General features: G+C 33.1%; 4 protein-coding genes, 2 long non-coding RNA genes, 3 other non-coding genes and 1 pseudogene across 10 annotated transcripts; 4 read left to right on the forward strand and 6 right to left on the reverse strand.

Moving 5' to 3' along the window:
* Positions 1–22,653: 22,653 nt before the first annotated feature.
* Positions 22,654–64,686, forward strand: LOC149496680 (uncharacterized). Its single transcript, XM_089720407.1, has 6 exons — positions 22,654–22,686; positions 26,160–26,501; positions 26,595–27,875; positions 30,781–31,075; positions 41,519–41,882; positions 64,371–64,686. The coding sequence occupies exons 1-6, from the start codon at positions 22,654–22,656 to the stop codon at positions 64,684–64,686; spliced, it is 2,631 nt and encodes an 876-aa protein (XP_089576533.1).
* LOC119369932 (small nucleolar RNA R71) lies at positions 24,519–24,624 on the reverse strand. Its single transcript, XR_005177485.2, has one exon. It is a non-coding gene; the product is annotated as a small nucleolar RNA R71 (small nucleolar RNA).
* LOC149496681 (small nucleolar RNA R71) lies at positions 35,253–35,358 on the reverse strand. Its single transcript, XR_016320715.1, has one exon. It is a non-coding gene; the product is annotated as a small nucleolar RNA R71 (small nucleolar RNA).
* A 13,276-nt stretch (positions 64,687–77,962) lies between the features above and the next one.
* Positions 77,963–79,219, forward strand: LOC149496682 (uncharacterized). The gene is made up of 3 exons (XR_016320346.1): positions 77,963–78,116; positions 78,599–78,653; positions 79,094–79,219. It is a non-coding gene; the product is annotated as an uncharacterized LOC149496682 (long non-coding RNA).
* Positions 79,220–93,075: 13,856 nt separating this feature from the next.
* Positions 93,076–93,462, reverse strand: LOC149496683 (uncharacterized). Its single transcript, XM_089720408.1, has one exon. The coding sequence runs from the start codon at positions 93,460–93,462 to the stop codon at positions 93,076–93,078; it is 387 nt and encodes a 128-aa protein (XP_089576534.1).
* An 11,785-nt stretch (positions 93,463–105,247) lies between these two features.
* LOC149496684 (uncharacterized) lies at positions 105,248–106,636 on the reverse strand. Its single transcript, XM_089720132.1, has one exon. It carries the CDS (start codon positions 106,594–106,596, stop codon positions 105,490–105,492), a length of 1,107 nt encoding a protein of 368 aa, XP_089576258.1. The 5' UTR covers positions 106,597–106,636; the 3' UTR covers positions 105,248–105,489.
* Positions 106,637–107,301: 665 nt separating this feature from the next.
* On the reverse strand, positions 107,302–109,409 carry LOC149496685 (uncharacterized). Its single transcript, XR_016320617.1, has 4 exons — positions 109,330–109,409; positions 109,142–109,212; positions 107,809–107,866; positions 107,302–107,676 (listed from the first exon to the last, which is right to left on the reverse strand). It is a non-coding gene; the product is annotated as an uncharacterized LOC149496685 (long non-coding RNA).
* A 61-nt stretch (positions 109,410–109,470) lies between these two features.
* LOC149496686 (transmembrane and coiled-coil domain-containing protein STS1-like) lies at positions 109,471–110,109 on the reverse strand. Its single transcript, XM_089720410.1, has 3 exons — positions 109,971–110,109; positions 109,695–109,754; positions 109,471–109,567 (listed from the first exon to the last, which is right to left on the reverse strand). Exons 1-3 carry the CDS (start codon positions 110,072–110,074, stop codon positions 109,471–109,473), a joined length of 261 nt encoding a protein of 86 aa, XP_089576536.1. The 5' UTR covers positions 110,075–110,109.
* Positions 110,110–131,420: 21,311 nt separating this feature from the next.
* Positions 131,421–136,638, forward strand: LOC149496687 (uncharacterized; annotated as a pseudogene). The gene is made up of 10 exons (XR_016320315.1): positions 131,421–131,502; positions 131,979–132,033; positions 132,472–132,595; positions 132,738–132,876; positions 132,961–133,165; positions 133,263–133,315; positions 133,686–133,723; positions 134,302–134,732; positions 135,368–135,663; positions 136,377–136,638. The product of XR_016320315.1 is annotated as an uncharacterized LOC149496687 (transcript).
* Positions 136,639–140,685: 4,047 nt separating this feature from the next.
* LOC149496688 (small nucleolar RNA R71) lies at positions 140,686–140,792 on the forward strand. Its single transcript, XR_016320692.1, has one exon. It is a non-coding gene; the product is annotated as a small nucleolar RNA R71 (small nucleolar RNA).
* The last annotated feature ends 3,387 nt before the right edge of the window (positions 140,793–144,179 follow it).

A 144,179-nucleotide genomic window follows, 5' to 3' on the forward strand; every position in this document is an offset into this window, starting at 1 on the left:
AATTCTAAATAATATATTTTTGGGCTTGGGCCCAATTCGTAAAACTTTGGGCTCAATTAAAATTACTCGATCTTAACCGCCCATATTATCATAAATCTGGATTTTTGATTTAATGAAATTCAAAAGTTTTGAAAATAAAAATTCGAGGTATTTCATGTACACCTTTTTATCGTGAAATTATGTTATTTTTTCCATAGAAAGAACTAAAAAGAAATTAAATATCCAATATTTATATGTAATATAATTTCAAAATTTTATATTTAAAAATTTATTCTATTTGAAAATTTATTTTTAAAAAATATATCCAACATTACAAACATAAAGAAAAAAATATTTATAAAAAAACATTTTTTCTATTTTTATCTCCCTCCTAAATAAAAAATTTAAATTATAATCAAAATAAAATTAAATAAATAATAAATTTAAAAAATAAAATATAAAAATTTTCAAATGTATCATTATCATATATATTTATTAAAAATTAATTTAAAAAAGATAAAACTTAAAAGATTTTGAATGCTTAATTATCTATATGTATTTAAAAAATAATTTTTATAAATTATATCCAATCAACTAATAAATTTTCACTTTTATATATAGTATAGACTATATAAATATATAAATAAGCGGCATGGAAAATCACTTGCCGTAATAGTGATTTATCCATTAAAAACTTTTACTTTTTGTTAATTACATTTTTATCGTACAATGTTTTCTTTTTATTGCTTCTATTATGTTTTAATAAAATTCTTACCACAATAGCTTTTTTTTCACTTAATTCCTTTTATTATTATTTAGTTATATTTTACCTAACATTATTTTCCTGCTTAACTTTTTTATTATTTTTAATTATATTCTTGCCAGAATTTAAATTTTAGTTATTCATTTAAAACTTGTTAAATTAAATTTTTAAATTTATATAAATAAAGCTTAAATGAGTTTTCCAATGATTTTTTGAATGCATAATTATAAATAATTTAAATAGTTAATTTTGTAATATATATAATTGATTTACTATTAATTTATATATAAAAAATTATCAATGGCTAAGTTTCTTCGTTAATTTGATTTATTTCAATACTTTTTATTTTTTTTAGACCCAATTAATCAATAAATATCATGTATGTTCTCTTATAATATGAAAATCATTATAGTTTGATAATTTTGGTAGTTTACGTACGTACAGATTACTATTAACCATTGTTCTTAAAATGGAACCGGACCAGCCTCCGACTGGTTTAGCCATAAATTGGACTATGGTCCGGTCTGGATTAGATAATCAAAATGAGGGAGAAAATCGCTGAGAACCCATGGAAATTGGATAAGAACCGGCGAACTGGTTTGAGTAATTACAACAATTCAAATCAAACCAACAAATAAAAAGAAAAAAGTAAAAACGAAAGTTGGAGCATGTGGACTGTTCCGGAAGCCAATGGTGGCCAAACCAGTTTCGCCTGAAGCGGATTGCCGAGTAGTTAAGCCTAACGTTGGTGATGAGGCTTACATCGCTATGGTCGGACTTCAACAATAGATTTAAAGTTTATTTCTCCATAGTATTTTGTTTCTATGAAATAAAAAGCTAAGACCTTCCTTTTGCCTTCCATCTCATGTTTCAATGCTTGAGAAACACTTTTTTAATAGGCACGTGGTTTCTACAGTTCCATTTATACTATCTTATTGTTTTAATATACTGTTTAGTTTACGTTTTAGTTGGCAATAATAATAGTGGTAAAGTAATAAATAAATAATATACTAATAATGGTAAAATAATAATAGTAATAATCGTAAAACAATAATAATAATATTATATTATTTTATTTTATTATTATATTTTTCAAAATACATAAAAAAATTTTTTATAATTAATTAAAAGTTTTTATTAAATTAGGTTATATATATATTAGGCTTATGTAAGATAAAGGATATAACATATATAATTCTTATCCGATTTATAAAATTATTTTAGATTTATAAATCCTATATTTTTAATTGTATTTAAAAATATTTAAATATTAAATATAAAAATTTAGTTGAAATGTATTGAACTCGGTCTCCCTTACTTTCACGGTTCAATGACCTGTCCGATTTTTAAAATATTATTATTAACAATTATCCATCAAAATATTAAATATTAAATGTTGATAATGATTTTTTTCAAGCAAATTAAAGATTAATAGTTTAAGCTTATATAAAACTCTACTAATACTATTTTCAGAATAATAATTTTTTATTGTTTTACTAGTTCAACCAATAAAATAATAATATTTTATATTTAAATCCAATAATAATATCTATATAAATTTATATTTTTGTGACTTATTTTTCTAAATTTACTCAAATTAAAATTTCAAAGATAAAATATTAATAAAAATTAATGTTAATTTTATTTATGTAAATTGCCCATTTTCATTTGAGAAATGTTATATATATATATATATGATAGATTCACATTTAAAAGACTTTCCTTTTCATGCATTCATATTAAAAAACCTTACATGAGATATTAAATTGATAAATATTAATTTTTACTCAAAATAATGAGTTATAAAATTATAATGAGTAAATTACTTAAAAATAATAGATACAATACTAATTTTGACTTTTACCAAATGGTTTAGCGGTTCGTATTTGAAATGACCTGAATTATTAATTTTAAAACTAAACAAATTTAATTAAATTCTAAATTCCACGTAAAATCGAAGTTATATCATATAGTCATAATTGGTTTATGCGAACCGAGTTGAAACTCGACTTGGCCCAAATCAATAATCCAGTTCTACACAGTAAGATTGTCACGACCCGTCTCCATGGGCCGGACCGGCACTAGGGCCCAGGTAAGCTTAAGGCCCCCGAGGCCCGTAGTAAGCCTAAATCACTAATATCTATGATTTCAATATAATATTTAAAACATTCAGCCTATATTTATAGAAAAATAAACCTCAAGATTCTATTAAATTTCGGCCCAAATTTATCAGTTACAACATTTCCACAGATCGGACCCAATTAACAATACATCACCCTTTTTTTTTTTATATGGACTCACATAATTATATCGTCCATGTTAACACACGACTAATTGTACACAATTTCTACAAATGCGGAGTTCACTAACAGATGTATACAGATAAGTCGTCAGACATTTATCTACTTAATAGATCAACATTAAAATTAAAGAATTTCTTTTTAACAGTGAAGGAGCAGAGTTATAGCTGGGATTTAGAAAATGCTACTTCTTGGAAGATTTAAACAAGAGATGTGAGTTTATTAATGAATAATAATTATTGCACAACACACGCATTCACACAAATGTATAAATATATCAATCTAGTCATTCGACTAGTTATATGCTCACACAGCTAGTCACACAAATGGCATATCACCAGCACTCACAATTATTAACATCTTCATATAATCACATCACGTGGAAATTAGTCAGTGGCACCACCTGAAACCCCAACGAGCCGTCCTCACACATGGCTCGCCCTCTCATACATGTGCACCAGGGAGCCGATCCCCCATACGGCCAACTGGTCTAATCCTCACTGACCAGTCCTCTCATTGTTTTTCCATTCTCTCTCTTCTTTTCCATACCAACAGGAGGCAACCCGGTGGTCTCCATCCAATCTAGATCATCAAGTGCTCACAACAGGAGGCCACCCTGCGGGCTACAATCAAATCTAGATTATCAGGTGCGCAACAACAAGAGGCCATCCTGTGGTTCTATATAACCCATATCATCAGGTGCACACAGGGGCGCCGATCTCCCATTTTCCCGGCCGACGGTCAAATATCATATCATAATCAGGATCCATATCACAGACCGTCCTCACAAACCCATGGTGGTCCACTTCATCCCAATTCCACACAAACAAGGCATAGTATATTCATAGCACAAGTAATCAAACATTTCAATTAGATGCAGACATATTGATCAATTGAACATCGTAATGCAATGCACCATTAGACATCCATTTCTCAAATGCAATTGAATAATTAAATAAATACTATTAGCAATAAACAACAATAATAAAATAAACAACAATATTAAAAATAATAATGAAAATAAATAAATAAATATGTAAATAATTAAATGAATAATAAAGTAATAAATAATCAAAGCACTATATTTATTATGTACCAAATTATAGAACTAATCTAAATAAACTTATTATTTATGTTGTTAATTAAAATTTAGTCTAAGTTCTATCGAAATTTCGGCAGCACCTCCCCTAAAAATTGGACTATCTACCTGCTCAAATATCACAATATTATATATATATATCAATCAATACACACAGCCCATCCGTCGGGCAATCAACAATTTAAGTCCCATCCTCCTTTCAGTACAAGTATGTCAACGTCCACTAAATAAATCTACAAATTTTAATAACCTCCAACATGTTCCAATGATATTATTAATTGTCCCCTAACTAATTATCAAATAAATGTACACCTTATAAATAGAACTTGCATCGAAAAGTCAAATTCTAAGCTATCCACTAAAATTCAATGCTAACCTAAATAAAAAAATATTCAAAGCATATATATCTATTAAGTAACTTGATTCACTCCTAAACATAGGCTTATTAAATTTCCTTTGTCTTGGCATAGAAATATAATTTCTAATTATGGCAAGGTCTACAATCAAACTATTCATTAACATATTAACTTATATACAATGGCACTAGCTTCATCTTAGGTGCTTCTTATAAGAACAACATGTCATAATTTACCCAAATTTACATAATATATTCTACGCAACTCATATCATCCAATTAACGATATCATATATAAAACAAATTACACTAATAATCCTTAATTAACATTCAATTACATATTACTTAATAATATTAACCCTTATTAGTATTAATTTCATAGAAACTAAAACATCCTAATTATTATAAAATTCATCCATATAACTCGTTTTGAATACTAACCAGATTTAATTACTTTGCTAACTAACTAATTAGACCTTTCTAAGATTGTATACGTTAATCAAACATATACGTCAATCCACAGATTTAATATCAATTGAGGTCAGATAGTAAAACTAATTATATATTCATACTCTACACGAAAAATGCAAGGTTCTGCCCCTTGGGAACTCCGGCCACCGGAGCCACCGCTGTCGCCGTCGTCTACAGTGGCCGGAGGTACCTTGGTTCCTGAATCTTGCAATTCTTACGCCAAGACGCAGCAAATTTCATATGGAACTCACTTCTATAGCCAACTACTACAAATTATGTCAATATCTAACAAAATCCCAATTTTTATTCTTAAATCCCTAAGTCCCATTTTGATCAATTCCTGCGATAAATCGCCTAATCTATACGAATGATTTCTAAAGGAGTGAAATGGGAGGACAATCAACTTACCTCATCGGAGATCATCGTCGGAGTTGCTCGGAGGGAAGGACGGAGACGCGACTGTCTCGATCGCGTTGAGGTCCCAGCTTCGCTGTGACTCTTGCACTCACCAGAAACGAAAACGGAGAGAAGGGAAGGAAGGCGGCTGCTGCGGCGAGGAGTCGACGGCGAGGAGGCGCGACGCGGGTCTCTGGTTGTCGAAAAAAACGAGAGGAGATGAAGGGCGAGGGTGAGATCGACGTTGGAGGAAGAAGAAGAAAGGAGAGGAAAAGAAAGAAAGAAAGTGGGTCGGTTTCTAGATCATTCCGGTTCGATTCGAACCGGTTTGGTCTGATTCGATTTTTGGCTCGATTTGCAGATTTTCTAATCCGATTTGATTTATTTTGACTCTTTTAGTTAGGTTCTAGAATAATTAATTTATATAGTAATCACACACATATACATATACATTTTTAATAATTTAATAATTAGCGCTCCATATTTACTCTTAAAAATTTCTAGAGATTCTCCACTCGGCAAATATTTAATAATATGTTTTGGGCTTGAGCCCAACTCCGTAAACTTGGGCTCATATTAGAATTAAACAGTATTTGCAGTCCGGACAGTCGAAAATTCAGATTTTTGATTTAATAATAATTCAAAAGTTTCGAAAATAAAAATTAAGGGTGTTTCAATCACCCCCCCTTAAGACAATTCGTCCTCGAATTGAAATCTAACAGGTGGTAATAAGAACAAAGGAATAGGTGATTCTAAAGTCATAAGAGATACTCCAAATACTAAAAAGTCGGCTCAAGAGCGAATAAGATCGACCGAGTAAAAAGGGAATAAGTAGGGCGTTCTGATTGTACTTCTACCGTCAATCATCCTACTTAGTGCCACCTAGCCGAAACTTATAAAAAACTCAAGTTTATTACCTAAATCTCCAATTACTATCTTCACACTGCTACTGAAATCTTTAGAAAATCTTTCTTTGAATAAAACTTTTACAATAAAACCGGATTTATCAAGAAGATGCATAATATATGTCATATATGTTTCTCAAAATTATTTAATTTCCTTTGAAAATTTAAATTTTCACTAAGTATTCCTTCATGAAAACCCAACATATAGTTCACAAACACAAAACGACTGAAATTTAATTTACTTCTAATATCAAGATTTAATTCGTTTAATTTACATATATTATTACTAAAACTTTTCTTTAATCAAAAATTCAAAAATCCAAGGTTGAAATTATTACTTTAATTCAAAACTTTAAGAAAAATCGTCTGCGACTTCCGTTGTCTATTATATCATAGGGCACTTCGAAATAACTATCTGTTAATCATCGTTAATCGTGATCTATCTAATCACCAACATTTCAATCTAAAACTTATTACTTACCCTTTCATCTAATACACATCAATACTAATGTCTTCTATAAAAATCTCTTAAGTCCTGACCTAATGCTATCTTAACACCCAAATATCACATCCAATCAATCTCATTAGCTTCTTATCGCCTAATGCATATATACTAATAACTTCTCACTTTTCTGTCCATATCATGGACTAGAATTTTCTAAACTATAGTCTTAACATTTAATTAAAAGTCTTAATTAGCCATACGTCTACCTATCACTAACTTGAGTCAACTTTATATTTAACTTACCTATCTCATTTGTCCTTAATCAATCAATATTCTCTTATTCAAGTCGAGTAAGATATTTATAAATTCCTCTGATTTGTCTACCACTTGCTCCTAACATATATTACACTTTGATATATATACCTTTTCTATACCCTTAAACCATTCAAGTCCATTTCTACTGTTATCCCTTCCATTTATTTTGCAACCTAGCTTCTAAACTAAAGTTGTCTCCCCAAACTTTTCCAACGTTTGTGTCCTTAATTCAACTACTAATTGTCTAGTTACTTCTTATTAACATCATCATTTCTCATTACTACCTTTTATCTTGTTCTTCTCTAAACTTTCTTTTTATGTTCTAACCACGCTCATGATCAACTCACCTTGTTATTTCACCTCACTGGCCCGTGATATAAATAGACAACTTACGAAAATAACTTTTTACATAATTAATCAATTTTAGATTATTTGTCATAACATAATTTAAATTCAAAATCAAAATGGAACTTTAAATTCAAATAACAAGTAAATAAAATGACATAAAATTTATATATTTTTTTTGGATAATTTCTAAAGAAATTCAGTAGCTGAGCTGAATATTTGTTCACATATTCCTAATCACCTTAAAATTACTATTTATGTCCATGAACCTGCCATACCAATGAAAATCCTTTTTTTTTTTTCTCTACACTATCCTATTCGCTATAGGAATAGAGCTCACATGAAGAGTAGTGTACTGGGTGATCAGGCCAATCCACTACCATCAGGTATTACTCTATTCCCTAGCCTAAGGGTTGATACCAACTCTAGCCCTTCTAGGTATTGCGATGGATTTATCTTATTGTCTACTGCTTTCACTTCAAACCTTGAATTACATCTTCTATAGTCTATTGATCTACACAATAGGTGTGGGTTTTCCCACCGCATAGGGTCTAGTGCGTCCACCATCCCTAGGGAGGGAAAATCACAAAGTTTCCTTCCTTATGTTGGTTACGGCCGATCCCAACATAAAGAAATTTCCTATACTCCGCAGTTGTGTCCTAGAACCCTAACCTAAGCTCTGATACCAACTTTGTCACGACCCGTCTCCATGGGCCGGACCGGCACTAGGGCCCAGGTAAGCTTAAGGCCCCCGAGGCCCGTAGTAAGCCTAAATCACTAATATCTATGATTTCAATATAATATTTAAAACATTCAGCCTATATTTATAGAAAAATAAACCTCAAGATTCTATTAAATTTCGGCCCAAATTTATCAGTTACAACATTTCCACAGATCGGACCCAATTAACAATACATCACCCTTTTTTTTTTTATATGGACTCACATAATTATATCGTCCATGTTAACACACGACTAATTGTACACAATTTCTACAAATGCGGAGTTCACTAACAGATGTATACAGATAAGTCGTCAGACATTTATCTACTTAATAGATCAACATTAAAATTAAAGAATTTCTTTTTAACAGTGAAGGAGCAGAGTTATAGCTGGGATTTAGAAAATGCTACTTCTTGGAAGATTTAAACAAGAGATGTGAGTTTATTAATGAATAATAATTATTGCACAACACACGCATTCACACAAATGTATAAATATATCAATCTAGTCATTCGACTAGTTATATGCTCACACAGCTAGTCACACAAATGGCATATCACCAGCACTCACAATTATTAACATCTTCATATAATCACATCACGTGGAAATTAGTCAGTGGCACCACCTGAAACCCCAACGAGCCGTCCTCACACATGGCTCGCCCTCTCATACATGTGCACCAGGGAGCCGATCCCCCATACGGCCAACTGGTCTAATCCTCACTGACCAGTCCTCTCATTGTTTTTCCATTCTCTCTCTTCTTTTCCATACCAACAGGAGGCAACCCGGTGGTCTCCATCCAATCTAGATCATCAAGTGCTCACAACAGGAGGCCACCCTGCGGGCTACAATCAAATCTAGATTATCAGGTGCGCAACAACAAGAGGCCATCCTGTGGTTCTATATAACCCATATCATCAGGTGCACACAGGGGCGCCGATCTCCCATTTTCCCGGCCGACGGTCAAATATCATATCATAATCAGGATCCATATCACAGACCGTCCTCACAAACCCATGGTGGTCCACTTCATCCCAATTCCACACAAACAAGGCATAGTATATTCATAGCACAAGTAATCAAACATTTCAATTAGATGCAGACATATTGATCAATTGAACATCGTAATGCAATGCACCATTAGACATCCATTTCTCAAATGCAATTGAATAATTAAATAAATACTATTAGCAATAAACAACAATAATAAAATAAACAACAATATTAAAAATAATAATGAAAATAAATAAATAAATATGTAAATAATTAAATGAATAATAAAGTAATAAATAATCAAAGCACTATATTTATTATGTACCAAATTATAGAACTAATCTAAATAAACTTATTATTTATGTTGTTAATTAAAATTTAGTCTAAGTTCTATCGAAATTTCGGCAGCACCTCCCCTAAAAATTGGACTATCTACCTGCTCAAATATCACAATATTATATATATATATCAATCAATACACACAGCCCATCCGTCGGGCAATCAACAATTTAAGTCCCATCCTCCTTTCAGTACAAGTATGTCAACGTCCACTAAATAAATCTACAAATTTTAATAACCTCCAACATGTTCCAATGATATTATTAATTGTCCCCTAACTAATTATCAAATAAATGTACACCTTATAAATAGAACTTGCATCGAAAAGTCAAATTCTAAGCTATCCACTAAAATTCAATGCTAACCTAAATAAAAAAATATTCAAAGCATATATATCTATTAAGTAACTTGATTCACTCCTAAACATAGGCTTATTAAATTTCCTTTGTCTTGGCATAGAAATATAATTTCTAATTATGGCAAGGTCTACAATCAAACTATTCATTAACATATTAACTTATATACAATGGCACTAGCTTCATCTTAGGTGCTTCTTATAAGAACAACATGTCATAATTTACCCAAATTTACATAATATATTCTACGCAACTCATATCATCCAATTAACGATATCATATATAAAACAAATTACACTAATAATCCTTAATTAACATTCAATTACATATTACTTAATAATATTAACCCTTATTAGTATTAATTTCATAGAAACTAAAACATCCTAATTATTATAAAATTCATCCATATAACTCGTTTTGAATACTAACCAGATTTAATTACTTTGCTAACTAACTAATTAGACCTTTCTAAGATTGTATACGTTAATCAAACATATACGTCAATCCACAGATTTAATATCAATTGAGGTCAGATAGTAAAACTAATTATATATTCATACTCTACACAAAAAATGCAAGGTTCTGCCCCTTGGGAACTCCGGCCACCGGAGCCACCGCTGTCGCCGTCGTCTACAGTGGCCGGAGGTACCTTGGTTCCTGAATCTTGCAATTCTTACGCCAAGACGCAGCAAATTTCATATGGAACTCACTTCTATAGCCAACTACTACAAATTATGTCAATATCTAACAAAATCCCAATTTTTATTCTTAAATCCCTAAGTCCCATTTTGATCAATTCCTGCGATAAATCGCCTAATCTATACGAATGATTTCTAAAGGAGTGAAATGGGAGGACAATCAACTTACCTCATCGGAGATCATCGTCGGAGTTGCTCGGAGGGAAGGACGGAGACGCGACTGTCTCGATCGCGTTGAGGTCCCAGCTTCGCTGTGACTCTTGCACTCACCAGAAACGAAAACGGAGAGAAGGGAAGGAAGGCGGCTGCTGCGGCGAGGAGTCGACGGCGAGGAGGCGCGACGCGGGTCTCTGGTTGTCGAAAAAACGAGAGGAGATGAAGGGCGAGGGTGAGATCGACGTTGGAGGAAGAAGAAGAAAGGAGAGGAAAAGAAAGAAAGAAAGTGGGTCGGTTTCTAGATCATTCCGGTTCGATTCGAACCGGTTTGGTCTGATTCGATTTTTGGCTCGATTTGCAGATTTTCTAATCCGATTTGATTTATTTTGACTCTTTTAGTTAGGTTCTAGAATAATTAATTTATATAGTAATCACACACATATACATATACATTTTTAATAATTTAATAATTAGCGCTCCATATTTACTCTTAAAAATTTCTAGAGATTCTCCACTCGGCAAATATTTAATAATATGTTTTGGGCTTGAGCCCAACTCCGTAAACTTGGGCTCATATTAGAATTAAACAGTATTTGCAGTCCGGACAGTCGAAAATTCAGATTTTTGATTTAATAATAATTCAAAAGTTTCGAAAATAAAAATTAAGGGTGTTTCAAAGATGAAACATGTTGCAATTGATTTTCACTTTGTCAGGGAATATGTGCAAAATAAAGAAATTGAAGTTCATCACCTACACTCAGCTGATCAGGTAGCTGACCTTCTTACTAAGCCACTTCCCAAGTCATCTATTCAATGTATTTTTAACAAGTTGGGTGTCGTTGATGCGGCCACACAACTTGTGACGGCGTAATATCGAACTGTTTCAAAATACTTATGACTAAGTCCAACATTTTAGCTTTGATTTAGTCTTCCTTATTTTTAGTTTTCATTAGCTGATTTTCTGTGATTATATTTTTAATATTCTAGTTGTTTATTGTTGAGAATATCTTGTAACTCTGATTGGGTATACTGCTTATATATACTCAATTCACTTTTGAATAAAATAAGCTTCTCCATTACTCAATTATCTTTAATTATTAGTATGATTTCATTTTACCAATTTCTTTTATCAAATCGCTTAAAGAAATTAGATAACTTATGGTTTATGGCAATCAAAATTAAAATTAATTTTATTCAAATTTATTCATGCTTGAAAGGTAATTTCATACATTTTTTGATAAATATATTATTGTTGTTAATTTTCAAATATGATTTATAATTAAAAAAATTATAATGATTCGGTGATATTTGTATTTTATTCTTATAATTATTTTTATGTCATTGATATAATAATAAATAATTTTATTTAAAATTGGATAGAATATTGAACCAACTTGACAACTAGGTCGCAGTTAATCTCGATCAAATTTTGATTTTATATTTTTATAATTACTTTTTATGGTAATAATTTATCATTATTTCATAAAAAATATTATACTTTCTCTTTTAAAATAACAATAATAATGATAATAATTATAATTATAATTCTAATTATTATATTTTTAATATATTATCCTCTCTCGTTTTAATTATAAACTAGATATATTAATTCTCTCTTAATCGTGTTTTAAAGCTAAGTTGTAGATGTATATTATTAATTTATTGGACTCATTGTTAGAAATTTTAAAGTGGATTAAGAATTACCTTTTCCTATTTAGGTGTCTTATTTTTCACTAAAATGGCCTTAATTATTGAAATAAAAAATGTAATATAACATTTGAAATTCAACTCGAATGGTGCAGAACTCTCGAACTCAGGCAGCCACGTGGAATGGGTGGACCAATTTTTTATGTTGAGCCATATAGTTTTGATAAACATTAATTCTTGTAACCTTTATTTTTCTATCTTTCTCCTCGCTAATATGGGAATTGTTGAAGTGGGATGATTTGAAGTTTATTTCCATGTAAAATTGTCAACATTACAAGCATTTTCTATTGATATTGATTGGGATGGTACACATTTTTCCAATCTAAAGCTCCCTATGTACTCTATTGGGGGGATTTATAGGTCTTAGACGATGAAGATTATAGCTTAGGTTGGATACCATAAAACTATCATTATTGTTGATAGTGACGCTTCTCATAGTTTTATCTTCGATTAACTAGTATGTAGGCTCAATCTCAAGGTAATTCTCATTCCTACTTTGTTTGTTTGGGTGATGGTTGCAGGGTAACTACGTTTGGAGTTTACAAACAACTTCAAATTCAAGCTAATAATTATGTGATCAAAGCATACTTTTATGTCTTTTCCTTAATGATGTTAACTTCATTATAGGGCTAGCATGGCTGGAAAACCTGGGGGGAAATACAAATCAACTAGGTTAAAATGTACATGAAGTTCCTTTACATTGACAAGCCTATTCTCTTAAATGGCGATCCGTCCTTAACCAAAGTTCAGACGCAATTATAGTCCCTTCATAAAACGATTGATGTTCAGTTCGGTGCTCTATTATAGGAATTGGTTTTTGATGCCTCCTTTCATTTAACTGATAGTGAACTTCATGATCATAATAATTAAGGAATTCAATAACTCCTATAGTCATACTTAGAAATCTTTGGAAATATCAAGTCTCTTCCTCCTCAAAGGGCTACTGATCATGAAATTACTCTAAAGCTTGAGCAAGAACCTCTGCATGTCATGCCCTACCACTATGGTCATTTACAAAAGGATGAAACCAAGAAATTTCTTGCTAAGATGTTGCCCACTGGGATCATACAACCTAGCTAAAGCCGTTTCTGTAGCCCGATATTACTAGTCCGCAAGAAAGATGGAAGTTGGCATTTTTGTATCGACTATAGCCAGTTAAACAAAGTAACAATTCCGAATAAATATCCCATTCGGATGATTCAAGAGCTGCTAGATGAATTACAGGGAGCTTATTTTTTTAAGGCATTCTATTAGGTATTGCACTCTATTAGGTATCGCCAATCATTCTAAGACATATTGCACTCTATTAGGTCGACAAGATGGATATGATTCAAAAGTTTATTGCGACTTGCCTCACTTGTTAACAACATAAATATGAGACCATATCTCTAGTTGGCTTACTACAACCCTTACCAATACTGGATATGATATAGGAAGAAATAAAGCAGGATTTCATTTCAGGCCTGCCTCTCTCAAATGGTGTTGATTGCATTTTGATAATGGTTGATAAACTATCAGAGAATGCTCACTTCCTCTCCTTGCTCATCCCTTCACCGCAGAGCCAGTAGCTGAGTTATTTATAGCTAAGAATTATCCGATTAGATGGATTTCCTAAGACTATGATCAACGACCGTGATCCACACTTTTTTAGCAATTTCTAGAAGGAACTCTTTAGGTTGCATGGTACATAACTCAAGTTTAGTTTTTACCACCCTCAGACCGATGATCAAACTGAGGTTTTAAATAGAATCTAGAGTCCTAGTTCCGTTGCTTATGCTCGAAGCAGCCTCGAACATGGTCTAAATGGCTAGGGTGGGCTGAATATTAGTACAATGCTAGTTTTCAAGGAGCTGCTGGAAAGACTATTTGAAATTGTTTATGGGAGACTCTCTCCATCCATGCAATAATTTCTTCCAAGTGAAGCTCGTGTGGAGGAAGTCTCTTCTTATCTCTAGGATTGTGATGAGATTCTTCATCAGCTGAAATTTAATCTTCTTCATGCTCAACAATTGATGATTAAATATGCAATCATCGTCATCATGATGTTCAATTCCAAGTAGGAAATCAAATAATCCTCAAGCTCAGACCTTATAGGCAGCAATCAGCAATCTCAAGGGTTAATGCTAGGCTAGCAACATGTTACTTCAGGCCATTTGAGGTTATAGGTAAGGTCAGAGTTATTGCTTATAAGCTTCTACTACCTCCTTCCTCTCGCATACACCCAGTCTTTCATGTGTCTCAATTGAAGAAAGTAGTGGGTAGTCATAAACCAATTTCAAAACTTCCTCCACAATTGCTAGTTAGTGAGGAACCTTTGGCTGAGATAGAAAAAGTGATTTAGACTCATTCCATTTCTATAGACAATCAGATTATCAAACAAGTTTTGGTTTAGTGGGTGGACAAATTAGCAGAAGAGTCTACTTGGATTGATGAGGCAGATATGCTAAGTCAGTTTCTAAGTTTCAGCCTTGAGGACAAAGTTGCTCTCCCAGCAAGTGGTATTAATAGGAATGGGCCCAATTCAAAGCCTTTCAAGATGTACCCAAGGAGGGCAAAAATTGGCATCAACATGAGGAACAACCTGAGGCTTTTATGCGGAGAATAAGCCCATGAAGAAGGGAAAGCTGGCCTAATTAGTTACACTGAAGAGAGAGAACAATGATATAAAGCATAAGCAGTACCCGAGAGGAATAATCTTTGGAGATTATTCCCATTGATAGATTTATTTCTGTGGAGAAACTTTTGTTCCTTGGCTTGGTTGCCTTTGGGGCTTAGTTTCCTTTTATGTTTCCTTCTTTCTATTGAATTATAATTTGCAGTTTCTAAATTTCAATATTGAATTCTTAGTTATTGAGATTTTAATCCAAAATTATTTTATCCATCTTATTCTTTATTATTAATTTCGAGTTAATTTCACTGATGGTGTATCAACTTAGAGCCTCCACACTTAAGTGTGCCTAAACTTCAATTTATAACTTAAAAATGCGTAAACCTCAATTATGTAACATGAAAAATACCTTCAGTTGTTTCAATTGATTTTTCAGCATCAGAAAGCCCCGCGGATAACACGTGGCATGTAAAAAAGTAACGTATTGTCCAAGTGGCATATTTTATTTTTTTTATTTTAAAAATATTTTTAAGTAATAATGATCACAAGAGAGAGAGAGAGAGAAAGAGCAAAAGGCTCTGGAAACATTCTAACATCAATCGCAACCTAGATCTCCTCTCCCCCGCTCTCCGATCACCAACCGACCGTCATGAGGCAGCAATCAACTCCTATCACAATGGTGATCTCATTTCTGTTAAGATTTGATTCAAAATTAAGTTAGTGGAGCCTTTAGTTGCTGATTTAGTTCCTTGATTTATGTTACTGTTAGTAGTGGGAAATAAAAGATTATCTGCTATAGATTAGTTGCAGATTTTTTAGGCTATTTTTAATGTTCAGTTGTTATGTAATGCCTATAAAAGGCTCTATTCTTTTCTTCATTAATATGAAATATACAGCTCCACTTTCTCTTCTGTGCTTTCGGTTTCTTAGTTATCTCAATTCACCAACATATTTCTGGTATCAGAGCCATTATTTGGGCAGGTAGAGGAGAGAATTAAAAAAAAAAAAAGTGAGGGAAAGAAGAGCGGTTCACGCAAACCTTTCAAATGGCAGTAAATGGCACTGCTACTTCAACTCAACCCTTAATTCCTCTCTTTAAGGGTGAGAGTTATGAATTTTGGGCCTTAAAAATGCGAACTATGTTTATTTCGCAAGAATTGTGGGAGCTAGTTGAGAATGGGTATGAAGACCCCGATGATGAGCAAAAGCTTAGAGAAAACAAAAAGAAGGATGCAAAGGCTCTGTTCTTCCTTCAACAAGCTGTATCAGATGAGATTTTCTCTCATATTTCAGCAGCAGCCACCTCTAAAGAAGCATGGCAGATTCTGAAAAATGAATTTCAAGGCTGCTCAAAGGTAATCACTGTAAAACTTCAATCTCTTTGTAGAAGAACATTTGAAACACTTCAAATGGGTGATTCTGAGTCTGTTCAAGCATATTTATCAAGGGCTTCTAAAATTATCTCTCAAATGAGAGCATATGGCGAAAAAATTACTGATGAGACTGTGGTTTTAAAATTATTGAGAAGTCTGTCTCCTAAATTTGATCATGTGGTCGCTGCAATAGAAGAGTCGAAAGATTTATCTGCTTATTCTTTTGATGATTTAATGGGTTCTTTGCAAGCTCATGAAAGTAGGATAAATAAATCATCAACAAAAATTGAAGAAAAAGCTTTTCAAGTGAAAGGAGAGTCCTCTTATAGTAAATCACATGACAAAGTTTCAAATAGAGGCAATTTTCGTGGTGGTTATCGTGGTCGAGGTCGCGGCGGGAGCCGTGGAAGAGGAGGACGTTCTGGAGAACAACGACAATACAAAGATAATTTAATCAAATGTTATTATTGTGACAAAATCGGCCACAAAGAAGCTGATTGCTGGACCAAGCAAAGGAATGAAGGAAAGCAAAAAAATGAAGGAAAGCATGCCAATGTTGCTGAAGAAGAAGAGAGTATGCTTTTCATGGCTCATTCGATTGATAAAAATGCTACAAATGCTGTTTGGTTTTTGGATAATGGGTGCTCTAATCACATGTCAGGAACAAAGCAATTATTTAAAGAGCTTGATGAGAAAGAAAAAACAACAGTCCGGCTGGGTGATGATAAGGTGATTCAAGTGGAAGGGAAAGGTACAATTGCCATCAATACTCGCCACGATAATACTAAACTTTTAAATGATGTGCAATTTGCTCCTAGCTTGGTTTATAATTTGTTAAGTATTGGGCAATTGATGACTAGTGGGTATAGAATTGTGTTTGATGATAACTCATGTTGTATTGAAGATAAGAAAACTGGTCATACCATTGTTAATGTTCCAATGACTCAAAACAAAATGTTTCCACTAGATGCTTCCGTGGAAAACACTGCTCTTGCTGTTAGTAAAATTGATGAATCTAATTTGTGGCATTTGCGTTATGGGCATTTACATGAAAGAGGGTTGAAGTTTTTCAGTCAGCAAAATATGGTTAATGGGTTACCCAAGATTGAATCTGTTGAGTTTTGTGAAGGATGCGTTTTGGGCAAACAGAGTAAGAAATCATTTCCTGTAGGAAAATCATGGAGGGCTGATAGTTGTCTTGAATTGATACATGCGGACTTGTGTGGACCCATGCAAACTGAATCATTTGGTGGTAATCGATATTTTTTATTGTTAATTGATGACTATAGCCATATGAATTGGGTTTATTTCTTGAAGTGTAAATCTGAAGCTCTTGTTACATTCAAGAAATTTAAGAACTTGGTAGAAAATCAGCTGGACAGCCGTGTCAAATGTCTCCGGACAGACAGAGGTGGTGAATTTAATTCTATAGAATTTAATATTTTTTATGAAGAATGTGGCATTCACAGGGAGCTCACCGCACCATACACACCAGAGCAGAATGGTATTGTCGAGAGAAAGAATCGAACTGTTGTGGAGATGGCCAGAAGCTTGCTCAAAGCCAAGGGTCTTCCAAATTCTTTTTGGGCTGAAGCCGTTGCAACTGCGGTGTATCTTTTGAATATTTCTCCAACCAGGGCTGTCATGAATAAAACACCATATGAAGCTTGGAAAGGCAGAAAACCACGTGTAAGTCACTTAAAAATTTTTGGTTGTATAGCCTATGCTTTAATTAATTCTCAATCTCGCCACAAACTTGATGAAAAAGTCTGAAAAATGCATTTTTGTTGGCTATTGTTCTCAATCCAAGGCATATAGGCTATATAATCCTTTAAGTGGCAAAATTATTGTTAGCAGAAACGTGGTTTTTAATGAAGATGCAGAATGGGATTGGAGAAATGCTAAGAATTTAGACCAAGCTCCAGTTTTAGAGAATGATGTTGCTGATTCTTCACCATCAAATGATGTTGCTGATTTTTTATCATCAAATTCAACTAGTAGCAACTCATCAAGTCCAAACAACTCAAATTCTTCCAGTCCAATCAGCTCAAGCTCTTCCTCATCGATTGAAACTCCTCCAAGGAAGACCCGATCCTTGAGAGAAATATATGAAACTTGTTCTTTTGCTTTGAATGTTTCAGATCCAATATTCTATGAGGAGGCAGCAACAATGGAAGAATGGAAAAATGCTATGAATGAAGAGATAGCTTCAATTCAGAAAAATCAAACCTGGGAATTGGTAAAATTGCCTAAAGGGAAGAATGCTATCGGGCTCAAATGGGTTTTTAGAACCAAGTACCATGCTGATGGGAGTGTGCAAAAGCATAAAGCACGGCTTGTAGCGAAGGGGTATGCCCAACAACGAGGTATCGACTTCGAGGAAACATTCTCACCAGTTGCTCGTCTTGAAACTGTAAGATTATTGCTTGCTGTAGCTGCTCAATTATCTCTTCCTGTTTTTCAATTTGATGCGAAGTCTGCATTTTTAAACGGAGATTTGGAGGAAGAAGTTTATGTTTCTCAACCTGAAGGCTTTGTTGAAAATGATCATGAGGATAAAGTTCTCAGATTGAGAAAAGCTCTTTATGGGCTTAAACAAGCACCGCGAGCCTGGTACAGTAAAATTGACAGCTACTTTTGTGAGAATGGTTTTGTTAGAAGTGAAAATGAGCCCACTTTATATTTGAAAAAAGAAGTCAAAGCTGGATTTCTTGTTGTTTGTGTTTACGTTGATGACATGATTTATTTTGGGTCCAATGAATGTCTTATTGCTGACTTTAAATCCTCTATGATGAGAAGATTTGAGATGACAGATTTGGGGTTACTGCAATACTTTCTTGGACTTGAGGTGAAACAATGTGCAGATGGAGTTTTTGTTGGACAACAAAAATATGCAAGTGATTTGCTAAAAAAATTCAGCATGGTGAATTGCAATGTGGCTTCAACTCCAATGAATTTAAATGAAAAATTACAAGCTGAAGATGGGACAGAGAAAGCTGATGCAACTTATTTTTGGAGAATAATTGGTGGACTGAATTATTTATCTCATACACGGCCTGACATCGCATTTTCTGTTAGTGTCTTATCCAGATTTATGCATAGTCCAACAAAGCACCATCTTGGAGCTGCAAAAAGGGTTTTGCGATATGTTGCTGGAACTGTTGAATTTGGAATATGGTACACCACAGTATCAAATTTCAGATTATTTGGCTATACTGATAGTGATTGGGCTGGCTCTTTGGATGATAGAAGAAGTACCTCAGGTCACAATTTCAGTCTTGGTTCAGGTGCCATCTCATGGAGCTCAAAGAAGCAGGATACTATTGCTCTGTCGTCTTCGGAAGCAGAGTATATTGCTGCAACTTCTGCAGCATGTCAAGCAGTGTGGCTTAGGCGAGTTTTGGTTGATTTGGGCCAAGAGCAAGTGGCAGCAACTAAAATCTATTGTGACAACAAAGGCACAATAGCAATGGCAAAGAATCCAGCTTTCCACAGCAGAACAAAGCACATTGAAACTCGGCACCATTTCATTCGAAGGTTGGTAGCAAATGGAGAAATAGAGTTGGAATTTTGTGGTACAAATGATCAAGTTGCAGACTTATTTACTAAATCTCTATCTCAGCTGAAACATGTTTATTTTGGACAACAATTGGGCTCTGTGATTTTGAATCAAGAGGGCATGTTAAGATTTGATTCAAAAATTAAGTTAGTGGAGCCTTTAGTTGCTGATTTAGTTCCTTGATTTATGTTACTGTTAGTAGTGGGAAATAAAAGATTATCTGCTATAGATTAGTTACAGATTTTTTAGGCTATTTTTAATGTTCAGTTGTTATGTAATGCCTATAAAAGGCTCTGTTCTTTTCTTCATTAATATGAAATATACAGCTCCACTATCTCTTCTGTGCTTTCGGTTTCTTAGTTATCTCAATTCACCAACAATTTCTGGCCTTCCTTTTATAAATCGAAGGTTATCCTGCGCGATTCGAAGCCTTCTCCTGTAATATTGATTTACAGGTGAACAACACCATTTCTCGACCACCTTGAGTCCTGCAGTAGGTATCACATGTTTCCTGTTATCTTAATCTTCCATTAGATTCCTTGTTGATTTTCAAGGCCAAATTTGAAAGACTATGTTTGGACAATTTGTTAGAAATCTGAAGCCATTGGAGATGATTGTTCTAATCTTGTCAAGTTGAAGGTGAAAAGATACAGCTAGATAAGTCAAGCATTCAAAAAAACTAAGGAAGAAAAGAAATGGGGTTGTGGTTTCGGTTCTTACAGTAGGATCTATGATTTTTCATTTTTCATGTATTTATTTTTGTTTGGTGGCTTGTGTTCAAGTAGCGCAGGATTGTCGGTTGCTGCGCTTGGTGGTGGTTATGGTGGTTTTGCTAGAGCTGCATTTGGTGGATTGACTGTGCATATAATAGTTCTTTGATTGCATATTCCTCTTTGTTTGGTTTAACATTTGCCAAAGTCCTTGTTGGTTTTTTAGCAATTTTTCTCAGATGGATTTGGGATTTCAAATGCCAACAAGGAGCTAGAGCATTCGGTGGCAATGCTCCACCAACTGGAAAATATTTTTGAAAGTTTTTTTTCTTATTTTTCAAATATTTTTTATTATGTAGAATTTTATTAAAAAATATAATACGGCATGTGGATAATATTTTTGTTTTTTATATGCCACATATTGTTCACGTTGCACTCCGGCACCGGAAAATAAATTGAAACGCTAAAGGCATTTTTTTATGTTACACAATTAAAGTTTGAGCATTTTTAAATTATAAATTGAAGTGTAAACACAGCGCTCAATTAAAGTTTGAGCATTTTTAAATTACAAATTGAAGCACAGACACAATTAAATGTAGTAGCCCTAAATTGAGGATCATCAATGAAATTAACCATATTAATTCCTGGTGCCCTAATTTAGTTATTATTTTATTCTTTCCTCTACCAGTTTTGATAAGAATGAGTTTTGCTTTAGTTTATTTTTGAAGAATCAATTGTGTTGTTGATGCATTGATTGTAAATATTAATGTTTATTTTGAAACTTTTTAAAATTTTATTTTTGGCCTAATGTATAATTTTGCGAGAATTATATCATAACCTTAAACTTTCATTTTCTTCGTTAACTATGCACCTCGCTAATAGGAGACTGAAGATTTAATTTTTTGGCCAGGTATGTGTCCAACGTGGCATGAAAACCTCTAATTGTGAATATTAATAAAAAACCATTTTCTTTACCCATTTCTTTCACCCAAATCATTCAAATAAAAAAATGATTTTGAAATCGCTCTATCTCTGAAATTATTCTGTTTCTCCTTTGTGAATCGCATTGATACATTGAAAAGGGCAAAAAAAACCCAAAAGAAATCATCTAACTGGGCTGTGTTTTTTGAGGAATTGAAGGTAAATAGAGTTTTTTTGAAATCAAATTTGAAGCTCCCTCTTGATGTCATGGATTATTTGCAGTAACCTCTTTGTTAAGTTGCTCTCCATAGTAGTTTCTGCATAAATTCTCTTCCATAGCTACAAATAAAAACTGTAAAACTAAATTATTGTCAAATTAAAAGTACTCAAATCATAAAAACTAGCAAAGAGAATAACCCAATTAAATTTAAAACCCACCAACAAAACCCAACACCACCACGGATCAAAAATGTATCGAGAAAGGAGATCTATTTAAACCTGGATAAGGATTGTAAAGATAAAAAAAAAAAGAGAGTAGGAATAGGAAGAGAATAATGCCTTAATTGCATTATGAATTGTAAAGATAAAGAGAGATCAGAAAATACCTTTTAATTCAATTCTTTATCAATTGCAATTTTTTTTTTTTGGGAATTTTGATAAGTATAAATTTTATAGTGTTTTTAATATAGTTTTTATTAGAATTTTAGTAAGTTTTTACTTCTTTAATTTAATTTTAAATCACTTTTAGTATAATTGTGTTTAAAAGCTTCCTTGTTCTTTAATCTGCTTGATCTAAGAAAAAAATTGCAGAAATTTGGCGCAGAAAAGAACTTTAGAATGCAAGGCACTCAGCTTCTAGCACGCCCAGCCCGTGCTGGAAGGCACGCCCGTGCTAGAAGCCAAGTGAACCATGAGGAGAGAAGCCAGCACGCCTAAAGCGCGCCCCGAAGCACGCGCGAATCGCGCAAACGAGAGGCAGAGAGTTAGGCCGCGCAACTCGCGAGCGCGAGCCTCACATGCGCGAGCGCGACCAACACTCGTGAGCGCGAATCTACACTACGCGAGCGCGAGTCTCACATGAGATGCCGCAGTGCTTCAATAGCAAGACTTCCAGACTACAGCACGCCCAGCCCGTGCCATGAAGCACGCCCGTGCTGTCCAGGTGGAACCAGTATGAATTTAAAACGCACATCAAGCCTTTCTCACATGGGCCGACTTCAAGGAGTTTCCTAAACACACTAAACAAGACCTGGACCTATTCTTGAAGAAAAAGGAGTCCTAATCAAGAAGAAATCAAGAGCCTAAACAGTTATGATCTCCTATAAAGGATTTTATACTAAATAAGGATTCTATTTTCCTAAAAGGAGTCAGACTTGCCTTCAGGACCTCTATATAAAGAAAGGAACTTCTCATAGCAAGGGGGATCGTTTTCTTTGTACACTTCTTTACATAGTTCTCTCTTCTCAAAGATTTCAAGCTTCAAATAATTGTGCTAAGATTCAAGGAAGCCATCAACATAGTTGTGATACAGTTTTTATTCTAAACTTTTCATCTTGTTTCTTTCTTTATTATTGTCTTTAAATATGATGAATGATTCAAGTGTGATTGAGTTTAATTTAATTACTATGTCTAGCTAAACTTTTATACTAGGGATTTGATGTAATTTAATTCGATTCCAGCTTATAATATTAGATTTATTCTTCTTTGTTCTTGTTATAACTTATTATTGTGTTTAAGGCTTCCAGGCAGAAAAATTCCCCTGGATTGAATTATTTCAATAACATCATTCGGGAGAAGGGTTATTGATATGAATAAGGTAATAATTTACTTGAGAATAATAACTTGATGTGGAAACTATATGGTTTGACTCAAGGGGGGCTTTCATAAGTTAATAAAGTATTAAGTTGTGAATTCATAAAACAACCATAAAACCTAATGATCTGATTCATGTTTAATTTCACTATTAATATAGGTGATTAAATTGGATTAGAATAGCTAACAATAAATCGGGAGAGCTTGTTAGTAACCTTAGGGTTGTTTTCTCCTACTTGAACAATTAAACTTGATTAATGAACTAATAGAACAAGCTGGATAGAATTAAATGAAATCGAATTCCCTAGTAGCTTAATCCCCTGATTTCTTTTCACCTAAATTTTGTGTTTGATCTCTTTTACTTTGAATTTTATTCACTTTACAGCGAACTCCTTTTATCATTGTCTAAATAATAATAGGTTAACATAATTTTGGTAATTGATAAACAATCCCTGTGGATACGATACTTTCTTACTCTATCCTACTTGTTGCGATTTCGTACACTTGCGAAAAACGCTGTCAAGTTTTTGGCGCCGTTGCCGGAGATTGGCGTATCAATATCAATACGAATTACCCTGTTATTAATTTAGACACTCTTTCGTTTTTATTTAATTTTCTTTTAAGTGCTGTTCCAGGTGTTTTATGCAAAGAAGATCAAGGACAACTGAACCTTTAGTCTTTGACCCAGAAATTGAAAGAACCTTTCGTAGGCACAACGCTGCAAGAAAAGCAAGAGAAATAAAACTCGATCAACAAGCAAACATGGCCAACGAAAACGAAAACAGAAACGAAAACGTAGTTGGACCACCACTTCAACATCCGATCCGTACCTTAAGGGATTATACAACACCTAATCTGAATGGGACAACCTCAAGTATTACAAGACCTAGGGTAGAAGCTAATAACTTTGAGATTAAACCTGCAATTATCCAAATGCTCTCTACCTCGATCCAATATGGAGGTTTGCCTAGTGAAGATCCTAATGCTCACATCACCAATTTTTTGGAAATTTGTGACACATTCAAACAAAATGGTGTTTCTGAAGATGCAATCAAATTAAGACTTTTTCCATTCACTCTTAGGGATAAAGCTAGAGCATGGTTACAATCATGTCCCGCTGGAAGTTTTACCACATGGGATGAATTAGCTCAAAAATTTCTAGCTAAATTCTTTCCATCCTCAAAAACCACCAAGTTGCGCAATGAGATAATGACATTTGCTCATCATGATCAAGAGAGCTTGTATGAAGCTTGGGAAAGATTCAAGGACTTGCTAAGAAAGTGTCCGCATCACAGTTTGCCCAAGTGGTTACAGGTACAAACTTTCTATAATGCTCTATCTCCTAATATTAAAATCACTTTAGATGCAGCTGCAGGTGGATCTTTTGAAAAGAAAGGTATTGATGAAGCATATGAGTTGATAGAGGAGATGGCAAGCAACAGCCACTACCAAAATAATACCGAAAGAAGAAGAACTGCAGGAGTCTATGAAATAGACGCCATTACAGCACTTAATGCCAAAGTAGATAACATGGTAAGGAAATTGGACATGTTAACTACTAACGCTGTGAATGCTGTTATGCAAATTTGTGATAGGTGCAATGGACAACATGGAATTGGGGAATGCATCATGGACTCTTTAAATCCACAAACTTTGGAGCAAGTGAACTATGTGATGAATCAAGGAAGAAAGAATTACCCTTATTCAAATTCATATGATAACAGGTTAAGGAATCATCCTAATCTATTCTATGGTAATCCTAACAATGCCTTGAATGCACCACCAAGTTTCCACCCTCCAGAAAAGAAATCCCATGATGACCTCCTCACTGCTCTTTCTAAATCACACATGGAATTCATGAATGAAACCAGAGAAAACCATAAAATCCAGCAAGCTGCAATCAGGAATTTGGAGATCCAATTGGGGCAATTTGCAAACATGATGGCATCTCGACCTCAAGGTACGTTACCTAGCAATACTGAAAAGAATCCAAAAGAACAAGTGCAGGCTATCACTTTGAGAAGTGGCAAACAATTAGATGAACCACCAAAGAAAGAAAAGGAAGTAAAAGAACAACCAAGGGTGCCTATCATTGACTTAGAGGAGAAAGAAAAGGTAAAACCTTATGTTCCCCCTGTCCCCTTTCCACAAAGATTAAAGAAAGCACAAGATGACAAGAGCTTCCTCAAGTTTCTGGATGTGTTTAAGAAGCTCCAAATCAATATTCCTTTTGCTGAAGCTCTTGCTCAAATGCCTAGTTATGCTAAATTCTTAAAAGATATCCTGAGCAAGAAACGAAAAATTGATGATCAAGGAACGGTAATGTTAACCGAGGAGTGCAGTGCAATTATCCAAAACAAACTGCCTCCAAAGTTAAAAGATCCAGGAAGTTTTTCTATCCCTTGTAACATTGGTAATCTTGACTTTGAAAAGGCTTTGGCAGATTTGGGTGCTAGCATTAATCTTATGTCTTATGAAGTTTTTAAGATGCTAGGTATGGGAGAGCTCAAACCAACAAGGATGTCTTTGCAATTAGCAGATCGTTCAATTAAATATCCTAGAGGGATTATAGAAGACGTGCTTGTAAAGGTAGGTACATTCATCTTTCCTGTTGATTTTGTCATTCTTGATATTGATGAAGACAGGGAAGGATCTCTAATCCTTGGAAGACCCTTTCTTGCAACTGCAAGAGCATAAATTGATGTTTATGAGGGTAAGTTGACTCTAAGAGTTGGACAGGAAGAGATTGTGTTTGATGTACTTAAATCTTGTAAACTCCCTATGGATCATGGAGACTGTTTTAGAATTGACGTAGTAGATGAATGTGTGGAGACCACTTTGCATGTTGAAAATAATGTTAATGAATCAAGCATCTTGAATGAAAAAGAAAAGGAATCACCTAAGCATGAACTGAAACAACTTCCACCTCATTTAAAACATGCATTCTTAGGTGAGGACCACTCTTTTCTTGTTATTATTTCTTCTCACTTAACGCTTGATCAAGAGGAAAGGTTGTTGCAGGTTCTACGTAGGCACAAGAAAGCATTAGGGTGGTCTATTTCGGATTTACAAGGAATAAGCCCAAGTGTGTGTATGCATAAAATCTTAATGGAAGAAGACTACAAACCTTCAATCGAACATCAAAGGCGATTGAACCCGAACATGAAAGAGGTAGTCAAGGCTGAAATTATTAAACTCTTAGACGCCGGCATCATTTATCCAATTTCAGACAGTAATTGGGTGAGTCCTGTCCAAGTTGTTCCAAAGAAGGGAGGTATGACTGTTATTTCTAATGAAAACAATGAATTAATCCCCACAAGAACAGTCACAGGTTGGCGTGTGTGTATAGATTATAGAAAATTAAATAAAGCAACACGCAAAGATCACTTTCCCCTTCCCTTTATTGATCAAATGCTTGAAAGACTTGCAGGATATCCTTTTTATTGTTTCTTAGATGGCTATTCAGGGTACTTCCAAATACCTATAGCCCCTGAAGACCAAGAGAAAACTACATTCACTTGTCCTTATGGCACTTTTGCCTATAGGAGAATGCCTTTTGGGCTATGCAATGCCCCTGCAACCTTTCAAAGGTGCATGATGTCCATCTTTTCTGATATGGTGGAAAAATTTATTGAAATATTCATGGATGATTTTTACGTATTTGGTTCTTCCTTCGATGCATGCCTTCATAATTTATCTTTAGTGATGCAACGATGTGAAGATACTAACCTTGTGTTAAATTGGGAAAAATGTCACTTCATGGTTAGTGAAGGTATTGTCCTAGGGCATAAAATCTCTCAAAAGGGGATTGAAGTAGACAAGGCAAAAATTGAGGTAATTGAAAAACTACCTCCCCCTAACACAGTGAAGGGCATAAGAAGTTTTCTTGGGCATGCAGAATTTTACAGGAGATTCATAAGGGATTTCTCAAAAATCACTAAACCTCTTTGCAATCTACTAGTTAAAGATGTTCCTTTTGAATTTAACAAAGATTGTTTAGATGCTTTTAACAGGTTAAAGAAGGAGTTAATCTCAGCCCCGATCATCACCACACCAAATTGGACTTTACCCTTTGAACTCATGTGTGATGCTAGTGATCATGCTGTAGGAGCTGTTCTTGGACAAAGAAAAGACAGGAAGTTGCATGTTATTTATTATGCAAGTCGCACATTGAATGATGCACAATTAAATTATGCAACTACGGAAAAGGAACTGCTAGCTATTGTTTTTGCTTTTGACAAATTCAGGGCATATCTAATTGGAGCTAAAACAATAGTCTACACAGATCATTCCGCCATTAAATACTTGCTGGAGAAGAAAGATGCAAAGCCGAGACTCATTCGTTGGGTACTTCTATTGCAAGAGTTTGACCTAGAAATTCGCGACAAAAAGGGGACCGAGAACCTCGTTGCTGACCATCTTTCCAGGCTTGAATTGGGGGAGGAAGATACAAGCGAGCTACAAATCAATGAAAGCTTTCCTCATGAGCAACTTCTTCTATTAGCAAATGCTCAAACCCCCTGGTACGCTGACATAGTTAATTATCTTGTTTGCAAAATTCCTCCTCCCAATTTTTCTTACCAACAAAGAAAAAAAATTTTTCATGATATCAAATTTTACTATTGGGAGGAGCCATTTTTGTTCAAGTATTGTAGTGATCAGCTCTTCAGGAGATGTATACCGGAAACTGAAATAGAAAGTGTCCTTAAATTCTGCCATTCAATGGAATGTGGAGGCCACTTTGGAGTAAACAAGACAGCTGCGCGTATACTAGAAAGTGGTTTGTATTAGCCTAATCTTTTTAAAGATGCTTATAATTATGTTCGTCTTTGTGATCGTTGTCAAAGGTTAGGTAACATTTCGAAGAGACATGAAATGCCCCTGAACAGCATCCTTGAAGTCGAAATCTTCGATGTATGGGGTCTGGACTTTATGGGACCTTTTCCACCATCTTATTCAAATCAATACATTCTAGTGGCGGTGGATTATGTGTCAAAGTGGGCAGAAGCTGTTGCTCTTCCAAATAACGATGCCAAAAGTGTGATGAGATTCATCAAGAAAAACATTTTTACAAGGCATGGTACTCCCAGGGCGATAATCACGGACGGAGGTAAGCATTTTTGTAATCGATATTTAGACTCCCTTCTTGCAAAATATGGTGTCACTCATCGTGTAGGTACTCCATATCATCCTCAAACCAGTGGACAAGTAGAGGTCACTAACAGAGAAATCAAAAAGATCCTCGAAACCACTGTTGGACAATCAAGAAATGATTGGTCCAAAAAGCTAGATGACGCTCTATGGGCCTACAGAACGGCATTCAAAACGCCTATAGGTATGTCTCCATATCGCATGGTGTATGGTAAGGCTTGTCATCTTCCTGTAGAGTTAGAACATAAGGCATTTTGGGCCATTCAATTTCTCAACTTTAATGCCAAGGAAGTGGGACAAAAACGCTTGTTACAGCTAAACATGATGGATGAATTGCGCCTCCATGCTTATGAAAGTGCTAAAATATATAAAGATCGCACTAAACAATGGCACGATAAGCGCATTATCATGAGGGATCTAAAGGTAGGCCAGCAAGTGTTGCTCTATAACTCTAGACTTCGGTTATTTCCTGGTAAGTTGCGCTCTAGATGGTCTGGACCATTCACAATCAAGGAAATTTTTCCTCATGGCGCGATTGAAATAGTGGATGGTAAGTCGAATCGAAGTTTCAAGGTAAATGCTCAACGTTTGAGAAGCTATTATAATGAAACCTTTGAACCCATCAAGACTACAATTGGTCTTGCTTAGCCTAAATTCAGATAAGTGCGTCGAACTTAACGACGTTAAACAAAAGTGCTCATGGGAGACAACCCATCTATTTTTATTAAATTTTTGTCCATTTATTTATTTTTATTCCCTATTTTATTTGTCAAAATCCCAAATTTTCTCCATAAGCGTTCTTTTGTTTAGTTAAGAGTTTTTGTAGGAAAAAGTGGAAATCCAGAACCGAGCACGCCCTAGGCGTGCCCATCAGCACGCCCGTGCCATAGAAAAGAGATTAACACACTTGAAGGTCAGAGGAGAGCACGCCCTAGACGTGCTAAGTGGCATGCCCGTGTTACTGGAAAACGCCCAAGTCGCGAGCGCGACATTCACAAGCGCGAGCGCGACAATTAGAAAAGAAAGTCAGAAGAGTTGCAAGAAAAACTCGCGAGCGCACCTTCCATCTACGCGGGCGCGAGCTGAGGTCGCGAGCGCGACATTCATATACGCGGGCGCGACAAGCAGATCTGAGTGTCAGAAGCCATTGGACCAGAAGACGCGAGAAGACGCGAGCGCGATATTCATATGCGCGGGCGCGAGAAAGCACTTTTGAGAGGCAGAACGTTTGCCAGCAAAATACGCGAGCGCGACTTTCACATGCGCGAGCGCGAAAAGAACTCGAGAGGCAGAGAAGAGCACGCCCAAGCCGTGCTATGTAGCACGCCCGTGCCAGGTATGCCACTTTTGTTGTTTTGCAGGTCAGAGGAGAGCACGCCCAGGCCGTGCTCATCAGCACGGCCGTGCCACGATCAGACCAACTTATTAATTGGCGCCCCTCTTTAAAGAGCACGCTTTCAAACTCTCTCTTTTCCACCCCGCACGCCCTGGCCGTCACCTCTTTTCTCCCAAACTTTCCCTTTTCTTCTCCCTTTTCTCTCAAATCAAACACTTTCCACCCAAAATTTTCACATAATCAACTCCAACAATGCCTCCTAGATACAAACGTAGCAGACCCGCATCCTCCATTGCTGCTCGAAACCGCGCAACTACGCGATCTTCCACAGCTCCTCAACCTCCTTCACCTCCTGCATTTCCATTCGAGTTCGCCTCATCCGATCAACAAGAAAGGTACACAAAATTATCTATTCGGCCTATTCTACCGAATAGATTTATTGATGAGGCTGCCTTAGCGCAAGTGGGTCTTAGGGATATTGTGTTAGACCCTCTTAAGAGAATAGGATGGGGGGAATTTATTGATATGAAGGACTTAGTCTATGCCCCTCTAACTCTAGAACTTCTGAGTTCCTATCGCGCTTTTATTCCATTATTGCCTAATTCACCACCAAGCAGGGTTAACTTTAGGCTTCTTAGTCAAGACTTTGAACTAACTGTGAATGAAATTAGCCACATTTTTGGGTTTCCTACAGACAATAGCCAGATACAAATATCTAGTGATTTTAGTGCGCGTAATACTTGGTAAAATTTGACAGGTGAAGTGAATTACAATCCTAGATATTCTAAAGCATCCAAATTAAAAAAACCTTCCTTGCGCTACATTCACAAATTCTTATCTAATTCCATTTTTGGAAGGAGTGAAAGCGATGGGGTGCTAAGTTTGAACGAATTATATTTTCTGTGGGCTATTGAGAATGGGGTTTTATTGAATGTTGGTTATTGGCTCTGCTAAAAATTTGGAAAGGTAGCTGGAGCCGACAAGGGGGCCATAATGGTGGGATGTTTTGTAACTCGGATTGCTAGATACTTACAGGTTTGGAACCCGGCTAGGCCAATTTATGATAGTATAGGAGGAGGGCGTAGTACTAGACTGGACCTAGATGTTATGATACATATGAAACTGATTGAAAAAGTCGGGGATACATATCAAGTAGTAGGCGCCCCAGAGGCTAATCCTGATGATGCAGGAGCAGAGGCAGCCGGTGGAGCTAACATGGAAGAGGATAATCCTCCTCCTTTTCCTTCTTCTTTTGGTGCAGGTAATTCCGGTGTCGGTCCATCGTTCCAAGGCACAACCAACATGTCGAAAGATGAAGTCCTTGCAAGAATGATGTCTCGGATGGACCTCTTTGACACGCGCCTTAAATGTATGGAAACGATGATCGCAGACCGTTTCCAGTCCATCGAAATTATGAACGGCAGTCTTGACTCTCGGATGGACACCATGCAAGGCCAACTCCAGACCATCCTCCAGCTTCTGCAGCCACCTCCACCACCAGAGAATTGACGGATTTCTCACTTTTCTTTGTTTTATTTTTATTTATTTGTTCTAATACATTGTCTTGGTTGCTTTCACTTTAGTTTATTTGTTATTTGAATTTTTATAACTTTTTAGTAGTTTGTTTTGTTCTTAATGTTTAGTTGCTCTTTTAGCTAAGACTCTTCCCACACCCGTTCTATTGTATTGTTCAATACAATGTTGGTAAGATTTCTTCTTCTCTCTTACTGCTTTCCTTCTAGTAATGCAATAAGTTTGGGGAATTTATGCACATTGGGGACAATGTGATTGATTGAATTGGGGGAAGGGAATTTTGGCAAAAATTTGGCAAAATTTTTTTGTTTTTGTTTAACATTTTTGGAATGATTACAAGTAAGCTTGAAAGTTCTCATGTCTATTAATGAGTGTTAAATATAGTCGATTCTAAATTCTAGCATATTTAAGTTTTGAATTTGAATTTTTGACTCAATCATGTTCATTGATCTAAACTATTTGTTTCTAGACTTTTAAAACACTGATTTTTATGAAAGTTATGATATAAAGGTGCGTTTTACTCTAAAGTATTTTAAACCTTGGCATTCCTAGAACAAAAATTAGAACTTCCTTCGAGGCGAGAAATTTAAATGTTTACATCTTGAAAGAGATGATTTAGGCAATTTTTGTTGACCCTTATATAGCCTAGACCACCTAAATAAAAATATATGACCTTTGAAACCCACTTTGAAGCCTTAAACCGTACAATTTTCTTCTTCACCATCAATAAACCTAGCCATTAAAGCTAAATTCAAATCTCCTACCCTAAGTACAAAGGATTGTATGATTAAAAGATTCGATTTTTAATTAGAATATAGCAACAAAGAGGGAGAATTCATCAATCAATACTAGCAAATAAAGAAAAGAAGAAAGAATCAAGAAAGGGGCACGTAAAAAGCAATCAAAAGAATGAAAGAAGAATGGAAAAGCAAGGAAGAAAAGTACCAAAATATTAAGAAAAGACCTTGCACAAGATGCCTCTAGCTAGTAAGAAAGCTTCAAAACAGACACTCCCTAGAACTAGTAAAAGTGTGATTAAAATAGAATCTTGAAAATTATACAGTCTTTTGTACTCTTTGACTACCCTTTTATCCTTTCTTTTGATTAAGAAAAAATTTGCACCAAGAAAGCCCCATTACAACCCAAAATAAAGACCTTTTGATCTTTTAATCGTATGCATTTAAATCGTGGAGAAAGAATAACTAATTTTGCATATGGGAATGCCACTGTTGCACTATCAATTGTCTTATTTTTTAAAGGTTGAAGATTCCTTAGATAATTCATGTCCTATTTATCATAAATTGAATAAATATTAGTGTTGACAATCTCTTTAAACTTGTATTTTACTCAATGAATGTGTTTTATTCAAAAATAAAAATCAAGCTTAAGTATGATTAGCATGGAGAACGATTGAGTTTATTCACTTGTTTACTAATCATGATATCTTGAAAGATTATTAAAATCATCTCCAACCATGTTAAACTAAGTGTCGTCAAATTATTTTTCTTTTAGTTTTGTTGCTTGAGGACAAGCAATGGTTTAAGTTTGGGGAATTTTGATAAGTATAAATTTTATAGTGTTTTTAATATAGTTTTTATTAGAATTTTAGTAAGTTTTTACTTCTTTAATTTAATTTTAAATCACTTTTAGTATAATTGTGTTTAAAAGCTTCCTTGTTCTTTAATCTGCTTGATCTAAGAAAAAAATTGCAGAAATTTGGAGCAGAAAAGAACTTTAGAATGCAAGGCACTCAGCTTCTAGCACGCCCAGCCCGTGCTGGAAGGCACGCCCGTGCTAGAAGCCAAGTGAACCATGAGGAGAGAAGCCAGCACGCCTAAAGCGCGCCCCAAAGCACGCGCGAATCGCGCAAACGAGAGGCAGAGAGTTAGGCCGCGCAACTCGCGAGCGCGAGCCTCACATGCGCGAGCGCGACCAACACTCGCGAGCGCGAATCTACACTACGCGAGCGCGAGTCTCACATGAGATGCCGCAGTGCTTCAATAGCCAGACTTCCAGACTACAGCACGCGCAGCCCGTGCCATGAAGCACGCCCGTGCTGTCCAGGCGGAACCAGTATGAATTTAAAACGCACATCAAGCCTTTCTCACATGGGCCGACTTCAAGGAGTTTCCTAAACACACTAAACAAGACCTGGACCTATTCTTGAAGAAAAAGGAGTCCTAATCAAGAAGAAATCAAGAGCCTAAACAGTTATGATCTCCTATAAAGGATTTTATACTAAATAAGGATTCTATTTTCCTAAAAGGAGTCAGACTTGCCTTCAGGACCTCTATATAAAGAAAGGAACTTCTCATAGCAAGGGGGATCGTTTTCTTTGTACACTTCTTTACATAGTTCTCTCTTCTCAAAGATTTCAAGCTTCAAATAATTGTGCTAAGATTCAAGGAAGCCATCAACATAGTTGTGATACAGTTTTTATTCTAAACTTTTCATCTTGTTTCTTTCTTTATTATTGTCTTTAAATATGATGAATGATTCAAGTGTGATTGAGTTTAATTTAATTACTATGTCTAGCTAAACTTTTATACTAGGGATTTGATGTAATTTAATTCGATTCCAGCTTATAATATTAGATTTATTCTTCTTTGTTCTTGTTATAACTTATTATTGTGCTTAAGGCTTCCGGGCAGAAAAATTCCCCTGGATTGAATTATTTCAATAACATCATTCGGGAGAAGGGTTATTGATATGAATAAGGTAATAATTTACTTGAGAATAATAACTTGATGTGGAAACTATATGGTTTGACTCAAGGGGGGCTTTCATAAGTTAATAAAGTATTAAGTTGTGAATTCATAAAACAACCATAAAACCTAATGATCTGATTCATGTTTAATTTCACTATTAATATAGGTGATTAAATTGGATTAGAATAGCTAACAATAAATTGGGAGAGCTTGTTAGTAACCTTAGGGTTGTTTTCTCCTACTTGAACAATTAAACTTGATTAATGAACTAATAGAACAAGCTGGATAGAATTAAATGAAATCAAATTCCCTAGTAGCTTAATCCTCTGATTTCTTTTCACCTAAATTTTGTGTTTGATCTCTTTTACTTTGAATTTTATTCACTTTACAGCGAACTCCTTTTATCATTGTCTAAATAATAATATGTTAACATAATTTTGGTAATTGATAAACAATCCCTGTGGATACGATACTTTCTTACTCTATCCTACTTGTTGCGATTTCGTACACTTGCGAAAAACGCTGTCAAGTTTTTGGCGCCGTTGCCGGAGATTGGCGTATCAATATCAATACGAATTACCCTGTTATTAATTTAAACACTCTTTCGTTTTTATTTAATTTTCTTTTAAGTGCTGTTCCAGGTGTTTTATGCAAAGAAGATCAAGGACAACTGAACCTTTAGTCTTTGACCCAGAAATTGAAAGAACCTTTCGTAGGCACAACGCTGCAAGAAAAGCAAGAGAAATAAAACTCGATCAACAAGCAGACATGGCCAACGAAAACGAAAACAGAAACGAAAACGTAGTTGGACCACCACTTCAACATCCGATCCGTACCTTAAGGGATTATACAACACCTAATCTGAATGGGACAACCTCAAGTATTACAAGACCTAGGGTAGAAGCTAATAACTTTGAGATTAAACCTGCAATTATCCAAATGCTCTCTACCTCGATCCAATATGGAGGTTTGCCTAGTGAAGATCCTAATGCTCACATCACCAATTTTTTGGAAATTTGTGACACATTCAAACAAAATGGTGTTTCTGAAGATGCAATCAAATTAAGACTTTTTCCATTCACTCTTAGGGATAAAGCTAGAGCATGGTTACAATCATGTCCCGCTGGAAGTTTTACCACATGGGATGAATTAGCTCAAAAATTTCTAGCTAAATTCTTTCCATCCTCAAAAACCACCAAGTTGCGCAATGAGATAATGACATTTGCTCATCATGATCAAGAGAGCTTGTATGAAGCTTGGGAAAGATTCAAGGACTTGCTAAGAAAGTGTCCGCATCACAGTTTGCCCAAGTGGTTACAGGTACAAACTTTCTGTAATGCTCTATCTCCTAATATTAAAATCACTTTAGATGCAGCTGCAGGTGGATCTTTTGAAAAGAAAGGTATTGATGAAGCATATGAGTTGATAGAGGAGATGGCAAGCAACAGCCACTACCAAAATAATACCGAAAGAAGAAGAACTGCAGGAGTCTATGAAATAGACGCCATTACAGCACTTAATGCCAAGGTAGATAACATGGTAAGGAAATTGGACATGTTAACTACTAACGCTGTGAATGCTGTTATGCAAATTTGTGATAGGTGCAATGGACAACATGGAATTGGGGAATGCATCATGGACTCTTTAAATCCACAAACTTTGGAGCAAGTGAACTATGTGATGAATCAAGGAAGAAAGAATTACCCTTATTCAAATTCATATGATAACAGGTTAAGGAATCATCCTAATCTATTCTATGGTAATCCTAACAATGCCTTGAATGCACCACCAGGTTTCCACCCTCCAGAAAAGAAATCCCATGATGACCTCCTCACTGCTCTTTCTAAATCACACATGGAATTCATGAATGAAACCAGAGAAAACCATAAAATCCAGCAAGCTGCAATCAGGAATTTGGAGATCCAATTGGGGCAATTTGCAAACATGATGGCATCTCGACCTCAAGGTACGTTACCTAGCAATACTGAAAAGAATCCAAAAGAACAAGTGCAGGCTATCACTTTGAGAAGTGGCAAACAATTAGATGAACCACCAAAGAAAGAAAAGGAAGTAAAAGAACAACCAAGGGTGCCTATCATTGACTTAGAGGAGAAAGAAAAGGTAAAACCTTATGTTCCCCCTGTCCCCTTTCCACAAAGATTAAAGAAAGCACAAGATGACAAGAGCTTCCTCAAGTTTCTGGATGTGTTTAAGAAGCTCCAAATCAATATTCCTTTTGCTGAAGCTCTTGCTCAAATGCCTAGTTATGCTAAATTCTTAAAAGATATCCTGAGCAAGAAACGAAAAATTGATGATCAAGGAACGGTAATGTTAACCGAGGAGTGCAGTGCAATTATCCAAAACAAACTGCCTCCAAAGTTAAAAGATCCAGGAAGTTTTTCTATCCCTTGTAACATTGGTAATCTTGACTTTGAAAAGGCTTTGGCAGATTTGGGTGCTAGCATTAATCTTATGTCCTATGAAGTTTTTAAGATGCTAGGTATGGGAGAGCTCAAACCAACAAGGATGTCTTTGCAATTAGCAGATCGTTCAATTAAATATCCTAGAGGGATTATAGAAGACGTGCTTGTAAAGGTAGGTACATTCATCTTTCCTGTTGATTTTGTCATTCTTGATATTGATGAAGACAGGGAAGGATCTCTAATCCTTGGAAGACCCTTTCTTGCAACTGCAAGAGCATAAATTGATGTTTATGAGGGTAAGTTGACTCTAAGAGTTGGACAGGAAGAGATTGTGTTTGATGTACTTAAATCTTGTAAACTCCCTATGGATCATGGAGACTGTTTTAGAATTGACGTAGTAGATGAATGTGTGGAGACCACTTTGCATGTTGAAAATAATGTTAATGAATCAAGCATCTTGAATGAAAAAGAAAAGGAATCACCTAAGCATGAACTGAAACAACTTCCACCTCATTTAAAACATGCATTCTTAGGTGAGGACCACTCTTTTCTTGTTATTATTTCTTCTCACTTAACGCTTGATCAAGAGGAAAGGTTGTTGCAGGTTCTACGTAGGCACAAGAAAGCATTAGGGTGGTCTATTTCGGATTTACAAGGAATAAGCCCAAGTGTGTGTATGCATAAAATCTTAATGGAAGAAGACTACAAACCTTCAATCGAACATCAAAGGCGATTGAACCCGAACATGAAAGAGGTAGTCAAGGCTGAAATTATTAAACTCTTAGACGCCGGCATCATTTATCCAATTTCAGACAGTAATTGGGTGAGTCCTGTCCAAGTTGTTCCAAAGAAGGGAGGTATGACTGTTATTTCTAATGAAAACAATGAATTAATCCCCAAGAGAACAGTCACAGGTTGGCGTGTGTGTATAGATTATAGAAAATTAAATAAAGCAACACGCAAAGATCACTTTCCCCTTCCCTTTATTGATCAAATGCTTGAAAGACTTGCAGGATATCCTTTTTATTGTTTCTTAGATGGCTATTCAGGGTACTTCCAAATATCTATAGCCCCTGAAGACCAAGAGAAAACTACATTCACTTGTCCTTATGGCACTTTTGCCTATAGGAGAATGCCTTTTGGGCTATGCAATGCCCCTGCAACCTTTCAAAGGTGCATGATGTCCATCTTTTCTGATATGGTGGAAAAATTTATTGAAATATTCATGGATGATTTTTACGTATTTGGTTCTTCCTTCGATGCATGCCTTCATAATTTATCTTTAGTGATGCAACGATGTGAAGATACTAACCTTGTGTTAAATTGGGAAAAATGTCACTTCATGGTTAGTGAAGGTATTGTCCTAGGGCATAAAATCTCTCAAAAGGGGATTGAAGTAGACAAGGCAAAAATTGAGGTAATTGAAAAACTACCTCCCCCTAACACAGTGAAGGGCATAAGAAGTTTTCTTGGGCATGCAGGATTTTACAGGAGATTCATAAGGGATTTCTCAAAAATCACTAAACCTCTTTGCAATCTACTAGTTAAAGATGTTCCTTTTGAATTTAACAAAGATTGTTTAGATGCTTTTAACAGGTTAAAGAAGGAGTTAATCTCAGCCCCGATCATCACCACACCAAATTGGACTTTACCCTTTGAACTCATGTGTGATGCTAGTGATCATGCTGTAGGAGCTGTTCTTGGACAAAGAAAAGACAGGAAGTTGCATGTTATCTATTATGCAAGTCGCACATTGAATGATGCACAATTAAATTATGCAACTACGGAAAAGGAACTGCTAGCTATTGTTTTTGCTTTTGACAAATTCAGGGCATATCTAATTGGAGCTAAAACAATAGTCTACACAGATCATTCCGCCATTAAATACTTGCTGGAGAAGAAAGATGCAAAGCCGAGACTCATTCGTTGGGTACTTCTATTGCAAGAGTTTGACCTAGAAATTCGCGACAAAAAGGGGACCGAGAACCTCGTTGCTGACCATCTTTCCAGGCTTGAATTGGGGGAGGAAGATACAAGCGAGCTACAAATCAATGAAAGCTTTCCTCATGAGCAACTTCTTCTAGTAGCAAATGCTCAAACCCCCTGGTACGCTGACATAGTTAATTATCTTGTTTGCAAAATTCCTCCTCCCAATTTTTCTTACCAACAAAGAAAAAAAATTTTTCATGATATCAAATTTTACTATTGGGAGGAGCCATTTTTGTTCAAGTATTGTAGTGATCAGCTCTTCAGGAGATGTATACCGGAAACTGAAATAGAAAGTGTCCTTAAATTCTGCCATTCAATGGAATGTGGAGGCCACTTTGGAGCAAACAAGACAGCTGCGCGTATACTAGAAAGTGGTTTGTATTAGCCTAATCTTTTTAAAGATGCTTATAATTATGTTCGTCTTTGTGATCGTTGTCAAAGGTTAGGTAACATTTCGAAGAGACATGAAATGCCCCTGAACAGCATCCTTGAAGTCGAAATCTTCGATGTATGGGGTCTGGACTTTATGGGACCTTTTCCACCATCTTATTCAAATCAATACATTCTAGTGGCGGTGGATTATGTGTCAAAGTGGGCAGAAGCTGTTGCTCTTCCAAATAACGATGCCAAAAGTGTGATGAGCTTCATCAAGAAAAACATTTTTACAAGGCATGGTACTCCCAGGGCGATAATCACGGACGGAGGTAAGCATTTTTGTAATCGATATTTAGACTCCCTTCTTGCAAAATATGGTGTCACTCATCGTGTAGGTACTCCATATCATCCTCAAACCAGTGGACAAGTAGAGGTCACTAACAGAGAAATCAAAAAGATCCTCGAAACCACTGTTGGACAATCAAGAAAGGATTGGTCCAAAAAGCTAGATGACGCTCTATGGGCCTACAGAACGACATTCAAAACGCCTATAGGTATGTCTCCATATCGCATGGTGTATGGTAAGGCTTGTCATCTTCCTGTAGAGTTAGAACATAAGGCATTTTGGGCCATTCAATTTCTCAACTTTAATGCCAAGGAAGTGGGACAAAAACGCTTGTTACAGCTAAACATGATGGATGAATTGCGCCTCCATGCTTATGAAAGTGCTAAAATATATAAAGATCGCACTAAACAATGGCACGATAAGCGCATTATCATGAGGGATCTAAAGGTAGGCCAGCAAGTGTTGCTCTATAACTCTAGACTTCGGTTATTTCCTGGTAAGTTGCGCTCTAGATGGTCTGGACCATTCACAATCAAGGAAATTTTTCCTCATGGCGCGATTGAAATAGTGGATGGTAAGTCTAATCGAAGTTTCAAGGTAAATGCTCAACGTTTGAGAAGCTATTATAATGAAACCTTTGAACCCATCAAGACTACAATTGGTCTTGCTTAGCCTAAATTCAGATAAGTGCGTCGAACTTAACGACGTTAAACAAAAGTGCTCATGGGAGACAACCCATCTATTTTTATTAAATTTTTGTCCATTTATTTATTTTTATTCCCTATTTTATTTGTCAAAATCCCAAATTTTCTCCATAAGCGTTCTTTTGTTTAGTTAAGAGTTTTTGTAGGAAAAAGTGGAAATCCAGAACCGAGCACGCCCTAGGCGTGCCCATCAGCACGCCCGTGCCATAGAAAAGAGATTAACACACTTGAAGGTCAGAGGAGAGCACGCCCTAGACGTGCTAAGTGGCATGCCCGTGTTACTGGAAAACGCCCAAGTCGCGAGCGCGACATTCACAAGCGCGAGCGCGACAATTAGAAAAGAAAGTCAGAAGAGTTGCAAGAAAAACTCGCGAGCGCACCTTCCATCTACGCGGGCGCGAGCTGAGGTCGCGAGCGCGACATTCATATACGCGGGCGCGACAAGCAGATCTGAGTGTCAGAAGCCATTGGACCAGAAGACGCGAGAAGACGCGAGCGCGATATTCATATGCGCGGGCGCGAGAAAGCACTTTTGAGAGGCAGAACGTTTGCCAGCAAAATACGCGAGCGCGACTTTCACATGCGCGAGCGCGAAAAGAACTCGAGAGGCAGAGAAGAGCACGCCCAAGCCGTGCTATGTAGCACGCCCGTGCCAGGTACGCCACTTTTGTTGTTTTGCAGGTCAGAGGAGAGCACGCCCAGGCCGTGCTCATCAGCACGGCCGTGCCACGATCAGACCAACTTATTAATTGGCGCCCCTCTTTAAAGAGCACGCTTTCAAACTCTCTCTTTTCCACCCCGCACGCCCTGGCCGTCACCTCTTTTCTCCCAAACTTTCCCTTTTCTTCTCCCTTTTCTCTCAAATCAAACACTTTCCACCCAAAATTTTCACATAATCAACTCCAACAATGCCTCCTAGATACAAACGTAGCAGACCCGCATCCTCCATTGCTGCTCGAAACCGCGCAACTACGCGATCTTCCACGGCTGCTCAACCTCCTTCACCTCCTGCATTTCCATTCGAGTTCGCCTCATCCGATCAACAAGAAAGGTACACAAAATTATCTCTTCGGCCTATTCTACCGAATAGATTTATTGATGAGGCTGCCTTAGCGCAAGTGGGTCTTAGGGATATTGTGTTAGACCCTCTTAAGAGAATAGGATGGGGGGAATTTATTGATATGAAGGACTTAGTCTATGCCCCTCTAACTCTAGAACTTCTGAGTTCCTATCGCGCTTTTATTCCATTATTGCCTAATTCACCACCAAGCAGGGTTAACTTTAGGCTTCTTAGTCAAGACTTTGAACTAACTGTGAATGAAATTAGCCACATTTTTGGGTTTCCTACAGACAATAGCCAGATACAAATATCTAGTGATTTTAGTGCGCGTAATACTTGGTAAAATTTGACAGGTGAAGTGAATTACAATCCTAGATATTCTAAAGCATCCAAATTAAAAAAACCTTCCTTGCGCTACATTCACAAATTCTTATCTAATTCCATTTTTGGAAGGAGTGAAAGCGATGGGGTGCTAAGTTTGAACGAATTATATTTTCTGTGGGCTATTGAGAATGGGGTTTTATTGAATGTTGGTTATTGGCTCTGCCAAAAATTTGGAAAGGTAGCTGGAGCCGACAAGGGGGCCATAATGGTGGGATGTTTTGTAACTCGGATTGCTAGATACTTACAGGTTTGGAACCCGGCTAGGCCAATTTATGATAGTATAGGAGGAGGGCGTAGTACTAGACTGGACCTAGATGTTATGATACATATGAAACTGATTGAAAAAGTCGGGGATACATATCAAGTAGTAGGCGCCCCAGAGGCTAATCCTGATGATGCAGGAGCAGAGGCAGCCGGTGGAGCTAACATGGAAGAGGATAATCCTCCTCCTTTTCCTTCTTCTTTTGGTGCAGGTAATTCCGGTGTCGGTCCATCGTTCCAAGGCACAACCAACATGTCGAAAGATGAAGTCCTTGCAAGAATGATGTCTCGGATGGACCTCTTTGACACGCGCCTTAAATGTATGGAAACGATGATCGCAGACCGTTTCCAGTCCATCGAAATTATGAACGGCAGTCTTGACTCTCGGATGGACACCATGCAAGGCCAACTCCAGACCATCCTCCAGCTTCTGCAGCCACCTCCACCACCAGAGAATTGACGGATTTCTCACTTTTCTTTGTTTTATTTTTATTTATTTGTTCTAATACATTGTCTTGGTTGCTTTCACTTTAGTTTATTTGTTATTTGAATTTTTATAACTTTTTAGTAGTTTGTTTTGTTCTTAATGTTTAGTTGCTCTTTTAGCTAAGACTCTTCCCACACCCATTCTATTGTATTGTTCAATACAATGTTGGTAAGATTTCTTCTTCTCTCTTACTGCTTTCCTTCTAGTAATGCAATAAGTTTGGGGAATTTATGCACATTGGGGACAATGTGATTGATTGAATTGGGGGAAGGGAATTTTGGCAAAAATTTGGCAAAATTTTTTTGTTTTTGTTTAACATTTTTGGAATGATTACAAGTAAGCTTGAAAGTTCTCATGTCTATTAATGAGTGTTAAATATAGTCGATTCTAAATTCTAGCATATTTAAGTTTTGAATTTGAATTTTTGACTCAATCATGTTCATTGATCTAAACTATTTGTTTCTAGACTTTTAAAACACTGATTTTTATGAAAGTTATGATATAAAGGTGCGTTTTACTCTAAAGTATTTTAAACCTTGGCATTCCTAGAACAAAAATTAGAACTTCCTTCGAGGCGAGAAATTTAAATGTTTACATCTTGAAAGAGATGATTTAGGCAATTTTTGTTGACCCTTATATAGCCTAGACCACCTAAATAAAAATATATGACCTTTGAAACCCACTTTGAAGCCTTAAACCGTACAATTTTCTTCTTCACCATCAATAAACCTAGCCATTAAAGCTAAATTCAAATCTCCTACCCTAAGTACAAAGGATTGTATGATTAAAAGATTCGATTTTTAATTAGAATATAGCAACAAAGAGGGAGAATTCATCAATCAATACTAGCAAATAAAGAAAAGAAGAAAGAATCAAGAAAGGGGCACGTAAAAAGCAATCAAAAGAATGAAAGAAGAATGGAAAAGCAAGGAAGAAAAGTACCAAAATATTAAGAAAAGACCTTGCACAAGATGCCTCTAGCTAGTAAGAAAGCTTCAAAACAGACACTCCCTAGAACTAGTAAAAGTGTGATTAAAATAGAATCTTGAAAATTATACAGTCTTTTGTACTCTTTGACTACCCTTTTATCCTTTCTTTTGATTAAGAAAAAATTTGCACCAAGAAAGCCCCATTACAACCCAAAATAAAGACCTTTTGATCTTTTAATCGTATGCATTTAAATCGTGGAGAAAGAATAACTAATTTTGCATATGGGAATGCCACTGTTGCACTATCAATTGTCTTATTTTTTAAAGGTTGAAGATTCCTTAGATAATTCATGTCCTATTTATCATAAATTGAATAAATATTAGTGTTGACAATCTCTTTAAACTTGTATTTTACTCAATGAATGTGTTTTATTCAAAAATAAAAATCAAGCTTAAGTATGATTAGCATGGAGAACGATTGAGTTTATTCACTTGTTTACTAATCATGATATCTTGAAAGATTATTAAAATCATCTCCAACCATGTTAAACTAAGTGTCGTCAAATTATTTTTCTTTTAGTTTTGTTGCTTGAGGACAAGCAATGGTTTAAGTTTGGGGAATTTTGATAAGTATAAATTTTATAGTGTTTTTAATATAGTTTTTATTAGAATTTTAGTAAGTTTTTACTTCTTTAATTTAATTTTAAATCACTTTTAGTATAATTGTGTTTAAAAGCTTCCTTGTTCTTTAATCTGCTTGATCTAAGAAAAAAATTGCAGAAATTTGGAGCAGAAAAGAACTTTAGAATGCAAGGCACTCAGCTTCTAGCACGCCCAGCCCGTGCTGGAAGGCACGCCCGTGCTAGAAGCCAAGTGAACCATGAGGAGAGAAGCCAGCACGCCTAAAGCGCGCCCCAAAGCACGCGCGAATCGCGCAAACGAGAGGCAGAGAGTTAGGCCGCGCAACTCGCGAGCGCGAGCCTCACATGCGCGAGCGCGACCAACACTCGCGAGCGCGAATCTACACTACGCGAGCGCGAGTCTCACATGAGATGCCGCAGTGCTTCAATAGCCAGACTTCCAGACTACAGCACGAGAAGCCCGTGCCATGAAGCACGCCCGTGCTGTCCAGGCGGAACCAGTATGAATTTAAAACGCACATCAAGCCTTTCTCACATGGGCCGACTTCAAGGAGTTTCCTAAACACACTAAACAAGACCTGGACCTATTCTTGAAGAAAAAGGAGTCCTAATCAAGAAGAAATCAAGAGCCTAAACAGTTATGATCTCCTATAAAGGATTTTGTACTAAATAAGGATTCTATTTTCCTAAAAGGAGTCAGACTTGCCTTCAGGACCTCTATATAAAGAAAGGAACTTCTCATAGCAAGGGGGATCGTTTTCTTTGTACACTTCTTTACATAGTTCTCTCTTCTCAAAAATTTCAAGCTTCAAATAATTGTGCTAAGATTCAAGGAAGCCATCAACATAGTTGTGATACAGTTTTTATTCTAAACTTTTCATCTTGTTTCTTTCTTTATTATTGTCTTTAAATATGATGAATGATTCAAGTGTGATTGAGTTTAATTTAATTACTATGTCTAGCTAAACTTTTATACTAGGGATTTGATGTAATTTAATTCGATTCCAGCTTATAATATTAGATTTATTCTGCTTTGTTCTTGTTATAACTTATTATTGTGCTTAAGGCTTCCAGGCAGAAAAATTCCCCTGGATTGAATTATTTCAATAACATCATTCGGGAGAAGGGTTATTGATATGAATAAGGTAATAATTTACTTGAGAATAATAACTTGATGTGGAAACTATATGGTTTGACTCAAGGGGGGCTTTCATAAGTTAATAAAGTATTAAGTTGTGAATTCATAAAACAACCATAAAACCTAATGATCTGATTCATGTTTAATTTCACTATTAATATAGGTGATTAAATTGGATTAGAATAGCTAACAATAAATCGGGAGAGCTTGTTAGTAACCTTAGGGTTGTTTTCTCCTACTTGAACAATTAAACTTGATTAATGAACTAATAGAACAAGCTGGATAGAATTAAATGAAATCAAATTCCCTAGTAGCTTAATCCCCTGATTTCTTTTCACCTAAATTTTGTGTTTGATCTCTTTTACTTTGAATTTTATTCACTTTACAGCGAACTCCTTTTATCATCGTCTAAATAATAATAGGTTAACATAATTTTGGTAATTGATAAACAATCCCTGTGGATACGATACTTTCTTACTCTATACTACTTGTTGCGATTTCGTACACTTGCGAAAAACGTTGTCATCTTTCACGTTGTGTTTTGTGCTAAGAAAAACAAAGTGAACACATGAAGACAGTTGAAAGAAAGAAAGGAAAAGGAGGGGGTTTTAATATTAAAGGCCAAGGAAGATGAAAGTTGCTTTTCTCCTTACACGAGAGACATAAACCAAAAAAATTCCAGCTGCATAAACCAACAACAATAAACAAAGGTCATGATCGCTGGGAGTCTGGTCTGGTGCCTACATGTGGACTAATAGACATCCAATGTGTTTAATAGTTAACGAAGGAAATGAAAGTTGAAAGTTCTGATAGAACCCCCCCACAAAGTTCAAGGGCCATTAGACAAAAGAGCGATAGTTTAAAGGCAAAGTTATGCATTAGCCCGTTTATTTTTCATCTCTTAAAAATTTTGAATAATAAAAAAATTCAATAAAAATTAATCAAAGAAAGATTTGGCACAGACGAAAGATGGTGGGCTCCAAAAAATGGATAAGGGAGGGTAATATAGTACTTTCATTAAAATTTAACATTGAAAAGCTAATTTTTGGATGAAAGGGCCAAATTATTAGAATGGAACCAAAAGTTAGAAATTACTCATGGAGATTACTTATTAGGTTTACCTAGGGGCGGCCACGGTTCCAGAACCGGAACCGAACAGAAAATTTTCGATTTCGATTTCGGTTTGAAACCGAACAGTTCCGGTTCCGATCGGTTCTCCGAATGGTTTTCAAAATTTAAAATTTTGAAAATTATTTCTAAAAAAAAAATACACTTAAAAATTAAAACATGCTTCAATTAAATTTATTTTTTTTGAAAAGACTTGAACTTAATTTTTTTTTTTAAAAAAAGTACGAAATGCAATAATTCTTTTTTGAATTTTCCAATCATTATCATCCAATGACATGTAATGCCCATATAAGAATGCATTTGCCAATGATCACTCCAAATATCACAACAAATTGAAACACGAATTTTCAGTTCAGAAAATAAAAGCTCTAACTCTTTTTTTCCTTTTTTATATAAAGAAATAATAGTCCATTTTACAGTATTTTTTGACACTCTTTTAGCAGAAAGATTTAAAGTTTTTTGACAATATTGATTAAAACTTACTTTTTCACCAAAACTAAAAGATAAATGTTCCATAGAAATCATTTTTGCTAATTCTTCTTTTTGTGTTTTTTCAGAATATTGAAATAAAGAAAGGTTAAAAGATGCGTACCCGGAAATTTGTGTTTGAGATCGATCAACTCCTATTTTTATTAGATGTTTTGTCTCCAAATGCTTTCAAAATGATCCATAGCCACCCGATTGTTTAAATTTATAAGATTTTCCACAATAATTGCATATTATATTGAACATTTTGTTACCTTTGAATTTTTTCGTGAAATGAATGGTGAATTTGTCGCAACTCTGTCTTACTCTTCGAAGAAGTTGTGTACTTGCTCTTCCTCTTCCTCTTGTTGTAATTGCTCATTATTAAATTCAGATTCTTGAGTTGGAATTTCCATATTTTCATTTGGATATCCCTCAAAATTAAATCGGTTGGAGTAAAATCGAAGATGTCGTTTGTAGGGATAGATGAATATTGTGTTTCTCCAATCTTTCCCTTCCCCTCAGCAGAATTTGAGTTTCCTCCACTTGCCATTATATGAAAATAAAATATAATTTGGAAAATTGATTAAAAAAATTAGAGAGAATAATTAGAGATTGGAATTTGAATAAATTAATTCACAATAAATTGTGAATGAAAATTAGAGAAATTGTAGAGTAGAGAAGAATGATGTAGAGTAGATTGTAGTAGAGTGTAGAGAGAGTAGAGATTTTTGTGTGAGCAAATTGTAAATGGAATTGGAATTGAATGAGGTATTTATAATAAATCCAAAAAATCATTTTTTTCACAAATACCTTTGAAACTAGCCGTTTAAGGTTGTTGAGAGGGGTAATTAAGAGATTTCACAACAAAATTTTAAAAAAAAAAAGAGCTGCTTACAGTTTGTAACGGCTAGAACCGGCGGTTCGAACTTGCAGTTCTAACCGACTGAAAAACCGGCGGTTCCATCCGGTTCTGACCGGTTTTTGGAACCGCCGGTTTGTGGTTCCCAGAATATTGGAACCGGAACCGAACCGTATACCTCTGGTTCGGATCGATTCCGGTTCGGACCAGTATATATATATATATATATATGATAGATTCACATTTAAAAGACTTTCCTTTTCACACATTTATATTAAAAAACCTTACTTGAGATATTAAATTGATAAAATATTAATTTTTATTCAAAATAATGAGTTATAAAATTATAATGAGTAAATTACTTAAAAATAATAGATACAATACTAATTTAGACTTTTACCAAATGGTTTAGCGGTTCGTATCTGAAATGACCTAAATTATTAATTTTAAAACTAAACAAATTTAATTAAATTCTAAATTCCTAGTAAATACCATCTATTCAAATCCCCAGTTCGTATCTGAAATGACCTAAATTATTAATTTTAAAACTAAACAAATTTAATTAAATTCTAAATTCCACGTAAATACCATCTCTTCAAATCCAAGTTATATCATACAGTCATAATTGGTTTATGCGGACCGAGTTGAAACTCGACTTGGCCCAAATCAATTCCTTTGAACCTAAACCAACTTCCTAAAGAAGTTGTTGACTAAAATATCTATAATAATAATAATAATAATAATAATAATAATAAAACTACCCAAAGGTAGGCATGGCCACGGTTCCAGAACCGGCAGTTCCGGTTCCAGAAAAACTGGAATCGAAATCTAACCGAAAAGGTCCGATTCCGATTCCGGTTTGGAACCGTCCGGTTCCGGTTTCGGTTCCGATCCGGTTACAAAACAGACGGTTCCGATTGGTTTTTCGGCGAATCGCATAATTTTAAATTTTAAATTTTGAAGACCGGTTTAAAAAAAATTATTTGAACATAAAAAATTAAAAAATACTTCAATTAAATTTATTTTTTTAAAGACTTGAACATAATTATTTTTTTTAAAAAAAATTTCAACTGAATTTTTTTTTTTAAAAGTTTGAACATAATTAAAAAAAAAAAGGGCTTGAACTTAATTTTTTTTTTTTTTGTTTTAAAAAAAATTAAGTTGCCTACATATCCTCTTGGGGTTTAGAGGAATCAAAGCCCACGTAGTTCTTACTTACCTTATACCAATTTCACCCCTTTTACCTTAATCGCTATTTGCACCACCGGTTGATGTTCCCGTTGAGGACCCATCGTATAAATCATATAAATCTTTATTCTCTTTTGGATTTTCTTGGGCTCTTAGTTCGGCCTTGGTCCAATCATCCACGCATGATTGTGCTTCTAATGAATCGGGTGTCATACGAGATCGTGTTTCATCAAGTATGTTTCCTCCTTGACTAAAAGCTTGTTCAACCGCAACAGTGGAGACCGGAGCTGCTAAAATTTGTTTTGCAAGTAAAGAAAGAATTGAAAAAGTATTTGCGTGACGACTCCACCAATCTAAAATTGGAAAATCAGTATCTGCATAATCATCACCAAACTCAAAAGAAGTTGTTAGATAATTATCAAATTCAAAAATAGAACTAGATTCCCTTGTTCTTTTTTGTCTTTGTAGTAAAACTTGTTGAGCAACACCAACACCACTTACCCTTTGTGTTGGAAATTGTTGAATATTAGATTGAGAAGAAGTAGAAGTAGAAGTAGATGAACTAGAAACTTGAACAAATTCATTATATAATTGCATAATATTTTGTTTAACTTCATGCATTACTACATTTATATTAACATTATCTTCTACATCAAGATTTAATACTTCATAATAAATAGTCAAATAATCACATAAAACATCCATTCTAAATCTAAGATCAAATACAATAGCAACAAGATAAAGGGGTGGTATATTTTTAAAATAAGATAAACATTTTTTTTTCATTGAAAAAATACAATCTTTTAATAAATCATCATTTTGAAATTCTTAGAGTGCAGTAACAATATTAATACACATAGGTAAAAATAAATGAGATGTGGGATAATAAACCCCACTAAATTTATAGGTAGCATCATTAAAAATTTTTAAAATATCTAAAATTTTTGCACAAATCTCCCAATTTTGTGGATATAAATTAATATCCTCAATATTATTAGTAACAAAAAAGCATAATAATTCTTTATAAGAAAAAGACTCGTTTAGTAATTCATATGTTGAATTCCAACGAGTTGGGACATCCCTTGGAAAACGTTTTAGTCTTTTATTATTTTCTTTACAAAATTTAGCCCAACTTTTCATCACTTGGAGATGTGTCCATAAATATGAAATAGCTTTTTTAATTGGAGAAATAAAAGATTCAAGAATTTTTAAACCATCTTTTACACATAAATTTAAAACATGGCATGCACATCTTATATGAAAAACTTTTTCACCAATATTTGGTTCACAAATTTTTTTAAGTTCAATAATTGATCTAGTATTTGCAGAAACATTATCAAATGAAATTGAAAAAATTTTTTTGTCAACTTATATTCATCTAAAATTGAAACAATTACTCTATAAATATTATTTGCAGTTTGTTTATCATCAAAAACACGAAAACCAATAATTCTTTTTTGAATTTTCCAATCATCATCAATCCAATGACATGTAATACCTATATAAGAATGCATTTGCCAATGATCACTCCAAACATCACAACAAATTGAAACAAGAATTTTCATTTAAGAAAATAAAAGCTCTAACTCTTTTTTTCCTTTATTATATAAAGAAATAATAGTTCATTTTACAGTATTTCTTGGTACTCTTTTAGCAGAGGATTTAAAGCTTTTTGACAATAATTATTAAAACCTACTTTTTCACCAAAACTAAAAGATAAATATTCCATAGAAATCATTTTTGCTAATTCATCTTTTTGTATTTTTTCAGAATATTTAAATAAAGAAAGGTTAGAAGCGTACCCGAAAATTTGTGTTTGAGACCGATCAACTCCTATTTTTGTTGGATGTTTTGTCTCCAAATGCTTCCAAAATGATCCATAGCCGCCCGCTTGTTTAAATTTATAAGATTTTCCACAATAATTGCAAATTACATCGCACATTTTCTCACCTTTGAATTTTTTCGTGAAATGAATGGCGAATATGTCGGAAATTTGTCTTGCTCTTGCAACAATTTGTGCTCGTTGCTCTTGCTCTTGCTCTTCATGTCCTTGTAATTGCTCATTAAATTCATATTCTTGAGTTGAAATTTCCAAATTTTCATTTGGATAACCCTCAAAATTAAATTGGTTGGGAATCATATTATAGATATCATTTGTAGGGATAGATGATTCTCCAATCTTTCCCTTGCCCTTACCCGAATTTGAGTTTCCTCTACTTGCCATTATATGATAATAAGATATAATTTGGAAAATTGAATAAAAAAAATTAGAGAGAATAATAACTTAATAAGAGAGATTGTAGAGTAGAGAAGAATAAATGAATAATATAAAGTAGAGTGTAGTATATTGTAGAGAGAGTAAGTAGAGAGTGTAGTATATTGTCGAGAGAGTAAGTAGAGAGAGTTGAGATTTTTTTTGTAATGAATTTGTAAATAAAATGAGGTATTTATAATAAATCCAAAAATTCATTTTTTCAAAAATACCCTTGAAACTAGCCGTTATGTAGCCGTTTATGGCTGTTGGGAGGGGTAATTAAGAGATTTCACAATAAAATTTTTTTAAAAAAAAAACCAGGTCTGACAGTTTACAACGGCTAGAACCGCCGCTTCGAACCGGTTCTAACCGGCCGGAGAACCGGCGGTTCCAGTCCGGTTCCGATCGGTTCTCTGGAACCGCCGGTTCTAGTTCCTAATTTTCTGGAACCAGAACCGGAACAGGAATTTTCGGTTCTAATTCCGGTTCGGTCCGGTTTTGATTCTCATCGGTTCCAGTTACGGTTCCGGGCTGGTTCGAACCGACGGTTTCGGTTCCCGTAACCGTAATATGGCCATGTCTACCCAAAGGCCCACGTTTCCGTCTATCTTTTTACCTTTGCTTTTTTTTTTTCCTTTTTTTTTTCTTGACCTTTCTCCTCTCCTTCGTGCGACAGCCCCTTCCCAACTCCTTATTTTCGATTTCCAGTTATGATACATCATCTACGGCGAAGGCACACACTAAAAGGACCTACTCGACATGAATCATGGTTGTAACCTCCATTGATGTCTTGGATGTGCGATTGTTGGGAACCGAAGCTTGGAACTTTGAGTTCCTCTTGTAGATTTTGTTTTAGCGATCCCTTGCCATTTTTGGTGATCTGGAGTGTTAGGGTGAGCACGAATTAATTCTTTGTGGCCATCTTAATATTTCCCCTAAATCAATGTATGGGTTTGTTGGAAAATCGCATAACCACCATGAATCGTGGTGGCTTTGGCAGCTGCCGATGCAAGTCAGACATACCTACTCACCTCCTCCTAAAAGTAATCTCATTTTTGGGCTCCTTGTGAGATTTGGAGCGAGTTGTTGTAAAGATTGCACGTTCCCGGTGAAGATTGATGTTTTGGCCACTGTGCATGACGGCAAAGGAGGCGGCCGGCGGTGGAGCTCTGGCGATACTCGGGCGACTCGTTAGGGACAGAATGCTCTCCTCCATTAACTGACACGATGATATAATTGGTTTCCCAATCGGTGAGCTGCAAACCATGATTCTAGATTTAATTGAACTTTTCAGTTAACATTGTTAATTAATTTTTCGCTAGAACCTAAAGTACTAAACTATTTATTCTATTAAATTATGTTGATTGAGTTAGATGTAAATCTAAAGAAAATGAAACCTTAGTTGCTGTTGCTAACGTAGTGAAACTGGTTAAATATGATTATTTAAATTAGTACTTGGATATTGTATTGATAATTGAATATAGTTAAATTGGTGTGAACTGTGATTGGAGGAAGGGGACTTATTAATGATTGTGATTGTGCCCGATGGATGGGCTGTGACTAGATTTTATGTATATTGAAAATGTGATATTTGGCATGTGGTTAGTCCGAGTTTCAAAGAATATGCTGCCGAATATTTAGTATGATGATTGAAACCAATCGCAATACGAATACAATAAAAGTGACTGATAAATAAATAAATAGTAATAAGATCGTAATGGGAATTGGGAGAAATGAGTCGAGATAAGAGCTTAGATAACTTAAGATAATATGTTTAGGTAATTAATTTAAAATATAAAAATAGTTGTCATAATTAAAGATTAATAACTTAAAAATATGAATTCTTACATATACTCTTCTTATTGTACATTCTCAAGGCGATTCAAGAGATTCAAAAGTAGTCGTTAGAGGATCAAATGGAGGAATACAAATTAGCTAATATGGCTTGAATTGTGAGTAGTAGTAAGTATTATTTATACCTAAACCATGCATATCAACTTACATTCTTATAATTGATCTTATCATTCTATTGGCATTAAACATAAGATTACTTTAGTGTGAATAATGTGTTTATTGGTCACAAAGTGTTCTCTTATTTTATATGCTTACCTTGGATGCTTCATGTTTATTATCATCTAAAATTGCTTAACCCAATCGTATTGAATGTTCAAGTTAAATTTGCACTTACTAAATGTGTAAATGTTTCGATACTTGTATCGTGGTCACTTGTGATTACTTGCAAACTTTTGATTTGTTTATTAATGTTTGATCATGTGATTAAAGTGCCTTGCTGTAAATATTTATTTGACTCATGAATGTGTATATGGATGAATGTTGTGTGATGCGGATATGGGAAGCGGAAAATGAAAATATGGGAAGGAAAACCACGTGGTTAATGGTACTTTAGCCATATGCGGGATTGGCTTCTCGGCTCATATTTGGGGGATGAGCTCCTCGGTCCATATATGGGGGATGGACTCCTCATGCCTTGGTAGAGGGATGGGCTCCTCTATCGTGAAACTATGGATAACCTATATATGAATTGATAAAGATGTGATGAGTAATCTGTTTATTGTGAAATGTGGAATGATGTGATCTTGGCTTTGCGATTTTTGAATAATATTTATCTAAAGTCATATCTTGCATTACAGGCCACACGAGCATGATCTTTTCTACCGCGTGTATAAATTTCATGATGAGTTGGTGTATAACACTGTGTGATTGAAGTGTGTGACATTCTAGATATTAAGGCAAAGCATCTGCGTGATTGCGTGTGATGTTTATATACTTATTACTATTCACCGAGCTGAGCACTCACCCCTCGCCTCATTTATTTTTCCCAAGTTATTAGCTTCCTCTTTCAACTACCATAGGCGCCTCTGGAGCAACTAGATCTATTCTTTTAAAAAGGACCTTGCTTGCCTATATGTAGTTAAAGTTTTGCAATTACTGTAATCTTTTTGAATTGTAAATAAACTTAAAAATCTGAATAAAGGATATTAGAAATTTTGCTTGTCCTAGCTCATAATTGTAAATACTTGTATTCATGTAAATATGTATGTATAGAATCAATAAGACTCAGGTTTGCAAATCAAGTATTGGGCACCATATAATAGTGGGCTTAGATTAGTTATGGTTACAAAAGGCTTATTACGGGTTTTGGGGGCCTTATGCTTAACTAAGCCTTAGTATCGATGCGGCCCAAGGAGACAGGTCGTGACAGTATCAGCTGGTAGCTGATAGTTGATGGCTAATATCGGTTAGTTGATTACTATTTGTGTTTGGTAAAATGTTGGTAGCGGTTGTTGTTAAAATATAAAATGACTATTGTGCGTGTAATGGTTTTATATTACTAAAATAATAATTAAAATTTTTAAAATAATATTTTAAAGAAATTATTTTTAAATAACTATAAATGAAATTATTACAAAAAATATCAATTTGAAAAAAACAATATTAGCAATTATTTTTATAAGGTTAATAAAGTCCAAAATAATATAATATGAACCATCTATCAGCTGACATGCAAAACTTCTAAAGTGTAGATGATGGAAATCAGTAACTGATTGAGACTTCTATAAGCTATCAGCTGATGATTAAAAATGTAACACCCCTTCCCGGTCCACCCGTTAACCCGAATGAACCGAGTCGAGATGCTACAACACTGGTTGACTGTATGATTAGACATGCTGATATCATAATACTGAATATTTATATATATATACCGATGCCGTTTACATTACTAGTGTACTGAATATTTATATACATTATACAAGTGTTCAAAATGAGATGGGCCCAACTGTGTGCCCTGTACATGCCATGAAAGAATAATAAAAGATACATATCAAAATAGGGAGCTACCCTGAAGACCGTGTCTTCTACAGATGAACTGCTGCAGTTGTACGCTGTCGCTCTATAGACCAGTCTCAAAACCTGCGAGTTAAACAGGTAACTCGCTGAGCTATTACAGCTCAGTGGATATCTCAATATAGAAAGACATAATTAAGCACACATATATGCAGAAAGAATTATGTAAGTACATATAATCACACATAACATACGGCTTTCATTTCACCTTGATGATCTTTCTTACTGTTTATTTTACTGTCTGATTCATGCAATAGCAAGTTAAAATATCTGTATGGCTCCATAAGGTTATAGTGAAACCGAAGTGATAAGATAAACTGTATGAAACTGGATGAAACTGTATGCTATAGGCCCCGAACCGGATTCGCCTATGCCAATATTGTCCGTTTTGGTGCCCCTAACCGGATTTGCACCGCACGGTTTAATCATATCCACTCAACGGCCTGTAGCCGGAGTTCCAAACTGTATGGAGCGCAGATCTGCTATTCTATGTCGCGACATAGCCTTATCTACATGGTTTCTACCTAACCTCAATGGAGCTTAAGATTAGCATGTCAACAATGTAACACAATAGCACATAAATGGTTTCACAACGTCATAGTTCCTCATATTGATTTGATTTCACACCATATAAATGCTTACATGTTGTTTTAATCCATGTTCTTATATTATATTTTTGTTTTACAATGATTGGATGCATGCATGTTGAGCAAAGGAATGTAATTGTATAGAAAATGAAGTCCAAAATGCATGAAAACACAAGTCGCGAGCGCGCAGGGAAAAGTCGCGAGCGCGAGATGCTTCCCAGGGAGAAGTCGCGAGCGCGTCTTCAAACCTCGCGAGCGCGAGAAGTGCAATCGAGAGTCATAGAGGTTTCTGGCTCAAGTCGCGACCGCGCAGCACAAGTCGCGAGCGCGAGATGAAGTCGCGAGCGCGCTTGTGGAGTTCGCGAGCGCGAAATGCGCAAACTGAGAGTCAGAGAGCTTCTGGCCGAAGTCGCGACCGCGCATGTGAAAGTCGCAAGCGCGAGATGTGCCATTTGAGAGTCAGAGAGTTTTTGGCCAAAGTCGCGACCGCGCATGTGAAAGTCGCGAGCGCGACTTGCTTTCCAGACCGCGCGGGCGCGCGACGTGTTTCCAGATTGTGCAGTCTGTGTTCTTTTGGCCATAACTCTCAATATACAACTTCAAATTGAGTGATTCAAAAGCCCACATAAAGATAACACATAGAGGAACAAATAACTCTTCTATGACAATTCCTAGTTCCATCATTTACTGGGGTCAAAATCAAGATGAAGTTGCTAGTAAAATTTCTAGCAAACTCTGGTTCATAAACTCATTCCATCCCCTGTTTTCACATCATTTTCAATCCTCTCACTCCACAATAAGCAACATATGATCTCATGAGCAACACTCCACACAATGTTTCATGCAAAGAACATGGGAAATAACAAGAGATATCAAACCTGTCTTGCCACAAAGCTGGGGCTCTGTTTTAGCTTCTCTTTTCTGCTACCTTTGAACTTTCTTCTCCTATACACAAGAATTCTCATAACTCATCCCCAATATAACTCAATTAAAGAGTGAATAACATATAACTTCAAGGAATTCTACTTACTTGGAGTGGACTTACTGCGTAACTTGCATGAAAAGTGCAAGGAAATGGAAGGAAAACGTAAGAAGAAAATGAAAAATGTGAAAATAGGAAAGTGAAAATGATAGGAACGGGTAGACTCTAGAAGAAGTGATTTGGCTGTGTAAACTCTCTAATTGGTACCTCAAGTATACAAAGGCTACAACTTACTACCCAAGCTATATGTTTTAATGCAAACAAGTCCTAAACTTTCCATGCAAATAAGTCCACTTATCATCCATTCTACCCCAACCAGGTTTGGTTCAACCCGACTCAACTCAAGAGGATGTTACAGTTCTCCCCTTCTAAATAAAAACTTCGTCCCGAAGTTTACCTGTTGTAAACAAATGCGGATATTGTTGTCGCATGGTTTCTTCTGATTCCCAAGTTGCTTCTTCTGTCTTATGATTCCTCCAAAGAACTTTCACCAATGCTATTTTCTTGTTCCGCAATTCTTTAGTTTCTTTGGCTAGGATCTGAACTGGTTCTTCTTCATACGTGAGATCCGGCTGAATTTCAATCTCGTCTGCTGATAACACATGTGAGGGGTCTGATCTGTATCTTCTCAACATGGATACATGAAATACATTATGGATTCGATCTAAGGTTGGAGGTAATGCTAGGCGATAGGCTAATGGTCCTACGCGTTCAACAATCTCGTATGGACCAATGAACCTAGGACTTAGCTTACCCTTTTGTCCAAACCTTAGGATCTTCTTCCATGGTGAAACCTTCAAAAATAATTTATCCCCAACTGAATACTCAATGTCTTTTCTCTTTAAATCCGCATAGGATTTCTGTCGATCACTTGCTTCCTTCAGCCGTCTTCTGATGATTTCTACTTTCTCTTCTGTGTCTCTCACCAAATCTGGACCCAAAATCTTCTTCTCACTAAGTTCTGTCCAACATACAGGTGTTCTGCATCTTCTACCATACAATGCTTCATAGGGTGCCATCTTGATGCTCGCTTGATAGTTGTTGTTGTAGGCAAACTCCATGAGAGATACATATTTGTCCCAACTGCCTTCAAATTCAATAACACATGATCTCAACATGTCTTCCAGGATTTGAATCACTCTCTCTGATTGCCCATCTGTCTGCGGATGAAATGCAGTGCTGAAATGCAGTTTCGTTCCTAATGCCTCTTGAAGTTTACCCCAGAACTTCGATGTAAACCTTGGATCACGATCAGAGATAATGGATGATGGAACTCCATGTAGTCGAACTATCTCACTAACATAAATTTCTGCTAACTTGTCCAGAGAATAGTCCGTCTTAACTGGTAGGAAATGAGCAGACTTGGTTAATCTGTCCACAATTACCCATACTGCATCATGCTTCCGCTGTGTCTGAGGTAAGCCAGTAACAAAGTCCATCGTGATCTGATCCCATTTCCATGTTGGCACTATTATGGGATGAAGTAACCCGGATGGCAGTTGATGTTCTGCTTTTACTTGTTGACATGTTAAACATCTTGTTACAACATCTCCGATGTCTCTCTTCATGCCTTGCCACCAATAGCCTTTCTTCAAATCTTGATACATCTTGGTGCTACCTGGATGCATTGTATATGGACTGTTATGAGCTTCATGCAGAATCTTTTGTCTGACTTCCCCTGTCTGTGGTACAACAATTCTATCTGCATAAAACAAAACTCCATTGCTATCCAATCTAAATTTCCCACCATGATCTGCCTGGACTTGTTTAACCCATAGGGCTATTTGTGCATCTTTCTTCTGTGCTTCTGCAACTTCCTGAAGCCAAGATGGTTGTACTTGCATCTGTGCGAGAATAGCTCCTTGCTGTTGTAACTCCATACTAATTCTCATTAAGCTCAAAGCATACAAGGATTTCCGGCTAAGGGCATCCGCTACCACATTAGCCTTGCCCGGATGATAATTAATGACATAATCATAATTAGCCAGAATCTGCATCCACTTCCGTTGTCTTGAATTCAAGTCCTTCTGTGTTGGTAAGTACTTTAAACTCTGATGATCTGTGTAAATGTAACACTTTTCACCATACAGATAATGCCGCCATACTTTGAATGCTAGAACAATGGCTGCCAGTTCTAAATCATGGGTTGGATAATTCAACTCATGTGGTTTCAATTGTCTGGAGACATAGGCGACCACTTTCTTATCTTGCATGAGTACACATCCCAACCCAGTATGAGAGGCATCACTGTAAATCTCAAAGTCTTTACCTGACACTGGCTGAGTTAACACTGGTGCTTCAGTCAACTTTCTCTTCAAAGTGTCAAAACTCTGCTGACATCTAGTATCCCATTGAAATACAACCTCTTTTTTCAATAGTCTTGTTAAAGGTGATGCAATGATGGAGAATCCTTTTACAAACCTTCTGTAATAACCGGCTAAACCTAGAAAACTTCGAACTTCTGTGACATTTCTGGGTGGTCTCCAATCAACAATAGCTTCAATCTTCTTAGGATCCACTCTGATACCCTCCGATGACACCACATGTCCTAAGAAAGAAACTTCTTCTAGCCAAAACTCACACTTACTGAGCTTAGCATACAGCTGTTTATCTCTCAATGTCTGAAGTACAATCCGTAAATGCTTATCATGTTCTGCCCTGTCTCTGGAGTAGACCAAAATGTCATCTATAAACACCACCACAAACTGATCCAGGTATGAATGAAATACGCGGTTCATGAGATCCATGAACACTGCCGGTGCATTTGTGAGACCGAATGGCATTACTAAAAATTCAAAGTGACCATATCGGGTCCTGAATACAGTCTTAGCGATATCTTCTTCCTTTATACGCAACTGATGATATCCCGACCTGAGGTCGATCTTAGAAAACATACCTGCACCTTTTAACTGATCAAACAAATCGTCGATTCGAGGCAATGGATACTTATTCTTGATTGTCAGTTTATTCAGCTGTCTGTAATCAATGCACAGTCTGAGTGATCCATCTTTCTTCTTGACGAATAACACTGGTGCTCCCCAAGGTGCTACACTGGGTCTGATAAAGCCTTTATCCAATAACTCCTGCAGCTGAATCTTTAACTCTTTTAACTCTGCTGGTGCCATTCTGTAAGGTGCAATAGATACTGGTGCTGCTCCAGGATAGACATCTATGGTAAACTCCACTTCCCTCCTTGGTGGTAACCCTGGTAACTCATCTGGAAATACATCTGGATAATCACACACTGTTGGTATGTCTTCCACTTTCGACTTTTCTTTCTCTGCATGTAATGCACATACCAAGTATGCTTCACAACCCTTCTGAATTTCTTGCTCTCCGGCTGATGTGTACTGGGTGCACTCTGAGTCTGGTCTCTTCTCTACTGAGACCGCTGGCGTCTAGAACGCTGATTGGCCTGTATTCGCTCTATCTCTTGAGCTGCCTCTACCAAGGCTGAGAATTCTCTGAATCTAGAAGCTACCACTCCCATCTGAATCTCATCATTCAAGCCTTCTTGAAACTTCTTACACCTTTCGGCTTCTGTAGCCACTATCTGCTTACCATACCTGCTGAGTCTAGTAAATTCTCTTTCATATTCAACTACAGACATTCTGTTCTGTTGCAGGTATAAGAATTCTTTCCTTCTCGCATCTAGGTAAGCCTCGGTAATGAACTTCTTCTTGAATTCATCCAAGAAGAATTGCCAAGTACGCTGATCTGCTGTTACTCTCTGTTGCACAGTGGTCCACCATGTATATGCCTCCTCTATCAGCAATGAAGTGGCACAAATCAACTTGTCTTCGGCTGTACACTGCAATTGTTCTAGGACTCTCGATGTCCCATCTAGCCAATACTCAGCTACTTCGGGACTATCATCTTTGCTCGCTTTGAATTCCTTTGCACCATATTTTCTAAGCTTCTCCAATGGGGGTTTTCTCTCTCTCTCCACCACTACTGGTGCTTGAGGCATCACCCCTGCAATCTGTCGAAAAGTATCTGCAAGTTGTTTTAACAGCACCTCTTGACCTAGTGCTCTTGAAGCCTCACCCTCCACTGTTCTAGCTTGACCTGGTGCTGCTGGAGCCTCACCCTCCACTGCTCTGGAGGCGTGTGACTCACTTTCACCTTCCTGAGACATCCTCCTAAAATAATAACAACTGCTTAGTTCATCAGGGTAGTCATGGCATGTACATATACTGACTTATGCATTCAAGCCCGGGGAAATTAAACCGAGGGCTCTGATACCAAAATTTGTAACACCCCTTCCCGGTCCACCCGTTAACCCGAATGAACCGAGTCGAGATGCTACAACACTGGTTGACTGTATGATTAGACATGCTGATATCATAATACTGAATATTTATATATATATATCGATGCCGTTTACATTACTAGTGTACTGAATATTTATATACATTATACAAGTGTTCAAAATGAGATGGGCCCAACTGTGTGCCCTGTACATGCCATGAAAGAATAATAAAAGATACATATCAAAATAGGGAGCTACCCTGAAGACCATGTCTTCTACAGATGAACTGCTGCAGTTGTACGCTGTCGCTCTATAGACCAGTCTCAAAACCTGCGAGTTAAACAGGTAACTCGCTGAGCTATTACAGCTCAGTGGATATCTCAATATAGAAAGACATAATTAAGCACACATATATGCAGAAAGAATTATGTAAGTACATATAATCACACATAACATACGGCTTTCATTTCACCTTGATGATCTTTCTTACTGTTTATTTTACTGTCTGATTCATGCAATAGCAAGTTAAAATATCTGTATGGCTCCATAAGGTTATAGTGAAACCGAAGTGATAAGATAAACTGTATGAAACTGGATGAAACTGTATGCTATAGGCCCCGAACCGGATTCGCCTATGCCAATATTGTCCGTTTTGGTGCCCCTAACCGGATTTGCACCGCACGGTTTAATCATATCCACTCAACGGCCTGTAGCCGGAGTTCCAAACTGTATGGAGCGCAGATCTGCTATTCTATGTCGCGACATAGCCTTATCTACATGGTTTCTACCTAACCTCAATGGAGCTTAAGATTAGCATGTCAACAATGTAACACAATAGCACATAAATGGTTTCACAACGTCATAGTTCCTCATATTGATTTGATTTCACACCATATAAATGCTTACATGTTGTTTTAATCCATGTTCTTATATTATATTTTTGTTTTACAATGATTGGATGCATGCATGTTGAGCAAAGGAATGTAATTGTATAGAAAATGAAGTCCAAAATGCATGAAAACACAAGTCGCGAGCGCGCAGGGAAAAGTCACGAGCGCGAGATGCTTCCCAGGGAGAAGTCGCGAGCGCGTCTTCAAACCTCGCGAGCGCGAGAAGTGCAATCGAGAGTCAGAGAGGTTTCTGGCTCAAGTCGCGACCGCGCAGCACAAGTCGCGAGCGCGAGATGAAGTCGTGAGCGCGCTTGTGGAGTTCGCGAGCGCGAAATGCGCAAACTGAGAGTCAGAGAGCTTCTGGCCGAAGTCGCGACCGCGCATGTGAAAGTCGCGAGCGCGAGATGTGCCATTTGAGAGTCAGAGAGTTTTTGGCCAAAGTCGCGACCGCGCATGTGAAAGTCGCGAGCGCGACTTGCTTTCCAGACCGCGCGGGCGCGCGACGTGTTTCCAGATTGTGCAGTCTGTGTTCTTTTGGCCATAACTCTCAATATACAACTTCAAATTGAGTGATTCAAAAGCCCACGTAAAGATAACACATAGAGGAACAAATAACTCTTCTATGACAATTCCTAGTTCCATCATTTACTGGGGTCAAAATCAAGATGAAGTTGCTGGTAAAATTTCCAGCAAACTCTGGTTCATAAACTCATTCCATCCCCTGTTTTCACATCATTTTCAATCCTCTCACTCCACAATAAGCAACATATGATCTCATGAGCAACACTCCACACAATTTTTCATGCAAAGAACATGGGAAATAACAAGAGATATCAAACCTGTCTTGCCACAAAGCTGGGGCTCTGTTTTAGCTTCTCTTTTCTGCTACCTTTGAACTTTCTTCTCCTATACACAAGAATTCTCATAACTCATCCCCAATATAACTCAATTAAAGAGTGAATAACATATAACTTCAAGGAATTCTACTTACTTGGAGTGGACTTACTGCGTAACTTGCATGAAAAGTGCAAGGAAATCGAAGGGAAACGTAAGAAGAAAATGAAAAACGTGAAAATAGGAAAGTGAAAATGATAGGAACGGGCAGACTCTAGAAGAAGTGATTTGGCTGTGTAAACTCTCTAATTGGTACCTCAAGTATACAAAGGCTACAACTTACTACCCAAGCTATATGTTTTAATGCAAACAAGTCCTAAACTTTCCATGCAAATAAGTCCACTTATCATCCATTCTACCCCAACCAGATTTGGTTCAACCCGACTCAACTCAAGAGGATGTTACAAAAAAACTTACCAAACACCTTTAGCATAGCTGTTGGGTATAAAATAGCTATCAGTCGCACGAAACAGCTGGATCAAATGCCCTTTTAGTTGTGCATATCATTTAGTATAGATGTAAAAAAATATATATATATTTTCTTATTGTTTATAATATTTCATGTATTTATTTTTCAATAATTGTTAATTATTTTTCAATTTGATTGGCCACTATAATATTTTTTAAAAGTTAATCATATTTATATTTAAAAAGTTGTATTGATATCGTATCTTTATTTGAAAATTGAATTTAATGAATTTAATCATATCTTTTTATTTAAAAGCTATTGAATTTCTCCTTGTCTCTCTCTCTCTCTCTCTCTCTCTCTCTCTCTCTCTCTCTCTCTCTCTCTCTCTCTCTCTCTCTCTCTCTCTCTCTCTCTCTCTCTAATCATATATCCACTAATATATTGTTTGTTTTTGTTGTCATTTGTTTCATTATTGCAGGATTAGGTGAACTTTTTATTTTTTTCCTTTTCTTTTTGGATTCAGTTTTTATTTTGTTGCTATTTTTCTTGGATTGAGTTTTCTAAATTTTTTTTGCTATTTTGTTGCCTTCGTGCTCTTTGATTACAGGCCATTTTGATTATTTTGATTGCAGTTTTCAATTATAAGTTATTTAGGCATTGAAAAAATATTGCTAGTGGCTCGCTAAAATGAAGATTAAAGGTGAGTTTGATTCTCATTAAATACAAAATTTTGCATTTTCTTGTCACCTTTCTATCTATCACTCTAAATAATAACTATGAATTTAGAAAAGAGTCAAGGAGTTGGAAAATATTAGCTTAAAAAATGTAAAACCATGGCTCTGACTTTTGAAATTATAATATTTTGTTATTTATTTTATTTAAAAGTTTACTTTACTATTTGCATGTTTTCTATATTGCAGAGACAAAAGATTGTGCAGCAAAGAGATAAAAAGTTAATTTTATACATCTATCTATTCTTATTTGAATTTGGATTTTCAGTTAAAAATCATGGATACATGTAGTGATACAAATACCAAGATTATTAGATAACAAATGAAACCGACTCAGATACAAGAGAATCATTTGTTTGTAGATATGAATTCTTCAAGTATTCAAAATAATTTTCTTAAAATGATAGACTTCACCTAGAGGATAATTTGATGTAGATAAACATAAGTTAGTTAGACTTCCTACAATTTTATCTACTTGAAATTATTTCCCTCACCATATATAGATAATTTGACTTTGTTTGTAATTATATATTTCTTTTTTTCTTTTATGATTTCATTGGATTTTTTAAGTTTAAAAATTAATATTGTATCATTAAATAATTAAATTATACAAAATTTTGTTGTATATTATTTACATTGCAATATTTGAATTGTAGGATTTTATTTATATAGAATTATCTAGAATAAGAAATAGTGTTTAAAATTGTTTGAATTATAAACTCAAACTAAAAATTTGATTGGATTAATTGATGTTTACAATTAAAAAGACTAGAATAAGAAATAGTCTTTTTAATAAAATCTAAGCAAAAATGGATTTTTTTTCTCATTTGTTGCAAAGACTGATTAATTAGAAAAAGGAGGACACTAAGGAAATAAAAGAAAGAAAATAGAGCTTACTTAGCAAATCCCATAACAAATCCATACATATATATATATTATATACAGAACCTGGAAAAAAAAAAAAAAAAAACCAAACATAATCTTTGGTGGGTCTTCTCCCTTCTTATAAAGATGTAGAATTAGATTTCTCGAAATATCTTCATTTTGACTGAGATCCTTTTAACCAAAGGCACGCCTCCTTTAGAACTGCAGCCGCTTCCGCCGCTGCTGCCGCTCCCACTGCAGCTCCAGCAGCGGCAGCAGCTACAGCGGCTCCTCCAGCTGCTGCTTCAGCTGCTGCACCTGCTCCACCAGCGTTGCCAGAAGCTGCTGCCGCAGCGGATGCGGCTGCTCCAGCCGCTGCCGCAGCTGTTGCTGCCGCTGCTGCAGCTCCAGCTCCAGCCGCTGCCGCTGCTCCAGCTCCAGCCGCTGCTGCGGCTGCAGCGGCGGCGGCAAAGCACAATCGACGTGAAGATCAAAATTACACTCGTAACATTTGTAGTTAATAGAATTTCCGATTCTATCACATTTCGAGCATTTGAATTGGAAATTGACCCATGGTGGCATTATAATAAAATTAAGAGCGTGTACATGACCTTCATATTTAATAATAGTGGGTAAAAATATACTTTGGATATGGGTTTGAAGTAGGCAATCGGAACAAAATTTTGAGAATTTTTGGCAAAAATTACATTTATATTGATTAGGAAAATCATAATCAAATGGATCTTTTTTTAAAAAAGGAGGACAATTTTCCCTCAAACCAATTAATTTGTGATTTAATTCTGCACAAGCTTTGTGGAGGATGAATTCATCACATTCAGCGCACTTATAGATTTTACCAGAAATGAGTTGTTGGCAACAGTTGCATTTGAGCTTCTCAAAACTAGAAATGGAATGGTCTTCAATGAATGAAAATTCATGTGCATGTCTCTCTGTGAAAGTGGTCTCAATAAGATCAACATTACCTTTAGAATCAGAAGCATTATCAACAGCTTGATGATGATGTGATTCTATAACCTTAAATATTTCTGCGACAAAGTCTTCTACGACAAAAGTTTTTGTAATCTCAATACTAATTTTTGGTACTTGCATAGTCTCATATTGACAAACGGCTTGAATATTATTGTTTTGAGTTTTACACTCAATGATAATTACAGAGACATCTTTAGAAGTTGCAAGTTGTACTAAATCATCGAATTGGGTATTATTAAATAGTGGAGTATTGAGGATGACTCCGAGTTTTGAATCTAGTTGGGTTGAACAGATTTGAGAGGCAATTTTGAAAGGCAATAGGTAAGATTCAATGGAGGAGCTTGGAATGAAATTTTGAAGGTAAGGGGTGATATCTTCTTCATCAATTAGAGGATATTGAAGAAATGCAGCTATTTTACGGACAATTCACTCTTTTTTATACTTGAAGGACCCTTCATGGCTATGATGATTGGGAATTTTGATTGTTCTTGATTATCCTTCTCATGTGATATTTCCATTTCTCTATTTTGAATTTTCGAGCTTGACAATATGTTCTGTTTTCTTGCTAAGATCTCATTCGAAATTTAACTATCATTACAGCCAATATAATATCTTTTAGCATTTTATGTTGCTTAGTAGTTAAGTTGATTGTCTTTTGATATTAGAATATTAATTATATCCACAAAGATGAATGCTTTTTATTTTTTTTGTTCCTCAATCTTGCTGGCGTCGATCATCAAGTTAAGAAAAGAATCAATAAATATTTATGCTAAAACTTGTACTTCTTTCATTCGTGATAGAGGAAAGAATATATATATATATATATATATATATACATACATGTGTCTGTGTGTGAAAACGAAAAATAAAAAATCAACCAACAAATAAAAAATTGAAAAAAGAAAATCACTCTTGTTTCTCATTCACACGCTAAAAATAGCATCACTCTCTAAATAAGTAAATATATCCACATCTAAACCAATAATTGAAAATAAAATAATTGAGGATATCTAACCTGACAATCACTGGTTATAAAAATCCATGCAAAAACAAGTTACAAATAAAAGGAGAAACATTTACTTCCATTGCATAACTTTATACCAAGTGTCTATCAACCAAGGAAAAAATAAACCCAGATCTAATATTTGCAACGTTATAACATTTATTAGTAAATTAATTAAAGTTACAGATCTCTGACAATAAATTTCAATATACAAATGGACTAAATTCATAAGATAAAATAAGTACATAGTTCATCGACCTGGCAGAGAGAAAGACGTCGACATGTCACCCATTAGTAGAGTTGTAACCAGCGTATTTCTTCTCATCTGTAATATGTACAAGAAAAGCAACAAAGATAAAACCATGAGAAACCCGAGTTAGGTCAATCAGAAACATGACTTCCCCCACAATTAGATGCAAACTTCTAAACCAAAATCATAAATCTTGAGTTCATCGAGAATTGGAAGTCTAATTTCAATTTGGAGTGAGAACAATTTGCCAGAAATTCTCTATTTGCGGTGGTGGACTGTGTTTCTGAAAACAGAATAATAAGCATCCAATTCAAGTTGTTCCAAAATCTGTTGTGTAGCCCATAGATACGATGAGTGGCCTTCAATAATACCAGTAACATCGACCTGCAGAGCACGAAAAAGTACAATCATATTTTTAAACTCTCTTTGATAGAATAAAAAAATTGACGCTGATGCTGGGGAAGAACTAGAGAGAGAGAGAGAGAGAGAGAGAGAGAGAAAGAATGAGACAACCCTTACATTCTCGATTCCTGGAACATCAATTGGTTGAATTCCGACTAATCCTTGAGTAAAAAGACTGTTAAGAAAACAAACTATTAGTTCTTAAAATTATTCTCAAGTTGACAGTAGGTTTTCAAATAACAACTAAAATTTCTATGGTTCGTAAAAGATTTGACAAACAAATACTTATGCTCTCTACCCCCAAAAAAAAAAAAAAAGAATGTCTACTGCAGTTGAGAAAACATTCAAATTGTACCTGGCAAATGAATTACTCAAGAGGATTTGGACTTTCGTTATTAACCAGTGACAGCATATAATGATCTCAATCAGTCCCATTAGATTTTCCGATAGTCCATGTCATTAGGAGACACCAAAATAAAAAAAAAATTTATAAATTTGGATACTCAATTGTCGCAGTTTTCTATTCGGACACCAAAATGGAAAAAATTGACAAGTACAGGCACCAAAATTAACATTATCCCGAAAGCTTATAACAAAGTGTTGAGGAAAGTACTTTAGTGGATGTTAGAAAAAAAAGAGTTTATAATAAGTATATGCACCATTACAGATGTGTATGAAACTGTAGTAATTAGTGTGAGAATAATTGAAAATGAGACAAAGGAGTTTTCCATAATAGTTGGACTACATCAAGAATCTATTTCGAGCTCATACTTATTTACTTAATGGATGAGCTAACCATTAATATACAAGAGGATGTTCCATGGTGCACATTATTCGCAGATGATATTATCCTGATCGATGAAACTAATGAAGTATTAAATCAAAAGTTGGAACTATGGAAGAGAACTCTTGAGGATAAGAGTAAATTTAAGCTAAGCACAAATAAGATAGATACATGAATTGTAAGTTTGGTTTAAGAAAAAAAGTAGGAAAGTGAGGTTAGATTAGATTATACAGTGGTACCCAAGTGCAATCAATTCAAATACTTAGGCTATGTGCTCCAAAAGGAAGGTCCCACAGATGAAGATATTTGTCACAGAATTCAAGTTGGATGGATGAAATTAAGGCACTAAAGGTATAGTATGTGATAAAAAGATATTTAACAAGGCAAAAGGTAAGTTCTATACGTGGGTGGTGAGACCAATAATGCTATATGGGGTGAATGCTAGGCACCCAATGCCCAACATGTTCACAAGATGAATGCTGTGGAAATGTAAATATTGAAATGAATGTGTGGTCCACACAAGGTTGGACAAGATTAGGAATGATCACGTAAGAAAAATGTGCAAGTAGCAAAAGTTGTAGTTAAAATGAGAGAAGGACACATGAGATAGTACAATTATGTATTAAATAGACTCCCACATGGTCCAATTCTTAAATGTGATACTTTGGTGGAGGATGCTAAAAAGGGCAGAGGTCAATCTAGAACTTCTTAAAGGTAAATTGTCAAAAAGGATCTAAGGTCTTTGGATGTTAGGGAGGATTGACGATGAACAGAACAGAATGGAAAAAAAAAAAAAAATCATGAACAAATCCTAGTTAGTTGTTGCATATTTTATGCTTTGTTGTGTTGATTAATATGTCAAAAGATTTTAACATTCCCTACAAAATTATTTCTTTTACAAAAGGTATTTTAAAATTTTTCAATTTATATTTTATTTTGCATGATATTAATTTGGTCAGAGTAGATATTGGAAATAAAAGATTCATTGAGCCAACCCCAACTAATTTGGTCTAAGATTTAGTTATTATTGTTGTAATTATTCAAAACACATATACCAAAAATACATATAAATTATCACTGTCATAAAAAAAATATGAAATTGCACATTAAAAACTTTCAAATTGATATATAAAGATCAATAAAAAATTATTATTTATATATTATTATATTTGTTGCATCATTATTTATGAGATAGCATCATGAAATTTTATTAGTTTTTCTGATTATTTTATAATTTAACTTTCCTTTAATTTTGAATATTGATGAAGGTAGAAATAGTATCATTAATAATAATAATGGTAAGTTATTCAATTTTTCCAATAATTAATCAAATTAATTAACCATTAAGATTCTTTAATAAAATATTTAATTTTTTATTTTTTAATAATTAATAAAACTATTAATATTATTAATATTTTTTAAATAATAAGAACTAATAATAAATTGCGCATCCATGCAACCTTGAAGTATATTAGCTGACATGGCGCAATACTAAGATATTGATTTATTGCTCTAGAATTTCTTTTTCAGTTTAATATAATTATTTTATGGCTTTGGAATTTCTTTTTCAGTTTAAGGGATAAAATAATAAAATGCTTCGATTTTTTTAATAATTAATGAAAATTAATATTATCATTAATATCATTTCAAATAAATAAATAATGTAATATAATATAATTAACATCTATATAAATTATAGTGAAATTAATAATATCATTAATATTTTTCAATTTTCCATTTTAAAGGGCATTAATTTTTTCATTTTTATGTCGATATAAATCTATTTATATATATCTATATCTACTTCGTATTTTTATTTTATTTTATGTTTATTTATTTTGGTTATTTTATAATTTAATTTTCCTTTAGTTTAGACACAGGTTGAGTAAGAATTGATATTATTAATTATATCAATGATATTTTTAAATTTTTTTAATAAATTAATACTCCCTCCGTCCCATAATTTTTGTTCTTCTTTCCTTATTCATCCATGCTAAATTGTTATTCTATTTTCTTTTTAAGAAGTGAGTAATATTTGAATTTTACTATATTGCCTTTATTTAATACATCTATTTGTCCACAAATATAATAGTCAAACTATTATACTATCATTAATTAAATATTGATATAAATAAAATTAACATATCAACTTTTAATCTTCTAATAAAATTCTATTTACTCAAATTTTAATTAATTTCAAGAACAATTTAATATTGGATGATTTAATTTTTTGAGATATTAACATAAGGGTGTATTAGAAAAAATGAAGCAAATATTATATTTAACTATATAATTTTTTTAATAATTAATGAAATTAATAACATCATTAATGTATTTCAAAGTAATAAATAAAATAATATTAATATTAATATTTTTAATATATTTTTTAGTAAATATTAGCATTAATATTTTTTAAATAATAAATGTAAGAAATATTTTATCAATAATAAATTTCTTTTAGATATTACTAGTCTTTTTATGACGTGCGTTGTACATTGATTATACTTGTTATTCATACTCGTTCAATTCTTTATGTGATTGTTTACTTTTATTTATTATTTATACTCATTTTTATTTTTTATATTAGATATTGACTATAATTTTATTTTATATTATTTAGATTTTTATTATATCGTCATTTATCTAAAATTTATTATAACTTGTATATTTATAATTCTACAATATCACTTGATAAGTACGTTTTAATATATATATATATATATATATATATATATATATATATATATATATATATATATATATATATATTAAAATAAAACCTTATATATATTTTTAAAATTAAAATTTTCTAACTGTTTGTCATCCTACACACACATATGTTCAATTTATTTAAAATAAATTTTAAAAAGTAAAAATTTTAAAATTTAAAAGGCTTAATTATATATATTCTATTTGAAAATTTATTTTTTAAAAAATATATCCAATCAAATTATATAAACATAAAAAAATATTATAAAAGAATTTACTTTTTTATTTTTTAATTCTCTCCTTAATAGAGTGTTTTAAATTATAATAAAAAACATAATCAAATATTTAAAAATATATTCTAATTTTTTTTATGACGTGCATTTAACTTTTCTGTTGCATATATCTGTTGCACATGTAATAATCGTAGTTTATTTTCATATACAATATTAACTATTTATTATTATTTCTCTCTTATATTGTTTATCTTTTTAATATTAGAACTTTATCTTTTTATTATGGATGCATAAATAGTTAAAAATAAGTTAAATATTTTAATCAAATTAAATCTACCTATAAGTTTAAGTAATGTATATTTAAAATCATTGATTTTAATAATTTGTATACCTTGTAAGTTTAAAAATTATTTATAAATTTTGTTAATTTTAAAAAAATTAATTCAAATATAATCAATTTAATAAATAAAAAATCTAAAATCTAGTGAACTTTTGCTTATATTAAATATAAAAAATAAATAAAATTATATATAAATTATATAGACTTCATTTAGACCATTGATTTTAATAATTTGTATACCTTGTAAGTTTAAAAATTATTTATAAAGTTTGTTAATTTTAAAAAACTTAATTCGAATATAATCAATTTAATAAATAAAAAATCTAAAATCTAGTGAACTTTTGCTTATATTAAATATAAAAAATAAATAAAATTATATATAAATTATATAGACTTCATTTAGACCAAATAAGATTCAAATAAAATCGTTAATATTCCATAGAACTTATGAATAATTATAAGAATATTAATTTTTTGCATGTTTGACCAAATAAGAAAATCATTATATATGATATTGTAAAAAAGTTTTACTTCACAATCTTTAATCAAATGGTTTTACTTAATAAAATGAGGAATAATTTTTGAAATTACTTTTAGGTAGGTGAGCATACACAATCTCTTTGATTTAAAATCACACTAAATTAAATCAAAATTCAAGTGAATTTTTAAAATGAAAAAAGCTTCAAATTAAATATAGTTCAAAATCTAATTAGTTTAATCAGTTTTACTAAAAACAAAGACCAAAAAAAAAAAAAAAATCTATGCAAACTAAAAACTAACATAAATATCATTAACATTAAAAAATATCCCTAAAATTGCAAAGGGATACAATTTCTCTTTTTTTAAGGAAATCTTACACGATTAATTACTATAATATTTACTTAATTAATCTAATAATAATATTTTTTTGAACATATTGAATAACTCCAACTAAGTGCAAAATAGGTAAAATGTATTGTACAGTTTCTTTCTACTTCCTATTTATTATTTTCTTTCTCTCTCTATTCTTGAGATAAATAGTTTAAATGTGTGTATATATTTCACATAAATATATTCAAGAGAAAATTAAAAGAAATATCAAATTTCACATAAATTATCAGATCAATTAAATATTTATCATTCTTATTATTATATAACATTTTGTTACCTTTGTTGCCATAATTTGATCATTTCTGAGAGATTATAAAAGAAAAATATCACATATTTTTTTTCTATAATAAAAAAAATATTAGGTAACTATTTTTCATCTTAGATAATCATCTATAAGACAAAGAAAGTGACAGAGAAAATTAATTAAATATTTTCAAATACACCACTTTATCATGAAATTATTTTTTTTCCATAGAAAGAAATAAAAAAAAAATTAAATATCAGAATATTTATATATAATATAATTTCAAAAATTTATATTTAAAAATTTATTCTATTTGAAAATTTCTTTTTAGAAAATATATCCAATCAAATTATACAAACACACACAAAAAAAAATAATAGTTATAAAAAAATATTTTAAAAATATTTGATGAATTTCATATTTATTATTCTTATCATTATATAAGATTTTTTTCCCTTTATTGGCATAATCCGATTATTTCTAAGAGTATCACAAAAGAAAATATCACATATTCTTTCTGTAATAAAAAAAATATTAAGTAATTATTTTTTATCTTAGATAATCGTCTATAAGAAAAAGAAAGTGAATGAAAAAATTATTAAATATTCTCATATACACCATTTTATCGTGAAATTATATTATTTTTTCCATAGAAAGAACTAAAAAGAAATTAAATATTTGAATATTTATATGTAATATAATTTCAAAAATTTATATTTAAAAATTTATTTTATTTGAAATTTTATTTTTAAAAAATATATCCAACATTACAAACATAAAGAAAAAAATGTTTATAAAAAATGTTTTTCTATTTTTATCTCCTTCCTAAATAAAAAAATTTAAATTATAATCAAAATAAAATTAAATAAATAATAAATTTAAAAAATAAAATATAAAAATTTTCAAATGTCTCATTATCATATATATTTATTAAAAATTAATTTAAAAAAGATAAAACTTAAAAGATTTTGAATACTTGATTATCTATATGTATTTATTTAAAAAATAATTTTTATAAATTATATCCAATCAACTAACAAATTTTAATTTATATATATATATATATATATATATATGTCACATAAATATATACAAGAGAATATTAGATAAATTAAATATATATTAATGTTATTATTGTATAAAATTTTCACCCTTATTGCAATAATCTGATTATTACTAAGAGTATTATAAATGAAAAATATCACATATTATTTTTTATAATTAAAAAATGGAAAACTGTTAGGTTACTATTTTTATTTTAGATAATCGTCTATAAGAAAAAAAAAAGCGATACAAAGTGAAGAAAAAAATTAATTAAATATTTTCATGTATACCAGTTTATCATGAAATTATATTATTTTTCATAGAAAGAATTAAAAAAAATTACATATAAGAATATTTATATGGAATATAATTTTAAAATTTATATTTAAATTTTATTGTATTTGAAAATTTATGTTTAAAAAATATATCCAATCAAATCATTCAAACGTTAAAAAAAAAGTATTAATAAAAAAATATTTTTCTATTTTTATCTCCTCCTAAATAAAATAAGTTAAATTATAATCAAAATGAAATCAAATAAATAATAAATTTGAAAAATAAAATATAAAAATTTTCAAATGACTGATTATCATATATATTTATTAAAAAATAAATTACATCCAATAAATTAATAAATTTTAATTTTTAATTTAACCATTAGTAACTATAATTTAGAACATTTTAAATTCCATTAAGGGTGACCCAGTTAATCTTATTATTCCCCTTCTCATTCCCAGTTTTATATATAATATAGACTATGTAAATATATAAATAAGCGGCATGCAAAATCACTTGCCGTAATAGTGATTTATCTATTAAAAACTTTTACTTTTTGTTAATTACATTTTTATCATACAATGTTTTCTTTTTATTGCTTTTATTATGTTTTAATAAAATTCTTACCACAATAGCTTTTTTTTTTTTTTTCACTTAATTACTTTTATTATTATTTAGTTATATTTTACCTAACACTTTTTTTCCTGCTTAACTTTTTTATTATTTTTTAATTATATTCTTACCAGAATTTAAATTTTAGTTATTCATTTACAATTTGTTAAATTAAAATTTTAATTTATATAAGTAAAGCTTAAACGAGTTTTCCAATGATTTTTTGAATGCATAATTATAAATAATTTGAATAGTTCATTTTATAATATATATAATTGATTTACTATTAATTTGTATATAAAAAAATATCAATGGTTAAGTTTCTTCGTTAATTTGATTTATTTCAATACTTTTTATTTTTTTTAGACCCAATTAATCAATAAATATCATGTATGTTCTCTTATAATATGAAAATCATTATAATTTCAAAATTTTGATAGTTTACGTACGTACATATTACTATTAACCATTGTTCTTAAAACTGAACTGAACCGGCCTCCGACTGATTTAGCCATAAACTGGACTATGGTCCGGTCTGAGTTAGATAATCAAAATGAGAGAAAAAAAATATCGCTGAGAACAGATGGAAATTGGATAAGAACCAGCGGCGAACTGGTTTGAGTAATTACTACTATTCAAATCAAATCAACAGATAAAAAGAAAAGAGAACAAACGAAATTTGGAGCATGTGGATTGTTCCGGAAGCTAGGCATGGCCACCGGTTCGGTTCTAACCTGAACCGAACCGGAACCGAACCGTACTGTATATGAACCGAAATCGGACCGAAACCGGCGGTTCAAAATTTTGAACCGGAACCGGCGGTTCAAGGGCCGGTTAAGGTTCATGTGAATGTTAAAAAATAAACCTGAACCGGCGGTTAACCAGCGATTTCGGTCCGGTTCGAATCAGATTCACAAATAAAATTATTTGTTGCAAAGTGAAAAAAACATCATCATTTTGGTTTAAAAAAATGAAGCATCATCATTTCACTTTTTTTAAAAGCTAATCATTTCACTTTTTTTTACAAATAACTTTCGTTTTACAAATTAACTAATAACTATAACACTTAAAACTTCAAACGGTGAAACGGATATAAGTATTTTATTATAATTTAATAAATTAATTAATTATTTATTATAATTTACTAAATTATCCAAAAATATAATTGTTTTTTTCTGTTATAAGGGACAATTTGGGAAACTACATAAATGAAAAATATGTATAAATATGATGAGTTGATTTTTTTTTTTCTGTTATAAGGGACAAGGTGGAATTCAACTTATAAAATGTTAAATGAGTCTTATGAATATAAAGATATTCTTTCTTCATTTATGCAATTGCATGCATCACATTTTCAACTTTATCCAACCAATTGGACTATTTGTAAAAAAATATTAGATATTTTGCAAGTTTTTGAAAATTGTACGAGAATTTTTAGTGGTGTTTATTATCCTACCTCCCATTTATTTCCATTTCATTGTTTGGCCATAAGTAGTGCCATAATTGAAAATGAAAATGATGATGATTTACAAGAATGTATATTCATGATGAAAACTAAATGGTTAAAATATTATACTGAAATTCCGGATTTAAATTTAGTTGCATTTTTTCTTTGTCCTAGATTTAAATTAGTTGCATTACAAGAATTTTTTCGTCTTTATTATGGATCTTTTAATATTGAGGCAGATTATTTTTCTCTTACTAATAATGTTTTAAGGTATGTCCGTCAATTGTATGATGAGTATTCTAAATTAGTATCTCCCCTTCCTCAAGTATCAGATCCACAAACTACACAATCCACTAAATTTCATTCTACACAATTTACCTTCATGCAAAATGTTTCAAAAAAATCAAGGGAGGGTCCACATTCATACACAGAAATTGAGACATATATTAGCACAGATTTTGAGTTTTTAGGTGATGATGCGAATGAAGACCCAACAAAATTTGATATTTTGGGTTGGTGGAAAAAGCATGCAAATCGCTTTCCAGTCTTAGCTTCAATTGCAAAAGATATTCTTGCTTGTCCAATTTCTACTGTTGCAGTGGAACAAGCTTTTAGTGCGGGTGGACAAATTTTAGATCCAACACGGTCAAGATTATCGCCAAATAATGTGGAAATGCAAGAGTGTGTTGACGATTGGACTAGAGCGGCATTGAGAACTCAAGACCAGCAAAATTCAAGCGACGATGATGATTCCGACTCATTAACGGAGACTAGTGGCACCGATGACTAAAATTAATTGTAATAATTGGGAGGTTATTTTCCAATGTAATAAAAAAAAAGAACTATATGAGCTTTGATTTTCTCTAATTTTCAAGAGGATACGTAGGCAATTAAATTAAAATTTTTCAATTTTAATTTAATTCAAGCCCAAAATAAAAAAATTATAATTTTCTATATTAGTGAGTTAGCAAAATTTGTAAATTTAATGTAATAATAGTTCTAAATTAATAGAAGTTTTTGTTTTCAAATTTTATAATAATTTATTTAGTTAATAAAATTTAAACATTTTAAAATTATTATTTATTCATGAATTCAAAATCAAAATTTTATTATTTTTTTAAAAATTTGCGTAATGCCGGAACCGAATCGGAACCGTAATTTGAACCGTCGGTTCGCCGGAACCGTGCTGAACCGTGCCGGAACCGGAACCGGAGGTTCAAGGGCCGGTTCCGGTTCAAAATTTTAAATATTTCGAACCGGCGGTTCAATGAACCGAAACCGGCGGTTCATTGAACTGGCCATGCCTACCGGAAGCCAATGGTGGTTGAACCACTTTCGCCTAAAACGGATTGCTGAGCTGCTGTTAAGCCTGACGTTGGCGATGAGGCTTACATCGCTATGGTCGGACTTCAACGATAGATTTAAAGTTTATCTCTCCGTAGTATTTTGTTTCTATAAAATAAAAAGCTAAGACTTTCGTTTTGCCTTCCATCTCACGTTTCAATGCTTGAGAAACACTTTTTTAATAGGCACGTGGTTTTTACAGTTCCATTTATACCATGTTATTGTTTTAATATACTGTTTAGTTTACGTTTTAGTTGTCAATAATAATAGTGGTAAAGTAATAAATAAATAATATACTAATAATGGTAAAATAATAATAGTAATAATCGTAAAACAATAATAATAATAATATTACATTATTTTATATTATTATTATATTTTTAAAAATACATAAAAAAATTTTTTATAATTAATTAAAAGTTTTTATTACATTAGGTTATATATATATATATATATATATATATATATATATATATATATATATATATATATATATATATATATATTAGGCATATGTAAGATAAAGGATATAACATATATAATTTTTATCCATTTTATAAAATTATTTTAGATTTATAAATCCTATATTTTTAATTGTATTTAAAAATATTTAAACATTAAATATAAAAATTTAGTTGAAATGTATTGAACTCGGTCTCCCTCTAGTTCAATGACCCTTACCTTCACGGTTCAATGACCGGTCCGATTTTTAGAGTATTATTATTAACAATTATCCATCAAAATATTAAATATTAAATGTTGATAATGATTTTTTTCAAGCAAATTAATGATTAATAGTTTAAGCTTATATAAAACTCTACTGATACTATTTTCAGAATAATAATTTTTTATTATTTTCCTAGTTCGACCAATAAAGTAATAATATTTTATATTTAAATCCAATAATAATATCTATATAAATTTATATTTTTATGATTTTTTTTTCTAAATTTACTAAAATTAAAATTTCTAAGATAAAATATTAATAAAAATTAATGTGAATTTTATTTATGTAAATTGCGCATTTTCATTTGAGAAATGTTATATATATTCCAAACCACCGGTTCTGATTCTGGAAACCGTAATGTGGCTATGTCTAGGTTTACCACAATAAAAGGATAAAATATGAATTAATTCAGATCTCAGGGACTAAACAGTACTTTACCCTTTTATTTTCCCCGTAATTGCTCCAATAGTTTTTTCCAAAATTATGGTAGCATTTCCCTTCTAACTCCCTCCCTTTTCCCTCTCGACTCTATCTCCCTCTTCTTTATCTTACCTTCCTGAATACACGGCACCGTTTCGTTGATCCCTGTCGCCATTTTCTCGTTCTCCTGCAATTCAACTGCAGCTACATTCTCATCTCGCCTGCAGCAGAACCGCCACCACCAAAACTCTCCACGGTAAAGGTTTATTCTCATTCTTCCCCTGCATAATTTCTAATACATTTAACTTTTACCATGTTCTTTGCAAATTATAGAGGACTTCGAGCTCAAACAATGCAGCTTAATTTCAATTTATTTAAATGTTTTTCCGTTTGAATACAGCTCTAGTTTAGTTTGTCTTCGTTTTGAGCTGGCTCCATTCGAATTACACAGCCAAATTTAGGTTCAGAAATAGAGAAAACAACTAATTGGAGAAGATTCAAGTAATTGAACACTGAAACTAACTATTCTCAGATTATTCTAAATTATTATAAGAAATTTCCATGGATTTAATAATTTTAGTAGTCATTTTTTATGCCAAATTATATGCATAATTTTCGAAACTATATTATAACATGCGGTTTGTGAGCAGTCATGGAATGTTGTGTAATCAAATGCATTTCTTGGCTAGCTTGCTAAAGATGTTTTTCTGCTTTTTTACTATTCTTTTTTTACAACAGGAAAAGAGGGAAAAAAGTTTAGCAAGTCAAACATGCGATGCTCAAATAATTTGAGGTATTTTATCACGTACCTTTATAAATATGTTCAAAATAAAAATCTAGGCATTGATAAGCTTATATATGAATACATGTTTGCACTTCAATACATGCCTATGAAAAAGCTAAATCATGTGTTGCGTTATAAGCTTATAAATGAGTTGGTGATGTTAAACAAGCTCAATTTAAGTTGTATATTAGACAAGTTATGGAAATAGACTTGAGCATGTCTCATCAAATATGATGAATAAGTTCAAGTTGACAACTTGAGCTTGATTCAGTAATTTAATGAACTTATTGAGTCTGTATGTAGGTAGCAAGCAGCTTGGTCTATCTGCAACCTTTAGTGAACTTGATTAGATTTTGTGTTTAAGTGAAGTTCTTGGGGAAAAATCTCTATGGTGTTTGTCCTTTGAATTTTTCACTTGATTTGGTTTATATTATTTGTCACCTTCTCAGGTACAGAAAACTGTGAGTTTATTAGTATACTTTGTAATCAAAGAACAATTCAGATGATGGTCTATCCAGTTTGCTCAGTTCTCTTATAAAATTGTTTAAAGGACTTCACTCGCTTGACATTCTGGTGAGTTCTAGAACACGAAGAAAACTGAAGTTTTTAATGCTTGTAAGATGTATTGTGATAGAGCGATTCCAATTAAGATCATCATGACTAGCATCTAGATATTTCCATAAAAATATAAACAAAGTCTTCTTTCCTCATCCACCAGGAGATTGTCTATCACATATTCACCAAGTAATCGTGGTTCAAACACTCTTCTATTGCCAACTTTGGGTTATGTGGTGGAATACACAAATTTCCAAGCAAGCATGGTACATTCAAATTATAATACATCGGTTTTGAAGAGTGTATGTCCCTTGTATGCTTCTTTCAATTTCTTTCCCAAGACTTCACCGTTCTGCAGCCTTGCATTCACTGTTGATGTTGAGCAGGAATCCGGATTTGGCAAGCATTTCCAGTTGAAACTTGGTCAGGATTTAGCTGAAACTCTATCTTCGAAGGAAGATAGTCTACTGGACAGTTGCCAGGACTCATCTAGAAGTCCAAGTGACCAGAAAAAGATGAAAACAAAAAGAAAAAGAAAACATGGAAATAAGGGGAGGGTACCATGGAACAAAGGCAGAAAACATACTGCAGGTAACAATTATCTATCAAAATGTTAAATATTAAATGTCGATAATGATTTTTTTCAAGCAAATTAAAGATTAATATTTTAAGCTTGTATAAAACTCTACTATTAGTATTTTCAGAATAATAATTTTTTATTCTTTTACTAGTTCAATGAATAAAATAATAATATTTTATATTTAAACCCAATAATAAAATCTATATAAATTTATATTTTTATGATTTTTTTTTTCTAAATTGACTCAAATTAAAATTTCAAAGATAAAATATTAATAAAAATTAATGTTAACTTTATTTATGTAAATGCCCATTTTCATTTGAGAAATGTTATATATATATATATATATATATATATATATATATATATATATATATATATATATATATATATATATGATAGATTCACATTTATTCCTTTAGATAAATTCATACTAAAAAACCTTAATTGAGATATTAGATTGATAAAATATTAATTTTTACTCAAAATAATGAGTTATAAAATTATAATGAGTAAATTACTTAAAAATAATAGATACAATATTAATTTTAACTTTTACCAAATGGTTTAGCGGTTGGTATATGAAATGACCCCTTATTAATTTTAAAACTAAATAAATTTAATTAACTTCTAAATTCCCCGTAAAATCGAAGTTACATCTTATTGTCATAATTGGTTTATGCGGACCGAGTTGAAACTCGACTTGGCCCAAATCAATTCCTTTTAACCTAAACCAACATCCTAAAGAAGTTGTTGACTATAATAATAATAATAATAATAATAAAACTACCCAAAGGCCCATGTTTCTAGGCATGGCCGGTTCAGTGAACCGCCGGTTCCGGTTCACTGAACCGCCGGTTCGAGATGTTTAAAATTTTGAACCGGAACCGACCCTTGAACCTTCGGTTCTGGTCCGGTTCCGGTTCCGGCACGGTTCCGGCGAACCGACGGTTCGAATTACGATTCCGATACGGTTCCGGCATTATGCAAATTTTTTTAAAAATAATAAAATTTTGATTCCGATTTCTGAATTCATAATTGAATAATAATTTTAAAATGTTTAGATTTTATTAACTAAATAAATTATTATAAAATGTTAAAACAAATAAATTTACAAATTTTTCTAACTCACTAATATAGAAAATTATAATTTTTTTTATTTTGGGCTTGAATTAAATTAAAATTGAAGAATTTTAATTTAATTGCCTACGTATCCTCTTAAAACTTAGAGAAAATCAAAGCCCACGTAGTTCTTTTTTGTTTTTTATTACATTGGAAAATAACCTCCCAATTATTACAATTAATTTTAGTCATCGGTGCCACTAGTCCCCGTTAATGAGTCGGAATCATCATCATCGCTTGAATTTTGCTGGTATTGAGTTCTCAACGCCGCTCTAGTCCAATCGTCAACACACTCTTGCATTTCCACATTATTTGGCGATAATCTTGACCGTACTGAATCTAAAATTTTTCATTTATATAGTTTCCCAAATTGTCCCTTATAACAGAAAAAAACAATTATATTTTTGGATAATTTAGTAAATTATAATAAATAAATAAATAATTAATTAAATTATAATAAAACAATTATAAATATATCCGGTTGAACTTTGAAGTTTGAACCTTATGTTTATGTAAATTGTTAATTGTATAGTTAAAAAAAAAAATATGTATTTGTAAAACAAGTTCAAACGGCTAAGTGAATTAGTGAAATGATGAGCTTTCAAAAAAAAAAAAGTGAAATGATGATGTTTCCTTTTTTTAAACCAAAATGATGATGTTTTTTTTTTCACATTATTGCAATAAATAATTTTGTTTGTGAATCCGGTTCGAACCGGACTGAAACCGCCGGTTAACCGCCGGTTCAGGTTCATTTTTTAACATTCACATGAACCTTAACCGGCCATTGAACCAGCGGTTTCGGTTCAAAATTTTGAACCGCCGATTTCGGTCCGATTTCGGTTCGTCTACAGTACGGTTCGATTCCGGTTAGAACCGAACCGGTGGCCATGCCTACATGTTTCCCTCTATCTCCTCCCCTTCGTGCGACAGCCCCCGCCCCCCTCCTTATTTTCGATTTCAGGCGATGATACATCATCTCCGGCGAAGGGACACACTACAAGGACCTGCTCGACAAGTGAATCGTGGTTGTAACCTGCATTGATGTCTTGGATGTGCGATTGTTGGAACCGAAGCATGGAACTTTGAGTTGCTCTTGTAGGTTTTTTTATTTATTTTTTATTTTTTTATTTATTTTTTATTTTTTATATATATTTGGCGATCCCTTGCCATTTTTGGCGATATGGAGTGTTAGGGTGAGCACGAATTAAAGCACGAATTAATTCTTTGTGGCCTTCTTAATATTTCCCCTAAATCGATGTATGGGTTTGTTGGAAAATCGCATAACCACCATGAATGGTGGTGGCTTTGGCAGCTGCCACTGCAAGTCAGATATACCTACTCACCTCCTCCTAAAAGTAATCTCATTTTTGGGCTCCTTGGATATTGTATTGATAATTGAATATAGTTAAATTGGTGTGAACTATGATTGGAGGAAGGGGACTTATTAATGATTGTGAGGATGGGCTGTGACTACATTATATTTATATGAAAATGTGATATTTGGCATGTGGTTAGTCCGAGTTTCAAAGGATATGCTGCGGAATTTTAGTATGATGATTGAAACCATTTGCAATACGAATACAATAAAAGTGACTGATAAATAAATAAATAATAATAGGATCGTAATGGGAATTTATAGAAATAAGGCGAGATAAGAGCTTAGATAATTTAAGATAATATGTTAAAGTAATTAATTTAAAATATAAAAATAGTTGTCATAATTAAAGATTAATAACTTAAAAATATGAATTCTTGTAGCCGTTAGAAGATCAAATGAAGGAATACAAATTAGTTAATATGGCTTGAATTGTGAGTAGTACCAAGTATTATTTATACTTAAACCATGTATATCAACTGACATTCTTTAATTGATCTTATCATTCTAATGGCATTAAACATAAAATTATTTTAATGTGAATAATCTGTTTATTGGTTGAAAACAACACAAACAAAGGACACCTAACTAAGGTTGAAAATAGCACAAATGGGCTGAAATGCAAAGTAAATGATTAATCAACCGGTCTTTGATTGTTATCTTCAAAGATGATGGTGTGAAAGAATCTAAATGGCCCCAAAAGGAGCTGTAGCTTCAGATTGAACATGTGACCTCGACTAAGCCCATCTTTATTTGGAGTGTCTTCATCAACTTCAATAACGGAATCAAGACCAAGGCCCATGTCTAGGACAACTTGTAAAGCTAGACTAGATGGACTTCCATCATTCTCCCCTTCTTGAAAAGTTTCAACTTCATCAGAAGTTGACATGGTGTCTTTCGTGCATTTGGCTAGGTCACTTACATTGAAGGTGTTGGAAATCTTATAAGATGGCGGTAGCTCTACTTTGTAAGCATTCTGGTTTACCTTCTTAATGATCTTGTAAAGACCCTCGGCCTTGGGCATAAGTTTATTCTTTCTTTTAGAAGGGAATTGTAACATCCTCTTGAGTTGAGTCGGGTTGAACCAAACCTGGTTGGGGTAGAATGGATGATAAGTGGACTTATTTGCATGGAAAGTTTAGGACTTGTTTGCCTCCAAACATATAGCTTGGGTAGTAAGTTGTAGCCTTTGTATACTTGAGGTACCAATTAGAGAGTTTACACAGCCAAATCACTTCTTCTAGAGTCTACTCGTTCCTATCATTTTCACTTTCGTATTTTCACGTTTTTCATTTTCTTCTTACGTTTCCCTTCCATTTCCTTGCACTTTTCATGCAAGTTACGCAGTAAGTCCACTCCAAGTAAGTAGAATTCCTTGAAGTTATATGTTATTCACTCTTTAATTGAGTTATATTGGAGATGAGTTATGAGAATTCTTGTGTATAGGAGAAGAAAGTTCAAAGGTAGCAGAAAAGAGAAGCTAAAACAGAGCCCCAGCTTTGTGGCAAGACAGGTTTGATATCTCTTGTTATTTCCCATGTTCTTTGCATGAAAAATTGTGTGGAGTGTTGCTCATGAGATCATATGTTGCTTATTGTGGAGTGAGAGGATTGAAAATGATGTGAAAACAGGGGATGGAATGAGTTTATGAACCAGAGTTTGCTGGAAATTTTACCAGCAATTTCATCTTGATTTTGACCCCAGTAAATGATGGAACTAGGAATTGTCATAGAAGAGTTATTTGTTCCTCTATGTGTTATCTTTACGTGGGCTTTTGAATCACTCAATTTGAAGTTGTATATTGAGAGTTATGGCCAAAAGAACACAGACTGCACAATCTGGAAACACGTCGCGCGCCCGCGCGGTCTGGAAAGCAAGTCGCGCTCGCGACTTTCACATGCGCGGTCGCGACTTTGGCCAAAAACTCTCTGACTCTCAAATGGCACATCTCGCGCTCGCGACTTTCACATGCGCGGTCGCGACTTCGGCCAGAAGCTCTCTGACTCTCAGTTTGCGCATTTCGCGCTCGCGAACTCCACAAGCGCACTCGCAACTTCATCTCGCGCTCGCGACTTGTGCTGCGCGGTCGCGACTTGAGCCAGAAACCTCTCTGACTCTCGATTGCACTTCTCGCGCTCGCGAGGTTTGAAGACGCGCTCGTGACTTCTCCCTGGGAAGCATCTCGCGCTCGCGACTTTTCCCTACGCGCTCGCGACTTGTGTTTTCATGCATTTTGGACTTCATTTTCTATACAATTACATTCCTTTGCTCAACATGCATGCATCCAATCATTGTAAAACAAAAATATAATATAAGAACATGGATTAAAACAACATGTAAGCATTTATATGGTGTGAAATCAAATCAATATGATGAACTATGACGTTGTGAAACCATTTATGTGCTATTGTGTTACATTGTTGACATGCTAATCTTAAGCTCCATTGAGGTTAGGTAGAAACCATGTAGATAAGGCTATGTCGCGACATAGAATAGCAGATCTGTGCCCCATACAGTTTGGAACTCCGGCTACAGGCCGTTGAGTGGATATGATTAAACCGTGCGGTGCAAATCCGGTTAGGGGCACCAAAACGGACAATATTGGCATAGGCGAATCCGGTTCGGGGCCTATAGCATACAGTTTCATCCAGTTTCATACAGTTTATCTTATCACTTCGGTTTCACTATAACCTTATGGAGCCATACAGATATTTTAACTTGCTATTGCATGAATCAGACAGTAAAATAAACAGTAAGAAAGATCATCAAGGTGAAATGAAAGCCGTATGTTATGTATGATTATATGTACTTACATAATTCTTTCTGCATATATGTGTGCTTAATTATGTCTTTCTATATTGAGATATCCACTGAGCTGTAATAGCTCAGCGAGTTACCTGTTTAACTCGCAGGTTTTGAGACTGGTCTATAGAGCGACAGCGTACAACTGCAGCAGTTCATCTGTAGAAGACACGGTCTTCAGGGTAGCTCCCTATTTTGATATGTATCTTTTATTATTCTTTCATGGCATGTACAGGGCACACAGTTGGGCCCATCTCATTTTGAACACTTGTATAATGTATATAAATATTCAGTACACTAGTAATGTAAACGGCATCGGTATATATATATAAATATTCAGTATTATGATATCAGCATGTCTAATCATACAGTCAACCAGTGTTATAGCATCTCAACTCGGTTCATTCGGGTTAACGGGTGGACCGGGAAGGGGTGTTACAAATTTTGGTATTAGAGCCCTCGGTTTAATTTCCCCGGGCTTGAATGCATAAGTCAGTATATGTACATGCCATGACTACCTTGATGAACTAAGCAGTTGTTATTATTTTAGGAGGATGTCTCAGGAAGGTGAAAGTGAGTCACACGCCTCCAGAGCAGTGGAGGGTGAGGCTCCAGCAGCACCAGGTCAAGCTAGAACAGTGGAGGGTGAGGCTTCAAGAGCACTAGGTCAAGAGGTGCTGTTAAAACAACTTGCAGATACTTTTCGACAGATTGCAGGGGTGATGCCTCAAGCACCAGTAGTGGTGGAGAGAGAGAGAAAACCCCCATTGGAGAAGCTTAGAAAATATGGTGCAAAGGAATTCAAAGCGAGCAAAGATGATAGTCCCGAAGTAGCTGAGTATTGGCTAGATGGGACATCGAGAGTCCTAGAACAATTGCAGTGTACAGCCGAAGACAAGTTGATTTGTGCCACTTCATTGCTGATAGAGGAGGCATATACATGGTGGACCACTGTGCAACAGAGAGTAACAGCAGATCAGCGTACTTGGCAATTCTTCTTGGATGAATTCAAGAAGAAGTTCATTACCGAGGCTTACCTAGATGCGAGAAGGAAAGAATTCTTATACCTGCGACAGAACAGAATGTCTGTAGCTGAATACGAAAGAGAATTTACTAGACTCAGCAGGTATGGTAAGCAGATAGTGGCTACAGAAGCTGAAAGGTGTAAGAAGTTTCAAGAAGGCTTGAATGATGAGATTCAGATGGGAGTGGTAGCTTCCAGATTCAGAGAATTCTCAGCCTTGGTAGAGGCAGCTCAAGAGATAGAGCGAATACAGGCCAATCAGCATTCTAGACGCCAGCGGTCTCAGCAGAGAAGAGACCAGACTCAGAGTGCACCCAGTACACATCAGCCGGAGAGCAAGAAATTCAGAGGTGCAAGTAGTTCATCTGGTTCTAGGCCTCCTTTTAGTCAAGGCTTAGTCAGGGGCACTAATATGCCAGCAGCATCAGTGGTGGCTAGTTCTACCAGTGGGAGTCGAGGTTCAGGCAGAGGTTCTGGTAGAGGCACTGGTAGAGGTGCAGAGTCAGCCGGTTATACTTCGTCACCTTGTGAGCATTGTGGCAGACGACATGGTGGAGATTGTTGGTTGGTGACTGGTAAATGTTTAACATGCGGAGCCTCAGACCATCAGAAGAAGGATTGTCCTAAAAGGGCAAGAGTTCCTACACCGTTCATAGCAGGCCGAGGTCGAGGCGAGACCTCCGGAGTGCAGAGACAGCAGTCAGAGACTGTGGACAGGCCTGAGACCAGGGGTCCAGCCAGGGTTTATGCCATGCGAGCCAGAGAAGATGAGGAAGCTCCAGATGTCATAGTTGGTGAGTTTTCTTTATGTGGTCATGGAGTTTATGCTTTAATTGATCCTGGCTCATCTCATTCATACATTAGTGTGCCTACACCCTGGGTTAAAGGGTTAGCGGTTGCACATGTGGGTCAGGGTATGTTGGTTACCAATCCATTAGGAGATGTAGTAACAACTCATACAGTGATCAAAGACTGTCCAATTGTTATTCATGGAAAGGAATTTCCAGGAGATCTTATGGAGTTGCCATTTAGAGAATTTGATGTTATTTTGGGTATGGATTGGCTATCTAGACATAATGCTCTAGTTGATTGTGCAAAGAAAAGGGTGACATTATATACACCAGCAGGGGAAGAGATTACAGTAGTTGGGAAGCGGCGAGATTTTTTGAGTAATGTGATATCAGCCATAACAGCAAAGAGATTAATTCAGAAGGGTTGTGAAGCATACTTGGTATGTGCATTACACGCAGAGAAAGAAAAGTCGAAAGTGGAAGACATACCAACAGTGTGTGATTATCCAGATGTATTTCCAGATGAGTTACCAGGGTTACCACCAAGGAGGGAAGTGGAGTTTACCATAGATGTCTATCCTGGAGCAGCACCAGTATCTATTGCACCTTACAGAATGGCACCAGCAGAGTTAAAAGAGTTAAAGATTCAGCTGCAGGAGTTATTGGATAAAGGCTTTATCAGACCCAGTGTAGCACCTTGGGGAGCACCAGTGTTATTCGTCAAGAAGAAAGATGGATCACTCAGACTGTGCATTGATTACAGACAGCTGAATAAACTGACAATCAAGAATAAGTATCCATTGCCTCGAATCGACGATTTGTTTGATCAGTTAAAAGGTGCAGGTATGTTTTCTAAGATCGACCTCAGGTCGGGATATCATCAGTTACGTATAAAGGAAGAAGATATCGCTAAGACTGCATTCAGGACCCGATATGGTCACTTTGAATTTTTAGTAATGCCATTCGGTCTCACAAATGCACCGGCGGTTTTCATGGATCTCATGAACCGCGTATTTCATTCATACCTGGATCAGTTTGTGGTGGTGTTTATAGATGACATTTTGGTCTACTCCAGAGACAGGGCAGAACATGATAAGCATTTACGGATTGTACTTCAGACATTGAGAGATAAACAGCTGTATGCTAAGCTCAGTAAGTGTGAGTTTTGGCTAGAAGAAGTTTCTTTCTTAGGACATGTGGTGTCATCGGAGGGTATCAGAGTGGATCCTAAGAAGATTGAAGCTATTGTTGATTGGAGACCACCCAGAAATGTCACAGAAGTTCGAAGTTTTCTGGGTTTAGCCGGTTATTACAGAAGGTTTGTAAAAGGATTCTCCATCATTGCATCACCTTTAACAAGACTATTGAAAAAAGAGGTTGTATTTCAATGGGATGCTAGATGTCAGCAGAGTTTTGACACTTTGAAGAGAAAGTTGACTGAAGCACCAGTGTTAACTCAGCCAGTGTCAGGTAAAGACTTTGAGATTTACAGTGATGCCTCTCATACTGGGTTGGGATGTGTACTCATGCAAGATAAGAAAGTGGTCGCCTATGTCTCCAGACAATTGAAACCACATGAGTTGAATTATCCAACCCATGATTTAGAACTGGCAGCCGTTGTTCTAGCATTCAAAGTATGGCGGCATTATCTGTATGGTGAAAAGTGTTACATTTACACAGATCATCAGAGTTTAAAGTACTTACCAACACAGAAGGACTTGAATTCAAGACAACGGAAGTGGATGCAGATTCTGGCTAATTATGATTATGTCATTAATTATCATCCGGGCAAGGCTAATGTGGTAGCGGATGCCCTTAGCCGGAAATCCTTGTATGCTTTGAGCTTAATGAGAATTAGTATGGAGTTACAACAGCAAGGAGCTATTCTCACACAGATGCAAGTACAACCATCTTGGCTTCAGGAAGTTGCAGAAGCACAGAAGAAAGATGCACAAATAGCCCTATGGGTTAAACAAGTCCAGGCAGATCATGGTGGGAAATTTAGATTGGATAGCAATGGAGTTTTGTTTTATACAGATAGAATTTTTGTACCACAGACAGGGGAGGTCAGACAAAAGATTCTGCATGAAGCTCATAACAGTCCATATACAATGCATCCAGGTAGCACCAAGATGTATCAAGATTTGAAGAAAGGCTACTGGTGGCCAGGCATGAAGAGAGACATCGGAGATGTTGTAACAAGATGTTTAACATGTCAACAAGTAAAAGCAGAACATCAACTGCCATCCGGGTTACTTCATCCCATAATAGTGCCAACATGGAAATGGGATCAGATCACGATGGACTTTGTTACTGGCTTACCTCAGACAGAGCGGAAGCATGATGCAGTATGGGTAATTGTGTACAGATTAACCAAGTCTGCTCATTTCCTACCAGTTAAGACGGACTATTCTCTGGACAAGTTAGCAGAAATTTATGTTAGTGAGATAGTTCGACTACATGGAGTTCCATCATCCATTATCTCTGATCGTGATCCAAGGTTTACATCGAAGTTCTGGGGTAAACTTCAAGAGGCATTAGGAACGAAACTGCATTTCAGCACTGCATTTCATCCGCAGACAGATGGGCAATCAGAGAGAGTGATTCAAATCCTGGAAGACATGTTGAGATCATGTGTTATTGAATTTGAAGGCAGTTGGGACAAATATGTATCTCTCATGGAGTTTGCCTACAACAACAGCTATCAAGCGAGCATCAAGATGGCACCCTATGAAGCATTGTATGGTAGAAGATGCAGAACACCTGTATGTTGGACAGAACTTAGTGAGAAGAAGATTTTGGGTCCAGATTTGGTGAGAGACACAGAAGAGAAAGTAGAAATCATCAGAAGACGGCTGAAGGAAGCAAGTGATCGACAGAAATCCTATGCGGATTTAAAGAGAAAAGACATTGAGTATTCAGTTGGGGATAAAGTATTTTTGAAGGTTTCACCATGGAAGAAGATCCTAAGGTTTGGACAAAAGGGTAAGCTAAGTCCTAGGTTCATTGGTCCATACGAGATTGTTGAACGCGTAGGACCATTAGCCTATCGCCCAGCATTATCTCCAACCTTAGATCGAATCCATAATGTATTTCATGTATCCATGTTGAGAAGATACAGATCAGACCCCTCACATGTGTTATCAGTAGACGAGATTGAAATTCAGCCGGATCTCACGTATGAAGAAGAACCAGTTCAGATCCTAGCCAAAGAAACTAAAGAATTGCGGAACAAGAAAATAGCATTGGTGAAAGTTCTTTGGAGGAATCATAAGACAGAAGAAGCAACTTGGGAATCAGAAGAAACCATGCGACAACAATATCTGCATTTGTTTACAACAGGTAAACTTCGGGACGAAGTTTTTATTTAGAAGGGGAGAACTGTAACATCCTCTTGAGTTGAGTCGGGTTGAACCAAACCTGGTTGGGGTAGAATGGATGATAAGTGGACTTATTTGCATGGAAAGTTTAGGACTTGTTTGCCTCCAAACATATAGCTTGGGTAGTAAGTTGTAGCCTTTGTATACTTGAGGTACCAATTAGAGAGTTTACACAGCCAAATCACTTCTTCTAGAGTCTACTCGTTCCTATCATTTTCACTTTCGTATTTTCACGTTTTTCATTTTCTTCTTACGTTTCCCTTCCATTTCCTTGCACTTTTCATGCAAGTTACGCAGTAAGTCCACTCCAAGTAAGTAGAATTCCTTGAAGTTATATGTTATTCACTCTTTAATTGAGTTATATTGGAGATGAGTTATGAGAATTCTTGTGTATAGGAGAAGAAAGTTCAAAGGTAGCAGAAAAGAGAAGCTAAAACAGAGCCCCAGCTTTGTGGCAAGACAGGTTTGATATCTCTTGTTATTTCCCATGTTCTTTGCATGAAAAATTGTGTGGAGTGTTGCTCATGAGATCATATGTTGCTTATTGTGGAGTGAGAGGATTGAAAATGATGTGAAAACAGGGGATGGAATGAGTTTATGAACCAGAGTTTGCTGGAAATTTTACCAGCAACTTCATCTTGATTTTGACCCCAGTAAATGATGGAACTAGGAATTGTCATAGAAGAGTTATTTGTTCCTCTATGTGTTATCTTTACGTGGGCTTTTGAATCACTCAATTTGAAGTTGTATATTGAGAGTTATGGCCAAAAGAACACAGACTGCACAATCTGGAAACACGTCGCGCGCCCGCGCGGTCTGGAAAGCAAGTCGCGCTCGCGACTTTCACATGCGCGGTCGCGACTTTGGCCAAAAACTCTCTGACTCTCAAATGGCACATCTCGCGCTCGCGACTTTCACATGCGCGGTCGCGACTTCAGCCAGAAGCTCTCTGACTCTCAGTTTGCGCATTTCGCGCTCGCGAACTCCACAAGCGCGCTCGCGACTTGAGCCAGAAACCTCTCTGACTCTCGATTGCACTTCTCGCGCTCGCGAGGTTTGAAGACGCGCTCACGACTTCTCCCTGGGAAGCATCTCGCGCTCGCGACTTTCCCTGCGCGCTCGCGACTTGTGTTTTCATGCATTTTGGACTTCATTTTCTATACAATTACATTCCTTTGCTCAACATGCATGCATCCAATCATTGTAAAACAAAAATTTAATATAAGAACATGGATTAAAACAACATGTAAGCATTTATATGGTGTGAAATCAAATCAATATGATGAACTATGACGTTGTGAAACCATTTATGTGCTATTGTGTTACATTGTTGACATGCTAATCTTAAGCTCCATTGAGGTTAGGTAGAAACCATGTAGATAAGGCTATGTCGCGACATAGAATAGCAGATCTGCGCCCCATACAGTTTGGAACTCCGGCTACAGGCCGTTGAGTGGATATGATTAAACCGTGCGGTGCAAATCCGGTTAGGGGCACCAAAACGGACAATATTGGCATAGGCGAATCCGGTTCGGGGCCTATAGCATACAGTTTCATCCAGTTTCATACAGTTTATCTTATCACTTCGGTTTCACTATAACCTTATGGAGCCATACAGATATTTTAACTTGCTATTGCATGAATCAGACAGTAAAATAAACAGTAAGAAAGATCATCAAGGTGAAATGAAAGCCGTATGTTATGTATGATTATATGTACTTACATAATTCTTTCTACATATATGTGTGCTTAATTATGTGTTTCTATATTGAGATATCCACTGAGCTGTAATAGCTCAGCGAGTTACCTGTTTAACTCGCAGGTTTTGAGACTGGTCTATAGAGCGACAGCGTACAACTGCAGCAGTTCATCTGTAGAAGACACGGTCTTCAGGGTAGCTCCCTATTTTGATATGTATCTTTTATTATTCTTTCATGGCATGTACAGGGCACACAGTTGGGCCCATCTCATTTTGAACACTTGTATAATGTATATAAATATTCAGTACACTAGTAATGTAAACGGCATCGGTATATATATATAAATATTCAGTATTATGATATCAGCATGTCTAATCATACAGTCAACCAGTGTTGTAGCATCTCGACTCGGTTCATTCGGGTTAACGGGTGGACCGGGAAGGGGTGTTACAGGAATTGTTCCTTCCTTAAGCGAACCCACACTAGATCACCTTCTTTGAACTCCATAACAGGTTTCAGCTTGGCTTGCATCTTGTAGGCTTCGTTCTTCTTCTCAATATATGCTTTGCTCTAGCATGGAGTTTGACAATTTCAGTAGCTCTGTCCTCCGCCTTTAAGTTAGAGGGAATACTAGAGTGTACTTTGCTCAAATCGAGAAGAACAAGTGGATTAGCTCCATAAAATAATTCAAAAGGAGTAAAATTAGTGGTCTTACTCTTCGAACTGTTGTAAGCAAATTCAACATGAGCTAACAAAGAATCCCAATTCTTTACTTTCCCCTTTAGCAAACTTCTCAAAATGCTGCCTAAGCTTCGATTGACCACTTCTGTTCGTCCATCTGTTTGAGGATGAAAGGTCATGCTAAACTTCAAGGTAGTTCCTAACCTTGCCCACAAATGTCTCCAAAAATGACTCAAAAATTTTACATCCCTATCACTCACTGTACTCCTAGGAATTCCATAGAGTTTTACAACATTTTCAAAGTATAAATTCAAAATATGAGATGCATCATTAGTTTTGTTACAAGCAATAAAATGAGCCATTTTTGAGAACCTATCTACTACAACCATAATGGAATCATGATTTCGTCTTGTGTTTGGAATCATGGTGAGTTTGGAATCGGCAAAGCCATGTATGGTCCGTGAGCTTGTATGGTCATCTTGGATTGCTTACAAGTATTACAACCCTCAACGAGTCTTGAAACCTCCTTCCACATCCTTGGCCAACAGAAATTCTTGCTTGCCAATTCATAGGTTTTGTCTCTTCCAAAGTGACCGGCTAGGCCTCCACCATGGACTTCCTTAAGAATTGCTTCCCTTAAAGAGCTTTGAGGAACACAAACAGCATCAAGCTTGAAAAGATAACCATTATGAATAGTGAAGTGCCTAAATGCACCATCTTTCCTAACTTTCTCCCAAATTTGACCGAAATCCCCATCACTTTCATACAAAGTCTTAATATCCTCAAATCCTATTACATGAGCGTGCATCGTACTAAGAACCTCATATCTCCTAGATAATGCATCAGCCACTCTATTGCTTAGACCATCCCTTTACTTCACTACAAAATCAAAGGATTGCATGTATTCAATCCAAGATGCATGTCTCTTACTTAACTTAGCTTGACTTTGTATGTATTTGAGGGCTTGATGGTCAATAAATAAGATGAAAGAGTTAGCCAACAAATATGGCACTCCAATGTCTTAGAACACAAATCAAGGCATAGAACTCAAGATCATAGGCAGAATATTTTCTCCTACACTCATTCAGTTTTTCACTAAAAAATGCAATAGGTTTGTCTTCTTGACTCAAAACAGCTCCTATCCTAACTCCACTGGCATCACACTCCAATTCAAAATGTAAATTGAAATTAGGCAAGGCCAAAACAGGAGCTTTTGTCATTGCATTCTTTAAAGTGTTAAAAGCAAGGGTGGCTTGAGTTTTCCATTTAAACACCCCATTTTTCATGCAGTCTGTTATAGGACTTGTTATAGTGCTAAAACCTTTAATGAATCTCCTATAAAAAGGACAAAACCCATGAAAACTCCTTAATTGAAACAGATTATTTGGAATAGGCTATTCAACAATAGCTTTGACCTTTTAAGAATCCATACTTATACCATCTTTAGATACAACATATCCTAAAAAACTAATGGTGCTATCACAAAAATGACACTTTTCTACATTAGCATACAATGATTCATGGTCCAAAACCTAAAAAACAAGTCTCAAATGCATATAATGCTCATGTAAACTGGTACTAAAGATCAGAATATCATCAAAGTATATCACCACAAATTTGTTAAGAAAAGGTTAGAGTACCTCATTCATGAGCCGCATAAAGGTGAATTAGAGAGTCCCATAGGCATGACCAGCCATTCATACATCCCCTCATTGGTCTTAAAGGCTGTTTTCCACTCATCACCTTCTCTAACACGAATTTAGTAGAATCCATTTGCAAGAACAATCCTTGAGAAAACTGAAGCTCCATGTAATCGATCAAGCATGTCATCAAGCCTTGGAATAGGAAACTTGTACTTGATCATTATCTTGTTAACAGCCCTTGAATCTATCACCATTCGCCACTTGCCAGTTTTTTTTAGGAACAAAAAAGGTTGGCACAACACAAGGAGAAACACTCTCCCTTATAAAGCCTCTCTTTAACAATTCGTCAACTTGCTTTTGTAATTCATCACTCTCTTTAGGACTCATTCTATAAGAGTGTTTATGAGGAATTTGAGCTCCTTGAAATTGTGTGTGTTGTTTTCAACCTTACTTAGGTGTCCTTTGAAATTGTGTGAGTTGTTTTCAACCTTAGTTAGATGTCCTTTGAATTTGTGTCTTTGAAATTGTGTGTGTTGTTTTCAACCTTAGTTAGGTGTCCTTTGAAATTATGTCCCTTGTTTTCCTATTTAATGGGATTTTTGTGTACTTTGAAGGGAGATTTTTGAATAACAAGAAAGTGCTTATCACATTTGGGTTTTATTAGTTTCCAGAAACTATTGGGTTTTGTTTGTTTCCAAAAAGAATCATCTATCTTTGTCATCTTAATCTTCACCACGCCATCAGTTGGTATCAAAGCCAACAATAATCCTTCTTTCCCTTTCACTTGTTTTCTTAGTTATGCTTAATAACCAACAAACATCTCTGAACAAGGATAAACAAGTCATGTCAGAAGATTAAGATCTAGCCTCAGCAATTGAGAAAATCAGGTTGGAAATGGAAGTTCTTAAGGCCAAGAATGAAGCCTTAGAAACACTTATCCAAAATACCCCTCCAAATACTTGAAATCGTCATGAAGAGGAACTGACTAATGAAGATTTCAATGGAGAAGACCAGCACCTTGTGTTGGGACGTGGAGGTTTTAGAAGAAGAGGGAGAGGACTATTTCATGGAGGACTTGGCCAAGGGGGTAGGCGTCTGCCACCACCCATCCGTGTTGAAAGACAAGAAGAGTTTTTCAACTATAAAATTGAATTACCTGAATTTCACGGTAAAATCGATGCTGATGCCTATCTTGAATGAGTATACTCAATGGAGAGATCCTTTGAGCTGAGGGAGATAACCGAAGACGAAAGGATGAAGCTTGCTGCTATGAGATTAAAGAGGTATACTGCCCTTTGGTGGGATAATCTACAAAGGCGAAGAATGAGGGAAGGGAGGCCTCAGATTACTCAATGGGATAGGATGAAAGAAGAGATGGATGCGGTGTTCTTACCACCTCATTACAGACAGAAAATGATTGAGCAAATGTTGAGCCTCAAACAAGACACTAAAATCGTGGAACAATACACCATGGAATTTGAGGAATTTTTGTTGAAGTGTGAGGTCGAGGAGACCGAGGAGCTGATCATGGGGCATTTTCTCCAAGGCTTGCGTTTTGACATCCAAGACATGGTAAGCTTCTACCCTTATGAATCTCTTATTAAATTAAAGAGATTAGCATTGAGAAGTGAGGCAAGTTTGAAGCATTCACACCAAAATAAAACCAATACCAGACTTTCTAACTACAAACCGAGCTCTAGTAGCCCCAATTCTGCCCCTATCAAGACCACATACACACTCTCACCAAAACCACCTCTTAAAAAAACTTCCGACACACCAAGAAATACCCAATCTGTCCCACCATCCAAAAGCACCTCTAAGAATGCTTTAAAATGTTTCAAATGCCAAGGGTATGGACACTTCCAATTTGAATGTCGTTCAAGGAAAATAATGACCCTTAAAGAGATAAAAGAAATTGAGGAAGAAATATACCATTGCTAATTCTGTTGCGGTAAATAATGAATTGAATGTTGATGACGGTGTAACCCTTATTTGTAATGCAATGGAAGATGGGGAGTGTTTAGTGATGATGCGTATTCTGAATATTGAAAAGAGTGAAGAGGATTGGGGGAGGAAATCCCTGTTTCACACCAGATGTTTAAAAAAAAAATAAATTATGTGAAGTTATTATTGATAATGGAGCATGTGAGAATGTTGTGTCCAACGAAATGGTTGCGAATTTGGGATTAAAAACTGAGCTAATTGACACCCCTTACAGGTTGGCTTAGTTGAATTCTGAGCATGAAATTAAGGTCACTAAAAAGTGTCTAGTTCCTTTTGCAATTGGGCAATATGTGGATGAGGTGAGCTGCCATGTTATCCCAATGACAGCTTGTCACTTGCTTCTCGGGAGGCCTTGGTTGTATGATAAGGATGTGCAACACCAAGGGAAAGCCAATACTTACACCTTTTTCCATGAGGGTAACACCATCTTGCTCACACCGTTACTACCCGAGAAGTGAAAGAAGAAGAGAGAAATTGGAGTGGTTGGATTGTTATCCAATGATAAGCAGAGCGAGATCATGGAAGGGCTGCCTAGCTATGTTCCAATTGATGTGGAGGATGAGCCCAGACAGAATCATGTGATTCCAAAAGAGGTACAATTTCTTATTAGGGAGTTTGAGAGAGTTTTTCTAAACACTTTACCTATCGGTTTGCCCCCTCTAAGATCAATACAACATGAGATCAGCTTCTTTCCGGGAGCTCAAATTCCTCATAAACACTCCTATAGAATGAGTCCTAAAGAGAGTGATGAATTACAAAAACAAATTGACGAATTGTTAAAAAGAGGCTTTATAAGGGAGAGTGTTTCTCCTTGTGTTGTGCTAGCCTTTGTTGTTCCTAAAAAAATGGCAAGTGGCGAATGGTGATAGATTCAAGGGCTATTAACAAGATAACGATCAAGTACAGGTTTCCTATTCCAAGGCTTGATGACATGCTTAATCGATTACAAGGAGCTTCAGTTTTCTCAAGGATTCATCTTGCAAATGGATTCTAACAAATTCGTGTTAGAGAAGGAGATGAGTGGAAAATAGCCTTCAAGACCAATGAGGGGCTGTATGAATGGCTGGTCATGCCTATGGGACTCTCTAATTCACCTTTATGCGACTCATGAATGAGGTACTCAAACTTTTTCTTAACAAATTTGTGGTGATATACTTTGATGATATTCTGATCTTTAGTACTAGTTTACATGAGCATTATATGCATTTGAGACTTGTTTTTTAGGTTTTGGACCATGAATCATTGTATGCTAATGTAGATAAGTGTCATTTTTGTGATAGCACCATTAGTTTTTTGGGGTATGTTGTATTTAAAGATGGTATAAATATGGATTCTGAAAAGGTCAAAGCTATTGTTGAATGGCCTATTCCAAATAATCTATTTCAAGTAAGGAGTTTTCATGGGTTTTGTTCTTTTTATAGGAGATTCATTAAAGGTTTTAGCATTATAACAAGTCCTATAATAGACTGCATGAAAAAGGTGGTGTTTAAATGGACACCTCAAGCCACCTTTGCTTTTAACACTTTAAAGAATGCAATGAAAAAAAACTCCTGTTTTGGCCTTGCCTAATTTCAATTTACCTTTTGAATTGGAGTGTGATGCTAGTGGAGTGTGGATAGGAGCTGTTTTGAGTCAAGAAGGCAAACCTATTGCATTTTTTAGTGAAAAATTGAATGAGTGTAGGAGAAAATATTATGCCTATGATCTTGAGTTCTATGCCTTGATTCGAGCTCTAAGACATTGGAGTGCATATTTATTGGCTAACTTTTTCATCTTATTTACTGACCATCAAGCCCTCAAATACATACAAAGTCAAGCTAAGTTAGGTAAGGGGCATGCATCTTGGGTTGAATACATGCAATCCTTTTATTTTGTAGTGAAGTATAGGGATGGTCTAAGCAATAGAGTGGCTGATGCATTGTCTAGGAGATATGAGGTTCTTAGTACGATGCACGCTCATGTAATAGGATTTGAGGATATTAAGACTTTGTAAGTGATGGGGATTTCGGTCAAATTTAGGAGAAAGTTAGGAAAGATGGTGCATTTAGGGACTTCACTATTCATGATGGTTATCTTTTCAAGCTTGATGCTGTTTGTGTTCCTTAAAGCTCTTTAAGGGACTCAATTCTTAAGGAAGTCCATGGTGGAGGCCTAGCCGGTCACTTTGGAAGAGACAAAACCTATGAATTGGCAAGCAAGAATTTCTATTGGCCAAAGATGTGGAAGGAGGTTTCAAGACTCGTTGAGGGTTGTAATACTTGTAAGCAATCCAAGATGACCATACAAGCTCACGGACCATACATGCCTTTGCCGATTCCAAACTCACATAGGAAGATGTAAGTATTGGTTTCATTGTTGGCTTGCCAAGAACAAGACGAAATCATGATTCCATTATGGTTGTAGTAGATAGGTTCTCAAAAATGGCTCATTTTATTACTTGTAACAAAACTAATGATGCATCTCATATTCTGAATTTATACTTTGAAAATGTTGTAAAACTCTATGGAATTCCTAGGAGTATAGTGAGTGATAGGGATGTAAAATTTTTGAGTCATTTTTAGAGACATTTGTGGGCAAGGTTAGGAACTACCTTGAAGTTCAGCATGACCTTTCATCCTCAAACAGATGGACGAACAGAAGTGGTCAATCGAAGCTTAGGCAGCATTTTGAGAAGTTTGCTAAAGGGGAAAGTAAAGAATTGGGATTCTTTGTTAGCTCATGTTGAATTTGCTTACAACAGTTCGAAGAGTAAGACCACTAATTTTACTCCTTTTGAATTAGTTTATGGAGCTAATCCACTTGTTCCTCTCGATTTGAGCAAAGTACACTCTAGTATTCCCTCTAACTTAAAGGTCGAGGACAGAGCTACTAAAATTATCATATTCCATACTAGAGCAAAAGCACTTATTGAGAAGAAGAACGAAGCCTACAAGATGCAAGCTAAGCTGAAACCTGTTATGGAGTTCAGAGAAGGTGATTTAGTGTGGGTTCACTTAAGGAAGGAACGATTCCCTTCTAAACGAAAGAATAAACTTATGCCCAAGGCCGAGGGTCCTTACAAGATCATAAAGAAGGTAAACCAGAATGCTTACAAGGTAGAGCTACCTCCGTCTTACAAGATTTCCAACACCTTCAATGTAAGTGACCTAGCCAAATACACGGAAGACACCATGTCAACTTCTGATGAAGTTGAAACTTTTCAAGAAGGGGAGAATGATGGAGGTCCATCTAGTCTAGCCTTACAATTTGTCCTAGACATGGGCCTTGGTCTTGATTCCATTAGTGAAGTTGATGAAGACACTCCAAGTGAAGATGGGCTTAGTGGAGGTGACATGTTCAATCTGAAGCTACAGTTCCTTTTGGGGCCATTTGGGTTCCTTCACACCATCATCTTTGAAGACAAGAATCAAAGACCACTTGGTTGATCATTGACTTTGCATTTTAGCCCATTTGTGATATTTTCAACCTTAGTTAGGTGTCCTTTGAATTTGTATATTTGAAATTGTGTGTGTTGTTTTCAACCTTAGTTAGGTGTCCTTTGAATTTGTGTCTTTGAAATTGTGTGTGCTGTTTTCAACCTTAGTTAGGTGTCCTTTGAATTTGTGTCTTTGAAATTGTGTGTGTTGTTTTCAACCTTACTTAGGTGTCCTTTGAAATTCTATGAGTTGTTTTCAACCTTAGTTAGGTGTCCTTTGAATTTGTGTCTTTGAAATTGTGCGTGTTTTTATCAACCTTAGTTAGGTGTCCTTTGAAATTATGTCCCTTGTTTTCCTATTTAAAGGGATTTTTGTGTACTTTGAAGGGAGATTTTTGAATAATAAGAAAGTGTTTATCACATTTGGGTTTTATTAGTTTCTAAAAACTATTGGGTTTTTGTTTGTTTCCAAAAACAACCATCTATCTTTGTCATCTTAATCTTCATCACGCCATCAGGTTAGTCCGAGTTTCAAAGGATATGCTGTCGAATTTCAGTATGATGATTGAAACCATTCGCAATACGAATACAATAAAAGTGACTGATAAATAAATAAATAGTAATAAGATCGTAATGGGAATTTGGAGAAATGAGTCGAGATAAGAGCTTAGATAACTTAAGATAATATGTTAAGGTAATTAATTTAAAATATAAAAATAGTTGTCATAATTAAAGATTAATAACCTAAAAATATGAATTCTTGTAGTCGTTAGAGGATCAAATGAAGGAATACAAATTAGTTAATATGGCTTGAATTGTGAGTAGTACGAAGTATTGTTTATATTTAAACAATGCATATCAACTGACATTCTTTAATTGATCTTATCATTCTAATGGCATTAAACATAAAATTATTTTATTGTGAATAAAGTGCTCTCTTATTTTATATGCTTACCTTGGATGCTTCATGTTTAAATTTGCACTTACTAAATGTGTAAATGTTTCGATACTTGAATCGTGGTCACTTGTGATTACTTGCAAACTTTTGATTTGTTTATTAATGTTTGATCATGTGATTAAAGTGCCTTGCTGTAAATATTTGTTTGACTCGTGGAAGTGTATATGGATGAATGTTGTGTGCTGTGGATATGGGAAGCGGAAAATGAGAATATGGGAAGGAAAACCACGTGGTTGATGGTACTTTAGTTATATTGGGGATCGGTTTCTCGGCTCATATTTGGGGGATGGACTCCTCGGTCCATATATGGGGGATGGACTCCTCGTGCCTCGGTAGAGGGATGGGCTCCTCTATTATGAAACTATGGATAACATTTCTATGAATTGATAAAGATGTGATGTGTAATCTGTTTATTGTGAAATGTGGAATGATGTGATCTTGGCTTTGCGATTTTTGAATAATATTTATTTGAAGTGATATCTTGCATTACAGGCCACACGGGTACGATCGTTTCTACCTCGTGTATAAATTTCATGATGAGTTAGCATATGACATTGTGTGATTGAAGTGTGTGACATTCTAGATATTAAGGCAAAGCATCTGCGTGACTGTGTGTGGTATTTAAAATACTTATTACTATTCACTTGAGTTGAGGCATTCACCCCTACCTCATTTATTTTTCCCAGGTTATTAGCTTCTTCTTTCAACTATTATAGGCGCCTCTGGAGCAACTAGATCTAATCTTATAAAAAGGACCTTGTTTGCCTATAGGTAGTTAAAGTTTTGCAATTACTGTAATCTTTTGGAATTGTAAATAAACTTAAAAATCTGAATAAAGGATATTAGGAATGTTGCTTGTCCTTGCTCATAATTGTAAATACTTGTATTCATATAAATATGTATGTATAGAATCAATAAGACTCTTAGGTTTGTGGATTAAGTATTGGGCGCTAAATAATAATGTGCTTAGATTAGTTATGGTCATGAAAAGCTTGCTACGGATTTTGGAGGCTTTATGCTTACCCAAGCCTTAGTGTCGTCCGGTCCAAGGAGATGGATCGTGACAATAGCAATTGTTGGTAGCTGATGGCTGATAGCGGTTAGTTGGTTACTATTTGTGTTTGGTAAAATGTTGATAGCGGTTGTTTTTAAAATATAAAATGATTATTAAGGGCATAATGGTTTTTATATATTATGATGTATAATATTATATATATATATATATATATATATATATATATATATATATATATATATATATATATATATATATTATTTTTTATATTATTATATATATGTATATATTAAAATTGTTAAAAATTATTTTATTAATATAATACATTAAAATAAAAAATAATATATATATACATATATATATATATATATATATATATATATATATATTTTATTTTAATGTATTATATTAATAAAATAATTTTTAACAATTTTAAAATAATGCTTTAAAGAAATTATTTTTAAATAACTATAAATGAAATTATTATAAAAAAATATCAATTTGAAAAAAAAATTATTAGCAATTATTTTTACGAGGTTAATAAAATCCAAAATAATATAATATGAATCAGCAATCAACTGACGTGAAAAAGTTCCAAAGTGTAGCTGATGGAAATCAGTAACTGATTGAGATTTCTATAAGCTATCAGTTGATAATTAGAAAATTTATCAAATACCTACAACATCGCTGTTGGGTATGAAACAAGTATCAGCTATATGAAGTAGCTGGGCTGGACCCAATGCCCCTTTAGATGTACATATCATTTAGTATAGATGTAAAAAATATATATTTTTTCTTACTATCTATAATATTTCATGTATTTATTTTTCAATAATTATTAATATAAATATTTTTCATTTTGATTGGCCATTAAAATATTTTTTTAAAATTTAATCATATTTATATTTAAAGAGTTTTATTGATATTGTATCTTTGTTTCAAATTTGAATTTAACAAATTTAATCATATTTTGCTATGTATTTTTTTATTTGAAAGCTTCTGATTTTTCTCCTTTTTTTTTATCTCTCTCTCTCTATAACCATATATCTACTAACATATTGTTTGTTTGTATTTGTTGTTCTTTTTGTTTCGTTGTTGTAGGATCAGGTGAACTTTTTTTTTTTCTTCTTGGATTGAGTTTTTAAAATTTGTTTTGCTATTTTGTTGCTTTCATACTCTTTGATTATAGACCACTTTGATTATTTTTTTTTAATATCCAATTACAGGTTGTTTAAGCATTAAAAAAATATTACTGGTGGCTCGCTAAAATATAGATTAAAGGTGAGTTTGATTCTCATTAAATACAAAATTTTGCCTTTTTTTTTGTTACCTTTCTTGCCTTTCTATTTATCTCTCTAAATAATAACTATGAATTTAGAAAGAGTCAAGGATATAGAAAATATTAGCTTAAAAAATGTAAAACCATGGGTCTCACTTGTGAAATTATAACATTTTTTCATTTATGCTATTTAAAAGTTTACTCTACCATTTGCCTGCTTTCTATATTACAGAGACAAAAGATTGGCAGCAAAGGGATAGAAAGTTAATTTTATACATCTATATATTCTTATTTGAATTTGAATTTACAGTTAAAAACCATGGATACATGCAGTGATGCAAATACCAAGATTATTAGATAACAAAATGAAAATGATTTGGATACAAGAGAATAATTTGTTTGTAGATATGAATTCTCCAAGTATTCAGAATAATTTTCTTAAAAATGACAGGCTTTCACCTAGAGGATAATTTGATGTAGCTAAACATAAGTCGGTTGAACTTGCTACTATTTTATCTACTTGAAATTAATTCTCTCTCTATTTATATAGATAATTTGACTTTTTTGTAATTGGTGTATATATATTTTTTTCCTTTTTTTCTTTTATGTTTTCATTGGATTTTTTTAAGTTTAAAAATTAATATTGTATCATTAAATAATTAAATTATACAAAATTTTGTTGATATTAGTCACATTGCAATATTTGAATTGTAGAATTTTATTTATATAGAATTATCTAGAATACGAGACAGTGTTTAAAATTGTTTGAATTATAAACTCTAATTAAAAATTCGATAGGATTAATTGATGTTTACAATTATTTAAATAAATTAACAAAATTATAAATTATATATAATACTGTAATATAATAAAGTAACCTGCGGAAAAATAAATCAGTACATTTTGTAGATTATAAGTACCTATCATTTATGAATTATAAATTATAAATTGATAAATTAATCGATACAAAGCGTGGGCCTTTATCTAGTTTTATGAAAAGTTAAACGGTGTAATAAGAATTTTGAGGTGAGAATACTTACAAAACAACAAGAAAGGGAAAAGGTGTTCACTCAGTAACAATAAAAAAATTATATTTTAATTTGAAAATTTCACATACATTATTTATAACTTTCATAATTAAAAGAAATAAAATATTCTAAAATAAATTTAGAAATTTTTTATTTAAAATTTTTTGAATTTTTATTATTAATTATTTATAATAATAATAATATCAATTTTTATTCTTTTGTAAATTTTTTTGAAAATAAAGGTAGAGTATACTTATAATAATAAAATTAATTATATATTAAAGCATAATATAATTTTTTCGTATTATTTAAATATTTTTTATTTTTTTACTGAAAATATTTCATTAAAAAAACTATTTGTAGATATTATAATTTTTTATTATGAAAATATTTCATTAAAAATGGAAACAGTTGAAAAATATATATTTTGTTGTAAAGAAAAATTGTGAAAAACAATTTAAACCTGTTTTCTAAATTTAGTTAAATTTTGGGAATTTTGAAAAATTAAAAAACTGCTTTCTAATGTTCTAAATAGAAAGCTGACTGATTTGAACACAAAACTCTATTTTTCAGTTTTTTTAAAAAACTACTCAAATTTTTCTACAAGTAAACATACCCTTACATTAGTAAATAAATTACCAATTATCTTTTTCGCACATTTATTAATTGTAATATAATTATTAAACTTACCTTCTAGCTTCTTTATCGTATAATTTTACAAATTTTTTAGAATATATAATTTTAGGCTCTACCACATTTTGAAAATTATAGTAATTGGAATACTATTAAATTAAATAGGTATATATGATTTGTTCAAATTTATCAGCAGTTGCAAGTCAGGTTACATCATTAGATCATTCAAATTTAGATCCTACTGCTCCTGTTCCGTTGAATCACTATTTTATTAGAAAATTTCTTGTTTACACGTAGACAATTGCCTACACGTAGACAATCACTATTTTACAATTGGGATTGATTTTGTAACTACCACTTATTGTGTTTGGCTCAGTTAATACACCTGTACGTAATTAGGGTGAATTTCCTCAAATTCGTATTTAGTTGTAGCACTTAGAGATTGAAATTTTGGTGGCATATAAGCAGAATAATTTAAAGAACAATAATTTTAATTTGAAGTTCGTTGCATTACATTAATTATATTACTGCAAGTCTTCTCCCTTAGCAAATCTAATCAAAAATGGATTTTTTTTCTCATTTGTTGCAAAGACTGATTAATTAGAAAAAAGAGGACACTAAGGAAATAAAAGAAAGAAAATAGAGCTTACTTAGCAAACCCCATAACAAATCCATACATATATATTATATACAGAACCTGGAAATATAAAAAAAATACCAAACATAATCTTTGATCGGTCGTCTCCCTTCCTATAAAGATGTAGAATGAGATTTCTCGAATTATCTTCCTTTTGACTGAGATCCTTTTAACCGAAGGCACGCCTCCCTTAGAGTGGCTGCAGCAGTTGCCGGTCCAGCTCCTACGGCCACAGCGGCGGCGGCCACTGCCGCAGCATTGGCCGCGGCAGCCGCAGCCGAGTCGGCGGCGGCGGCAAAGCACAATCGACGTGAAGATCAAAATTACACTCATAACATTTGTAGCTAATAGAATTTCCGATTCTATCACATTTCGAGCATTTGAATTGGAAATTGACCCATGGTGGCATTATAATAAAATTAAGAGCGTGTACATGACCTTCATATTTAATAATAGTGGGTAAAAATGTACTTTGAATATGGGTTTGAAGTAGGCAATCAGAACAAAATTTTGAGAATTTTTCGCAAAGATTACATTTATATTGATTAGGAAAATCATAATCAAATGGCACGTTTTTTAGAAAAGGGGGACAATTTTTCCTCAAATCAGTTAATTTGTCATTTAATTCTGCACAAGCTTTGTGGAGGATGAATTCATCGCATTCAGCGCACTTATAGATTTTACCAGAAATGAGTTGTTGGCAACAGTTGCATTTGAGCTTCTCAAAACTAGAAATGGAATGGTCTTCAATGAATGAAAATTCATGTGCATGTCTCTCTGTGAAAGTGGTCTCAATAAGATCAACATTACCTTTAGAAGCATTATCAACAGCTTGACGATGATGTGATTCTATAGCCTTCAATATTTCTGCGACAAAGTCCTCTACGACAAAAGTTTTTGTAATCTCGATACTAATTTTTGGTACTTGCATAGTATCATACTGACAAACGGCTTGAACATTGTCATTTTCAGTTTTACACTCGATGATAATTAGAGATACATCTTTAGAAGTTGCAAGCTGCACTAAATCATGGAATTGGGTATTATTACATAGTGGAGTATTGAGGATAACTCCGAGTTTTGAATCGAGTTGGGTTGAACAGATTTGAGAGGCAATTTTGAAAGGCAAGAGGTACGATTCAATGGAGGAGCTTGGAATGAAATTTTGAAGGTAAGGGGTGATATCTTCTTCATCAATTAGAGGATGTTGAAGAAATGCAGCTATTTTACGAGATATTTCGCTCTTTTTTATACTTGAAGGACCCTTCATTGCTATGATGATTGGGAATTTTGATTTTTCTTGATTATCCTTCTCGAGTGATATTTCCATTTCTCTATTTTGAATTTTCGATCTTGATAATATGTTCTGTTTCCTTGCTAAGATCTCATTCGAAATTTAACTATCATTATAGTCAATATAATATCTTTTAGCATCTTATGTTCCTTAGTAGTTAAGTTGATTGTATTTTGATATTAGAATATTAATTATATCCACAAAGATGAATGCTTTTTTTTCTATTCCTCTATCTTGCTGGTGTTGATCATCAAGTTAAGAAAAGAATCAATAAATATTTATGCTAAAACTTGTACTTCTTTCATTCTTGACAAAGGAACGAATATATATATATGTGTATGTGTGTGAAAATGAAAAATAAAAAACAACGAACAAATAAAAAATTAAAAAAAGAAAATCACTCTTGTTTCTCATTCACACACTAAAAATAGCATCACTTGAAAATAAAATAATTGAGGATAACGAACCTCAAAATCCAAACTCTAAATTCCCCAATCACTGGTTATAAAAATCCATACAAAAACAAGTTAAAAATAAAAGGAGAAACATTTACTTCCATTGCATTACTTTAAACCAACTCTCTATCAACCAAGGAAAAAATATCTAAACCCAGATCTAATATTTAGAACGTTATAACATTTACTAGTAAATTAATTTTTAAAGTTACATATCTCTGACAATTAAATTTCACTATACAAATGGACTAAATTCATAAGATAGAATAAGTATATAGTTCATCGACCTAGCAGAGAGAGATGTCCATATATCACCCATTAATAGAGTTGTAACCAATGTATTTCTTCTCATCTATAATATGTACAAGAAAAGTAACAAAGATAGAACCATGAGAAACCCGCGTTAGGTCAATCAGAAACATGACTTCCCCCACAATTAGATGCAAACTTCTAAAGCAAAATCATAAATCTTGAGTTCATCAAGAATTGGAAGTCTAATTTGAATTTGGAGTAAAAACATTTTGCCAGAAATTCTCTATTTGCGGTGGTGGACTGTGTTTCTGAAAACAAGATAATAAGCATCCAATTCAAGTTGTTCCAAAATCTGTTGTGTAGCCCGTAGATATGAAGAGTGGCCTTCAATAATACCAGTAACATCGACCTGCAGAGCATAAAAAAGTACAATCATATTTTTAAACTCTCTTTGATAGAATAAAAAAAATTGACACTGATGCTGGGGAAGAACGAGAGAGAGAGAGAGAGAGAGAGAGAGAGAGAACGAGACAACCCTTACATTCTCGATTCCTGGAACATCAATTGGTTGAATTCCGGCCAATCCTTGGGTAAAAAGACTGTTAAGAAAACAAACTATTAGTTCTTAAAATTATTCTCAAGTTGACAGTTGGTTTTTAAATAACAACTAAAATTTCTATGGTTTGTAAAAGATTTGACAAACGTATACTTACGCTCTCTACCCAAAAAAAAAAAGGAATGTCTACAGCAGTTAAGAAAACATTCAAATTGTACCTAGCAAATGAATTACTCAAGAGGATTTGGACTTTCATTATTAACCAGTGACAGCATATAATGCCTAACATGCTTTGACCAGAAAAAGGGACTAATGACAGGATAAACAAGTAAGGAATGTGAAAATCTAATGGCAATCGCCATTTATATTGTTGCATAGCTAATCGCATTATAAATATTTAGGGGTACATTAGATTAGCTATTAGTGATAGCTAATAGCTAATAGTTGGTAGCAATTGTTGATAGCTAGAAGCTAATAAATGTTCAACCATTCGGTAAAATCTGCTAATTGTTGTTAAGATGTCAAATGAGTACCTAAGGTATACAAATCAAATAATAATGTAAATCATCAATAAATAAATTCAATTAACTTTGTGTAGTTTTTTATGCTAAACAGATTTTTTACCCCATGCAGATACATTTTTGAGTAAGTAGAGTGCCTCTACCAACAACTGATTTACTGTAATCAAGTAGATGGTTGACCCGACTGCCAAGGATCAAAAACTATCAATTAGCCTCCAACAACTATGCTAAACACCCCTTTCCTTAAGTCAGATATATTAATGATCTTCTCAGAGAACAAGACAACATCATCCACAAGCAAATGATCTAGTAATTCTAATAATTATTGCAATAACAGAAAAGAGTTGGCCTGTAACTCGAGCAAGATGAGTAAACATTTTATGAAGGGCAAAATGAACTCAAGAACCCCAAGCCCACATATTTATTTAATTGCTTATGCTTAGACAGGGATAATGGTCTTTAGTACCCCTTTGGGATAGTGATAGGACTGCTTTTGGCAGACTGTCCTTGCAATGTTCAAGGCTTAGCAAAACATAATATGGGAAAAGTTGGACTTTTAGCTTCCTCCAAACCATGGTTTTCCAAAAACAATTAAAAAATTTGAAGCAATAAATGGATAGTCAACGCAGTTATGACAACCAGCTTCAAACTCAAATCTCAAACAAAGCCTTAATGGATATGAAATTATCAATTTGCTTAGATATTTTGACAGTGAAGCATTCAGTGATCCACAGGCGTATATCGTGTGTCAATCTTTCAGAAACATTCTCCACTATGGCCCTCCATATAATGCATACCTCGCACGAAAAGCAACTCAAAGTGTCCAATCATTTCTAGAATAGGCATTTATAAATCTGCCAGCCACCATCTGGAAAACAGCGTAAACTGATTGAGGCCTTTGCAGAGGATTAAAGAAAGTATGCAGCAAGAAAAATATTCGTGAAGAAATGGCAAAGGATGCTTCCAATGATGGAACTCCAATCACCTTTCTTGCTGCTTCCCACTTCTCATTTTTAATAGAGATAGGAGTTCCAAGAAGAACAACTCGTTCAACAAGTTCAGCTGTCAAGTTCAGAATAATCGCATAAGAATTGCACTAAGATTTTGCATCCCACTTTAAGGATGGCTAATGTACATTACCACCATATTCAGTCTCAGCCAAAGTCTCAGGGCACTTGAAAATCACTCGAGCTCCAAGTGAGTAACCCACAAGTGTCACGGGCCTGAAAGATTTGCAGAAAGTCAAAGGTAGGAGTGAAATAGAGTAAACTTTTATTTTATTTATTTATTTATTTGAAAATATGGAGCACTAAAATGACAACATTTCGAAATAAATTATAACCTGTTTACCTGTTCCCTTGCAGTCCTTTCAATAACACATCAGCTAGCAATTTTCCTGCTTTGTCTGATCTAGAAAATGGCAGACAATATAAACCCAGTTGACAATAATACATTATCCCAGCCAGTTGCATTTATTACAATATAAACAATTTCATCAGGCAACCTAATTTCGGGTGCCTATTAATGTGCAAAACAGACAGTTTTGTGGAATTGGAAGGCATTTATTTCACTCTGCTATCTGCCCATCTAAGTATTCCAATCACTGTCCATATAAGAGAAGCTAACCTGTCAATAGCAATTGTCCAAGTGCTATCTATAAAATCAGTAGCCGCGAGTAAAGTTGCTGGCCAGGCCAAGGCGGTCACAAGAGTGCTTAACACAGTCATCATTGCACTTGCTTCATTAACCCCAATGCAATACCTAGAGCAAGCATTAGCGCAGTCACAACAGGCACAAGTTTACTCACTTAATAGTTAAAAAGTAGCCATCAGTTCCAAAACAATTACTTGAAGTAAGCAAATCTTGGTGTAGATAAACATAAGTCAGATGTACTTGCTACTATTTTATCTACTTGAAATTAATTCTATATATATATATATATAGATAATTTGACTTTTTTGTAATTGGTGTATATATATTTTTTTCTTTTTTTCTTTTATGTTTTCATTGGATTTTTTAAGTTTAAAAATTAATATTGTATCATTAAATAATTAAATTATACAAAATTTTGTTGTATATTATTCACATCCCATTATTTGAATTGTAGAACTTTATTTATATAGAATTATCTATAATAAGAAATAGTGTTTAAAATTGTTTGAATTATAAACTCTAACTAAAAATTTGATAGGATTAATTGATATTTACAATTATTTAAATAAATTAACAAAATTATAATTTATATATAACATGGTAATATAATAAAGTAACCCGCAAAAAAATAAATTAGTACATTTTATATATTATAAGTACCTATCGTTTATAAATTATAAATTACAAACTGATAAATTAATCCGTGCAAAGCTCGGGCCTTTATCCAGTTTTATGAAAAATTAAATCATGTAATAGGAATTATGAGGGGAGGATACATAGAAAATAATAAAAAATGAAAAAAGTGTGCACTTGGTAACAACCAAAAAATTATATTTTAATTTAAAAACTTCAGATACATTATTCATAACTTTCATAATTAAAAGAAATAAAATATTTTAAAATAACTTTAGAAATTTTTTATTTAAAAAATTTTGAATTTTTATTATTAATTATTTATAATAATAATAATATCAATTTTTATCATTTTGAAAATTTTTTGAAAATAAAGGATAGAGTATACTTATAATAATTTTTTCGTATTATTTAAATATTTTTTATTTTTTTATTGAGAATATTTCATTAAAAAAACTATTTGTAGATATTATATTTTTTATTATGAAAATATTTCATTAAAAATGGAAACAGTTGAAAAATATATCTTTTGTTGTAAAGAAAAATTGTGAAAAACAATTTAAACCTGTTTTCTAAATTTAGTTAAATTTTGGAAATTTTGAAAAATTGAAAAACTGTTTTCTAATGTTCCAAATAGAAAGCTGACTGATTTGAACGCAAAACTCTATTTTTCAGTTTTTCTAGAAAACTAATCAAATTTTTCTACAAGTAAACATACCCTTACATTAGTAAATAAATTACCAATTATCTTTTTCGCACATTTATTAATTGTAATATAATTATTAAACTTACCTTCTAGCTTCTTTATCGTTTAATTTTACAAATTTTTTAGAATATATAATTTTAGGCTCTACCACATTTTGAAAATTATAGTAATTGGAATACTATTAAATTAAATAGGTATATATGATTTGTTCAAATTTATCAGCAGTTGCAAGTCAGGTTACATCATTAGATCATTCAAATTTAGATCCTACTGCTCCTGTTCCGTTGAATCACTATTTTATTAGAAAATTTCTTGTCTACAGGTAGACAATTGCCTACACGTTGACAATCACTATTTTACAATTGGGATTGATTTTGTAACTACCACTTATTGTGTTTGGCTCAGTTAATACACCTGTAAGTAATTAGGGTGAATTTCTTCAAATTCGTATTTAGTTGTAGCACTTAGAGATTGAAATTTTGGTGGCATATAAGCAGAATAATTTAAAGAACTATAATTTTAATTTGAAGTTCGTTGCATTACATTAATTATATTACTGCAAGTCTTCTCCCTTAGCAAATCTAATCAAAAATGGATTTTTTTTCTCATTTGTTGCAAAGACTGATTAATTAGAAAAAGGAGGACACTAAGGAAATAAAAGAAAGAAAATAGAGCTTACTTAGCAAATCCCATAACAAATCCATACATATATATTATATACAGAAACTAGAAATAAATAAAAATATCAATCATAATCTTTGGTCGGTCTTCTCCCTTTCTACAAATATGTAGAATTAGATTTTTGAAAATATATTCCTTTTACCTAATATATTACACACGTACTATAAGTGGCTCCATATATTGCGCGTTCCAAATTTAGCGGCGGCGGCGGCAAAGCACAATCTACATGAAGATCAAAATTACACTCTTAACATTTGTAGCTAATAGAATTTCTGATTCTATCACATTCTGAGCATTTGAATTAGAAATTGACCCATGGTGGCATTATAATAAAATTAAGAGCGTGTACATAACCTTCATATTTAATGATAGTGCGTAAAAATGTACTTTGGATATGGGTTTGAAGTAGGCAATCAGAACAAAATTTTGAGAATTTTTGGCAAATATTACGTTTATATTGATTAGGAAAATCATAATCAAATGGAACTTTTTTAAAAAAAGGAGGACAATTTTCCCTCAAACCAATTAATTTGTGATTTAATTCTGCGCAAGTTTTGTGGAGGATGAATTCATCACATTCAGTGCACTTATAGATTTTACCAGAAATGAGTTGTTGGCAACAGTTGCATTTGAGCTTCTCAAAACTAGAAATGGAATGGTCTTCAATGAAAGAAAATTCATGTGCATGTCTCTCTGTGAAAGTGGTCTCAATAAGATCAACATTACCTTTAGAAGCATTATCAACAGCTTGACGATGATGTGATTCTATAGCCTTCAATATTTCTGCGACAAAGTCCTCTACGACAAAAGTTTTTGTAATCTCGATACTAATTTTTGGTACTTGCATAGTATCATATTGACAAACGGCTTGAACATTGTCGTTTTGAGTTTTACACTCAATGATAATTAGAGAGACATCTTTAGAGGTTGCAAGCTGCACTAAATCATGGAATTAGGTATTATTACATAGTGGAGTATTGAGGATAACTCCGATTTTGAATCGAGTTGGGTTGAACAGATTTGAGAGGCAATTTTGAAAGGCAATAGGTGAGATTCAATGGAGGAGCTTGGAATGAAATTTTGAAGGTAAGGGGTGATATCTTCTTCATCAATTAGAGGATATTGAAGAAATGCAGCTATTTTACGAGATATTTCGCTCTTTTTTATACTTAAAGGACCCGTCATTGCTATGATGATTGGGAATTTTGATTGTTCTTGATTATCCTTCTCAAGTGATATTTTCATTTCTCTATTTTGAATTTTCGAGCTTCACAATATATTCTGTTTTCTTGCTAAGATCTCATTCGAAATTTAACTATCATTACAGCCATTATAATATCTTTTGGCATCTTATGTTCCTTAGTAGTTAAGTTGATTGTATTTTGATATTAGATTATTAATTATATCCACAAAGACGAATGCTTTTTTTTCTGTTCCTCAATCTTGCTGGTGTTGATCATCAAGTTTCAAAGATGGCATAATAAAGAAAACAATAAATAAACTATTAGAAAGGGAACAATCAAAAACTAAAATTAAGAGAAGGAATTTACCAACCCATGTCCTAAGCTAAGAAAAGAATCAATAATTGTGTATGCTAAAACTTGTACTTCTTTCATATATATATATATATATATATATATATATATATACACACGCGCGCGCGCGTGTGAAAACAAAAATAAAAAAATAACGAACAAATAAAAAAGACTAATCCTTACATTCTCGATTCCTGGAACATCAATTGGTTGAATTCCGACTAATCCTTGAGTAAAAAGACTGTTAAGAAAACAAACTATTAGTTCTTAAAATTATTCTCAAGATGACAGTAGGTTTTTAAATAACAACTAAAATTTCTATGGTTCGTAAAAGTTTTGACAAACATATACTTTTGCTCTCTACCCAAAAAAAAAAAAAAAAAAAAAAAAAAAAAGGAATGTCTACTACAGATTGAGAAAACATTCAAATTGTACCTATCAAATGAATTACTCAAGAGGATTTGGACTTTCATTATTAACCAGTGACAGCATATAATGGTCTCAATCAGTCCCATTAGATTTTCTGATAGTCCATGTTATTAGGAGACACCATAAAAAAAAATTTATAAGTTTGGATATTCAATTGTCACAATTTTCTGTTCGGACACCAAAATGGAAAAAGTTGACAAGTACAGGCACCAAAATTAACATTATCCCGAAAGCTTATGACAAAGTGTCGAGGAAAGTACTTTGGTGGATGTTAGAAAAAAAAAAGTCTATAATAAGTATATGCACCATTACAGATGTGTATGAAACTGTAGTAATTAGTGTGAGAATAATTGAAAACGAGACAAAGGAGTTTTCCATAATAGTTGGGCTACATCAAGAATCTATTTTGAGCTCATACTTATTTGCTTAATGGATGAGCTAACCATTAATGTACAAGAGGATGTTCCATGGTGCACATTATTCGCAGATGATATCATCCTGATCGATGAAACAAATGAAATATTAAATCAAAAGTTGGAACTATGGAGGAGAACTCTTGAGGATAAGAGTAAATTTAAGCTAAGCACAAATAAGATAGATACATGAATTGTAAGTTTGGTTTAAGAAAAAAAGTAGGAAAGTGAGGTTAGATTAGATTATACAGTGGTACCCAAGTGCAATCAATTCAAATACTTAGGCTATGTGCTCCAAAAGGAAGGTTCCACAAATGAAGATAGTTCTCACAGAATTCAAGTTGAATGGATAAAATTAAGGTACTAAAGGTATAGTATGTGATAAAAAGATATTTAACAAGGTGAAAGATAAGTTCTATACATGGGTGGTAAGACCAATAATGCTATATGGGTTGAATGCTAGGCACCCAATGCCCAACATGTTCACAAGATGAATGTTGTGGAAATGTAAATATTGAAATGGATGTGTGGTCCACACAAGGTTGGACAAGATTAGGAATGATCACATTAGAAAAATGTGCAAGTAGCAAAAGTTGTAGTTAAAATGAGAGAAGGACACCTGGGATAGTACAGTTATGTATTACATAGACTCCCACATGGTCCAATTCTTAAATGTGATACTTTGGTGGAGGATGCTAAAAAGGGCAGAGGTCAATCTAGAACTTCTTAAAGGGAAATTGTCACAAAGGATCTAAGGTCTTTGGATGTTAAGGAAGATATGATTATGAACAGAACAGAATGGAAAAAAAAAAAAATCATGAACAGATCCTAGTTAGTTGTTGCATATTTTATGCTTTGTTGTGTTGACTAATATGTCAAAAGATTTTAAAATTCCCTACAAAATTATTTCTTTTACAAAAGGTATTTTAAAATTTTTTCAATTTATATTTTATTTTGCATGATATTAATTTGGTCAGAATAGATATTAGAAATAAAAGATTCATAGAGCCGACCCCAACTAATTTGGTCTAAGATTTAGTTATTATTGTTGTAATTATCGAAAACACATATACCAAAAATACATATAAATTATCACTGTCATAAAAAAAAATATGAAATTACACATCAAAAACTTTCAAATTGATATATAAAGATCAATAACAAATTATTATTTATATATTATTATATTTGTTGCATCATTATTTATGAGATAGCATCATGAAATTTTATTAATTTTTCTGATTATTTTCTAATTTAACTTTTCATTTAATTTTGAATATTGATGAAAGTAGAATTAGTATCATTAATAATAATAGTGGTAAGTTATTCAATTTTTCCAAAAATTAACCATTAAGATTCTTTAATAAAATATTTAATTTTCTATTTTTTAATAATTAATAAAAATTTTAATATTATTAATATTTTAAATAATAAGAACTAATAATAAATTGCGCATCCATGCAACCTTGAAGAGTATATTAGCTGACATGGCGCAATACTTTGATTTATTGCTCTGGAATTTCTTTTTCAGTTTAATATAATTATTTTATTGCTTTGGAATTTCTTTTTCAGTTTAAGGGATAAAATAATAAAATGTTTCGATTTTTTTAATAATTAATGAAAATTAATATTATCATTAATATCATTTCAAATAAATAAATAATGTAATATAATATAATTAACATCTATATAAATTATAGTGAAATTAATAATATCATTAATATTTTTCAATTTTCCATTTTAAAGGAAATTAATCTTTTCATTTATATATTGATATAAATCTATTTATATATATCTATATCTACTTCGTATTTCTATTTGATTTTATGTTTATTAATTTTGGTTATTTTATAATTTAATTTTCCTTTAGTTTAGGCACAGGTCGAGTAGAAATTGATATTATTAATTATATCAATGATATTTTTAAATTTTTTTAATAAATTAATACTCCCTCCGTCCCATAATTTTTGTTCCTCTTTTCTTATTCATCCATCTAAATTATTATTCTACTTTCTTTTTAAGAAGTGAATAATATTTGAATTTTACTATGTTACCTTTATTTAATACATCTATTTGTCCACAAATATAATAGTCAAACTATTATATTATCATTAATTAAATATTGATATAAAAAAAATTAACATATCAACTTTTAATCCTCTAATAAAATTCTATTTACTCAAATTTTGATTAATTTCAAGAACAATTTAATATTGGATGATTTAATTTTTGAGATATTAACATAAGGGTGTATTAAGAAAAAATGAAGCAAATATTATATTTAACTATATTAAATAAATTTTTTACTCTATGTGCAAGTCAAATTAGGACACAAATTATAGGACAAAGAGAGTAATATTAATAACATTCTCTCAAAGTAATAAAACATTCTAATTTTTTTAATAATTAATGAAATTAATAACATCATTAATGTATTTCAAAGTAATAAATAAAATAATATTAATATTAATATTTTTAATATATTTTTTAGTAAATATTAGCATTAATATTTTTTAAATAATAAATGTAAGAAATATTTTATCAATAATAAATTTCTTTTAGATATTACTAGTCCTTTTATGACGTGCGTTGCACATTGACTATACTCGTTATTCATATTCGTTCAATTCTTTATGTGATTGTTTACTTTTATTTATTATTTATACTCATTTTTATTTTTTATATTAGATATTGATTATAATTTTATTTTATATTATTTAGATTTTTATTATATCGCCATTTATCTAAAAGTTATTATAACTTTTATATGTATAATTCTATAATATCACCTGATAACTATATTTTAATATATATATATATATATATATATATATATATATATATAATAAAACATTATATATATTTTTAAAATTAAAATTTTCTAACTGTTTGTCATCCTACACACATATATGTTCAATTTATTTAAAATAAATTTTAAAAAGTAAAAATTTTAAAATTTAAAAGGCTTAATTATATATATTCTATTTGAAAATTCATTTTTTAAAAAATATATCCAATCAAATTATATAAACATAAAAAAATAATATTATAAAAGAATTTACTTTTTTATTTTTTTAATTCTCTCCTTAATAGAGTGTTTTAAATTATAATAAAAAAACATAATCAAATATTTAAAAATATATTCTAATTTTTTTTATGACGTGCATTTAACTTTTCTGTTGCATATATCTGTTGCACATGTAATACTCGTAGTTTATACTTGTTTATTTTCATATACAATATTAACTATTTATTATTATTTCTCTCTTATATTGTTTATCTTTTTAATATTAGAACTTTATCTTCTTATTATGGATGCATAAATAGTTAAAAATAAGTTAAATATTTTAATCAAATTAAATCTACCTATGAGTTTATGTGATGTATATTTAAAATCTTGACTTTAATAATTTGTATATCTTTTAAGTTTAAAAATTATTTATAAAGTTTGTTAATTTAAAAAAAATTAATTCAAACATAATCAATTTAATAAATAAAAAAATCTAAAATCTAGTGAACTTTTTCTTATATTAAATATAAAAAATAAATAAAATTATATATAAATTATATAGACTTCATTTAGACCAAATAAGATTCAAATAAAATCGTAAATATTCCTTAGAACTTATGAATAATTACAAGAATATTAATTTTTTGCATGTTTGACCAAATAAGAAAATCATTATATATGATATTGTAAAAAAGTTTTGCTTCAGAATCTTTAATCAAATGGTTTTACATAATAAAATGAGGAATAACTTTTAAAACTACTTTTAAGCAGGTGAGCATACACGATCTCCTTAATTTAAAATCACACTAAATTAAATAGAAATTCAAGTGAATTTTTAAAATGAAAAATGCTTCAAATTAAATATAGTTCAAAATCTAATTAGTTCAATCAGTTTTACATGTACTTTTAGGTTGGTTAATTTAAGTGTTTTACTAAAAACAAAGACCGAAAAAAAAAAATAATCTATGCAAACTAAAAACTAACATAAATATCCTTAACATTAAAAAATAACCCTAAAATTGCAAAGGGATATAATTTCTCGTTTTTTTTAAGGAAATCTTACACGATTAATTAATATAATATTTAATTAATTAATCTAATAATAATATTTTTTGAACATATTGAATAACTTCAACTAAGTGCAAAATAGGTAAAATGGATTGTACAATTTCTTTCTACTTACTATTTATCATTTTCTTTCTCTCTCTATTCTTGGGATAAATAGTTTAAATGTGTGTATATATTTCACATAAATATATTCAAGAGAAGATTAAAAGAAATATCAAATTTTACATAAACTATCAGATCAATTAAATATTTATCATTCTTATTATTATATAATTTTTTTTACCTTTGTTGCCATAATCCGATTATTTCTGAGAGATTATAAAAGAAAAATATCACATATTTTTTTCTACAATAAAAAAAAATATTAGGTAACTATTTTTCATCTTAGATAATCATCTATAAGACAAAGAAAGTGACGGAAGAAATTAATTAAATATTCTCAAATACACTACTTTATCATGAAATTATTTTTTTCCATAGAAAGAACTAAAAAAAAAATTAAATATCAGAATAATTATATGTAATATAATTTCAAAATTTTATATTTAAAAATTTATTCTATTTGAAAATTTATTTTTAAAAAATATATCCAATCATATTATACAAACACAAAGAAAAAAATAATATTTATAAAAAAATATTTTTAAATTATTTGATCAATTTCATATTTGTTATTCTTATCATTATATAAGATTTTTTTTCCCTTTATTGGCATAATCCGATTATTTCTAAGAGTATCACAAAAGAAAATATCACATATTCTTTCTGTAATAAAAAAATATTAGGTAATTATTTTTTATCTTAGATAATCATCTATAAGAAAAAGAAAGTGAATGAAAAAATTATTAAATATTCTCACACTACAAAAAAAAACGGCATTTTGCGACCGAAAATGCCAAAAATCGATCGCTAATTTCAAATAGCGACCGATCAGCGACCTAAAGATATAGGTCACAAAGTAAATTGCGACCATTTTTGGGTCGGTCGCAAATTTTGGTCGTGTTTTTATTTTGTAACGCTGTCGCACTTTGGTCGCAGAAAAAGTCTATCGCAATTATGAAAGTCGATCGCAAATCGGTCGCAAATTGTAAATTTAAAATTTTAATTTTTGGTAGCAAATCGGTAGCAAAATTGAAAAATTAAAAAAAAATAAATATTATTATGAAACCATAATTTTTTCGCACCTGTAAAAATTGACATATATATATATATATATATATATATATATATATATATATCACAAACGCAATTCAAGAACAATATAAAAATGTAATTGTTATTGTACTGAACAAAATGTCAAAAAACAAATGAAAAACTAAAAAGGTCCAAAATCAAATCTACGCGGTTGCTCATCTGCATGATCCGATGTCGAATTGCCAGGATGAGTACCTGCTGGATGTACTGTAGTGCCGGGAGGGGTGACCAAGGTATCATCTACAGCATCGGGATCAGGAGACAGAAGTGGCTGCTGCTGAGATTCGAAACATTTCGATCTGTAGCAGGTGCAGAATCAAAGGAAGAAGTACCAGCACCGGGCTCACCGGAGCCGCATCACATGCGCTCTAAGCTCTACAATCTGTCTCTGCTGATCATCAACACGAGCCTGTAATTCAGTAAACTCCTCAGCAGTGTGCTCGGGCTGTGGTCGTGCGCTGGCTGCAGAAGCGTGAGATGCTGAGCCGCAGTAAAACTGTGATGCTTGAGACCCGATGCCGTATACCTTCCTCTTCTTTTCGCCCCCTATAGCCTCAAGATAAAGTGCTACCTCGTCAATTCTTGACTCAGCTTCAGATTTATCAGTCTGAGAAGAAAAAAGACGCTCCCGAGCTGTAGTATAGTTCTCCTGAAAACAAAAAAGTAATTAATCAATGCAATTGCCAGCTTTATTATATTGAACTTTGTACATCTTCGCAACGAGTAGAGGGTAAATATAAATATTATTCATTGTTACTTACATTGACGCTCACCGTACGTCTATCGACAAACATATTAAGATCATGGTCCTTCATGTGAGTGTATGTAAACACCTCAATCGGTGTTGGCTCACGACCTAATTCTTTAGCCTGTAATGAATTTTTATGCATGATATATTAATATATATAGTGTCCTTTCATTAAACATCAGTGTCATATACTGTGACTAGTTCACTTGCTAATAATCGAGCTGTCTCTATAGTAGATATTGACCCGCATGTGTGTCGAGAAGCTCCTGCTCCATCACTGCCAGTCTCACTGCGCCTATTTTGTGCAAATATCTCTCGCTTTCTCTTGAATGCAGGATCCTCCCGAGCCTTTTGTCAGCTCTTCCATATCTCCTGAGACACGCACTGCTGCTTCCTATCGCTTCTTCTCATCCTATATGTGAAGTCAGCGTATCGATCAGCGCATAACTTCTCCCAGGCCACTTTCAGCATAGCCGTAATGGCCTCATCCCATATGAAATGTTTCTGCAAAAAATGAAAAATAGCATTTCAATACTAAGGAGGTATCTTGATGAATTGTAAACATTGAATGATGATATAACTTAAACCAAAGCGTACCTGAAACTCCTCCCAATAAAAGTCTCTCGCCTCTCGTGGTACGGCATCCCATGTGTATCCTTCTTTATGCAGCTGTAGCTTGATTATTCTCATAATTTGCCTCGATGCTCGAGAAGATGAATATACGCTGAGAAAAAAAAAACATAAGTGAAATATAATTAGACGAAAGCATCACAATCTGAACAAAATATGCCTGTGGAAAAAGTGAATAAGTACTTACTGTCCCGCTACCAAACTCAGGATGATACGTGGATCTGATGAAGCTGCAAAAGAAGTGACAAATGCTATAAATGTAATATCCTCAACTTTGTAGTTCTTGCTATTCTAGCTTTTTCGATGAATTCGGTTATCCGAATGAAAGGAAAACCTAGAATAATGGGAAACACTATATATTGAGGATGTGAATATTAATTAAATGGTAATTAATGTGATTACAAATCAATTTGAAAGATTAAAGGAAATCAAAAATGAGTTAAAGAGGAATGACTTCTCGGTAAAGCACGATTTTACCCGGAAAGCTCGTAAAATGGTAATTTGAGTATGACTTTTCTTAAGTGGGGTTTAGAATATTAAATACACTTGGTTGATACCTTTTAGGACTAAAGTAAAGTGATTAAAAAGATTAGAGTGCCAAAGGATGAAGGGAAAACAAAAGGGAGGATTATATTGCAATTTTCATTTAAAGGACATGGAAGGAATTTTTAATAATGTTTATTATATATTTTTATGAAGAGGTGGAGATAACCACGCCATTTTCCACCCATTTTTGCTGTCCAAGTCGATCAAGAAGAGAGGAGGAGAGTTTTGATTTAGAACCAAGCAAAAAGGAGGTGAAAATCAAGGAATTTTCAAGTAATTCTTAAGAAAAGGTTAATTATCTTCACTTCCTCCCTTTTTCTATGGATTAATTACGGAAAAAAAAAAAAAAAAGATATTTCTTCATAACAAATGAAAGAACCAAAAGGAGTTTTACATTTAATAATTAAATCTACTGTTCTACAAGATATAAATGAATGAATCAACAGTATTAAGTCCCTTGTAGTATACTTAGTAAGCATTTATAAGACTTAAGTGCTTATTAAGTATATTACGGGCGACATGTCATGTCTTACAGTAAGGTAAGGTGTGACAATAAATGCAGATAATTAATATATAATTGAAATGACAATAATGACATTTATTACCTTTACCCTAGCTAATAAAGGTAACTGTACTATTCTACATATTGATTTTTTTGGAAAAAAATTCGGCAGCACTTCGGCACAACACAATCAAATCTCAAATATAAACACACTTCAATAAACACTTCTATATTATACCAACATTCTCCAAAGGCAAAATGGCCACTACTAGGCCTCTAACCCAAACGAATCATTCATTAAAAAAAAATTAAGAATAATAACAACAATAATAACAAAAATAAAATGCATTATTTCATAATTATAAAAAAAGAGGAATTTTAATTACATATATCATAACAATTGGCTTCAATCTATTATTGTTATTCTATATCATGTATCATGTGGCAAAATTATAACTTATATTTGGACTAGTTTTTTTTTTTTTTTTTTTTTTTTACTAAAATATCCTTATAGTGATTTTGAGTTTTGTGTTTTTGTGTTTTTAGAGGGCAATAGCTCAAAGCCTAAAAGAAATGAGCCTATTACGACCTAATTGTGTAATTTGGAGCACTAATTTAAGATTAATGCAATCTACATTCTTTTTTCCCAAATTTGGTACTTTATAGTTTTTGTGTGATTTTTCATAATATGTGTGTAAATGTTTTATTTTAGTGAAATTAAGTACTTAAATGAGTTTAACTATGTTGTAAATATGTGATTTCACCCTTGGTATAAATTATATGCATTTGATGTAAAAAGTCCCTAGGAGGCCGAACCTCCACAGGGGATTTTCTTTGATTTTATGCCTTGTTTTCATATTTTAAGGCTTTGTTATTTTGGTTTATGAGATGTTAGTATGATATGTACCTTTGTTTGAATTTAAAATGTTTGATTCTGTTATTCCTTGTGCTGGCCGAACCACCCTCTAAGGGATCTTATTATTTTTGTTGATTATATTAGTGATTTAAGTGTTTAAACATGTTAATGGATGGACTAAGATGCTTAATGTTATAAAAATGAAATTTCAGGACTTGATTTATAAGAAATCACAAGAGGCCGAAGCTCAACCAAAATGATAATTTAATTAATTTAAAATTTTAAAAGAAATTAATTAAGGAATAAAGGACTAAAATTGAAATGTAATTAAAGGACTTGAGAGCTTAGATAGAAATTAGGTACCGATGCAAAATTTGGGCCTAAACATGGACGTAGTGGACAAATTCAAGGACTAATGACTTAATGAGACATATTTGAGGACCTATGGACAAATTAGTGGACCAATTGGATTAATTTGACTAATTAACTTAATTAAGGTCTAGATTGAAGGACTTAGTAAAATTAGAGACCTAATTAAATAAATTGTGAATCTATTAGGTCAAAATGGTTAATTAATTAATTAGGTGAATTAGAGGACTTAATGTAATATTGAATTAAATGGGCCTCAAGACTTAATTAAGTCAAAGTTACCTTAAACCTTTGACTTAATTTGACTCTTTTGAGTTAATTAGTATTAATTATGTGAGTATGTTGTGAATTGAATTCATTTTATTACCTTTCAGTTGAAATTCTCATGTAACTAATATTACATGAGAAATATATGAAAAATGTGGATTATATATATTATGTCATGATTAGAGTTTTATTTACAATTTTCGAGTACGCCTACAAAGAAATAAAATATTTTTTACTAAAATAACAATAACAATAACAATAATAATAATAATAATAATAATAATAATAACAATAACAATAATGATAATAATAATAATAATAATAATAATAATAATAATAACAGTAACAATAATAATAATAATAATAATAACAATAACAATAATAATAATAATAATAATAATAATAATAATAATAATCATAATCATAATAATAATAACAACAGTAATAATAATAATAATAATAATAATAATAATAATAATAATAATAATAATAATAATAATAACAGTAACAATAATAATAATAATAATAATAATAATAATAATAATAATAATAATAACAGTAACAATAATAATAATAACAACAGTAACAATAATAATAATAATAATAATAATAATAATAATAATAATAATAATAACAACAGTAACAATAATAATAATAATAATAATAATAATAATAATTAATTATTAATAATAATAACAGTACCTAAATATTCCTAATCACAACTATACAAAACCAACCATAATTTATTATAATAAACACAAAATAAAATTGCAAAAAAAAAATTCAAAAAAATAATCGCAAACCAAAACTTACCTGAAATTGTTTCCAAACAGCAATGGAGTGATCGAAGTTCCAACGGAAAGGAGCTGGCGGCGTCAGGCGGGCTGGAGGGGCGTCAGGAAGAGCTGGAGCGGCGCTGAGAACGGAGGAGAGGAGAGGAGGAGGAGAAGAAAGAAAGAAGAAGGAGGGCGTCTAGCGTTTAAAACCCTAAATTTTGCGACCGATTGGTCGGTCGCAAATTTTAACTCTGCAACGTCGTTTTACTTCGCAATAAAATTGCGACTCAGTGTGTCGGTCGCATATATTCGGTCGCCAATCGGTCTCAGAACTTATTCCTAATTTTGAAGCGCATAATGTTGCGACGGAATGAAAGGTAGTCGCAAATCGGACGCAAATCCGTAGTACACTGGTCGCAAACTGAAAATCAAACTCGCAGAAATTTTAGCGCTACAATTAGCGACTGTTTGTCCATAGGTCGCAAATCTGTCTTAATTTTGCGACCGATTTTAGTCGGTCACAAAAACGGTCGCAATTACGCGTTTTTTTTGTAGTGTCATATACACCATTTTATCGTCAAATTATATTATATTATTTTTTCCATAGAAAGAACTAAAAAGAAATTAAATATCTGAATATTTATATGTAATATAATTTCAAAAATTTATATTTAAAAATTTATTATATTTGAAAATTTATTTTTAAAAAATATATCCAACATACAAACATAAAGAAAAAAAATATTTATAAAAAATATTTTTTCGATTTTTGTCTCCCTCCTAAATAAAAAATTTAAATTATAATCAAAATAAAATAAAATAAATAATAAATTTAAAAAATAAAATATAAAATTTTCAAATGTCTCATTATCATATATATTTATTAAAAATTAATTTAAAAAAGATAAAACTTAAAAGATTTTGAATGCTTGATTATCTATATGTATTTATTTAAAAATAATTTTTATAAATTATATCCAATCAACTAATAAATTTTAATTTATATATATATATGTAAATTTCACATAAATATATACAAGAGAATATTAGATAAATTAAATATATATTAATGTTATTATTGTATAAAATTTTCACCCTTATTGCCATAATCTGATTATTTCTAAGAGTATTATAAATGAAAAATATCACATATTATTTTTTATAATTGAAAAAAGGAAAACTATTAGGTTACTATTTTTATATTAAATAATCGTCTATAAGAAAAAAAAAAGTGAAACAAAGTGAAGAAAAAAATTAATTAAATATTTTCATGTATACCAGTTTATCATGAAATTATATTATTTTTCATAGAAAGAATTAAAAAATTACATATAAGAATATTTATATGCAATATAATTTTAAAATTTATATTTAAATTTTATTCTATTTGAAAATTTGTGTTTAAAAAATATATCCAATCAAATCATTCAAACATTAAAAAAAATTATTAATAAAAAAATATTTTTCTATTTTTATCTCCTCCTAAATAAAATACGTTAAATTATAATCAAAATGTAATCAAATAAATAAAAAATTTGAAAAATAAAATATAAAAATTTTCAAATGACTGATTATCATATATATATTTATTAAAAAATAAATTACATCCAATAAATTAATAAATTGTAATTTTTAATTTAACTATCATTAATGATAATTTAGAACATTTTAAATTTCATTAAAGGTGACCCAGTTAATCTTATTATTCCCCCTCTCATTTCCACTTTTATATATAGTATAGACTATATAAATATATAAATAAGCGGCATGGAAAATCACTTGCCGTAATAGTGATTTATCTATTAAGAACTTTTACGTTTTGTTAATTACATTTTTATCGTACAATGTTTTCTTTTTATTGCTTTTATTATGTTTTAATAAAATTCTTACCACAATAGCTTTTTTTTTTTTTCACTTAATTCCTTTTATTATTATTTAGTTATATTTTACCTAACATTTTTTTCCTGCTTAACTTTTTATTATTTTTTTAATTATATTCTTACCAGAATTCAAATTTTAGTTATTCATTTACAATTTGTTAAATTAAAATTTTAATTTATATAAGTAAAGCTTAAACGAGTTTTCCAATGATTTTTTGCATGCATAATTATAAATAATTTGAATAGTTCATTTTGTAATATATATAATTGATTTACTATTAATTTATATATAAAAAATTATCAATGGTTAAGTTTCTTCCTTAATTTGATTTATTTCAATACTTTTTATTTTTTTAGACCCAGTTAATCAATAAATATAATGCATCTTCTCTTATAATGTGAAAATCATTAGAATTTGAAAATTTTGGCAGTTTACTTACGTACATATTACTATTAATCATTGTTCTTAAAATCGAACCAGACTAGTCTCTGACCGGTTTAGCTAGAAACTGGACTATAGTTCGATCTGGATTAGATAGTAAAAACGAGAGAGAAAAAAAACCGCTGAGAAACACTGAAAATTAGGTAAGAACTGACGAACTGGTTTGAGTAATTACTACGATTCAAATCAAACCAACAAATAAAAAGAAAAAAGAACAAACGAAATTTGGAGCATGTGGATTGTTCCGAAAGCCATTGGTGGCCGAACCACTTTCACCTGAAGCGGATTGCCGAGCTGTTAAGCCTGATGTTGGCGGTGAGGCTTACATCGCTATGATCGGCCTTCAATGATATATTTAAAGTTTATCTCTCCATATTATTTTATTTGTATGAAATAAAAAGCTAAGACTTTCATTTTGCCTTCCATCTCATGTTTCAATGCTTGAGAAACACTTTTTTAATAGGCACGTGGTTTCTACAGTTCCATTTATACCATGTAGGGGTGGCCACGGTTCCAGAACCGGCGGTTCCAGCTCCAAAAAAACTGAAACCGGAACCGAACCGAAAAGTTCCGGTTCCGGTTTGAAACTGAATGGTTCCGGTTCCGGTACGGTGACCAAACCGACGGTTCCAATCGATTTTCCGGCGAATCGCATAATTTTAAATTTTAAATTTTGAAGACCGGTTTTAAAAAAAAATACTTGAACATAAAAAATTAAAAAATACACCTAAAAAATTTAAAATACTTCAATTAAATTCATTTTTTTAAACACTTGAACATAATTATTTTTTTAAAAAAAAAATTTCAACTGAATTTATTTTTTGTTTAAAAAAGTTTGAACATAATTTAAAAAAAAAAAAGGGCTTGAACTTTTTTTTTTTTTTTAAAAAAATTAAGTTGTCTACGTATCCTCTTGGGATTTAGAGGAATCAAAGCCCACGTAGTTCTTACTTACCTTATACCAATTTCACCCATTTTACCTTAATCGCTATTTGCACCACCGGTTGATGTTCCCGTTGAGGACCCATCGTATAAATCATATAAATTTTCATTTTCCTTTGGATTTTCTTGTGCTCTTAGTTCGGCCTTACTCCAATCATCCACGCATGATTGTGCTTCTAATGAATCGGGTGCTAAAACTTGTTCAACCGCAACAGTGGAGACTGGAGCTGCTAAAACTTGTTTTGCAATTAAAGAAAGAATTGGAAAAGTATTTGCGTGACGACTCCACCAATCTAAAATTGGAAAATCAGTATCTGCATAATCATCACCAAACTCAAAAGAAGTGGTTAGATAATTATCAAATTCAGAAAAAAAAAACTGGATTCCCTTGTTCTTTTTTGTCTTTGTAGTAAAACTTGTTGAGCAACACCAACACCACTTACCCTTTGTGTTGGAAATTGTTGAATATTAGATTGAGAAGAATTAGAAGTAGATGAACTAGAAAATTGAACAAATTCATTATATAATTGCATAATATTTTGTTTAACTTCATGCAATACTACATTTATATTAACATTATCTTCTACATTAAGATTTAATACTTCATAATAAATAGTCAAATAATCACATAAAACATCAATTTTACCTCTAGGATCAAATACAATAGCAACAAGATAAATGGGTGGTATATTTTTAAAATAAGATAACCATTTTTTTTCATTTAAAAAATACAATCTTTTAATATACAATCATTTTCATATTCTTGGAGTGCACTAACAATATTAATACATATATGTAAAGATAAATGAGATGTGGAATAATAAAACCCACTAAATTTATAGGTAGCATCATTAAAAATTTTTAAAATATCTAAAATTTTTGCACAAATATCCCAATTTTATGGATATAAATTAATATCTTCAATATTATTAGTAACAAAAAAGCATAATAATTCTTTATAAGAAAAAGATTCGTTTAGTAATTCATATGTTGAATTCCAACGAGTTGGGACATCCCTTGAAAAACGTTTTGGTCTTTTATTATTTTCTTTACAAAATTTAGCCCAACTTTTCATCACTTGGGAATGTCCCCATAAATATGAAATAGCTTTTTTAATTGGAAAAATAAAAGATTCAAGAATTTTTAAACCATTTTGTACACATAAATTTAAAACATGGCATGCACATCTTATATGAAAAAATTTTCCACCAATATTTGGTTCACAAATATTTTTAAGTTCAATAATTGATTTATTATTAGCAGAAGCATTATCAAATGAAATTGAAAAAATTTTTTTTGTCAACTTATATTCATCTAAAATTGAAACAATTATTCTATAAATATTATTTGCAGTATATTTATCATCAAAAATACGAAATGCAATAATTCTTTTCTGAATTTTCCAATCATCATCAATCCAATGACATGTAATACCCATATAAGGATGCATTTGCCAATGATCACTCCAAATATCACAACAAATTGAAACACGAATTTTCATTTGAGAAAATAAAAGCTCTAACTCTTTTTTTCCTTTATTATATAAAGAAATAATAGTTCGTTTTATAGTATTTCTTGACACTCTTTTAGCATAAGGATTTAAAGCTTTTTGACAATAATTATTAAAACCTACTTTTTCACCAAAACTAAAAGCTAAATGTTCCATAGAAATTATTTTTGCTAATTCTTCTTTTTGTATTTTTTCAGAATATTGAAATAAAGAAAGGTTAGAAGATGCGTACCCGAAAATTTGTGTTTGAGACCGATCAACTCTTATTTTTGTTGGATGTTTTGTCTCCAAATGCTTCCAAAATGATCCATAGTCGCCTGCTTGTTTAAATTTATAAAATTTTGCATAATAATTGCAAATTACATCGTACATTTTCTCACCTTTGAATTTTTTCGTGAAATGAATGGTGAATATGTCGGAACTTTGTCTTGCTCTTCCAATAATTTGTGCTCGTTGCTCTTGCTCTTGCTCTTGCTCTTCTTGTAATTGCTCATTAAATTCAGATTCTTAAGTTGGAATTTCTAAATTTTCATTTGGATATCCCTCAAAATTAAATTGGTTGGGAGTGAAATCATAGATGTCGTTTGTAGGGATAGATGAATATGGGGTTTCTCCAATCTTTCCCTTGCCCTTACCCAAATTTGAATTTCCTCCACTTGCCATTATATGATAATAAGATATAATTTGAAAAATTGAATAAAAAAAATTAGACAAAATAATAACTTAATAAGAGAGATTGTAGAGTAGAGAAAAATAATATAGAGTAGAGTGTAGTATATTGTAGAGAGAGTAAGTAGAGAGAGTAGAGATTTTTTTGTGATGAATTTGTAAATGAAATGAGGTATTTATAATAAATCCAAAAAATTATTTTTCCAAAAATACCCTTGAAACTAGCCGTTTATGGCTGTTGAGAGGGGTAATTAAGAGATTTCACAACAAAATAAAAAAAAATACACAACTGACAGTTTATAACGGCTAGAACTGTCGATTCGAACCGGCGGTTCTAATCGGACGGGGAACCGGCGGTTCCAATCCGGTTCCGACCGGTTTTCTGGAACTGCCAGTTTTGGTTCCAGAAATCTGGAACCGAAACCGAACCGAAAATCTCCGGTTTCGGTTCCGGTTCGGTCCAGTTCTGGTTCTCACCGGTTTCGGTTACTGTTCGGGATCGGTTCGGACCGACGGTTCTGGTTCCCGAAACCGTAATACGGCCACCCTTAATACCATGTTATTGTTTTAATATACTGTTTAGTTTACGTTTTAGTTGTCAATAATAATAGTGGTAAAGTAATAAATAAATAATATACTAATAATGGTAAAATAATAATAGTAATAATTGTAAAACAATAATAATTATAATATTTTATTTATTTTATCATTATATTTTTCAAAATAAATCAAAAATTTTTTTAATAATTATTTAAAAGTTTTTATTAAATTAGGTTTTATATTTATATATGTTAGGCTTATGTAAGTTAAAGAATATAACATATATATTTTTTATCCGTTTTATAAAATTATTTTAGATTTATAAATCCTATATTTTTAATTGTATTTAAAAATATTTAAATATTAAATATAAAAATTTAGTTGAAATGTGTTGAACTCGGTCTCCCTCCGGTTCAGTGACCCTTACCTTCATGGTTTAATGACCAGTCCGATTTTTAGAATATTATTATTAACAATTATCCATCAAAATATTAAATTTTAAATGTTGATAATGATTTTTTTCAAGCAAATTAAGGATTAATTGTTTAAGCTTATATAAAACTTTACTAATACTATTTTCAGAATAATAATTTTTTATTGTTTCACTAGTTCGACAAATAAAGTAATAATATTTTATATTTAAATCCAATAATAATATCTATATAAATTTATATTTTTATGACTTTTTTTTCTAAATTTACTGAAATTAAAATTTCAAAGATAAAATATTAATAAAAATTAATGTGAATTTTATTTATGTAAATTGCCCATTTTCATTTGAGAAATGTTATATATATTCCGAACCACCGGTTCTGGTTCTGGAACCGTAATATAGCCATGTCCAGGTTTACCGCAATAAAAAGATAAAATAATGAATTAATTCAGACCTTAGGGACTAAACAGTACTTTACCCTTTTATTTTCCCCGTAATTGCTCCAATAGTTTTTTCCAAAATTATGGTAGCATTTCCCTTCTAACTCCACGCCCTCCCTTTTACCTCTCGACTCTATCTCCCTCTTCTTTATCTTATCTTCCTGAATACACGCACCGTTTCGTTGATCCCTGTCGCCATTTTCTCGTTCTCCTGCAATTCAACTGCAGCTACATTCTCATCTCGCCTGCAGCAGAACCGCCACCACCAAAACTCTCCACGGCAAAGGTTTATTCTTATTCTTCCCCTACATAATTTCTAATACATTTAACTTTTACCATGTTCTTTGCAAATTATAGAGGACTTCGAGCTTAAACAATGCAGCTTAATTTCAATTTATTTAAATGTTTTTCCGTTTGAATACAGCTCTAGTTTAGTTTGTCTTCGTTTTGAGCTTGCTCCATTCGAATTACACAGCCAAATTTAGGTTCAGAAATAGAGAAAATAACTAATTGGAGAAGATTCAAGTAATTGAACATTGAAACTAACTATTCTCAGATTATTCTAAATTATTATAAGAAATTTCTATGGATTTAATAATTTTAGTAGTCATTTTTTTATGCCAAATTATATGCATAATTTTCGAAACTATATTATAACATGCGGTTTGTGAGCAGGCATGGAATGTTGTGTAATCAAATGCATTTCTTGGCTAGCTTGCTAAAGATGTTTTTCTGCTTTTTACTATTCTTGTTTTACAACAGGAAAAGAGGGAAAAAAGTTTAGCAAGTCAAACATGCGATGCTCAAATAATTTGAGGTATTTTATCACGTACCTTTATAAATAAGTTCAAAATAAAAATCTAGGTATTGATAAGCTTATATATGAATACATGTTTGCACTTCAATATGTGCCTATGAAAAAGCTAAATCATGTGTTGCGCTATAAGCTTATAAATGAGTTGGTGATGTTAAACAAGCTCAATTTAAGTTGTATATTAGACAAGTTATGGAAATAGACTTGAGCATGTCTCATCAAATATGATGAATAAGTTCAAGTTGACAACTTGAGCTTGATTCAGTAATTTAATGAACTTATTGAGTCTGTATGTAGGTAGCAAGCAGCTTCGTCTACTGCAACCTTTAGTGAACTTGATTAGATTTTGTGTTTAAGTGAAGTCTTGAGGAAAAATCTCTATTGTGTTTGTCCTTTGAATTTTTCACTTGATTTGGTTTATATTATTTGTCACCTTCTCAGGTACAGAAAACTGTGAGTTTATTAGTATACTTTGTAATCAAAGAACAATTCAGATGATGGTCTATCCAGTTTGCTCAGTTCTCTTACAAAATTGTTTAAAGGACTTCACTCGCTTGACATTCTGGTCAGTTCTAGAACACAAAGAAAACTGAAGTTTTTAATGCTTGTAAGATGTATTGTGATAGAGCGATTCCAATTAAGATCATGACTAGCATCTAGATATTTCCATAAAAATATAAACAAAGTCTTCTTTCCTCATCTACCAGGAGATTGTCTATCACATATTCACCAAGTAATCGTGGTTCAAACACTGTTCTATTGCCAACTTTGGGTTATGTGGTGGAATACACAAATTTCCAAGCAAGCATGGTACATTCAAATTATAATACATCGGTTTTGAAGAGTGTATGTCCCTTGTATGCTTCTTTCAATTTCTTTCCCAAGACTTCACCGTTTTGGAGCCTTGCATTCACTGTTGATGTTGAGCAGGAATCCGGATTTGGCAAGCATTTCCAGTTAAAACTTGGTCAGGATTTAGCTGAAACTGTATCTGCGAAGGAAGATAGTCTACTGGACAGTTGCCAGGACTCATCTAGAAGTCCAAGTGACCAGAAAGAGAAGCAAACAAAAAGAAAGAGAAAACATGGAAATAAGGGGAGGGTACCATGGAACAAAGGCAGAAAACATACTGCAGGTAACTTCCTTTTGAATGAAAATTAATTAATCATCAACTTATATGCGTCATATCGTTGACCAGTTCTATTGTGGTTTTAATTTTCAATATTTTGTAGAGACTCGTGCACTAATCAAGAAGAGAACAATAGAGGCCTTGAGAGATCCCCAGGTGAAGTCATGTAAGAACTAGTTAGTTTTGGCACAGTGAGTTCTGCATGGGCATTTTAGGAATGATAATGGTTCATCCCATCTGGCATAACTGCACCATTGTTTTCCAAATATAAACACTTAATTGATATACATGATCACTTATGTTTATACTGGCTCTTGTAATTGTAACTGAAAGTCCAGACTTTTTAAACTAGTTTTATTACTTAGCAGAGAAAATAAACTCCTTTCATGTCTTTTTTCAGCTTAATTAATTCTTTGCTTGCATGGATTCAAAACTTTGCTATTAGATATCCTACTTTTTGTATTACTTTCCTTTCCCCCATTCTAAAATTCTTTTTATTTTTTCTTCCTCAATCTTTCACTTTCAGGTTAGAAAGAAGATGTCAGAACATTCCTGTGGCCATAGGTAATCTTTAATTGATCTACCTTCTTTTTAAGAGAATATTATTAACATTCTACATGGATAGATGGTATTATGAAACTGAGAGCATTGTCATTAAGCATTCAAACCATAATAAGAGTTGGAATCAGTCATGCAGCAGCTATGGCACCAAGGATAAATATTTATATCCAACGGTGTAAAGCATATTTCTGTTAACACATGCTAAAAAAATAAAGGGATAAGGAACATGGATGCTTACTAATGACTGAGTAGTGATCTGACTAGTTTTCAAGTAAGGTTCACTCTGTTGAAAGTTGGTAACTGTATGTTGGTGGGTTCAAGATCATGAGAAAAATAGTTTCACCTTATAACAACTGACAACAATCATCAGAAAATAATTTAACTACCTGCTCTCATGATATTTAGGCATATTCTAGTAATCATGATTAGAACTGGTCCAATGCTCAGTAAACTATTTCTTGCATCTTATGTGTAATATTTAGTCCTTTAGCCTGCATATTTAATTGGCCACCATGATACAAATGTGTTGCACAGGCTATATTGGAGTCTGACAATATGAGTCAAAACATATTCCATTGCAGTGATGAAGTCACGGAAAAAATAGGTTCTTCACTTCGGCGACTTTGGGGTAAGCGTTTGAAATGGAAAAGGCTAAGAGAGAAGTTCTTTCTGTCATGGACGAAAAGCATAGCAGAAGCAGCAAGGAAAGGAGGTATTCACCAACAAGAGTTAAATTGGGATAGCTATGATAAGATAAAAGAAGAAATAACTCTCCAACAGCTTCAATGCAATGGACAAATCTAAAGCAAAGGAGCTAGCAAAGATAAAAGCTGAGAGAGCAGCACAGGCAAAAGCAGAAAAGATGGCAATGCTTGCTCAAAAGAGAAAAGAAAGGGAAGAGAAAGCAAAAGCAAGAGAAGAAGCAAAGAAAATGGCAGGCAGAAAAGCAAAGAGAAAAGCAGATAGGCTCTCAGTTGTCAAGGAGTTGACTATTCAACAGAGATTAACAAAGGTTAAAAAATAACATGAATATAAAACCCACCGTTATCATGAATGCTGTAGACCATTGATTTTGGGTGCATATAAATGTGAATGGTTGAAAGAAAGGCTGTTGCTTTTTTCAATGTTTTAAAATTATATCTAGTAGTGAACATATCAATTAATTAATTTTTCAGGAGATCTGTTGAGGTTCATTTGTAATATCATAATTCATTAGAAATAAGATAATATAGAATTTGTTAGCAGAAAATAAGTTTTATTAATAAAAACTATAAAGAGAAATTTAAATTTAGGCTTTCAGAGTGAAGAAAAGGAATTGCAGATCCTTGCTTGTCTTGGGTTCTGATTTTGGAGCTTGTTCATTCCAGTACTTACAATCATAAGCACCCTGTTCCTTTCTTTGAGTGTTTACCCCCCTGCTATACCGGCTGAAAATAAATAGTTCAACGCACTCTGAAGATCAAATTGCTATTTTCTTTCCAATTGTTATTTTGTTTGTTGGTATCTTTAGTATGAATCTAGCATTTCCTGCATAATGAATCATTTTCATTGTACCGCTGCATCTGGTATGGTTTCATATGAATGTTTCCTTCGTTGCTTGTCTAATGATCTTTGGTTTTAACAATGCCATAATTGTCTTTTCTTTAGATTCAGAAAAAGAAATCCATAAATAGTCAGGTAATTACTCCAGGGGAAGCATTGATTTCCCACAGTCCAGCTTGGAAGAAATTGAATGTAAAGATTATGAACAGAGAAAAGGTTCAAAGAGAAGTTTCACTTGCAGATCAGATCAGAGCCGCCAAAAATAAAAGAACTGAACCCATGGCAAGAAAACCTTTAGCAGAATCAATTACTGATAATTTTTTGATATGGAGGTCACTAGAGTAACCCCCTGAGTTACATTGTCAGTGGCATCAGCAAACTTAACAAGCACCAACTGCAAGGTATGATTTACTTGCTACCCCAGTATGATTGCTTATGCCATTGAATGTATTTTTCATTGACAGTTTCTTGAAATGAGTAAACCTTGGAGATTTGGACCATGCAAAACAAATATCTACTCAATTTAATTGTAAATTCCACTTTCTCTAGCTAGTGTTATGTCTCTTTTCCATGTCCAACATGATGAGTAGTGTCATTGGTCATACTTTTGTGTGTGTGTGTGTGTGTGTATACATAAAGAAAAACAACCTTTCTAGTTTTTCTACATCTATGCTTGAAGTTCTGGGGTTCTGCTAAATGCTTGGTTAATGAGGGTTTCAAAATTGTAAATTTGGCAGATAGCCAATACATGATTACTTCACACGGGAAGAGAAAAAAAATAGTTTCAGTCTCTAGGAGACTTCTAGAGGGAGAAAGGAGGAGAAGGAAAAGAAGGAACAGCTGCGATTAGATGTATATTGATTTGGCTGCCACAGAGAAACCATAGTAGTTTTTCATCTATATAGAGATGATAACTTTCAACAGCAGTACTCTGTCTAGATGCAAACAAAGCAGGATAATTTTAACTAGTTGAAATTTTACCATCAAGATGGAATTTAGTGCAGTGCAGCGTTCAGCTAAAACAGCAATTTGACCTATTATTTTGCTTTTCCTTTTTTTGGTTTGAAATTTTGCTTATGTTTTATTTATTGATTTGCTTAATTTTGGTTGACAGTTGCATAAAAATTTACAGTTGGATGAGGCGTATAGTGGGGAGGGTGACTCTCGAAACCTGGCGACTCGGTAACTGGTGGAGTCTTACCACATGACTAAAGCTAAATCTCCTGTATGATAGCTTGGAAAATTTTTCATTTTTTCTTGGTTGGCTATTAAATATTTAGAGACTATGAAAAAAGTTTTATCACAAAATTATAATCTTAATTATTTATCATAGTCTGGGGGTTCTTTGGAGAAATGTAATTTTATATTATATGTGAGAGACTTTCTTGCTTAGGGGAAATACAATTTGGGTATGGTTAAGTTAAAAAATTCAATGAAACGGAAATAATCGAATTAATTGAAGGGATGCCCAAACTAAATTTAGTTGGAGAAATAAAATTGAACTAAAATAATTGGAATTATTAAAACTGGGTGTGTGTAGTTATTTTAGTTGTTTATCATGGAAATTGAACTAAATTATATAAATGAAATTTTTTAAAAATGAAAATCAAAGTGAATAGGAAGTTTCCATTATTTATTGATCTGTTAGAATGCAAAACCAAACCAAAATAAATTAAGAAAAAGTTTTGAAAAAATGATAGCTTGAAAAAATATTTTAAAATGTTATCGTTAATTGTCTAAGATAGTGACTATGGGCTTGTTTGACTTAATATTAGTGATTGTGTATTCAAAATTTTTTTTTTCGAGCATCAAGTGGCTTGATTTTTGTCTATAAGATATATACTTATGCTATATTTAGCAGACTATAATAATCAAATGCATTTTTTCTTTAAAAGAAATAGTAATCAAATGCATTTTTAATGCAAAATGACAATAACAATGCATCTGAATATATAATATTACATTTTTTAAAAATAATATATAATATTACATTTTATTTCAGCTTAGTACAATTTTAATTAAGGGTGGAGCCACATGCAATCGAAGAGAGGCAATTTAAAAAAAAAAAAAAAAAAATCCTTTGCTTTTCATGGCCATTGTCTTTGGAAAAAAAAAAAAAAAAAAATTTCATTTGGCTTTCATAAAATCGAAGCTTGGACAAATAAGAACTTTTATGTTGTGTTTACCACTTTGCTTTGCTTCTTTTCTTAAACCCTAGTTTGGTCTGCTGATTTTAATAGGTTATTACTGCCGAGTACGAAGGAAAGTAGCATTTTAACTGCTGACCAATGGATTTAACATTTAACGTTGTTCGCTATCAACAATTAACAATTAGCCATTAACAAGAAGTGTCAGTAGGTAAAGGTTAAAGATATACCTTGAAGAGGAAATTTTTAAACCTAGAATGAGTTTTTACAAGAAAGTAAATGAAAAGCTGGCTTAATTACACTCGTCCTCGACTATACACCCTATTATATTGGTGTTCATAAGATTTAATTTGTTACACAAAAATATATAAATTTTGACTGATGTTACATAAAAAGACATCCATTAATTTTTCCGTTTGAGAGTAGGCGAAAAGTTGACCGGAATGATTTTAAAGCATTTTAAATAAAAAAAGTTGCTACCTCAGCCCTATCTCATCCACAAACCTGCCTCTTCATTGGAATTGCAACCATTAACCAGATTTTTCTATGTAGAAGAAATATCTTCTCATCTCAGAACTTGCTTTCTCCTCCCCTATTTTCTTCTCTTCTTATTTCTTTTTTATATTAATTAGAGATACAAGAAACAATTAAAATGGTTGACACTGCTTGCTCTAATGGAATTACTAATGGTAAATATCTGTGCATTCCAACTCAGTAAAGCGATTCTAAAAGAACAGGTAGAGCAAAACTCCTAGCTAACTTTTAGGATGGCAGGCTAGCTATGTGTAGTAGAAAGCAGGACATAAAAATGAATCGGATCGTATATTAAAAATGGGAAAATTAATCATCAGAGGCTCATTTTGGTGAAATGACTTGGAGAGTTGAAAGAACTCCAGAATTAAGCGTACTCACTTAACGAAAATCCTATGATGGGTGACCACTGGAAAGTCCCCCATTTGACCTATGGGACAAACATGTGGGTTTTGCTAATTCAGTATGGGATGAAACTGGCTTGATCCAAAATAGACAATTCCTCTGGTAATTGGAGTCGGGCGTGAAAATTGGTATCAAAGCCGGACCACCTCCAGTAGATGTATGGTTTGAGAACGAACCACGCGGAAGTTGGTGGGCCTGTGACATCCCGACCTGGCAAAGTGATCTTGAGAGGGCGAGTAGAGCAAAGCTCCTAACTAGCTTCTAGAATGGCAGACTAGCTATGAGTAGTGAAATGCAGATCATATATCGAAAAGGTAGAAATTCATCATCAGAGGCGCCTTTTGGTGAAATGTCTTAAAAAGTTAGAAGAACTTCAGAGTTAAGCGTGGGTCTCGTCAATCCAGTATGGGATGGAATTGACTTGATCGAAAGCAGACAATTCCTCTAGTGGTTGGAGTCGGACGTGACAATATCATTCATCACTAAATGGGTATAGAAAGAGCTGCTGGTACAAAGAAGAAATTAAAAAGAACCTGAGATGGTGTTTTGTTCTCAATGGGTGTATATTATATAACATATTATATTTTCACTTGAGCTAATTTCATCTATATTATACAATAAAATTAATATACCTTTTTTGCAGTATTTTACACACTGGTCTTTCTCAATATTAGGATATTATCATTTTAGACATAAAACCATTTGGAAAGATTTATATGAAAAAAGATGTTCACAAGAATTAATTAATTTTTAAGAATTCCAAATATGTAAATACCTCTCATTCTATTTCTGAGCTTTCTTTTTTTGCTGCAACATACATGCTTTAGTCATTGATGGAAAGTTTCAAAGTCCATAGGTGATGAATTCATCTACCATGAAACCCTTGTTCATCCAGCTTTTTTTTATCATTCTAAGTATTTCTTTTCTCTTTCGTACACATGTGTATATGTATATATATATATATATATACCATAGGTGTTCTTTGTTTTTCTTTTTTAATTAATTCCAAAAGTTGTTGGTTTTGCTCTACACCAAATCCTTATAGCCGTAATTTTGCTACTGATTTTGCAGTTTTCTGGTGAGATGGGTTTGGGGATGAGGTAGAGAGAAAGTGAAAAGTTAAGGCCGAGGTGGCAATTTTTTTTATTTAAAATGCTTTAAAAGCATCCTGATCAACTTTCCGTCTACTCTCCAACGGAAAATTAACGGATGCCTTTTTTTTTAACTATGTTACAAGGGATAGAAAAAGTTCCTGGATCTTTTAACTTTGGAGGCAGTTTGTTTTGGATAATTGCACTGCACTCCTCAGTTAACATCATTGTTTCTTGATCATCAATTTTTCGTTTCTTGCTCAAGATATCTTTTAGGAATTTAGCATAGCTAGGCATTTGAGCAAGAGCTTCAGCAAAAGGAATATTGATTTGAAGCTTCTTAAACACATCCAGAAACTTGAGGAAGCTCTTGTCATCTTGTGCTTTCTTTAATCTTTGTGGAAAGGGAACAGGGGGAACATAGGGTTTTACCTTTTCTTTTTCCTCTAAATCAATGATAGGCACTTTTGATTGTTCTTTTTCCTCCTTTTCTTTCCTCAGTGGTTCATCTAATTGTTTGCCACTCCTCAAGGTGATAGCCTGCACTTGTTCTTTTGGATTCTTTTCAGTATTGCTAGGTAACGTACCTTGAGGTCGAGATGCCATCATGTTTGCGAACTGCCCTAACTGAATCTCCAAATTCCTGATTGCAGCTTGCTGGATTTTATGGTTCTCCCTGGTTTCATTCATGAATTCCATGTGTGATTTGGAGAGGGCAGTGAGGAGGTCATCATGAGATTTCTTTTCTGGAGGGTGGAACCCTGGGGGTGCATTCAAGGCATTGTTAGGATTACCATAAGATAGGTTAGGATGATTCCTTAACCTGTTATCATATGAATTTGAATAAGGGTAATTCTTTCTTCCTTGATTCATCACATAGTTCACTTGCTCCAAAGTCTGCGGATTTAAGGAGTCCATGATGCATTCCCCAATTCCATGTTGTCCATTGCACCTATCACACACTTGCATAATCGAATTCACAGGATTAGTAGTTAACATGTCCAATTTCCTTACCATGTTATCTACCTTGGCATTAAGTGCTATAATGGCGTCTATTTCATAGACTCCTGCGGTTCTTCTTCTTTCGGTATTATTTTGGTAGTGGCTGTTGCTTGCCATCTCCTCTATCAATTCATAAGCTTCATCAATTCCTTTTTTTTCAAAAGATCCACCTGCAGCTGCATCTAGAGTAATTTTGATGTTAGGAGATAATGCATTATAAAAAGTTTGTACCTGTAGCCACTTGGGCAAACTGTGATGCGGGCACTTCCTTAGCAAGTCCTTGAATCTTTCCCAAGCTTCGTACAAGCTCTCTTGATCATGATGAGCAAATGTCATTATCTCATTACGCAGCTTGGTGGTTTTTGAGGATGGGAAGAATTTAGCTAGAAATTTTTGAGCTAATTCATCCCATGTTGTAAAACTTCCAGCGGGACACGATTGTAACCATGATCTAGCTTTATCCCTAAGAGTAAAAGGAAAAAGCCTCAACTTGATTGCATCTTCAGAAACACCATTTTGTTTGAATGTGTCACAAATTTCCAAAAAATTGGTGATGTGAGCATTAGGATCTTCACTAGGCAAACCTCCATATTGGATCGAGGTAGAGAGCATTTGGATAATTGCAGGTTTAATCTCAAAGTTATTAGCTTCTACCCTAGGTCTTGTAATACTTGAGGTTGTCCCATTCAGATTAGGTGTTGTATAATCCCTTAAGGTACGGATCCGATGTTGAAGTGGTGGTCCAATTACGTTTTCATTTCTGTTTTCGTTTTCGTTGGCCATGTCTGCTTGTTGTTCGAGTTTTATTTCTCTTGCTTTTCTTGCAGCGTTGTGCCTACGAAAGGTTCTTTCAATTTCTGGGTCAAAGACTAGAGGTTCAGTCGTCCTTGATCTTCTTTGCATAAAACACCTGGAACAGCACTTAAAAGAAAATTAAATAAAAACGAAAGAGTGTCTAAATTAATAACAGGGTAATTCGTATTGATATTGATATGCCAATCCCCGGCAACGGCGCCAAAAACTTGACAGCGGTTTTCGCAAGTGTACGAATCGCAACAAGTAATATAGAGTAAGAAAGTATCGTATCCACAGGGATTGTTTATCAATTACCAAAATTATGTTAACCTATTATTATTTAGACGATGGTAAAAGGAATTCGCTGTAAAGTAAATAAAATTCAAAGTAAAAGAGATCAAACACAAAATTTAGGTGAAAAGAAATCAGGAGATTAAGCTACTAGGGAATTTGATTTCATTTAATTCTATCCAGCTTATTCTATTAGTTCATTAATCAAGTTTAATTGTTCAAGTAGGAGAAAACAACCCTAAGGTTACTAAAAAGCTCTCCCGATTTATTGTTAGCTATTCTAATCCAATTTAATCACCTATCTTAATAGTGAAATTAAACATGAATCAGATCATTAGGTTTTATGGTTGTTTTATGAATTCACAACTTAATACTTTATTAACTTATGAAAGCCCCCCTTGAGTCAAACCATATAGTTTCCACATCAAGTTATTATTCTCAAGTAAATTATTACCTTGTTCATATCAATAACCCTTCTCCCGAATGTGATTATTGAAATAATTCAATCCAGGGGAATTTTTCTGCCTGGAAGCCTTAAGCACAATAATAAGTTATAACAAGAACAAAGAAAAATAAATCTAATATTATAAGCTGGAATCGAATTAAATTACATCAAATCCCTAGTATAAAAGTTTAGCAAGACATAGTAATTAAATTAAGCTCAATCATACTTGAATCATTCATTATATTTAAAGACAATAATAAAGAAAGAAACAAGATGAAGAGTTTAGAATAAAAACTGTATCACAACTATGTTGATGGCTTCCTTGAATCTTAGCACAATTATTTGAAGCTTGAAATCTTTGAGAAGAAGAGAATTATGTAAAGTGTTGCACAAAAAATGAGATCCCCTACTATGAGAAGTTCCTCCCTTTATATAGAGATCCTGAAGGCAAGTCTGACTCCTTTTAGGAAAATAGAATCCTTATTTAGCACAAAATCCTTTATAGGAGATCATAACTGTTTAGGCTCTTGATTTCTTCTTGATTAGGACTCCTTTTTCTTCAAGAATAGGTCCAGGTCTTGTTTAGTGTGTTTAGGAAACTCCCTGAAGTCGGCCCATGTGAGAAAGGCTTGATTTGCGTGTTAAATTCACGCTGGTTCCGCCTGGGCAGCACGGGCGTGCTTCATGGCACGGGCTGGGCATGCTCTTCTCTGGAAGTCTGTCTAGAGTTGCCATGGGCGTGCTATGCTTGACACGCCCTGGTCCCATTTTAGCACGGCCGTGCCTTTTGACACACCCTGGCCGTGCTCTCTTCTGTCTCTCCTTTGGTTTACTTGGCTTCTAACACGGGCGTGCCTTCCAGCACGGGCTGGGCATGCTAGAAGCTGAGTGCCTTGCATTCTAAAGTTCTTTTCTGCGCCAAATTTCTGCAATTTTCTCTTAGATCAAGCGAATTAAAGACCAAGGAAGCTTTTAAACACAATTATACTAAAAGTGATTTAAAATTAAATTAAAGAAGTAAAAACTTACTAAAATTCTAATAAAAACTATATTAAAAACACTATAAAATTTACACTTATCAAAATTCCCCAAACTTAAACCATTGCTTGTCCTCAAGCAACAAAACTAAAGGAAAAATAATTTGATGACACTAGTTTAACATGGTTGGAGATGATTTCCATAATCTTTCATGATATCATGATTAGTAAACAAGTGAATAAACTCAATCGTTCTCCATGCTAATCATACTTACGTTTGACTTTTATTTTTGAATAAAACACATTCATTGAGTAAAATACAAGTTTAAAGAGATTGTCAACACTAATATTTATTCAATTTATGATAAATAGGACATGAATTATCTAAAGAATTTTCAACCTTTCAAAAATAAGACAATTGATAGTGCAACAGTGGCATTCCCATATGCAGAATTAGTCATTCTTTCTCCACGATTTAAATGCATACAATTAAAAGATCAAAAGGTCTTTACTTTGGGTTGTAATGGGGCTTTCTTGGTGCAAATTTTGCTTAATCAAAAGAAAGGATAAAAGGGTAGTCAAAGAGTACAAAAGAATGTATAATATTCAAGATTCTATTTTAATTAAAATTTTACTAGTTCTAGGGAGTGTTGGTTTTGAAGCTTTCTTACTAGCTAGAGGCATCTTGTGCAAGGTCTTTTCTTAATATTTTGGCACTATTCTTACTTGCTTTACCATTCTTCTTGCATTCTTTTGATTGCTTTGCATGTGCCTCTTTCTTGATTCTTTCCTCTTTTCTTTATTTGCTAGTATTGATTGATGAATTCTCCCTCTTTGTTGCTATATTCTAATTAAAAGTCGAATCTTTTAATCATACAATCCTTTGTACTTAGGGTAAGAGATTTGAATTTGGCTTTAATGGCCTGGTTTATTTATGGTGAAGAAGAAAATTGTACGGTTTAAAGCTTCAAAGTGGGTTTCAAAGGTCATATATTTTTGTTTAGGTAGTTTAGGCTATATAGGTGTCAAAAAATTGCCTAAATCATCTCTTTCAAGATGTAAACATTTAAATTTCTCGCCTCGAAGGAAGTTCTAATTTTTGTTCTAGGAATGCCAAGGTTTAAAATACTTTAGAGTAAAACACACCTTTATATCATAACTTTCATAAAAATCAGTGTTTTAAAAGTCTAGAAACAAATAGTTTAGATCAATGAACATGATTGAGTCAAAAAT

This window comes from Jatropha curcas, chromosome 4 (genome assembly GCF_041381405.1).
Source record: "Jatropha curcas cultivar XTBG-Jc1 chromosome 4, XTBG_Jcur_1.0, whole genome shotgun sequence".
Lineage (NCBI taxonomy): Eukaryota > Viridiplantae > Streptophyta > Magnoliopsida > Malpighiales > Euphorbiaceae > Jatropha > Jatropha curcas.

Excerpts from the sequence above, each read along its gene's own strand:
- LOC149496680 (XM_089720407.1), top strand. The coding sequence starts at position 22,654 with ATGAAGCACGCCCGTGCTGTCCAGGTGGAACCA. Across the intron at positions 31,076-41,518 it reads TCCTTCTTCTTTTGGTGCAG|CTGGAGCCGACAAGGGGGCC; the intron begins GTAATTCCGGTG and ends TTGGAAAGGTAG. Across the intron at positions 41,883-64,370 it reads GAAGTCCTTGCAAGAATGAT|GCACGCCTCCTTTAGAACTG; the intron begins GTCTCGGATGGA and ends TTTTAACCAAAG.
- LOC149496683 (XM_089720408.1), bottom strand. The coding sequence starts at position 93,462 with ATGCACGCTCATGTAATAGGATTTGAGGATATTAAGACTTTGTATGAA.
- LOC149496684 (XM_089720132.1), bottom strand. The coding sequence starts at position 106,596 with ATGGAAATATCACTCGAGAAGGATAATCAAGAAAAATCAAAATTCCCA.
- LOC149496686 (XM_089720410.1), bottom strand. The coding sequence starts at position 110,074 with ATGATGACTGTGTTAAGCACTCTTGTGACCGCCTTGGCCTGGCCAGCA. Across the intron at positions 109,755-109,970 it reads TGGACAATTGCTATTGACAG|ATCAGACAAAGCAGGAAAAT; the intron begins GTTAGCTTCTCT and ends GCCATTTTCTAG. Across the intron at positions 109,568-109,694 it reads AAAGGACTGCAAGGGAACAG|GCCCGTGACACTTGTGGGTT; the intron begins GTAAACAGGTTA and ends CAAATCTTTCAG.